General features: G+C 36.7%; 1 protein-coding gene across 1 annotated transcript; it reads right to left on the reverse strand.

The window, feature by feature from the left end:
• Positions 1-69821: 69821 nt before the first annotated feature.
• On the reverse strand, positions 69822-121347 carry LOC150075287 (gamma-tubulin complex component 5-like). Its single transcript, XM_090388432.1, has 8 exons — positions 121261-121347; positions 118562-118653; positions 113399-113483; positions 96138-96258; positions 92892-93046; positions 87292-87506; positions 86430-86530; positions 69822-69935 (listed from the first exon to the last, which is right to left on the reverse strand). The coding sequence occupies exons 1-8, from the start codon at positions 121345-121347 to the stop codon at positions 69868-69870; spliced, it is 924 nt and encodes a 307-aa protein (XP_090244558.1). The 3' UTR covers positions 69822-69867.
• Positions 121348-129609: the final 8262 nt, after the last annotated feature.

Below are 129609 nucleotides of genomic sequence, written 5' to 3' on the forward strand. Positions count from 1 at the left end.
ATTTCATTCAATATCAGTACTGATTCTACGAAACATCTCTATTTCTGAATGGCCTAAATCTTTACTCTGGTCTGTAGCTCAGGTGGTATTATAACATCAGTCACAACACCATCTGTTCAGAGAGACCTATTCAAACTGAGAACTCTGTTAACAAAACAACACGCTGATTTCCTCCTTGTGGAAGACTTGCAGTTAAGAAGAAACTGAAACTATTCTGGAGATCAATTCAGAAGATGAAATAGATGCAAAACCTTTTTTTTTGGCAGCCTGAAACACATTTCAAAAGCCACGTCACAATCTTGCTCCCTTGCGAACAACAAATGTCTTTAGTCTTCCAGCAATAGTTTCTTCTAAACAATTACAAACTTCAATGTCTACTCAATCTTGAAATATGTTTCTAGGAATTCGTTTAGTGCTACAACAGTCGTATCGTCCACGTATACACCTATGAACCCACGAATGTAATGGAAATTATTCTGCATTCCCGATGGCACAACCTGAAAGGAAAACACAAAAATATATTACAAAAAACTTACCTGACTGGATCTTATGTACGGAACTACCCTCACGGAGAGACACTCGGAATGACAAACAGTGAACCGTTTCCTCCTCCGTCCTCACGGTCAAATATCTGCCACCCTCATATCCCCGCTCCGCACCAAATACCATGCCACAAAATGTCTGATTCCACTCCATCTCTGCATGGGTGTTGAATGCGAACTTTACATACATTCTGCTTTTCACACTTCTTTCGCTGACCAAACACTCCTCCGCGACTTATTGGACCAAAGAAGCAAAAATCGAAGTCAAAAACAACATAAGTTACCAAGTGAAAGCCGGATTTCAGATAAATGAGCAATGAGATTTTTCCAATACGAGCCAGCTGTCTTTAAAAGCAGAAAACAGTGGCCTGGAAATTTTCCAAAGACGATGTATATTTGTAGCGTTGTCAACTCCACTGACCTCTCTCATGAATGAAATCATTAACCATATTTCAGGTCTCATATATAAGAACCAAGATGGAACTCAAGCAAATCACCCCTTCCTAACTGCTGAATATAATTCTTGAAGCATCTAAAATACCAAAATTTTCAAACTCATTCGGACTGAATTATTTTTAAGTACATTTTGTAACTAATAAAATTTGATAGCCAACAAGCGTAGACACAAACCATTATGGACATGAACTCACCATTACCGTACACTCCTCAATCAAGGAAAATAAACACAACTCAACTGATATCTGAACACAGAACCTGAACTGAACACAGTCTTCATCTAAACTACCTGCCAATATTCGGAGAGACACTCGTAATGACAGATATTGTACCATTTCCTCCACCAGCCGCATGGTCAAATATCCGACACACTCGAGTCCCAGTTCCACAGATGTAATACATAAACATTCATTCCCACCCGCCTTTACCCTAACCACCCCTCACCGGGGGGTTAATATTGACATGTACACCACTTCCCGCCCTCCTTTACCCTGACCAACCACTCCACCGGAATCTTGTCGAAGAATGATTCTTGTGCGTAAACATCCTTCAACATAACAAAATTCAGTAATATCACTAAATAAAATAACATCTATAAAAATATATATTAAAAACATTAAATTAATAAAAGATGTGTAACTTATATAGGGCGACTTCTGAAATCCGTTAAGTCAACTCCGCTTTGGTACACTATGATGATACACAACTAAAAAACAGGAAAATAATGATTTGATTCCAAAAAGGAACTGTCGCTAGGGATGCTGATTTCTAGTACTTCATGGCAACAAAAGGTAGGCCACAACGGTGTACGTTCTGTCCAGCAAATGAGTACGATTCCTTTTGGAACAGGAAACCCTAACCAGTGCTCCCAGCAGATATTAACTGCAAGAGCAAGAATTTTCGGTACTGGAGACCAATCTAGACGTTGAAGTATAATCGAAAGCGGAAATAAACACCTTAATTCGGTATCCAAAAAAACAAGTATTTCACATACCATTATTATATCTCATTCAAGATTCTAATGAATTTTTTCATGTAATTCCTGAATTTTAAACAAGTGGAGTCCGTTTTATTCCTAACGTTTTCGGTTCCCAAAAAGAAACAAACATCCTGTCGTGTATCCCCTCCTACGTATTCTTGGAGTTTTCCCTAATATCGCAGAACACTAATCTGCCGAGACACAACAGTTGAGAACCACTCTAACATCGTTCGATTGAATGGATTCCAAATTGAAATTTTTTCGAGCTGACGATACTGGTTATTCAATTAATTACCGGCTCTTGCATTGCCTGGGAAAATTCCATCTGGTTAATAATCATTAAAGGGATTCGATGAACGTCGATCACTTGAAGGTATCCTGGCATTTTGTTCACATCTGGAACAAAATGTGATATTGATAGCAGTCAGAACTGATTGCTATTGTATAATCACAAAAAACCAGAACTGACATTGATTTCATTCAATATCAGTTCTGCTTCCACGAAACATCTCCATTTCTGAATGGCCTAAATCTTTTCTCTGTTCTGTACCTCAATACTCATAAGAACTGAAATGAAATAGAACAGGCGGTATTATGACATCAATGACAACGCCACATCTTCAGAAAGTCCTATTTAAACTGAAAACTCTGATACCGTTAACAAACAGCACGTTGGTTTCCTCCTTGTGGAAGACTTGCAGTTAAGTAACTGAAACTATTCTGGAGATCCATTCAGAAGATGAAATAGATGCAAAACCTTTTTTTGGCTGTCTGAAACAGATTTCAAAAGCCATTCACAATCTTTCTCCCTTTCGAACAAAAAATGTCTTTAGTCTTCCAGCGATAGTTTCTTCTAAGCAATTGCAACTCTTTGCAAACCTCAATGTCTACTCAATCTTCAAATATGGTTCTAGCAATTCGGTTAGTGCTACAAAAGCCGTATTTAAAAACTTCAACCTGTCCACCTATGCACCTATGAACCCACGAATGTAATGGAAATTATTCTGCAATCCCGATGGCACAACCTGAAACGAAAATAAAAAAATAAAAAACTTACATGACTGGATCTTACGTACGGAACTACCCTGACGGAGAGACAGTCGGAATGACAAACAGTGAACCGTTTCCTCCTCCGTCCTCACGGTCAAATATCTGCCACCCTCATATCCCCGCTCCGCACCAGATACCAGGTATGTAAGTATGTATGTCTCTTGGGCGGCACCTGGAATGTTAGTTCATCTGCAGACCAGATGCTTTGCCACAAAATGTGTAATTCCATTCCATCACTGCATGGGTGTTGAAGTGAACATTACACGCATTCTGCTTTTCACCCTTCTTTCGCTGACCAAACACTCCTCCGGGACTTATTGGACCAAAGAAGCAAAAATCGAAGTAAAAAACAACATAAGTTACCAAGTGATATACTCGGATTTCAGATAAATGAGCAATGCAATTTGGGGTAAACAATCTTGAACGATTTCGATTACCGGAAAAGAGAGAAAAAAATTATCTTCCCTGAAATATATTTTCAACCTAATTCATACACCTGGCTCTGGGCTCCACTCCAGGATAGATTCAAATGGAAACTTGGAGTGGAGCCCAGAGCCAGGTGTATGAATTATGGGTACATCAGACGAACTTCAATGTTTCATTTCTATACTACTTGGACTGCTTAGGCTGAAAATATATTTCAGGAAGACGAATTTTTTCAAATGCGAAATCAAATGCGAAACCGTGAAAAGAAAGCAGTCTTGTCTACATACATTCTCCATCTCAGAATGTATGTAGACAAGCCAGCTCCCGGAATTTTCCTGCTTCCTAAAACGGATAGAACTATACGATCGTCTCTGCGATATGCGCAATATGGCCCAAGTAGCCCTTGCGCCAAAAATAACAATACCAATGCTACAAGCCAATTCGATGTCTATTTGTAGAGGGTTTTACCAAATTGTTCGTTCTTCGAATACTCCAGGACGACCACATGGGTCAGTGGAGTTGACAAATAGACCTTTGCCATGAATGAAATCTTTAACCATATTTCAGGTCACATTTTTAAGAACCAAGATGGAACTCAAGCAAATCACCCCTTCCCAATTGCTGCATGTAATTCTTGGACAATCTAAAATACCATAATTTTCAAACTCATTCGGACTGAAATATTTTTAAGTACATTTTGTAACTAATAAAATTTGATAGCCAACAAGCGTACACACAAACCATTATGGACATGAACTCACCATTACCCAACAGTCCTCAATCAAGGAAAATAAACACTACTCAACTGACATCTGAACACAGAACCTGAATTGAAGACAGTCTTGATCGAACTACCTGCCAGTATTCGGAGAGACCCTCGTAATGCCAGATATTGTACCATTTCCTCCACCAGCCGCATGGTCAAATATCCGACACTCTCGAGTCCGAGTTCCACAGATGTAATACATAAGCGTTCCTTCCCGCCCTCCTTTACCCTGACCAACCACTCCACCGGAATCTTGTCGAAGGATGATTCTTGTGCTTAAACATCCTTCAACATAACAAAATTCAGTAATTTCACTAAATAAAATTACATATATATAAAAAATTATACACATATATATATATATATATACTGTATAGTAAAAATATTCAAATTAATAAAAGATGTGTATTGTAACTTATGTAGGGCGATCCTGAACTCCGTTAAGTCAAATCCACTGTGGTACACTGTGATGATACACAACTCAAAAATTCCTAGTACTCCAAGGCAATTTTCGGTACTGGAGTACAATCTAGCCCTTGACTGCAGAACATTTTACATGAAACTCCTGATTTAATTTTAAACAGGTGGAGTCCGTTTTACTCCTAAGGTTTCCGGTTCCCATAAGAAAACAAACGTTCTGTCTTCTATCCTCTTCTATGTATGCGATCCATCAGTTGGGTGACACCAGTTAATTAATGTATTGCAATGACTCCCAATCTTTAATCACTCAATATATACTTCACTTTAAGACACTGAAATAACCACTGTCATTGAAATCAATGGAATTGTCTGTAATATTGCGGGACAATAATTTGCTGAGACACCCTAGTTGAGAACAACTCTAATATTCTTCGATTGAATGGATGCCAAATGAAATTTATTCAAGCTGGCGACAGTGATCAATCCATCAATTACCGGTTCTTGCATTGCCTTGAAAAATTTCATCTGATTATTAATCACTAAAGGGCCATCAATGTCGATCACTTGGAGATATCCTGGCAATTTATTCATCTGTGATCCAATTTCCGGATTAAAACAACATGGCATGATAATCTGGGTTCCCACTTTTTCTTCTATTTCAGTGGGGTAGCCATTTTCATTGCGCTCCTTTGTCAAGCACTTTTTGGAATACTTCAAGTATTTAAGTACTTCAGCCACATATTCTTTCCTCTTGTATATCCAGTGGTAGAGGCGATTTTTGTAAAAACTTTAAGAAAAATAGTCTCCGTTAGAAAAATGAAAGAGAACCAAACGGAATCTGTCTTGAAAGGGTTTACTTTTCGTAAAAATTGCATGGTATAAATATTTAGTTCTCACTCTGCAGAAAAATGTAATATCTTTAATTATCTTCTTGACAATCTATTCTCTAATACGCCCTTATATTTCTACCGATTTTGGCCCCTCAACCAAATCACTTCTTCCAAACTGCTGCATGTTAATCTTGGAGCGTCTAAAATACCATAATTTTCAAACTCATTTGGACTGAAATACTTTAAGTACATTTTATAATGAAAAAATTTTGATAGCCAACACACCCACACACAAACCCTTATGGACATGCACACACAACCATTCAACACTTTTCAATCAAAGAGAAACACTACTCAGCTGACATCTGAACTGAACACAGAACCTGAATTGAACACAGTCTTGATCTAAACTACCTGCCAATATTCGGAGAGACACTCGTAATGACAGATATTGTACCATTTCCTCCACCAGCCGCATGGTCAAATATCCGACACACTCGAGTCCCAGTTCCACAGATGTAATACATAAGAGTTCCTTCCCACCCTCCTTTACCCTAACCACCCCTCACCGGGGGGTTTATATTGACATGTACACTACTTCCCGCCCTCCTTTACCCTAACCAACCACTCCACCGGAATCTTGTCGAAGGATGAATCTCGTGCGTAAACATTTTTCAACGTAACAAAATTCAACAATATCACTAAATAAAATAAAAAAACATAACCGATATAAAAAAACATATATACTTCTTAGTAAAAAAATTCAAATTAATAAAAGATGTGTATTTTAACTTCTGTAAAACAGGAAAGTCATGAATTAATTCAAAAAATGAACTTTCGCCAGGAATGCTGATTTCTAGTACTTCATGGCAACAAAAGGCAGGCCACAACGGTGTACGTTTTGCCCTGCAAATGAGAACGATACCTTTTCAAACGGGGAACCCTAAGCAGTGCTCCCAGCAGATTTTCACTCAAAGAGGCAGAATTTCCGGTACTGCAGACCAATCTAGCCGTTGAAGTATAATCCAAAGCGGAAATGAACACCTTAATTCCGTACCCAAAAAAAACATGTATTTCACATACCATTATTATTTCTCATCCAAGATTCTAATGAATTTTTCATGTAACTGCTGAAATTAATTTTAAACGAGTGGAGTCTCTTTTACCCCTAAAGTTTCCTGTTCCCAAAAGGAAACAAACGTCCTGTCGTCCATCCTCTCGTATGTATGCGACACATCACCTGGGTGACATTAATCGATTCATTGCAGTGTTTGCCATTGGAATCAATGGAGTTTTCCCTAATATCGCAGGACACTAATCTGCCGAGACAAAACAGTTGAGAACCACTCTGTCATCGTTGGATTGAATGGATTCCAAATTGAAATTTATTGAAGCTGATGATAGTGGTGAATGCATTAATTACCGGCTCTTGCATTGTCTTGGAAAATTCCATCCGGTTAATAATCACTAAAGGAATTCAATGAATGTCGATCACTTGAAGATAGCCTGACATTTTGTTCATCTGTTTAACAAAATGTGATATTGATAGCAGTCAGAACTGATTGCTATTGTATAATTACAAAAAACGAGAACTGATATTGATTTCATTCAATATCAGTACTGATTCCACGAAACATCTCTATTTCTGAATGGCCCAAATCTTTACTCTGGTCTGTAGCTCAGGTGGTATTATGACACAAGTGACAACACCTCCTGTTCAGAGAGACCTATTCAAACTGAGAACTCTTTTAACAAAACAGCACGCTGATTTCCTCCTTGTGGAAGACTTGCAGTTAAGAAGAAACTGAAACTATTCTGGAGATCAATTCAGAAGATGAAATAGATGCAAAACCTTTTTTTTTTTTGGCAGCCTGAAACAGATTTCAAAAGCCACGTCACAATCTTGCTCCCTTTCGAACGAAACATCTATCTTGATTCTTCCAGCGATAGTTTCTTCTGAACAATTACAACTCTTTGCAAACCTCAATGTCTACTCAATCTTCAAATATGGTTCTAGGAATTCGTTTAGTGCTACAACAGTCGTATCTGTCCACGTATGCATGTATGAACCCACGAATGTAATGGAAATTATTCTGCATTCTCGATGGCACAACCTAAAACAAAAATAAAATAATATAAAATAAAAAATATATTATAAAAAACTTACCTGACTGGATCTTATGTACGGAACTACCCTCACGGAGAGACACTCGGAATGACAAACAGTGAACCGTTTCCTCCTCCGTCCTCACGGTCAAATATCTGCCACCCTCATATCCCCGCTCCGCACCAGATACCATGCCACAAAATGTCTGATTCCACTCCATCTCTCTTCATGGGTATTGAATGCGAACCTTACACGCATTCTGCTTTTCACCCTTCTTTCGCTGACCAACTAATCCTCCGCGACTTATTGGATCAAAGAAGCAAAAACAACATAAGTTACCAAGTGAAATCCGGATTTCATATAAATGAACAATGACATTTGGGATAAACAATCTTGAACGATTTGAATTACCCGAAATGGGAGAAAACGTTTGCCTGAAATATATTTTCAACATAAACAGTCGAAGTAGTATTAAAATGAAACATTGAAGTTTGTGTGATGTACCCATAATTCATACACCGGGCACTGGGATAGATTCAAAGGGAAAAATGGAATCGCCTTAAAAGGCTTCCGTTGAGAATAGAAAAACATAAATAACCTGTAAAAAGGCAGTTTTCTGAAAAACACAAAAGTACGCAGACAAGGCAGCTTCCTGCATTTTTCTGCTTCCTAAAACGAATACAATTATACGATTGTCTTTGACTGTTCATTCGGTCAACATATCTGATCTCCATCTCGTTGATATGCGCAATATGGCCAAAGTTCACCTTGCACCAGAAATAACAATACCAATACGAGCCAACTGTCTTTAAAAGCAGAAAACAGTGGCCTGGAAATTTTCCAAAAACGATGTATATTTGTAGCGTTGTCAACTCCACTGACCTCTCTCATGAATGAAATCATTAACCGTATTTCAGGTCTCATATATAAGAACCAACATGGAACTCAAGCAAATCACCCCTTCCTAACTGCTGAATATAATTCTTGAAGCATCTAAAATACCAAAATTTTCAAACTCATTCGGACTGAAATATTTTTAAGTGCATTTTGTAACTAATACAATTTGATAGCCAACAAACAAGCGTGCACACAAACCATTATGGACATGAACTCACCATTACCCTACACTCCACAATTAAGGAAAATAAACACTACTCAATTGATACCTGAACACAGAACCTGAATTGAACACAGTCTTGATCTAAACTACCTGACAATATTCGGAGGGACACTCGTAATGCCAGATATTGTACCATTTCCTCCACCAGCCGCATGGTCAAATATCCGACACACTCGAGTCCCAGTTCCACAGATGTAATACATAAACATTCATTCCCACCCGCCTTTACCCTAACCCCCTCTCACCGTGGGGTTAATATTGACATGTACACTACTTCCCACCCTCCTTTACCCTAACCAACCACTCCACCGGAATCTTGTCGAAGGATGATTCTTGTGCGTAAACATCCTTCAATATAACGAAATTCAGTAATATCACTAAATAAAATAATATCTATAAAAATATATATACTTTAGAGTAAAAACATTAAATTAATAAAAGATGTGCAACTTATGTAGGGCGACTCCTGAAATCCGTTAAGTCAACTCCCCTTTGGAAACAGGAAAATAATGGGTTGATTCCAAAAAGGAACTGTCGCTAGGGATGCTGATTTCTAGTACTTCATGGCAACAAAAGGCAGGCCACAACGGTGTACGTTCTGGCCTGCAAATGAGTACGATACCTTTTGGAACAGGAAAGCCTAGCCAGCTCCCAGCAGATATTAACTGCAAGAGCAAGAATTTTCGGTACTGTAGACCAATGTAGACGTTGAAGTATAATCGAAAGCGGAAATAAACACCTTAATTCCGTATCCAAAAAAACATGTATTTCACATACCATTATTATATCTCATTCAAGATTCTAATGAATTCTTTCATGTAATTCCTGAAATTAATTTTAAACAAGTGGAGTCCGTTTTACTCCTAAAGTTTTCGGTTCCCAAAAAAAACAAATATCCTGTCGTGTATCCCCTCCTATGTATTCGTGGAGTTCTGCCTAATATCGCAAAACACAAATCTGCCGAGACACAACAGTTGAGAACCATTCTAACATCGTTCGATTGAAGGGATTCCAAATTGAAATTTTTTCGAGCTGACGATAGTGGTCAATCCAATAATTATCGGCTCTTGCATTGTCTGGGAAAATTCCATCTGGTTAATAATCATTAAAGGGATTCGATGAACGTCGATCACTTGAAGGTATCCTGGCATTTTGTTCACATCTGGAACAAAATGTGATATTGATAGCAGTCAGAACTGATTGCTAATTGTATAATCACAAAAAAACAGAACTGATATTGATTTCATTCAATATCAGTACTGAACCCACGAAACATCTCCATTTCTGAATGGCATAAATCTTTTCTCTGTTCTGTACCTCAATACTCATAAGAACTGAAATGAAATAGAACAGGCGGTATTATGACATCAATGACAACGCCACCTCTTCAGGGAGACCTATTCAAACTGTAAACTCTGATACCGTTAACAAACAGCACGTTGGTTTCCTCCTTGTGGAAGACTTGCAGTCAAGAAGAAACTGAAACTATTCTGGAGATCCATTCAGAAGATGAAATAGATGCAAAACCTTTTTTTGGCTGTCTGAAACAGATTTCAAAAGCCACGAACAAAAAATGTGTTTAGTCTTCCAGCTATAGTTTCTTCTGAACAATTGCAACTCTTTGCAAACCTCAATGTCTACTCAATCTTCAAATTTGATTCTAGCAATTCGGTTAGTGCTACAAAAGCAATTCGGTTAGTGCTACATATTTGAAGATTGAGTAGACATTGAGGTTACCCGAATGTAATGGAAATTATTCTGCATTCCCGATGGCACAATCTGAAAGGAAAATAAAAAAATAAAAAACTTACATGACTGGATCTTACGTAAGGAACTACCCTGACGGAGAGACACTCGGAATGACAAACAGTGAACCGTTTCCTCCTCCGTCCTCACGGTCAAATATCTGCCACCCTCACATCCCCGCTCCGCACCAGATGCCAGGTATGTAGGTATATATTTCTCTTGGGCGGCACCTGGAATGTTAGTTCATCTGCACACCAGATGCTTTGCCACAAAAATGTGTGATTCCACTCCATCACTGCATGGGTGTTGAATGCGAACTTTTCATGCATTCTGCTTTTCACCCTTCTTTCGCTGACCAACCAATCCTCCGGGACTTATTGGATCAAAGGGGCAAAAATTGAAGTCAATAAACAACATAAGTTACCAAGTGATATATTCGGATTTCATATAAATGAGCAATGCAATTTGGGATAAACAATCTTGAACGATTTGAATTACCGGAAATGAGAGAAAAAATTTGTCTTGCCTGAAATATATTTTCAACATAAGCAGTCGAAGTAGTATTGAAATGAAACATTGAAGTTCGTCTGCTGTACCCGTAATTCATACACCTGGCTCTGGGCTCCACTCCAGGAGAGATTCAAATGGAAACGTGAAATCACATTAAAAAAGCTTCCCTTGCGAAATCAAAAATAAAAAGAAACTGTGAAAAGAAAGCAGTTTTGTGAATAACAGAATGTATGTAGACAAGCCAGCTCCCGGAATTTTCCTGCTTCCTAAAACGGATAGAAATATACGATCGTCTCTGCGATATGCGCAATATGGCCCAAGTAGACCTTGCGCCAGAAATAACAATACCAATTCCAATACAAGCCAAGTCGATGTCTATTTGTAGAGGGTTTTACCAAATTGTTCGTTCTTCGAATACTCCAGGACGACCACATGGGTCAGTGGAGTTGACAAATAGACCTTTGCCATGAATGAAATCTTTAACCATATTTCAGGTCACATTTTTAAGAACCAAGATGGAACTCAAGCAAATCACCCCTTCCCAATTGCTGCATGTAATTCTTGGACAATCTAAAATACCATAATTTTCAAACTCATTCGGACTGAAATATTTTTAAGTACATTTTGTAACTAATAAAATTTGATAGCCAACAAGCGTACACACAAACCATTATGGACATGAACTCACCATTACCCAACAGTCCTCAATCAAGGAAAATAAACACTACTCAACTGACATCTGAACACAGAACCTGAATTGAAGACAGTCTTGATCTAAACAACCTGCCAATATTCGGAGAGACACTCGTAATGCCAGATATTGTACCATTTCCTCCACCAGCCGCATGGTCAATTATCCGACACACTCGAGTCCCAGTTCCACAGATGTAATACATAAGCGTTCCTTCCCAACAGCTTTTAACCCTAACCCCCTCTCACCGTGGGGTTTATATTGACATGTACACTACTTCCCGCCCTCCTTTACCCTAACCAACCACTCCACCGGAATCTTGTCGAAGGATGAATCTCGTGCGTAAACATTTTTCAACGTAACAAAATTCAACAATATCACTAAATAAAATATAAAAACATAACCTATATAAAAAAACATATATATTTCATAGTAAAAAAATTCAAATTAATAAAAGAAGTGTATTATAACTTATGTAAAACAGGAAAGTCATGAATTAATTCAAAAAATGAACTGTCGCCAGGGATGCTGATTTCTAGTACTTCATGGCAACAAAAGGCAGGTCACAACGGTGTACGTTCTGCCCTGCAAATGAGAACGATACTTTATCGAACGGGGAACCCAAACAGTGGTCCCAGTAGAATTTCACTCGAAGAGGCAGAATTTCCGGTACTGGAGACAAATCTAGCCGTTGAAGTATAATCCAAAGCGGAAATGAACACCTTAATTCCGTACCCAAAAAAAACATGTATTTCACATACCATTATTATTTCTCATCCAAGATTCTAATGAATTTTTCATGTAACTGCTGAAATTAATTTTAAACGAGTGGAGTCTCTTTTACCCCTAAAGTTTCCTGTTCCCAAAAGAAAACAAACGTCCTGTCGTCCATCCTCTCGTATGTATGCGACACATCACCTGGGTGACATTAATCGATTCATTGCAGCGTTTGCCATTGAAATCAATGGAGTTTTCCCTAATATCGCAGGACACTAATCTGTCAAGATAAAACAGTTGAGAACCACTCTATCATCGTTGGATTGAATGGATTCCAAATTGAAATTTATTGAAGCTGATGATAGTGGTGAATGCATTATTTACCGGCTCTTGCATTGTCTTGGAAAATTCCATCCGGTTAATAATCACTAAAGGAATTCAATGAATGTCGATCACTTGAAGATAGCCTGACATTTTGTTCATCTGTTTAACAAAATGTGATATTGATAGCAGTCAGAACTGATTGCTATTGTATAATTACAAAAAACGAGAACTGATATTGATTTCATTCAATATCAGTACTGATTCCACGAAACATCTCTATTTCTGAATGGCCCAAATCTTTACTCTGGTCTGTAGCTCAGGTGGTATTATGACACAAGTGACAACACCACCTGTTCAAAGAGACCTATTCAAACTGAGAACTCTTTTAACAAAACAGCACGCTGATTTCCTCCTTGTGGAAGACTTGCAGTTAGGAAGAAACTGAAACTATTCTGGAGATCAATTCAGAAGATGAAATAGATGCAAAACCTTTTTTTTTGGCAGCCTGAAACAGATTTCAAAAGCCACGTCACAATCTTGCTCCCTTGAGAACAACAAATGTCTTTAGTCTTCCGGCGATAGTTTCTTCTAAACAATTACTAACTTCAATGTCTACTCAATCTTGAAATATGTTTCTAGGAATTCGTTTAGTGCTACAAGAGTCGTATTTAAAAACTTCAATCTGTCCACGTATGAACCCACGAATGTTATGGATATTATTCTGCATTCCCGATGGCACAACCTGAAAGGAAAATAAAAAATATATTATAAAAAACTTACCTGACTGGATCTTATGTACGGAACTACCCTGACGGAGAGACACTCGGAATGACAAACAGTGAACCGTTTCCTCCTCCGTCCTCACGGTCAAATATCTGCCACCCTCATATCCCCGCTCCGCACCAGATACCATGCCACAAAATGTCTGATTCCACTCCATCTCTGCATGGGTGTCGAATGCGAACTCTACATTGATTCTGCTTTTCACCCTTCTTTCGCTGGCCAACAACTCCTCCGCGAGGACCAAAGAAGCAAAAATCGAAGTCAAAAACAACATAAGTTACCAAGTGAAATCCGGATTTCAGAAAAATGAGATTTGGGATAAACAATCTTGAATAATTTCGATACACGAAAATAGGAGAAAAAGTTTCTCTTGCCTGAAATATATTTTCAACCTAAGCAGTCGAAGTAGCATTAAACTCCCAAAATTGGCTGCACTCAGAATAGATTAAAATGGAAACATGGAATCACATTAAAAGATTTCCCTTGCGAATAGAAAAACAAAATTAAACAGTAAAAAGCAGTTTTCTGAATAACAGAAAGTATGCAGACAAGCTAGCTCCCAGCATTTTTCTGCTTCCTAAAACGGATAGAACTATAGGATCGTCTTTGACTCTTCATTCAGTCAACATATCTGATCTCCATCTCGTTGATATGCGCAATATGGCCCAAGTTCACCTTGCGCCAGAAATAACAATACCAATACGAGCCGGCTGTCTTTAAAAGCAGAAAACAGTGGCCTGGAAATTTTCCAAAGATGATGTATATTTGTAGCATTGTCAACTCCACTGACCTCTCTCATCAATGAAATCATTAACCGTATTTCAGGTCACATATATAAGAACCAACGTGGTACTCAAGCAAATCACCCCTTCCTAACTGCTAAATATAATTCTTGAAGCATCTAAAATACCAAAATTTTCAAACTCATTCAGACTGAAATATTTTTAACTACATTTTGTAACTAATAAAATTTGATGGCCAACAAACAAGCGTGCACACAAACCATTATGGACATGAACTCACCATTACCCTACACTCCACAATCAAGGAAAATAAACACTAAGCAGTCTTAGAACATTCTTAGAACAAGTAGAACATTCTAACATCGTTCAATTGAATAGATTCCAAATTGAAACCTGAATTGAACACAGTCTTGATCTAAACAACCTGCCAATATTCGGAGAGACACTTGTAATGAGAGATATTGTACCATTTCCTCCACCAGCCGCATGGTCAAATATCCGACACACTCGAGTCCCAGTTCCACAGATGTAATACAAAAGCGTTCCTTCCCACCCGCCTTTACCCTAACCCCATCTCACCGTGGGGTTAATATTTACATGTACACTACTTCCCACCCTCCTTTACCCTAACCAACCACTCCACCGGAATCTTGTCGAAGGATGATTCTTGTGCGTAAACATCCTTCAACGTAACAAAATTCAACAATAATAAAATAACATATATAAAAACATATATACTGTAGAGTAAAAACATGAAATTAATAAAAGATGTGTAACTTATATAGGGCGACTTTTGAAATCCGTTAAGTCAACTCCGCTTTGGTACACTATGATGCTACACAACTAAAAAACAGGAAAATAATGAGTTGATTCCAAAACGGAACTGTCGCCAGGGATGCTGATTTCTAGTACTTCATGGCAACAAAAGGCAGGCCACAACGATGTACTTTCTGGCCAGCAAATGAGTATGATACATTTTGGAACAGGAAACCCTAACCAGTGCTCCCAGCAGATATTAACTCAAAGATGAAGAATTTCCGGTACTGGAGACCAATCTAGACGTTGAAGTATAATCGAAAGCGGAAATAAACACCTTAATTCCGTATCCAAAAAAACATGTATTTCACATACCATTATTATTTCTCATTCAAGATTCTAATGAATTTTTTCATGTAATTCCTGAAATTAATTTTAAACAAGTGGAGTCCGTTTTACTCCTAACGTTTTCGGTTCCCAAAAAGAAACAAACATCCTGTCGTGTATCCCCTCCTACGTATTCGTGGAGTTCTTCCTAATATCGCAGAACACTAATCTGCCGAGACACAACAGTTGAGAACCATTCTAACATCGTTCAATTGAATAGATTCCAAATTGAAATTTTTTCGAGCTGACGATAGTGGTTAATCCATTAATTACCGGCTCTTGCATTGTCTGGGAAAATTCCATCTGGTTAATAATCATTAAAGGGATTCGATGAACGTCGATCACTTGAAGGTATCCTGGCATTTTGTTCACATCTGGAACAAAATGTGATATTGATAGCAGTCAGAACTGATTGCTATTGTATAATCACAAAAAACCAGAACTGACATTGATTTCATTCAATATCAGTTCTGCTTCCACGAAACATCTCCATTTCTGAATGGCCTAAATCTTTACTCTGTTCTGTACCTCAATACTGATAAGAACTGAAATGAAATACAACAGGCGGTATTATGACATCAATGACAACGCCACCTCTTCAGAGAGACCTATTCAAACTGAAAACTCTGATACCGTTAACAAACAGCACGTTGGTTTCCTCCTTGTGGAAGACTTGCAGTCAAGAAGAAACTGAAACTATTCTGGAGATCCATTCAGAAGATGAAATAGATGCGAAACCTTTTTTTGGCTGTCGGAAACAGATTTCAAAAGCCATTCACAAACTTTCTCCCTTTTGAACAAAAAATGTCTTTAGTCTTCCAGCGATAGTTTCTTCTAAACAATTGCAACTCTTTGCAAACCTCAATGTCTACTCAATCTTCAAATATGGTTCTAGCAATTCGGTTAGTGCTACAAAAGCCGTATTTAAAAACTTCAACCTGTCCACCTATGCACCTATGAACCCACGAATGTAATGGAAATTATTCTGCAATCCCGATGGCACAACCTGAAACGAAAATAAAAAAATATATTATAAAAAACTTACATGACTGGATCTTACATACGGAACTACCCTGACGGAGAGACACTCGGAATGACAAACAGTGAACCGTTTCCTCCTCCGTCCTCACGGTCAAATATCTGCCACCCTCATATCCCCGCTCCGCACCAGATACCAGGTATGTATGTATGTATTTCTCTTGGGCGGCACCTGGAATGTTAGTTCATCTGCACACCAGATGCTTTACCACAAAATGTGTGATTCCACTCCACCACTGAATGGGTGTTGAAGTGAACATTACTCGCATTCTGCTTTTCACGCTTCTTTCGCTGACAAACCAATCCTCCAGGACTTATTGGATCAAAGGGGCAAAAATTGAAGTCAATAAACAACATAAGTTACCAAGTGATATATTCGGATTTCAGATAAATGAGCAATGCAATTTGGGATAAACAATCTTGAACGATTTCGATTATCGGAAACGAGAGAAAAAATTTGTCTTGCCTGAAATATATTTTCAACCTAAGCAGTCGAAGTAGTATTGAAATGGAACATTGAAGTTTGTCTGATGTACCCATAATTCATAGACCTGGCTCTGGGCTCCACTCAGGATAGATTCAAATGGAAACATGGAATCGCATTAAAAATCTTCCCTTACGAAATGAAAAATAAAAACAAAGCAGTTTTCCGAATAACAGAAAGTATGCAGACAAGCCAGCTCCAGGAATTTTCTGCTTCCTAAAACGAATACAACTATACGATCGTCTCTGACAGTTCTTACAGTCAACACATCTGACTTCCATCTCGTTGATATGCGCAATATTGCCCGAGTAGCCCTAGCGCCAGAAATAACAATACCAATGCCAATACAAGCCAAGTCGATGTCTATTTGTAGAGGGTTTTACAAAATTGTTCGTTGTTCGAATACTCCAGGACGACCACATGGGTCAGGGGAGTTGACAAATAGACCTTTGCCATGAATGAAATCTTTAACTATATTTCAGGTCACATTTTTAAGAACCAAGATGGAACTCAAGCAAATCACCCCTTCCCAACTGCTGCATGTAATTCTTGGACCATCTAAAATACCAAAATTTTCAAAGTCATTTCGACTGAAATATTTTTATGTACATTTTGTAACTAAAACATTTTGATAGCCAACAAGCGTACACACAAACCATTATGGACATGAACTCACCATTACCCTACACTCCTCAATCAAGGAAAATAAACACTACTCAGCTGACATCTGAACACAGAACCTGAATTGAAGACAGTCTTGATCTAAACTACCTACCAATATTCGGAGAGAGACCCTCGTAATGACAGATATTGTACCATTTCCTCCACCAGCCGCATGGTCAAATATCCGACACACTCAGGCGCCTCCGTAGCCAGGTGGGAAGGAGCAGCAGTGCGTAGCACACGCTTCTTGATTAGACCGGGGTTCGAGCCCGTCACCACCAAATACGGAGGATGCGGAAAGGTCATTCAGGAAATGACCACCGCATATCCCGGAGCAATATGGCCTTAGTTGCTAATGCTCCTAAAAACCAAATAACAACAACCGACACACTCGAGTTCCAGTTACACAGATGTAATACATAAACATTCATTCCCACCCGCCTTTACCCTAACCAACTCTCACCGGGGGGTTAATACTGACATGTACACCACTTCCCGTCCTCCTGGCCCCTCCGTAGTCAGGTGGGCAGGAGCAGTAGAGCGTAGCACACCCTTCTTGATTAGGCCGGGGATCGAACCCGTGATCACCAAATACGGAGAATGCGAAAAAGTCAGGGAATGACCACAGCATATCCTGGGAGCAATGCGCCCTTATTTGCTAATGCTCCTAAAATAAATAACAAATAAATAACATCCCGCCCTCCTTTACCCTGACCAACCACGCCACCGGAATCTTGTCAAAAGATGATTCTCGTGCATAAACATCCTTCAACGTAACATAATACAGTAATTTCACTAAATAAAATTATATATATATATATATATATATATATATATGTACTGTATAGTAAAAATATTCGAATTAATAAACGATGTGTATTGTAACTTATGTAGGGCGATTCCTGAACTCCGTTAAGTCAAATCCACTGTGGTACACTGTGATGATACACAACTCAAAAATTCCTATTACTCCAAGGCAATTTTCGGTACTGGAGTCCAATCTAGCCCTTGAAGTATAATCGAAAGCGGATTAACATTTTACATATATTATTTCTCATCCAAAATTCTAATAAATTTTACATGAAACTCCTGATTTAATTTTAAACAGGTGGAGTCCGTTTTACTCCTAAGGTTTCCGGTTCCCATAAGAAAACAAACGTTCTGTCTTCTATCCTCTCGTATGTACGCGATCCATCAGTTGGGTGACACCAGTTAATTAATGTATTGCAATGACTCCCAATCTTTAATCACTCAATATATACTTCACTTTAAGACACTGAAATAGCCACTGCCATTGAAATCAATGGAATTGTCTGTAATATTGCGGGACAATAATCTGCTGAGACACCCTAGTTGAGAAGAACTCTAATATCCTTCGATTGAATGGATGCCAAATGAAATTTATTCAAGCTGGCGACAGTGATCAATCCATCAATTACCGGCTCTTGCATTGCCTTGAAAAATTCCATCTGATTAATAATCACTTAAGGGCCATCAATGTCGATCACTTGGAGATATCCTGGCAATTTATTCATCTGTGATCCAATTTCCGGATTAAAACAACATTGCATGATAATCTGGGTTCACACTTTTTCTTCTATTTCAGTGGAGTAGCCATTTTCATTGCGCTCCTTTGCCAAGCAGTTTTTGGAATACTTCAAGTATTTAAGTACTTCAGCCACATACTCTTTCCTCTTTTATATCCAGTGGTAGAGTCGATTTTTGTAAAAACTTTAAGAAAAATAGTCTCCGTTAGAAAAATGAAAGAGAACCAAACGGAATCTGTCTTGAGAAGGGTTTACTTTTCGTAAAAATTGCATGGTATAAATATTTAGTTCTCACTCTGCAGAAAAATGTAATATCTTTAATTATCTTCTTGACAATCTGTTCTCTAATACGCCCTTATATTTCTACCGATTTTGGCCCCTCAACCAAATCACTTCTTCCAAACTGCTGCATGTTAATCTTGGAGCATCTAAAATACCATAATTTTCAAACTCATTCGGACTGAAATACTTTAAGTACACTTTATAATGAAAAAATTTTGATAGCCAACAGACGCACACACAAACCCTTATGGACATGCACACACAACCATTCAACACTCTTCAATCAAGGAAAATAAACACTACTCACCTGACATCTGAACTGAACACAACCTGAACTGAAGACAGTCTTGATCTAAACTACCTGCCAATATTTGGAGAGATACTTGTAATGACAGATATTGTACCATTTCCTCCAACAGCCGAATGGTCAATTATCCGACACACTCGAGTCCCAGTTCCACAGATGAAATACATAAGCGTTCCTTCCCAACAGCTTTTAACCCTAACCCCCTCTCACCGTGGGGTTTAAATTGACATGTACACTACTTCCCGCCCTCCTTTACTCTAACCAACCACTCCACCGGAATCTTGTCGAAGGATGAATCTCGTGCGTAAACATTTTTCAACGTAACAAAATTCAACAATATCACTAAATAAAATATAAAAACATAACCTATATAAAAAAACATATACTTCATAGTAAAAAAATTCAAATTAATAAAAGAAGTGTATTATAACTTATGTAAAACAGGAAAGTCATGAATTAATTCAAAAAATGAACTGTCGCCAGGGATGCTGATTTCTAGTACTTCATGGCAACAAAAGGCAGGTCACAACGGTGTACGTTCTGCCCTACAAATGAGAACGATACTTTATCGAACGGGGAACCCAAACAGTGGTCCCAGTAGAATTTCACTCGAAGAGGCAGAATTTCCGGTACTGGAGACAAATCTAGCCGTTGAAGTATAATCCAAAGCGGAAATGAACACCTTAATTCCGTACCCAAAAAAAACATGTATTTCACATACCATTATTATTTCTCATCCAAGATTCTAATGAATTTTTCATGTAACTGCTGAAATTAATTTTAAACGAGTGGAGTCTCTTTTACCCCTAAAGTTTCCTGTTCCCAAAAGAAAACAAACGTCCTGTCGTCCATCCTCTCGTATGTATGCGACACATCACCTGGGTGACATTAATCGATTCATTGCAGCGTTTGCCATTGAAATCAATGGAGTTTTCCCTAATATCGCAGGACACTAATCTGTCAAGATAAAACAGTTGAGAACCACTCTATCATCGTTGGATTGAATGGATTCCAAATTTAAATTTATTGAAGCTGATGATAGTGGTGAATGCATTAATTACCGGCTCTTGCATTGTCTTGGAAAATTCCATCCGGTTAATAATCACTAAAGGAATTCAATGAATGTCGATCACTTGAAGATAGACTGACATTTTGTTCATCTGTTTAACAAAATGTGATATTGATAGCAGTCAGAACTGATTGCTATTGTATAATTACAAAAAACGAGAACTGATATTGATTTCATTCAATATCAGTACTGATTCCACGAAACATCTCTATTTCTGAATGGCCCAAATCTTTACTCTGATCTGTAGCTCAGGTGGTATTATGACACAAGTGACAACACCACCTGTTCAGAGAGACCTATTCAAACTGAGAACTCTTTTAACAAAACAGCACGCTGATTTCCTCCTTGTGGAAGACTTGCAGTTAAGAAGAAACTGAAACTATTCTGGAGATCCATTCAGAAGATGAAATAGATGCAAAACCTTTTTTTTTGGCAGCCTGAAACAGATTTCAAAAGCCACGTCACAATCTTGCTCCCTTGAGAACAACAAATGTCTTTAGTCTTCCGGCGATAGTTTCTTCTAAACAATTACTAACTTCAATGTCTACTCAATCTTGAAATATATTTCTAGGAATTCGTTTAGTGCTACAACAGTCGTATCGTCCACGTATACACCTATGAACCCACGAATGTAATGGAAATTATTCTGCATTCCCGATGGCACAACCTGAAAGGAAAATAAAAAATATATTATAAAAAACTTACCTGACTGGATCTTATGTACGGAACTACCCTGACGGAGAGACACTCGGAATGACAAACAGTGAACCGTTTCCTCCTCCGTCCTCACGGTCAAATATCTGCCACCCTCATATCCCCGCTCCGCACCAGATACCATGCCACAAAATGTCTGATTCCACTCCATCTCTGCATGGGTGTTCAATGCGAACATTACACGCATTCTGCTTTTCACCTTTCTTTCGCTGACCAACAACTCCTCCGCGAGGACCAAAGAAGCAAAAATCGAAGTCAAAAACAACATAAGTTACCAAGTGAAATCCGGATTTCAGAAAAATGAGCAATGAGATTTGTGATAAACAATCTTGAATAATTTCGATACACGAAAATAGGAGAAAAAGTTTCTCTTGCCTGAAATATATTTTCAACCTAAGCAGTCGAAGTAGCATTAAACTCCCAAAATTGGCTGGACTCAGAATAGATTAAAATGGAAACATGAAATCACATTAAAAGGCTTCCCTTGCGAATAGAAAAACAAAATTAAACAGTAAAAAGCAGTTTTCTGAATAACAGAAAGTATGCAGACAAGCCAGCTCCCGTCATTTTTCTGCTTCCTAAAACGGATTGAACTATACGATCGTCTTTGACTGTTCATTCAGTCTCTCCATCTCGTTGATATGCGCAATATGGCCCAAGTTCACCTTGCGCCAGAAATAACAATACCAATACGAGCCAGCTGTCGTTAAAAGCAGAAAACAGTGGCCTGAAAATTTTCCAAAGGCAATGTATATTTGTAGCGTTGTCAACTCCACTGACCTCTCTCATGAATGAAATCATTAACCGTATTTCAGGTCACATATATAAGAACCAACGTGGTACTCAAGCAAATCACCCCTTCCCAACTGCTGCATGTAATTTTTGGACCATCTAAAATACCAAAATTTTCAAACTCATTCGGACTGAAATATTTTTAAGTGCATTTTGTAACTAATAAAATTTGATAGCCAACAAGCGTGCACACAAACCATTATGGACATGAACTCACCATTACCCAACAGTCCTCAATCAAGGAAAATAAACACTACTCAACTGACATCCAACCACAGAACTTGAATTGAACACAGTCTTGATCTAAACTACCTACCAATATTCGGAGAGACACTCGTAATGACAGATATTGTACCATTTCCTCCACCAGCCGCATGGTCAAATATTTGACACACTCGAGTCCCAGATCCACAGATGTAATACATAAACATTCATTCCCACCCGCCTTTACCCTAACCACCCCTCACCGGGGGGTTAATATTGACATGTACACCACTTCCCGCCCTCCTTTACCCTGACCAACCACTCCACCGGAATCTTGTCGAAGGATGATTCTTGTGAGTAAACATCCTTCAACATAACAAAATTCAGTAATATCACTAAATAAAATAACATCTATAAAAATATATAGTAAAAACATTAAATTAATAAAAGATGTGTAACTTATGTAGGGCGACTTCTGAAATCCGTTAAGTCAACTCCGCTTTGGTACACTACGATGATACACAACTAAAAAACAGGAAAATAATGATTTGATTCCAAAAAGGAACTGTCGCTAGAGATGCTGATTTCTAGTACTTCATGGCAACAAAAGGTAGGCCACAACGGTGTACGTTCTGGCCAGCAAATGAGTACGATTCCTTTTGGAAGAGGAAACCCTAACCAGCAGTCCCAGCAGATATTAACTCAAAGATGAAGAATTTTCGGTACTGTAGACCAATCTAGACGTTGAAGTATAATCGAAAGCGGAAATAAACACCTTAATTCCGTAACCAAAAAAACAAGTATTTCACATACCATTATTATATCTCATTCAAGATTCTAATGAATTTTTTCATGTAATTCCTGAATTTTAAACAAGTGGATTCCGTTTTACTCCTAACATTTTCGGTTCCCAAAAAGAAACAAACATCCTGTCGTGTATCCCCTCCTACGTATTCTTGGAGTTTTCCCTAATATCGCAGAACACTAATCTGCCGAGACACAACAGTTGAGAACCATTCTAACATCGTTCGATTGAATGGATTCCAAATTGAAATTTTTTCGAGCTGACGATACTGGTTATTCAATTAATTACCGGCTCTTGCATTGTCTGGGAAAATTCCATCTGGTTAATAATCATTAAAGGGATTCGATGAACGTCGATCACTTGAAGGTATCCTGGCATTTTGTTCACATCTGGAACAAAATGTGATATTGATAGCAGTCAGAACTGATTGCTATTGTATAATCACAAAAAACCAGAACTGACATTGATTTCATTCAATATCAGTTCTGCTTCCACGAAACATCTCCATTTCTGAATGGCCTAAATCTTTTCTCTGTTCTGTACCTCAATACTCATAAGAACTGAAATGAAATAGAACAGGCGGTACTATGACATCAATGACAACGCCACCTCTTCAGAGAGACCTATTTAAACTGAAAACTGTGATACCGTTAACAAACAGCACGTTGGTTTCCTCCTTGTGGAAGACTTGCATTCAAGAAGAAACTGAAACTATTCTGGAGATCCATTCAGAAGATGAAATAGATGCAAAACCGTTTTTTGGCTGTCTGAAACAGATTTCAAAAGCCATTCACAATCTTTCTCCCTTTCGAACAAAAAATGCCTTTAGTCTTCCAGCGATAGTTTCTTCTAAACAATTGCAACTCTTTGCAAACCTCAATGTCTACTCAATCTTCAAATATGGTTCTAGCAATTCGGTTAGTGCTACAAAAGCCGTATTTAAAAACTTCAACCTGTCCACCTATGCACCTATGAACCCACGAATGTAATGGAAATTATTCTGAATTCCCGATGGGACAACCTGAAAGGAAAATAAAAAAATAAAAAACTTACATGACTGGATCTTACGTACGGAACTACCCTGACGGAGAGACACTCGGAATGACAAACAGTGAACCGTTTCCTCCTCCGTCCTCACGGTCAAATATCTGCCACCCTCATATCCCCGCTCCGCACCAGATACCAGGTATGTGAGTATGTATGTCTCTTGGGCGGCACCTGGAATGTTAGTTCATCTGCACACCAGATGCTTTGCCACAAAATGTGTGATTCCACTCCATCACTGCATGGATGTTGAACGGGAACATTACACGCATTCTGCTTTTCACCCTTCTTTCGCTGACCAAATAATCCTCCGGGACTTATTGGACCAAAGGGGCAAAAATTGAAGTCAAACAACATAAGTTACCAAGTGATATATTTGGATTTCAGATAAATGAATAATGCCATTTGGGATAAACAATCTTGAACGATTTCGATTATCGGAAACGAGAGAAAAAATTTGTCTTGCCTGAAATATATTTTCAACCTAAGCAGTCGAAGTAGCATTAAAATGAAACATTGAAGTTTGTCTGATGTACCCATAATTCAAAGACCTGACTCTGGGCTCCACTCAGGATAGATTCAAATGGAAACATGGAATCGCATTAAAAAGCTTTCCTTACGAATTGAAAAAAAAAGAAAGCAGTTTTCTGAATAACAGAAAGTATGTAGACAAGCCAGCTCCCGGAATTTTCTGCTTCCTAAAATGGATACAACTATACGATCGTCTCTGACAGTTCTTACAGTCAACACATCTGACTTCCATCTCGTTGATATGCGCAATATGGCCCGAGTAGCCCTAGCGCCAGAAATAACAATACCAATGCCAATACAAGCCAAGTCGATGTCTATTTGTAGAGGGTTTTACAAAATTGTTCGTTCTTCGAATACTCCAGGACGACCACATGGGTCAGAGGAGTTGACAAATAGACCTTTGCCATGAACGAAATCTTTAACCATATTTCAGGTCACATTTTTAAGAACCAAGATGGAACTCAAGCAAATCACCCCTTCCCAACTGCTGCATGTAATTCTTGGTCCATCTAAAATACCAAAATTTTCAAAGTCATTCGGACTGAAATATTTTTATGTACATTTTGTAACTAAAACATTTTGATAGCCAACAAGCGTACACACAAACCATTAAGGACATGAACTCACCATTACCCAACACTCCTCAATCAAGGAAAATAAACACTACTCAGCTGACATCTGACCACACAACCTGAACTGAAGACAATCTTGATCTAAACTACCTGCCAATATTCGGAGAGACACTCGTAATGACAGATATTGTACCATTTCCTCCACCAGCCGCATGGTCAAATATCCGACACACTCGAGTCCCAGTTCCACAGATGTAATACATAAACATTCATTCCCACCCGCCTTTACCCTAACCGCCTCACACCGTGGGCTTAATATTGACATGTACACTACTTCCCGCCCTCCTTTACCCTGACCAACCACTCCACCGGAATCTTGTCGAAGGATGATTCTTGTGCGTAAACATCCTTCAACGTAACAAAATTCAGTAATTTCACTAAATAAAATTACATATATATAAAAAAAAATATATATATACTGTATAGTAAAAATATTCCAATTAATAAAAGATGTGTATTGTAACTTATGTAGGGCGATTCCTGAACTCCGTTAAGTCAAATCCACTGTGGTACACTGTGATGATACACAACTCAAAAATTCCTAGTACTCCAAGGCAATTTTCAAATTAAATCAGGAGTTTCATGAAAAATTCTAATGAATTTTTCATGAAACTCCTGATTTAATTTTAAACAAGTGGAATCAGTTTTACTCCTAAAGTTTCCGGTTCCCATTAGAAAACAAACGTTCTGTCGTCTATGCTCTCTTATGTATGCGATCCATCACTTGGGTGACATCAGTTGATTAAATGATGTATTGCACTGATTCCCAATGTTTAATCACTCAATGTATACTTCACATTAAGACACTGAAATAGCCACTGCCCTTGAAATCAATGGAATTTTCCCTAATATTGCAGGACAATATCTGCTAAAATAGGGAAAATTCCATTGATAATATCCTTCGATTGAATGGATTCCAAATGAAATTTATTCAAGCTGGCGACAGTCATCAATCCATCAATTACCGGCTCTTGCATTGCCTTGAAAAATTCCATCTGATTAATAATCACTTAAGGGCCATCAATGTCGATCACTTGCAGATATCCTGGCAATCTATTCATGTGTGATCCAATTTCCGGAGGAAAAAAACATTGCATGATAATCTGGGTTCCCACTTTTTCTTCTATTTCAGTTGAGTAGCCAGTTTCATTTCCCTCCTTTGTCAAGCAGTTTTTGGAACACTTCAAGTATTTAAGTACTTCAGCCACATTCTTTCTTCTTGTATATCCAGTGATAAAGGCGATTTTTGTAAAAACTTTATGGAAAATATTCTCTGTCGGTTAGAAAAATGAAACAGAACCAAACGGAATCTATCGTGAGAATGGTTTGCTTTTCGCAAAAATTGCAAGGTATAAATATTTAGTGCTCACTGTGCAGAAAAAATGAAATATCTTATTGTCTTCTTGACAATCTGTTCTGTAATTCGCCCTTATATTTCTACCAATATTTGTCCCCTGTAGTCGTCTTCTTCATTTGGATGCCTGATCTTTGGAACGGGTGCTTTCAGTAAATGTAAATGTAAATGTAAATGTAAATAGTGCTCACTTGTGTACTGTGGATTAATCGTGATTGCTATTTGTACTGTACTATTAAATATTATTTGTAAAAACCTAATTAATGTTGGATGGATATCACCAGCAATAAAATGACACTTGCCGGAAACCGGCAAAGGATTTACGATCAAAAAAGGGCAATATTTGCATTGTATTCCAGGATGGACAAAAAATCAATTTGCTAGGTGTAATGCTGGAATCATATAGAGAAAGCGTATCCACCAGGCACTAATTCTCAAGCCACCTGCCACTAATTCTCAAGCCACCAGTTAATAGCCTAATGAATCTTGAATCTTTCCAAAGAAGAAAGTGATGACTATCTGGGCTTGGTATTACCTATATATATGTTTGTTTTCATTGTTAAGTTTTAAAGACAGTTACAACTCACTGTTGGTAAGAAAACAAAGAACCTCCGTTTTCCTGACAATGAGTAGGAACCTTTGAACTGTTATTAATGTCCATTGTTGTACCAGAACAGTCTTCAATGTCAGGAACGAACATGGAGTTGATATTCTTCTTTTTTAGTTGAACATATTATGAGTCTGCCAAAGTCAAGTTGAAACAAGTAAAATATCAATGTGGAAAACAAAACTGAAACCGGGTAAAAATCGTTATTTTTGGAGGCTCTGTATTTTGTGTTTATACTATTGATTTAAAGTAGCCTCCACTGTGATTTATTTATTTTTTTAGCTGTCCCTTAGCTTTTAAGAACCAGTGTACAAAACATTTACAGACACGATAAAGTGATTTCTCATAATCTTAGTTGCCAAGGTGGATATTTCTATCAGCCCTACCAAAGTGAAGAACCAATATTCTGCCCCATAACAAATCTAATTATACTGATGAAATAACAAAGGAACTGGATGCAAAAAATCATTTTGATATCATATACTTGGATTTCAGGAAAGCTTTTGATACTATTGCACATAATAGACTACTCTATAAATTGGAGCAGTGTGGCATTGAGGACAAGTTATTCCTCTGGATGGTTGAGTGGGAGAAGACAGAGAGTGTTCATAATGGACTAATGTTATTACTGGAGTTCCCCGGAGTTCAGTGCTGGTCCCATTCTTGTTTTCTGTACTTATTAATGATATTGATAAAGGTGTATAGGGCTTTATGTCTAAGTTTGCAGATGATACGAAGGTTGGCGGGGTGGTTAATGATAGTAATCGGGGTAAGCTGCTGCAACAATATCTAGAAAAACTAGACAGATGGGCTGAGAAATGATAGTGGCGTATGTAATATTGAAAAACGAAGGTACTGCACATGGGTAGCAGTAATCACAGATTAGATTAACTGCACTCAGGATAGTGGAAAAAGAAAAACACTTGGGATAGTTGTGCAGTCAGCTATGAAGTTCTCTGAGCACAAACAAACCATGCACATGAGAGGACATTGAGCACTTGAGGAGGGATGGTTGCAGAATACAAGCTTCCATCTGTTGTTGTGGACGTGGGTAGTTTGAATAAATTCAAGGAATAACTTGACAAATTATTGGAGATGGACATGTGATGAGGGAAGTTTTTTGTTGTTTTTTTTTCGGCTGATGCTGTATAAGCTTGCCGTCTTGCATCGTTTGCCAATATTAACACTAATTGTTCTTATAAGTAGTTCATTACGGTTCTGTTGGATACCAGCACATTCTGGTATTTTGGGCAATGAACTGGCCGATAATGCTGCAAAAAACCCAACCACCTTACATTTAATCAATATCCCTGTTCCAGCATCAGACTATGCGCTAGTGATTAATGCTGCATGCCTCTCAGAATGGGCAGAACCATGGCATTCTCAAACCAGTAACAAACTCCTTCGGATTAAACAGGATCCGAAAATTTGGCACTCAAGTGTACGTGTGTACTCAAGTGTACTCAAGTGGATACAAGATGAGAAGAAGTAATCCTTTCAAGAGCAGGAATAGGTCATACCCACCTAACCCACCTTCATTTATTCATAGGAGATGATCCACCACAGTGTCCTCATTGTTATATAAATATGACTGTTAAACATATTCTCCTTGACTGCCCCTATTATCAACGAGACAGAATTTCAAGCCTGCAATCGCTGGTTAACATTCATCAACCAATAACTCTAGAGAATTTGATTGGCGACAAAGCCAATATTTCTGAATTTTTTCGCTTCCTCAAGCAAACTGGAAGTTTGAATCTTTTCTGATTAAGGACCTTACTGACCGTATGAGACTTTCTGATTTCCTTTTTATAATAAACGAATAGGCGCATTATAGCCAAATAGCTTTTGCGCCATGAAACCCACATAACAACAAACAACAGTTCATTACGGTCCTCGCTGCCAACAAAGTGGTTCGTTACCAGTTTTCCAAACCATGTCGAGAAGGCCTGGTTCGAATCCTGTCAGAACGGAAAGAATATTTTGATATTTTGTTTCTCATAGCTCTGAGCTTGGCGGTCTCGTGCGAGGGCTGTATGTTCTTTTTCTTTTTCAATCTTGTTGCTTGCATTTCTCATCCAGCAAAGAGACCACAGAATGTATATTCAGCTTACAGACAAAATTCATTGAAGATTCCGGCAATGGTCGCTCCGTCGCAAATACTACAAAAGCACCATTATGGATGGTCTCTTTCGAAAAGAATTTGCAATCATTTCTCGTATCCTATTTATCGTTTTCTTGGGTGTATGAATCCTTTAAAATTCCTTCTATTCCGTCACGATATGAGCTTTGAGAACGTTTAGGAACTATTCCTCAACTTCGATTGGCAAAGGAATCGAAACCCATATTTTTCTCACACAGTGTAGAAAAAAACAAAGATATACACTCACTCCACTAGCCTTGAAGGCGATCTTCATGGAATCAATTTTATTCACACGTTCTGTGATAGCTTATGTCCCGATGGGAAGGTTCCAGTTGGTTAGTTGACTTTAGTAATTATTATGCAATCTATGATCTTAAGAAGATTGAGTATGAAATTTGGAACTTTCGGGATTTTCTTGGGATTTAGGCTTGCGGCAGAAGTAGGTTTTTCAAAATGAACGGATTCAAATATCGGAGAAAAACAAAATCATCATACGCAAGAAAACCATTTTGAAGTTATTTTTCTTCTTCCTCTTTGTGGCTTCTTGTTTTAATTTCCATTTCCCATCTTTATTTGTATTTTCCGAGTACAACGAGCCTGTCCACACACTCCGTCCTCCTGATAGTAAGTTCGACCGCCATCAGGTCATTGATGCTTAAGAGGATCAACATCTAAGTTCGGAGTGGGATGCCCGACTTATTTATGATACCACTCCGAATATAATTACACTATCAGGCAATGATCTTTATTATATGGTGATGTGAGCAGTCCACAGAACAGAACTATAGTTGTGGAATTCTTCTGGATCTGTCATAACTTGATAGCCAGATAAAAGGAAATTCTAATCGTAATACAATATTTGAAGTGGGTTTATTGTTAGCTTTTATCAAGAGAGTAATCTCCAGAGAGTCGTATTTAATGGGCAGTACCTACCGTAGAAATAATCTACTTCGGCGCGTGATAAATATCAAGTGGAGATTAAATTCGATTCTGGGATTGTTCTCAATCGAGTAAAGGGAAATTTGTAGGCTGGAATAATCTTGAACAACTTGTTAGAACGATGTGTTATTGCTTAACGTTGCAAAGAAAAGGAGGCTAGATGACAGGTTCTCCACGTTCCTATAGCGAACGTGGAGAACCTTTTGTGTGCGTTATTTAGTAATAGTTCAATCATTTCTAGGGTACATTATTTCTTCCACCCAAAGGAAGAAATGGTTAATTCCGGAGATCACATGACAAGGAGACGTAGTATCAGTTAGTTTCTTCCTAGTTATCTAGGATGAAAAACGTATACACACTCAATAAGAGGTAGATGGAACAGAATGGGATGAGGAAAAAGACTTCGATCCCTTCTTAACAGGCGTGACAGCAACTTTCTACATAGAAGGCATGTCTATTCCCTCCATTCCCCAACAGCAGAATAAATAATACCCCGAAACTCAATTTCTAGAAGCATTGTATACTAATGGAAAACATTGGATGTCGCGTATGTCCAAAGAACGGTTTTACCATGATTGCATTACACCAACAGTGAAGTTCGGTGGTGAAATATAGGGTGTTACGTGGTTTGGACGCAGTCCACTGGTTGCCATCGATGAAACCATGACTACAACTGGGACATTGTGAACAATTTTACCTTACTTTCATTGTGACAATCCTTTGGAGAGAGGTTGCAATTTTGTCATCATGAGAACGCTCTGGGTCATAACACACAGTCACAGTAACTGTGGTTTAAAGAATATAATATGGCTAACCTGCCATTTTCAAACCCCGAGGCTATATTTGAATCTAACTGAACATATCACGACGTTCTAGAAAAATTGGAGACAAAAAAAGACGTCCCAGTTCAGACAGTAAACCAAGATTCATCTCCGCAGGTAAAAACTTGTAGAAAGCTACCCACACGGGGTTACTGATGTCATAGTAACCCATAGGGGCCATATTCAATATTTAAAATTGTATTTTTCCAAATGTTTTTTTTTCATTCGGTGTCTTAATATATTTTGGGGGTTAGTATATGTAGCGTGCACGTTTTCGATTGCGGACTGAACTTTGCGAAGATTTTTCTCCTTCTTGTACATATCGGTAAGTGGATAGATATTGGTTAGATGTGTGTGTTTTACAATCTACATTCGTAATCGACCAAAAACCCTCTTATTTGAAATTCAAGTTTAAAGGATCTGAGCTGCTAGATGCATTTATTAATCTTACCTCACCTCTTTTACAGCCTGATAATTAATAAACAATTAACAGAATGCTAAGCACTTCTTGACTGATTAATAAACATTTTTTAAGATATTTGCATTCATGTCTGTGGATTTATGTATTGAACGCCTGTATTTTCAGTTAACTGAGTCCGTTTTTGGTAAAATATTATTAGCACAAAGGGATGACAAAATGAATCTGTCAGAGAACAGCTTGTTTATTCCGAATAATAAGGTCTTTTGAGATGGGGGAGATCCTTAGTCTGTATCTGCAAGCAAACCTTCTCTCTTCAAAATAACTTCAGAATTGCACAACAAGCACTTTTGTTAATAGACAAACAGATATATAAGGCGAAATTTGAGCTGTGAGCCTTTAGCCAATTTTTCTCAATGAAGTGAACAGAAATTGGTCAAAAATTGGCCAATTCTAAAGCTGAAAGCAATTGTAAGACACTAAGTCTTAGTGGGTGGATCTTACGCTAATGGAATTAATTTAAGTGGAGGTTAAATTTAATGTAAGGGCAGGTATACCGTGAAATTTAAACAGCAAGGGGAGCTGTTCGAAACGAAGGAAGACAATAGGAGTGCCAGTTTAAAGCAGTTCGTGTTGACGGTAAGTAGGGGCGTGACGAAAGAGGTAAGTGGATCCGGAGGTCCCGAGGAGTTCTAGAAACTTCTGAACATCCGGATATACAAAGAAAGTTCGAGAAATTTCTGGACACAGGAAGGAGCGCAACCTACCTAGCTGTGGGTCGCATTTGGCTTTCAAAATCATTTACATTAGTTTCAGGAAGTCCCTCCATTCTCCAAGGTTACTTTGTGGCGCGATTTTACCACTTCATTCGGCCATTACTGTGGCCATTTCACTTCAGTGGAGTCATTTTTTCCAAGAGATCTACTGGCAGAATGGAAACCGAAAGCTCGACTAGAGGATTAATACCGCTCTGTCCTGTTTCGTGGAATAATATTCAATATAAAGTTTCAGCCTCCTGTACAGACTCGTTGCAGGCGAGTATGAAGTGAAAAATTTTATTCCACGTACTTAAAGTCACGACGTATAATCAGTATAAGTACGTTAGTATTAAAGCTTAACGTAAAACATTTCCCTCTCCATTTCTAATCTTAATTTTTTTATACATTTTTTTTAACTATTGCTGAATTTCAGCAATATTTTAATTTGAAAGATACTTTGAGACTTCATTTCCTCTCACTTAGAGAACGCATATGAAATTAGTGGCCAATTAAGGAAATTTCTAAGCTTTCTATTTAAATTTATCATTCTCTGTTGCGTCCAGACATATGTGTACTATCGGGTACTGGGAACGACTTATGTATACTGCTTTTATACATACTGGATGTATTTGTGCAATGAAGATCTTATATACTCCATGCTATATTGTTTTCTTCCTACAACGCCACTTTAACTAATAGTAAGTTCATCCTTTTACTGGAATCATTAAGCAGCCTGGTCCTGTTCGTTTTGAACATGCAGAAGCTTTAAAAATCGCAAGAAAAACTTGGAACCATAAACACAGAATTTCTCAGGAACCAACCTTTGTAAATATAGACTTTATTTTAAAACTATGTTTGGTCCCGAGTGCCAAGCGATCTTTCTAGTGCGTTTTTCTAGCGTTTTTCCTAGGGCGAGTGCTAGTGCTTTAATAAACCCTCCACCGCCCACAACATTACTGCTTCTCTCGCTGAGCAATGTCACTGCTTCACCACTAGCAACGTTACTGCTAATCCCGCTTGCAACGTTACTGCTATCGCTAGTAACGTACTGCTCTCCTCTTCTGCCGAATGCTTAGTCGCTGTTGGCACCGCTCCTGCCTTCACGTGGCGGGGCTTGTAACCTAGCAGAAGGAATTTCCTCTTCCAGTGCTAAAACGAACAAAGATATCGCCTTTTCTGATTCAGAAGTGTTTAGAATTGTTGGATCCCCTAAAATAGTGAAGCGTCTCCAATCTGGAGACCTTCTAATTGAGACTTCAAAAACATCTAATTCATAAAAATTGTAAAAATTCTGTACAGCTTCCTGTACAGAAGACTGTACAGCTTCCTCGACTACTTGCCCAAACTGTAAAGGACGCCATCCTGCATTTTCTAAAGCCTGTGACCTTTGGAAAACGGGGAAAAAAATCCAGAATTATAAAGTGGAGCATAAAATCACATACCATGAAGCAAGAAAGCAGATATTGTTAACCATGCCTAGCCATCAGTCATCAGAAGTAGCCGCTCAGTTGGTGTCTCCGCAGAACTTCTTTTTCCACCTGGGCTAAAACTGCGCTGACATCCAAAAAGAAACTTACAGTCAATGAGATCAGCAATACACCGATCAGTATCCCAACTGATGCTATCTCAAAATTTCCCGAAACAGCAAAATCAGTAAATGTTGAAGACCAGAAAAAAGTGAAACCATGCATAATGTGTGCATAGTATTAGGGTCAGGCGCTGCCTGTGGTTCCCCACATCTGTGCCATATGAACACTGTGAAGAAATACAGAAATAAATGCCAGAAAAGTGTTCTGTGTTAAATACGTACTATTGTGTTGGGTGTCCTGGAAATTGGCCGCAGAGCCTCTGGTGGGACTCCACGTTGCCCGCACACATGGTTAGGAGGTAGCCAGGTTGCCCATTATTCTCTGGCTGGTCTCTGCCAGGGTCACCTAAGCTTCCTGATAGAGACCAATGTAAAAAAAAAAAAAAAAAAACAAAGGTTAGAGTGTGTGGGCTTTAGAGTCAAGAAAGGGGGTGAAACAGGTAGATGTATGGGGGATGAAGAAGAAGGCATCCCTTGGGTACAATGGAGTACATCCATCAGGCGAAAATAGGGAATGGGAGTGGGAGAAAAGTTGCCGTGCAAGGGAGCACGAGCGTGATCGCCATTTGGCACAATCTTCTCACTCTTCTCAATCCTGTCCGGTCGTGATATCAATTTCAACGGTGAGGTAGTTAAAGTCCTATCCAGTGATCTGTGTCTAAGTCAGTAGGAATATAAAAAGGAATGCAGCTGTGGCATATAGGTAGTTGTCTTCTCTTTGTTTAGATGATGATCCAGATAGTGACTATATCCATGGTAGGGTCTTCCGTCGTGCGAATAAATCCTGTGCATAGCGCATAAAGGCGATATAGTCTTCTTCTCTTTCGAGGATGTGCTGTTCTTGGGTTTTAGAAAGGTAATATATCCTAGTCAGGAGGAGGAATCTCAAGTCTTCATATATTTCGCACTTGTACATCAGGTGATCCCAACTTTCCGGCCCCGGGTGCCAAGCGTTATAGTGATGAAGCGATTCTCAGTGATTTCTAGAGCGTTTTTCTCGAAGCTGCAGTTTTTGTTCATTTATAAAAGTTTTCTTACGTTTTCATTAAATAATTCAGTAAACTTAGTCTTACGATCTGTAACTAAGTTTCGGAAAGGCAAACCACCTTTCTTTTTTCCATTTTTCCTGGGAGAAGAAATCCACTCTCCCAGGGCTGAAAGGAGCAAAGATGGATAACGAAACGTTTCCACCTTTAGAGCCTCCGAGCTCAAAACTAGCGACAAAACACACTGATGATGATTTTTCCCAACCCAAGAGGTTGAAAACAAATCGTCAAGAGGAGATACCAGCATTCCTCATACTGCACTCTACATCAGACCAGCCTTTGAGTAAATTGTCCCCATTCCTTGTGCAAAAATACTTAGAGGCTGTCGCAGGTTCACCAAAATCAGTAAGGCGACTCCAGTCTGGGGATCTTATGGTAGAGACCATGAAATCCCAGCATTCTGCAAAGTTATTAAATCTGACAACTTTCGGCGGACATCCAACAAAAATCACTCCCCATGCCACTCTAAATTCCTCTAAGGGAGTAATTGCAGAATGGGACTTATTAACCGTATCAGAGGAGGAAATAGTCAAAGAGATACGAGAACAAAGAGTCATCCAAGCCAGGAGAATCATGACTTGTAAAAATGGTACTCTCGTTCCAACAAGGAGCATAATCCTCACTTTTAGCTCTCCCATCTTACCAACATCTGTCAAAGCAGGCCTTTGACAGATGGTCCTTTGCCGTGTCCAACCCTACATCCCAAACCCAATCAGGTGCTATAAGTGCCAAAAATATGGACACTTTCAGACTGCATGTAGAGGTGAGGCAATATGTCCTAACTGAGGATCAAAGGAGCACAACCAATCCGATTGCAATGCTACCACTCCTCATTGGCCAAATTGTAAAGGTAATCACCCAGCTTTCTCCAAAATATGCGAACTATGGAAGCAAGGGAAAAAATACAGAATTATAAAGTGGAGAACAAAGTCACTTATTCAGAGGCCAGAAGAGAAATAATCAAAATGGAGACAAAGCGTACGTATGCCACAGCTGCTAAACAGGTCCAATCAGTAAGTATTCAAACAGATGTTACAGTTCCTCCTAATACATCTATCGCGAATTGGGCACGATCCATACTCACTTCTCCCAAACAGTGTAATTCACAACAAACAACTGAACAAGCCAGCAATACTCCAATCTGCATTCCAGCCGATGCGTCTTCAACAATGAAACCAAAAGCTACAGAAACCCCTACAGAAGTCCCCGACTTCAATATTAAACTGGAAAGGAAAGGAGCTGTCCTCTCCGGCAGAAATTGCAAATGCCTTAGCCGAATCATTTTCCAGTATATCAGGCGTATCCACCTACAACCCAATCTTTCGGCAAATTAAAGAATCGTCAGAGCAGCATAAGATCAATTTCTCTACTAGAGTTCCACATCCGTACAACCAGCCATTTACATTAACAGTACTTTAAGGGGCGCTCAATAAAACATCCAGTAGTGCTGCTGGTCCAGATGGGATCTACTACGTCATGATAAGCCATCTAAACAACAGAACAAAAAGGGCATTGTTAAAATATTACAATCGAATATTTCTAGAAAATACTTACCCAAACTCCTGGTGTCACTCAATTATACTAGCCTTTCCAAAGCCAGGAAAGGATCGCAGCTTTTCGCATAATTATAGACCAATTTCACTGACCAGCTGTTTAGGCAAAGTCCTGGAAAAAAATGGTTCACAGGCGGCTAACGTGGTTCCTGGAAACTAACAACTTGCTAAATATCAATCAGTACGGGTTTCGAAAGAACCGTTCCACGTTAGATGTAATGATAAAAGCAGAAGCAAACATCCGAATTGCCTTCATAAGGGGACAACATCTGGTCATGATCAATCTCGATATTGAGAAAGCCTTTGATAACACCTGGCGGTATGGTGTACTTCAAGATCTTCATTCTTTTGGCTTGAGGGGGTCATTTACCCCACTTTATACAGAACTTCCTATGCCACAGAACATTTCAGGTTAGATACATGAACAATTTATCCAAATCATTTGAACAAGAGGAGGGTGTTCCTCAGGGGTCCATTCTTAGTCCGACGTTATTTTCAATAAGAATTACAAACATGACACAGGATGTACCGAATACAGTAGAATCGTATATGTTCGCTGATGACCTCATTGTTTCTTGTAAATCCCAAACCATGAACACCATTGAAAGATTTTCATCTGTTGGGGTTATATTTAGATAATAAACTTAATTTTGCTTCCCATATTGCTTTCCTTCGAACCACATGTCTTAAAAAACTGAACATCCTAAGAGCAGTCTGTGCCAAGTCCTGGAGTGCTGACAGAAGCTCTCTCCTTCGTCTCTATAGAGCTTTAATAAGATCACGCTTAGATAATGGATCACCTGTCTATGACTCCGCTAGTAAAAGTTCACTATTACGTCTGAACACCATACAGCATAGTGTTCTTAGGATAGCTGTGGGAGCCTTCAGAACATCTTCGGGCCATAGCCTGTATATTGAGGTAAATGAATCCCCTTTGCATCTCAGGAGAAAATCCTTATTGTGTAATTAGGCAGCAAAAATTAAAAGGATACCATCCCACCCCAGCTGGCAATACCTGTTTGATCCTCAATATGCTGAATTATATCACAATAAGCCTAATGAAAGCCGCCCTGCAGGGATTCGACTACAAGAACTCATGATCAGTTGGGATATTAAATTTCACAACATATTCCAAGACCTTGTTACTCCTGAAACTCCCTGGACTGAATTCTCACCTCTCTGCGACAATTTCTTTTTAAGATGGGGAATTTTTATGAGTTTTTTTATTAACAACGTGGCTGAGTTAGCCAGTCTCAAGAAAGGGTTGCATGGTTTTCCTTCCCAGAAACTCGGATTTTTTGTCGAACTTACAGACATACAGTGCAATATGGTCTAAGTCACCTACAACAACTATGAAAATCTCTTTAGCCACCTACTGGCCTCGTTGTAATAGATTACCTTCATTATCTGACGATGTCTGCTATACCTTTATCCTTTCTGTTTGAACTTTATGCTCCTGTTTCTGACACGTTGCAAATAAAATCAATGTCTAGATAATCCCCAATAAGAACTTGGTATAAATTTGCAAATTAGAGAATTATCTAACTGGGAACATCCATTTATCGACAAGAATAACCCACAAAACAATATATTACGTATTTCTCTAATTCTGCCAGCTACTGACAGTAAAATTATAAACAATGTTCACTCTTCAGAATTGCTTGTGACGTCATAAAGTGAAATTGAAACATCATTACGTGTAATTCTGGCAAATATTACAACACAATCACCATTTGGTATGAGCATCTGTCTCATCTCTACAAACCTTTGTAATGGTCATTTTTATCGCCTGACCTAAATATGAGTACAACGGCGTTCACTCTATACAGCGTTGTATACTTTACAATTTCCTTTATGTACCTCGAATCAACTTTGAAGAACACGACCAAAGCTTATGGTAAGTGCCTCTGTGAGATGTACAAAAAATAAACATGATCTTCTGTAGCTTGCTTTAAAATGAGCATTCTTTCTCCCACTTTCAAAGATTATTTATTTTTTGCAGAATACGTGCACGAATCTGAAAAACTGTCTAATCCACCTGCTTTTGAAAAATTTCACACTCGGTTTATTGGAAAACAGGAAGAAACTCTACCCGACTGTGATTATACAACGGCATACAGCTGGCCCATTAGTAGCATCCTTGCACGGCAAGTTCAACCACCTCGTGAAGATTTGGAGACCGATGCATCTTCTGAGACCTATGGAATGGTTAAAAGCCATACATGGAGAAATACGTGGGAAAAAATACAGAAATTTATTGACTGGGAGTTCCTTGGAAATCCCTTTGACGTGTTTATTGTGTACGTGTACTTCTTCTCTGAGAATGTTTGTTTGGTTGCTTTGTTCTCAACGGTGATGACCTTTGTTATGGAAAGACTAAATACAGAGTATATAATTACAGGTAAGCTCGTTCCTTCAAGCTTAGGTTTTTACAAGATATACTTATCACTGCTATTAAGGATATTTTTGCCCCTCCATGCAACGTGTACATCTTTGGTAGACTCTACCCTCTATAGTCCTCGCGAATGGCACTGTACTTATAATCGCCGTCCTTCACTACATCACATGGATATTAATACTTCCATTATTTACTCAATACAAACATTCTCTAAGTAAATCACCCTTATATTCTAATAGATCAGACTTACCTTCCAATCTTCCTTTATACAATGCTATTCCTCTGTTAACAATATTGATGATAAATCTCTCTTATTTAGATTTTTATCTTAATACATTCGCATTCATCCTTTAAATCAATATTCATCTCATTCCCTAAGTTTATGCTAACAACTTTACTTCTGACTTATCATCCTATCACATTTTAGTACATCACACATATATATAACATTCTCTATATAATCTCCCTTAATTATCCCCCTCCAAAACTGTTACCTTACTTTCCGTTAATCAAGGTATTTTACTACCTCTATGAATCCCCTTCTCCATATCTTATTCTAGGGAACCCTAATTGCTCATTTTACGTACATGTCTCTTATTGTATATCTGTTACAATTGCTCCTTTTATATTTACTATCCTTTCTCTAGAGTCCTTTAAAATACAAGGGAATATTCATGCTAATTGGACACTTACAAATAATGGACATGATCTCTCTGCTAGGGCTTTCCGTTCTTTATTGGGGGCTGCTGGTCTCGTCTGAATAGGGCATCGTCTACATCTTTTAGGAATTTATCGTATGGTCCTTGATACTGCTACTCGGTTTCGGGGCTGCAAATTTACCTTCACGACTCGCTTATCTGCACACAGGCCATTATCACTTCCTTCCGATGACGGACTAGTCTTTACTTCTCCTTACACTTCACTTATTTGCACACTAGCCACTATCACTGCCCTCCGATGCCGGACCGGGCTTTCTTTCCCTTCATGGCTCACTTATCTTCACACTACTGAACTGTTGCTTCCATCTCCAGGCTTATAAAATAACTACTCAACTGTTCTCTTCTATCTTAAAACTTATCTAACCTTTCACAACTGACTACTCCATCTTAAAACTTTGTTAAATTTTCTCAACTCTGACAGACTCTTTTCTCGTGCGCTCTCCCTTTTTGTTCCCAGAGATTTCGTACCAGACCCTCTTTTCTGACCCGCCTTCGCTTGGGACTTCGACCACTCTTTTTCCACCATTTAATTTTACATCCCTTGTTATTCATTAGTATTAATTTCCCATACTGCCCCTTTTGCACACGACCCGATTTCTCTTTAGGGTATCTGTGTTTTTCTTTCCCAAGCCGTATCTTATTTGAAGTCGACCAGCCACCTTTACCTGCATTCATTTCCGCTATTCCCTTCCGTATCCCTTTTTAATGTTGACCTGCCACTTCCACCTGCACTTATTTCTACAACTCTCTTCTCCTAAAAGCTTATATGAGGGTTCCCATCGCCGACGAGCAGACATTTGTCTTAATTTAAATCCGAACACCTGACGTACCCTTGGTACGTCAGGTGTTCGGAACGGTTGCTACTGAGCAACCGTTCTCACTCTTTCTATTCAACTGACCCCCCACTGCCCCTTACCTGCCTTTACTTGCTCTTTCGTATGTGGGAACTGATACTTTATCTTTGGTTATTGTTTATTCTTTTGATTAATTCTTACAAAAGAACTCAATATCTTTACTAAGATTAATTTGCGCCGCTTTTCCTTTCTACTAGATGCTCCACTATATTTACCGGCTACAATTCATATCTCACTTGGCGTAGAAATTAACCCTGACCATTTTAATTTAATTAATTTGTAAGATCTTATATCTTACAAATTGAATATAATAATCTCCTACATATGGAAGTAAGTTGGCTCAGTAAGAGCAATATACTGTACTTGTGCAAGTTCTAGGTCTCATGAAGATCCTAATTCTTCCTTAATGGCTGATGCTTTGGCTACCAATGCTGTTCTTCCACACCGTGTGTTTCGAATTCCGTCTAGACAGAAGGAACTTCTTATGAACTTTTTCACACCTGTGGAAAGGGGTTGTTAATCATGAAGCAAGGCTCGATTAGTTTCCATCCATTAAAACAGGCCAACCATCATAGATTGCAGGCAATTTACAGACACGCAAACACCCTCTTGATTTTGGCTAACCTTGCAGCTATATATAAAACAAAACATTTTTCACTTACGGATTCGGCCTTCTAAGGCTTTTCAAAACATCATCCACGTTCTATGTGGATTGAAGTCAGTGAGGACCTCAGTATAAAATTATAGGCGATTGTGTAGCTTTTATGTGAAGTTGATTGGACTTGAGTTTCAGCATTTTGTATATTAGTTGATGGCTGCATGAACATCCTTGATTGTTGGGATGGGAATTGTTAAAATGATCGCAAGGTAACTGAACCTTGAAAATCCTGAACATTTTTTATGTTTCATAAAAATGTAAATTCCTTAGAAATTTGTGTATTTATTGTATTGTCTAGACAGTCTTTTACAATTAACGTCATTTATACCATTGTAGGTTGGCTTCAATTTATACTGGGAAAAATCAGTTTCATAATAACAGGAACGATTCCTCCAATGTCATGGACTAGAGTCATGGTACTCTCCTTCTGGTACAGCGCAGTTGAGTTGATAGCGAGTGCTTTTATCCCGGAAGAGGTCGACAAACTTTTGGGTGATAATTTTAGTTTAAAAATTGCTCTTGTGATATCTGTTTTATTCATGGGGAAAACAAGAGCACTAAAGTTTCTATAAATTTCGGCCAATGAATGTATTTATAGATCAGAAAGTGTATCGATGTTTAATAAATTTCAGTTATAAAAGTTCACTTAGTGCATGACTGCAATAAATTTTGTATTTTCCCAAAGCTTAGAGAAATCTTGCTCTCTTTAATTAAGTCTGGATTTTCAAAATCGTCTCTGTCTATCCCCGTAATTTTTTTTAAACTTTCAAATATTGGACAGGCATTTTCTACAATACCTTTCGTAGTTAGCGACATCAAAACAAGGCTTTAATTTTATTACAATCCAGGAAATATAGTTTTAAAATGTCACATTAGGGCGAAATCAATTTATCTCCGTATGTCCATAAATTAAGTGTTTTCTGATCTATTTACCAGTTTTTAGGGATGAAAAACCCGAGTTTCCGGGGAAAACTCAGGTTTTTCTATCCGCGGAGTGAAAAAAACTCACAAAAATTCTTCGCCTTATTGATGGGATTTGAACCGGGGTCTTTTCCACAGGATGCAAGGAAGACAATGATTATAACCAGTGTCCTATCCAAGCTAGGCATAAGAGAAAGATATTTTCAAGATTATTAGGAATATTCCCTCCTTCAAGACCGGTTGGAAAAAGCCTGAGCCCATCCATCTGCGAGGAGTTTTTATTGGCCTTTTCATAACGTGGCTGAGTTGGTCGGTCTCACGCGAGGATAGCATGGTTTTTTCTTCCCGGAAACTCGGGTTTTTCATCCAGAAAAACAGAAAATCCACTAAAGAACTCACGCAATTTACAGACGTATTATAAACGTCTCAATACGGCCTAAGTTACTGATGTACCTAAAACCCTATGACAGCAAACACAACTCATCATGGAGAGTCTATGACACTCCTGCATTGCTATCTACAGAGGTTACACACCTTATCAGATTATGTTTCTGTGGATTTGATCCCTCGTAAACTGATTTCCTAATTTTAGATCTCAATTGTATCTGAGTTGCGTCTCAATTGTAGAATTTTATTTTTCAAGATTACTTTTTTAACATTTATCTTTTCGCAGCTATCGAAAAATCAAATAGAAATATGCCGATAAACATAAGCAATGTGAAGAATAAGCAAATATATTTGTACTGACATTAAAACAATGCTATCTGAAGTGGGAGGGAAAGATTAGTCAGACAGAGAATTGTTTAAAAATACCTTTGGAAGCAGTTCAGATGCATTTACGAAAATGGGCCTGTTGACTTTGGAACTGCAGTCTTTACTGTTAAACTGTATTCAATGGGAACTTATTACTCCCTATCACATCTTCTGGACGTTCACCGAAGCATTTTTAATGGACATTGCTTTAGCTTGGATATTGGACTGTATTTTTGGTAGACTAAGCGATCGAGGAGTTTCAGGTAAGTTATTTTTTTTATATTTGTAACCACCCGCTGAAGAGTGACAATTTAAGTCGTAATATGAGAGGTGGTCAAAAAGGATATATAACTTATTCTAATTATAGAATAAGTTATTTTACAGCTATAAAGCTTTAGGGCTAAAGCCTCAAGCTATGAAAAAGTCTAGACTATGTATAAGTTAAGTGCGATAGCATCAATAATACATAGTCAAATCTGAATTAGCAGAATATTGGTGATGGTATCCACCTAAGAATAAGTAACATTAGTCTTCTCCTCAGGTGAAGGGTTACTTATTCGAAGTAGTGCAATATCATGGCAACTTGTTGTGAAGGTATTCACAATATGAGATATAACTTAAAACGGTGCCGCCTTGCAAATATTCTGTTAATTCAGATTTGGCTATGTAATAATGATGCTATCGCACTTAACTTATACTGTACATAGTTATTTTACAGCTTAATGTCTTATAAACTAGCATGAATAAAGTTGTGTCAATATATTAGGCAGTTTCTAAAATTTAATTATTCGTGTTGGTAGGTAGAAGACGAATGAACACAGCAAATCTAGCATCGTTCAGTAAACAAATTTTTGTCCAGTGAGGGCAGATATGCTAAAGAAACCATAAAAGAACTAATGGAGTGTCTGGGGAAATATTATTCAGCTTTGCTACTGTTGCAAGATTGTCAGCAGAGTTCAAAAGAAGAAAAATTGGTTATTACTGTTATGAGCAAGCTGTTATTTTTTTTTTATATTAATAACCAAACCACATGGATTTCTTTAAACCATGTTTCATATTTTAAACAGATCTAAAATGTGGTTTGAAATTAGTTGTGTTCTGTAGTTCAGCTGACTGTTTTGCTGGATGAAAAACTGGTTTTGAATAAAAAAATAAAAATTTCTAAACTTCGAACACAGGATTTTCACACATTGTGAGATGGTTGGTTATTACGAGTTTTATGGAGCATCAGCATCTAAGGCTATTGTGCGCCCACAGTGTGAGAGAACAGCAACTGTATCTGCTGCTCTATCAGTGAGAGGCCCTCACTGGTAGCACAGTTCATATAAACAGCTATAAACACCAGAAAATGGCTCGGGTTGGAATCCCGTCGATGACATGGGGAATTTTTATGTGCCTTTTTCACAATGTGGCTAAGTTAATTAGTCTCAGGTGAGGGAACCATACTTTTTCTCCCTGAAATTCGGGTTTTTCTTCCAGCAAACAGCAAATCGACCACAGAACACTAGCAATTTACAAACATCATATACGTCGCAATACAGCTTAAGTCGCTGATGCCCCTAAAACCCTACAACAAACAAACACATAAAAGACTGCTATGCAAATTGTAGAATGTAGCATTATGGGTAAGTTGCTGCTATGGATAAAGGGATTGTTCAGTGAGAGCAAAGAGAAATTAGTTATCAATGGACCATGCTCTTCTTGTAGTAATATTATTGGGGGTCTCTCTCAGGGTTCAGCGCTGGGCTCTTTGTTTTCAATACACCGGGTAGTTATAAAATAAGTTTCCCTATTCAGGAGACCCTAGTGTCAAAACGGTTTTCTTCTACAAATCGCTTCCCCATACCCTAAATGACATACCCACCGAATTTCACAGCGCTACTCTAACCGCTGTCACTAGGGTCTCCCGAATATGGAACCTTATTTTATAATCACCCGGTATATATTAAACTGTATGTTTTAATATATACCGGGTATATGTAAACCGTACATAATATATATGTACGGTTTAATATATGGTTTAATTTTTAATATATTAAAAAAATAAATAAAAATCAAATAATTAAATTAAAAAATATATATAATAAATAAATAATTAAAAAAATAGTAATAATAAATAAATTAATTAAATAAAATAAAAAAATAAGCCCTCAATCCTACAGATCGCAAGTTTTCTGTAGGCCCTCAATCCTACAGAAAACTTGCGATGAATTAGATCATCAGGTACATGTGAGATGAGACTGCCGAAAAAACAGAGCTAAACTGGTCACCTTTTTGAAGGCCGAATGGTGGAATAAATCAGAGGATATTTACAAAAAACTGGTGGTGTGTTCGACAGAGTCTAGAAGTTATCATAAAGGCTAAAGGTTTCTGCATACTTTTACTTTTCCCGTAAATAAAGGTTATTGTAAATATGCAGATGTCAGCATATTAATGGTAGGGCAGTGTACTTTACTGCTCTAATAAAGATACAAATAGTGTCTGCTTTTAGTTAATAAAAGTACTAGTTTTCATAGTATTTTCCATCACACTGCCAGTCACGTTAAACTTCTATTGGATTAATGCATAGGACAATAAATAATTATCTGCTCAAAAATATATGATTTTTTTTCTTTTACGTTTTAAACATAGTTTATTTTTCTTGTTTTATTAATTTCTAATGTATTGTCCAAAAATACATTTCGTAAGCCTACCAAATGATATGTTTATTTATTCCTTTACAGGTTTCCTTCGAAAAACAGTGGAATGGTTGTGTTATCTCCTAACATGGTACCAGCCTCCAATGCGAAAGAGAATTGTAATCAGATGCGAAGCTTACCTCAGTATACTCTTAACGATATGTAGTGTTGTGGATATAAAAGAAACTGAAGTACTGTTTGAAGAATACAACTTGATTTTAGGTTGTGTTATAGTAGTACTAATACTTCTATACAAATTAACTATCTGGCTGTCTTGTGATGAACAGAGGGTTAATTCATGCATTCTACCAACAGTGATTAGAGTAGCGACCAACAATTGGATGATCTGATATATGATCAATTCAAATTTTGATAAATATGATAACACGAGTTGGTTATTTTCAAGCTATTCAATATCGATATTTATTTGTATGTATTATTCAATTAAATTATAAGTCGTGGAGAGACTTAAATACTTTGAAATTCACAAACTATTGCATAAACAAAAAATTTGGTTCACACAATGACCACGACGGAAATTTGGCACAGTCGAAAATATTAACTAACTGTACTAGATATTAGCAAAGTGAATTTATTGTTTATTATCGATTTGACGTGGGAATTAGCTATAGGCTCAATATTTTCAGAAGCTGGGGACATTTTGCACAGCTGATACGATCTTGCATACATAACACAGTTCAACCTATTGCATCTTTTAATGTGCAAAGAGTGAAGGGATGATCTCTACAAACTGAAAGCTTGTTTCAAAAGCCCTGGCAACCAAGAAGTGCATCTGATCAGACGTTTGCTCTTAGAATGCAAGACTTTTGGACAGTTCGCAGTGGTAGATGGCGAATCATTCAAAAGTCTAAGTTACGATATAAGAGCAAATGTAGCGGAATGTCGAAAGTAGCTTATCTTAGATTTGTCAAGAATGGAAATTTGAAGATTATAGCAACAGTATCAGAAGACTGGCCAGATGGCCAAAAGGAAAGTTTAAGGTGGGTCGAATTACAACTTTCGAGAATATCCCAAGGCAAACTATGCACAATCAGCAAAGGGAATTCTATGCGAATTCTACCATTTTTTTTTTTTTTTTTTTTTTTTTTGTTCTTGTGCTTCGTGAGATGGAAAATCATGCAGTCCTTGTCCCACCAACTGTCACGGTGAAAATTTTCAGGGCAAGACAGCTATGACAAGGGAAAACTAATTCAATTTTTTTTTTTTTTTTTTTTTTTTTTTGTAGCACTATAATGGATACAACTTTGGTTTTAATTTGTGACTTCCTCTCGACCTTTTCACAAAAAAACTCTCAAAAAATATATATGACATATTTAGTGTAACCAGAAAGCTTCTTCGACCCATCAATTTTATTTTACTCAGCGTCTATCTAATAGGCAGTCAATAATATCAGCTGATGTATCTACAGTGGCAGACAAAAAAAAAACTGCATCACTTGTGAATTTTGCAAATAATGCGTTTTGCGATGCATCGTAAATTGCAGAAATGTTCGAAATGCATTTGTTAGATGGGATATATATCTCTGTGAATGAAATCCAATAAAAAAACCTCTGCCTGATATACCTAATTGCCATAAATACTTCCCAAAGGGTAAAATCCATAATTAATGGAAATATAAGAAATCATGCAAATGGAAATCATAACAACCAAACATACATTTTATTGCATTTATATGCACAAACTGAAATGACAAGTTAACGTAATAGTATTATGTACTGTAAAATCAGCAAAATAGGTCAATATTTTGTTCCTCCTTGAGCTGCAATTACAGCTTTGCTATGATCTGGCATAGAGTTAATCAACTTCTGGATATACGGTTGCCCAAATTCGTGGTATCGCACCCTTACAATGCTCTCCTGCAGCTGAATCTTACCTTTTGGCTTCTTCTGGGAAATTTTAGACGACATTATGTACCAGCAATTTTCAATAGGGTTCAAATCTATACTGTTGCCGGGCCAGTCCAACACTGTAATGCCAGCATTTCTGAGGTATGCACCTCAAGGGAGAAAAACGAGGGAAAACATTGGCGTAAGTATGTTTTAAGCCTTGTGAGGCAACAAGACAAACTCATCATTAAATCTAAATAGCACAAAACTTACCAATTTTGCTGTGTGGCAACGTGCTGAGTCCTGTTGAAAAATGCAGTTTTTCACCCCCAGACCATCTGACCGGCGAGGAAACTTTGTAGTCGGTGTTATGCAGTCATGATGGTACGCCTCTCGATTTTCGTCATGACATATCGTTTCCAATCCGAGCCATGCAGGTTGAATTTCGATTCGTCAGAAAAGATAACGGTGTCCCATTGCTCTTTTGTCCATGAAACATTATTATTATTATTGGCCATATGGTGCAAGGAAGCCTCAGGCTTGTGCTGCACCAGCCAAAAAAAAATTCCCGAATTACCCTGAGAGACAGACAGACAGACAGAGAGAGAAGTAGAAAGGAATCACCAAGAAAGATGATATCCAGCTCGAGGCCCTGGGTGTGCCAAGCCCATACTCACCAGATGTGAGCCCCTGGGATTATGCGTTTCTAGCCCGCGCAAGTCGCTTCTTACTCATTTATTGGGTGAACAAAGGCTTCTTCTTGGGACGGATAGGCATGAAGACCACATTCTGAGAGCCATCTTTGGACAGTTCATGCACTTGTCTCAATGCCAGAAGCCATTTCAAAGTCCAGTTTTAGATCAGGAGCACTAGCATGGCGATTACGAAGGCATAGTCGTTTCAAATATCGACCTTGGGAAGGCGTAATTACTCTTATGGCCTGATCCAGGTCTTCTCTTCACATCACCGGTTTCACGCTTTAATTTCAGTACCCAGGATACTGTTGACTTGTGGCAGCCTATTTTATCAGCAATAGCACGCATAAAAAGCCCTTCCTGGAAAAGGGCAACAGCTACTTTTTTTTTTCTTGGTGTTAATTGAACACATGGAGCCATGCTTACACCTCCGCAAAACAGGATACTAATGAGCGTGTATACCCTTCCAATGCCGGCTGATGCAATAGAAGTTATCTGATGCAATACCTTTGCTTTGTGACAAACAAAATGACTGTAATCAATGCCTTATACGTTTCACTACAAATGTTACTTTTTTTAAGGTGATGCAGTTTTTTTGTCTACCACTGCAGTCATCTAACAGAAGTAGAGTGCTACTTTACTCCTTCGGAACAAATAAGAGTTCCACAGGGTAGCTACTAAGTTCCGTTATCCATATATAATCAGCAAATATCAAATATATGTATTCACCTGAGATTAAATATTTTTATTTTCTTTTGCAATCAGTTAGTAGTGTATTTTTATATTTTCAAATTTAACAATGGCCGACTTGAGTAATTACACTATTGAAGAACGTGTTATTAGTTGTTGGGTGCATGATAGAGGGAGGACTAAAAATACAGTGAAAGTGCTGCAAGGTGATTTCCAGCGACAATTTAAACAAGATCTCCACCAAACAAACACTTTTGTGGCGGAAGACTCTTTAGCAGAGGAAATGTAAAGGATAAACGAACAAGTGGCAGTCTTCAACAAGAGGGGAACAGTAGAAGTCGAGAAGTCTGTTATGCGATCACCAATGAAATCGACGTGTAAAAGACCACTGGAACTTTGAATTCCTCGATCAACAATGCAAAAATTTATCAAAATTGATTTAAATTGAATCCATGTTGTCCTACGTTCATTCAAGAATTATCTGAGTGACGTAATTCGAAGGAGGCATACTCCAAATTACTTCAAACTTCCAACACAATTTCAGAAAATGGTAAATGATTTTTATCATTGAATGTAACAGATATTAGTTGTCGGTTACAAAATGTGTTTTGGTCAAAGGAAAACCCACTTTCATGAGGGATTAGAAGACACCCCCCCCCTTCATGTCATATGGGCCTGCATAGGCAGCAAACGGTTGTTCACATCTTATTTTCTGATGGTGTGGTTAATCATGACCGATACCTGGACATATTATTATCAGCCATATGGTGCAAGGAAGACTGAGGCTTATGCTGCAGCAGCCAAAAAAAATTCCTTTAACCTGAGAGAGAGAGAGGGGTAGAGAGGAATCACCAAGAAAGGGAAGAATGATATCCAACTCAGGACCTTGGGTGTGCCAAGCCCATACTCACCAGATGTGAGTCCCTGGGGCAAATGGTAAGGAACTGGTTTGTGCCCCATTTTGAATAAACTAGGAACCAAAGAGGAATGCTGGTTTCAACATGGAGTGCCAGCACATTATGCCATCGTTGTAAGCGAATATCTCAGAGGGGTTACCAAGATGCTGGATTGGCCATGGATCACCTGTCTTACCAGTTCCCCTTGAATGACCACCTCAAGCCCTGCCCTATCAACATGCGACAATTCATTATGGGGATCGATAAAGGATATTGTTGCACATTATACCACTAATGAGCTCAAAGAAGCTGTAAGGTTCACTTTCAAATGCTGCACTGTCCAAATACAAAGGATGTCACACAGAACTAGCAGCAAATTATCTGTTAATGAAAATGATGGAGAACATACTGATCAATTGGATTATTAAACGTGGTTTTATACTTCGTTTGTATTGCTATAAATCTTATGTATGTCGTAAGAGTGCCAATTGATTTGTAATTAACAATTTCAAATATTGGTAATGGGACTTTGTGGCCAACCTGTAGATTTTAAGTTGTCACACAAACTTGTTTGACATCCAGTAAGGGAAGTTACTGCGATTAGCAGTAGAGAATTTGATGGGAACGAACTCAGAAATTGCAGAATGGAGGATTAAGTACAACTAGTCAATGTAATGATCAATCATTTCAAAGTTTTGAATAGGAATCCAATCAACATTGCAAAGAAACCGATTTAATGAAGTCCAGTCAGTGCCCCTAAAGCTTCTCCACTTCTTGTACAAATATCTTTCAGTATTACTCCACTTCTAGTCCAGTAATTAAACTAATTTCCCACTGCCTGTCCCTCATATTCAACATTTACTTGTAGTCCTCTGTTCATTTCCTTCAGGTATTGAATAATCACAATACTGATTTTATACTTAAACTGTCTATGTACAAGAATTTGCTCTTTATTCTGTTTTGTTCATCAAAATTTTGCTCATATTTTAATACTGGTGAGTGCTTTGTATTGATTCTCTGTAATTTTCAGCTTTCTCACTATTATCTCCAGCCTGTGTGCCCTGTGGGTGAGAAGTTTGTAAAAAAAATAAATAAATATGCAAAATAAATAAATATATTGATACTGCATCCCTTTCCCATTTAAGATAGCAAAACAGAGCTATCTTAAGTGGACAAAAGGAAACAAGCTTTGAAACATGCTAACATTTTCATTAGTCACTAATCAATGAAACTTAAGCAATTTTTTTTAGAATATTAAGAATTACAAATTTCAATATAAAACACAATGCCTATAATTATGCTCAAGCCAGTAGACTTCAGCATAGTTATAGGCATACTGACAAGACAGCAAAGTATTGAAAGATGATACCTTAGGAAGCAGAGTTCATATAGCTTTTCGAAAATAAAGTAAAGACTTCCTCATCGTAGAGGAAGTGTTTACTGCTGAATTGTATCCATTCAGACCTTGTAGTAAGGGGGGGGGGGTAAAAAAGAATTTTTGGTGCCTATATCCAAATGAAATTGCACCATCATTCCAAGGGCAATCTCTTTCATGTTTTTTTTTGGGGGGGGGGGGTAGGTTGATAATGGTATATGAAAATTGTTCTCCTTACAGATAATGCAGAAGTACAACACACTAGAACATGTTTTTCGAATAATTACTCCAACTGTATCCCTCTTCCCCCTCGATTTTGCCCGTACTGTTCACAATTCAGAGTTTATAAGAGCTAGGGAGGTTGGCCCATGACAAGAATGCTTTGTTGATTTACTGCCTATGACACTGCTGGCAACAGGCTGACTTCACCAAGACCTCACAGTCACCACAGGAATGTCTACCTGTGTTTATCTGAAGGATGCACAAGGGTCTCTATGCATGGCTACTGATGGTGTGTGTGTGTGTCCCCATACTCTTCAAGAGAAAGAGCAGCCTTGAATATAAACATGAAAATTTTTAATAATTATTTTATGTTACTTAACTCAGATGACTGCTGAAATTGTGAATTTTTGCAAAGCTGGATTAAAAATAAAACTACTGAAATTCCCCAAGCATGGTTTTGAAGGTTTGTTTATAACTTTTTTTTTTTTTTTTTTTTTTTTGTAGTTGTTGGCGCATAGGCTTCTGTGGCCATAATGCACCTCCCAAGGTTTTTGCAGTACTTTGATCCAAGCCCGAGGCGGGAATCGAACCCGCGACCTTTGGGTTGCCAGGCAGGCACTTTACCCACCCGGCTAGCCCGGTCGGCGTTTGTTTATAACCGTGCTATACGGGGGTTGAAAGGTTTTCGTCCCAATATAGATTGTAAAGGTTTTCGTGAGACAATATTTCCAATCTATGCTGTAACTCTTGTGTTTATAAAAAGTTTCAGGTAACTATATTCTTTAATCATAATCGCAAACTATATTCTTGTTATTGCTGGGGTTTTTGGTGCAATGGTACTTAGGCCATATTGCACCTGACTATATTCTTCTCCTTTACAAAGGATGTTGAAGTATGGAAGGTGAATGAAATGGTAACTGTTGAGAGAACCAAGCACTGTGCAGTCATTGAGTACCTTCATTTCAAGGGAATTTCACCGAAAGAAATTCATGAAGACATGCAACAATCAGGGGAATCTTGTCCTTTTTATGCCCCAGTCAAAAACTGGATCGGAGAATTAAAGTGTGAACGAAAGTGTTGAAGATGCACCCCACAGTGGGAAGCCTGTTACCATATCAACACTTGCAAATGGGATTACCATTCATGATCCGATCATGTATAGTTGCAGAATAGCACTGAAGCACATTGAAACAACATTCAACATTTCCCATGAGAGAGCTCATATGTTTTTAGGAATGGTTTCTTTGAGGTGGTTTCCTAAAGCACTGAATGTAGATTGAAGCAGGAAAGAGGTGCTTTCATGAGATTGTGGAAGCATTTTGAAGCTAATAAAGCTGTTTTAGGGACAGATATTCAGGATCACTATGACAAAACATGGGTGCACTACTTAACCCTAAACATAAATACAATCGAAACAGCCCTTTTCTCCCCTTCCCAAAAGGTTTTGAGTGCAAAATTCAGCTGAGAAAGTCATGGCATGTCATCTGGGAGGCAGAAGTGATCATGGTTGATCTCCCAAAATGAGGTGCAACTATCAGCACTTAGTATTATATTCTAACCTACCGAGATGTTTGTGTGAGGGATTGAAGCTCGAGAGGAACAGTAAATTAGAAAAGGAGTCATCTTGCTGTTGTTGTTGTTGTAATAAGGTTTTAGAAGCTTCAGCAACTAAGGTCATATTGCCCTATATGAGTCATCTTGCATCAAGATAGTGCACACAGGGTTTGACTCAGACAAAACTGTGTGACTGTGGTTTTGAGGTGGTAGTAGTAGTAGTGGCATGTGATGCAAGAAAGCAAGTGTATGAGTTTATGCAGCATCAGCCAAAAAAAAAAAAAAAAAATCACACCATTCCCTCCAAATGCCTATCCAGTTCCTCCTTAAGTTTATTCAACCTATCAACTTCCACAATGACAGATGGAAGTTTGTTCCAGCAATTAACCACCCGCTTGCTAAAGGCAAATTTCCGCACATCTATTCTACATCTGTCCTTTCTTAATTTGAATTTATGCCCCCTTAGATTCGTAATCTGAACAAGTGGAAGGATCCCATTAGAATTCAGCGTGCTCAACCCATTCAAGGCCTTATACACCTCAATCAGATCACCGCGCAGGTGCCTAGTCTCCAGGCACTGCAATTTGCAGAACTTAAGTCTCTCTTGGTAAGAGGATCCCTTCATTCCCCACACCAATCTTGTTGCCCTTCTCTGTACACGCTCAAGTAAATCTACATCCTTCCTGAAATGAAGCCTCCAGACCTGTACGCAGTACTCAAGGCGTGGCCTGACCATTGCCTTATACAGAGGGACAATCAGCTCCTTCTCCCTGCTAACAAAATTCCTATATATCATTGACAAAACCCCATGACCTGTCCTGGCAGCATTGCTCAGAAAACTTCATATCTGACTGCACAATTACTCCCAGGTCTTTTTCATTTTCTACCACCTTAAGTGTAGTATCACACAGTTGGTATGTTTCTCCGGGGTTACTTCTACCCATAGGCAGTACTTTGCATTTGTCAAGGTTAAACTTCAGTTGCCACTTCTTAGCCCATCTGCCCAAATTATCTAGATCCTGTTGCAGTAGCACACTGCCATTACTGTCATTAACAACCCTGGCAAACTTTGTATCATCTGCAAACTTCGACATTAAGCCTGATATACCTTCATCACAACATCCTCCCTACTCATTAGATTTGGCTCCATCGGACTATTATCAATTTCCAAATCTCAAAAGGGAATTGAAAGGGTAGAAATTGGATAGCATTCAACAACTGATTTGAGTCAAAATCTGAATTTTATCTGAGCAGGTTACGAAAGCTGGTGGATCATGCCAGAAAGTGTGTTGACTTGGAGGGAAGATTACATTGAAAAATAAATGGATTTTGACAACTTTCTAGCATTCCTTCCTGAGAGGACTCGAAACTTTTCAACCACCTTCTCGTATCAATTCGTTAAAAGCAAGAATATGCATTGGTAATCAAAAACATAAGAACCACTGAACAGACTTGAGTGTTAATCCATTTAACACAATACTATTATCAAGTCACACAGGAGAAATTCAATCAGGAGAAAATAAAAGGTACCAAAATACTACACCTTAGATAGTGCTAATTTGACTATATTAGATCAGTTTTTTTAGTTACACAGTAAATTTATCAAATATTTCTGGTGTCAGACTTAAATTTGATATCCCTTCTCTGTGTAATAAGCTAAACAAGCTCAAGAAATACACCTCCTTTATTACATTCCCTTATCATAGTCTGCTCTGAGTATATGATTATGTTACTATTGTGAAAATTCTGCCATAAGTTAGTATTTTCTACATATTCTAAAATAAGTTCCTTTCCACTAACCCCAGTAGCAGCCAAAAGTATACTATTTCAGGATCTAAATAATGTGTTTTATTAAATTACATGCCAAGACTGACAAAATATATGTTCTTGTTTATACTCCAGCATGACCACTAGGTCAGTGGAGTTTACAATAAATCAATTAATACATGCGTTAATCGTATTTAGCAGTCGCGGGCTTGAACTCCGGTCCACTCAAAAGAGCAGATGCTAGTGTACTCGCGCTCCTGACCACTCAGCTCACCTCTGGTAAATATGGCAACTCAAAATGTTTTAAGCATTTGTGCTATTACTGATAACAATATCAGCAGCACAGAAATAAGTATACATATAAAAAAATCATAATCTTGAATGCATAAACAATGCAAACATTTTAGTTAAATTGCATAGTGACTACAAACTCTGCATGATGAAAACATCGATCATTAGATATTTTATATTTCAGAATTCTAATATTCTTAATGTACTTAACCTAAACAAACTTTTGGATGCATGGCACTTCTCAAAATTTGATTTCATGCTCCCAATCAGAATTAATCTCTGAGTCACATGATTAAGTTCCTTTAAAAAAAAATGTTTCTTCTACAAAAATGTTGGTGGACAATGCAATGTTGCATCAGTTTGGTGTGACATAAACACTGGGAAAGGAAAAATGAGAGTAGGTGTGTGTTATAAGCCTAATGAATCTGATGAGTATAATGAGCAATTTTGCTGAGAAATAGAGTGGGCCAGGAAATCAGAATGTCTGATAATGTGGGATTTTAACTTTCCATATATTGACTGGAGCTTGTAGATTGGGCACTCGCACACTAGCAAGACTTTTGTGGATGACTGTTTTCTACATAAAAATGTTAGAGAGGCAACCAGAGGGAGTAATACTCTTGATCTGATTATCAGTAGTGATTATTCTAAGATGTAACTACCATTAAGGTTAAAGGGAAGGGCTTTTGTTTTCATAAAGGTTACTACAGGGATCTCAGAGTGTTTAAATTCTGCACAGTGGGATCAACTGATGATGTGACCAATGTTGAATTCTAAATGGAAAGCTTTCAGAGACTTAATTTTGGAGGCTACTAAGCTTTTCATTCTAAGAAATACTGTTCATGGTTTAGGCCTAAATGGATGTCAGATGAATTAATGAGACTTGTGGCAGAGAAGAAAAATGTATGGGATGCATATAAAGTATCAGGTGACACAGAAGCATATGGTAGATATAAACTAGTCTGCAATCGAGTCACAAGGGAGGTTAGGCAGGCGAAGGCAGATTGAGACATCTTTGGCAAAGGATGCAAAGAAAAATGGCAAAGAGTCTTTACTTATGTAAACTCTAGAAGGAAAGAGATGAATCAGATTGGACCACTTAACATAGATGGGTTGACTATTGATAATCATGCTCAGGGAGCTGATAAACTGAATGAGTATTTTGCATCTACATTCACACGAGGAGATATTGAATGAGGGTAGTGCCAGAACTTTATCAAACTCTAACAGGAAGCTAAATGATTTTGTAATAACTGAGAGCAAAGTGGGAGAAATTGTCGAAATTAAACTTAAAAAAGGCACTTGGGGTGGACAGGATCTATCTAGTTATATTAAAGGAGGCAGCAAAGGAAGTAAGCAAACCCTTAGCCATAATTATGAGAGCTTCCTTGGACTAGGGAGAGCCCCATGGACCGGAGGTGTACAAATGTATCACCAATTCAGAAAGGGAGTTCAAAAGGTGACAAGTAACTATAGACCTGTTAGTTTAACTTGTGTTACAGGGAAAATAATGGAATCACTGGTTAAAGAAGCATTGCAGGATCATCTAGACAAGACTGCAGTAATAGTTAAGACACAGCATGAGTCTTGTCTGACCAATTTGATTGGATACTATGAAGTGGTCACAAAGGAACTGAATGCCAATAATAATTTTGATATCATATACTTGGATTTCAGTAAAGCTTTTGATACTGTTGCACATGGAAGACTGCTGTACAAATTGGAGAGGTATGGCATTAAGGGTAAGTTGCTACAATGGATAAAGGGATGGTTGAGAGGAAGACAACAGAGAGTGGTAATCAATGAACACTGTTCTTCGTGGAGTTCCCCAGAGTTCGGTGTTGGGCCCATTGTTGTTTTGTACATTTATCAATGATATTGATGAAGGTATATCGGGTTTAATGTCCAAGTTTGCAGATGATACAAAGGTTGGCAGGGTTGTTAACAACAGTAAAGACAATATGCTACTCCAACTGGATCTAGATAAGTTGGGCAAATGGGCTGAGAAGTGGCAACTGAAGTTTAACATTGAGAAATGCAAAGTACTGCATATGGGTAGCAATCACCAAAGAGAAACATACCAACTGTGTGGTACTACACTCAGGGAAGTGGAAAGTGAAAAAGACCTGGGGATAATTGTGCAGTTGAATATGAAGTCTGCTGAGCAGTGCAGACGGGCTGCCAGGACAGGTCATGGATGCTTGTCAATGATATATAGGAATTTTGCTAGCAGGGACAGGGAGATGATTATACAGTTATACAAGGCAATGGTTAGGCCACACCTAGAGTACTGTGTACAGGTCTGGAGGCCTCATTTTAGGAAGGATGTAGAGTTGCTAGAATGAGTACAAAGAAGGGCAACAAGATTGGTGAGGGGAACAAAGGGTTGCTCTTACCAAGAAAGGCTTAAGTTCTGCAAATTGCAGCGCCTGGAGAGTAGGCACCTGCGAGGTGATCTGATTGAGGCGTATAAGGCCTTGAGTGACTTGAGCAAGCTGAATGCTGATGGGATTCTTCCTCTTGTCAGATTAAGATCCTGAGGGGGCACAGATTCAAACTGAGGAAAGACAGTTGTAGAATAGATGTGTGGAAATTTGCCTTTAGCCAGTGGGTGGTTGATTGGTGGAACAGACTTCCATCTTTTGTTGTGAAAGTTGATAGCCTAAATAAATTTAAGTCTGAGCTGGAGAGGCATTTGGAACAAATGGAGGAGTGAAATGGTTTTTTTTTTTTTTGGCTGATGCCGCATAAGCTTTCTTTCTTGCATCATATGCCTCTACTAATGCTAAATTTCTTATGACTTTGGATGTTATCGAAATCTTTTTCCCAATAACATCATTGAATGGGACACCTTTAGTGATAGTGGGGAAATGTGATGCTTTGGGTAGTTTTTTTTTTTTTTTGTGGGGTAACATGCAAGTTATAACATATGTTATAACTTGCATGTTCTTCTAGAGAGTACAATGACTGCACAAGGTCATAGAGATGACATTGTGGATTATCAGTAGAGGCCTAGCGAGGTTATAGGGCACACATGGAAAACAGAACATATCTGCACTACCTTTATATAAATTATTTAAATATAAAATAATCATCAATCCTGTTTAATTCACAAAAGAACACTTTATAAATTTAAAACATTTTAAAGAATGAGAAGTTAAAAGGAAAAATCAATGTATTCATCTTTGCAAAATAAATATTGTACCAAACAAATTTTATAAATAAATTAAAAAATTCTACAGATTAATTTATTTTAAGGCCTTTAAATGCCACAAATTGGTCAATAATGCACTACACTCAATATTCTCTAGAGTTTCTTTTTTTACATTTAGTAGGGCCAAACCACTATGATGATCTTCCCCTTAATACTCTTAGGTAGGAAAATTAATTTTAACTAACATCTAACAGCAACCAGTGGCAATAGCTCCATTGCTATGTCACTGACTATCTGATACCTCATGTGCAGATTACAGGTACCACATTCAGTTTGCAAACTAGTTTGACCATTCCCTGCTTTGTATGAAAATTGTTTATAATTCTATAATCTGATCAAGTAATCTGTACCAGTATTCAATCACAGAAATTACAAAAAAAAAAAAAAAAAAAAATCCATAATGGTTCCATAAAAGTTAGTATGGTTCTGAGTACTTTTTTTAATGGACTGTTAAAGATTTGGCCATAATAACAACCATGAATACACAATAAACATTTTTATTTACAAACATATTCTACATAACAGCATACCTCCACTAATATATACATAGAATGGAAATTGCATTATTTCTTAAAACTGCATAAATATATTCTAAATATTACTAACTAATAAAGTGTGATCAAAAAGATCAGAGACTAGCTGTGAATATTTTGAAATTGCAATCTGCAGCAAGTTCAGCAATGTCTAGTTGTTCAGTAACTGATCCAAACAGAGAAACAGATGAATCACCCATTTATCTGCACTAAGTCTGAATTAGTGGACACTGAATATGTGTTTTATGTTTCTTTGCATTTTCAAATTGGTGATTTTACCAACCAGCAAATCTTATCAAATTTTGTTTAAAATTAGAGAAAAGTGCAACAGAAACTTAAAAAAAGTGTTAAAAACAGTTTTCAGAGATGATGCCATGTGTCATTTGAAGACTTTTCAGGTTTTATTATTATTTTTTAAATAAAGCACCAATACGATGGTTGAGTGGGACAAGACAGAGTGGTGATCAATGGGTACTGCTCTACGTGGACTAATGTTATTAGTAGTGTCCATTTTTGTTTTGTATATTTATCAATGATACTGATGAAGGTATATCAAGCTTAATGTCAAAGCTTGCAGATGATACAAAGGTTGGCGGGGTTGTTAATAACAGTAATGACAGTATGCTGGTGCAGCACCAAGATCTGGAAAAGTTGGGTAGATGGGCTGAGAAGTGGCAACTGTAGTTTAACATTGACAAATGCAAAGTACTGCATATGGATAGCATTAACCCCAGAGAAATGTACCATGTGGTGTTAGACTAAAGGTAGTGGAGAATGAAAGAGACCTGGGGGTAATTGGACAGTCAGATATGAGGTTTTCTGAGCAGTGCAGACAGGCTGTATATCATTAGTATTAGTAACGGCCGTATGGTGCAAGAAAGCCTATGGCTTATGCTGCACCAACCAAAAAAAAAAAAAAAAAATCCGAACAAAACAATGATATAAACAAAAATTAAATAAATAAATAAATAATAATAATTAATAAATAAATAAAAATAATAAAATGAAATAAAAAATAAATAAAAAGGAAATTAATCCTATCATCCTATGCGCTTCCCTTACCCGAAAGTACTATCCAGATGACCTTTGAATTTCCCCAAACTGTCGGCCTCTACCACCCATGAAGGCAACCTATTCCAATAATTTATAACTCGCTGGCTAAAATAAAACTTCCTGCAGTCCAATCTAAACATTTTCCCCCGTAACCTTGAATTTATGTCCCCTAGTTCTAGCATCATTTATAATCTTGAAAATTTTGTCCTCATTCATTTTACTGATGCCTCTGTATATCATTGACAAGACATGGGGTCTTGTCAATGATATACAGGAATATTGCAAGCAGGGATAAGGAGGTGATTATCCCCTTGTATAAGGCAATGGACAGGCCACAACCTTGAGTACTGCGTACGGGTCTGGAAGACTCATTTTAGGAAGGATGTGGAGTTGCTAGAACGAGTACAGAGAAGGGCAACAAGACTGGTGAAGGGAACAAAGGGGTGCTCTTATGAAGAAAGGCTTAAGTTTTGTAAATTGCAGCTTCTGGAGACTACGCACCTGTGAGGCAATTTGATTGAGGTGTAGAAGGCCTTGAACGGATTGAGCAGGCTCAATGCTGATGGGATTCTTCCTCTTGCTCAGAATACAAACCTGAGGGGGCATACATTCAAACTGAGGAAAGACAGTTGTAGAATAGATGTTTGGAAGTTTGCCTTTAGCCAGCGGGTGGCTGTCTGCTGGAACAAACTTCCATCTGTTGTTGTGTAAGTTCATATCTTAAATAAATTCAAGGCTGAACTAGACAAACATTTGGAATGAATGGACCAGTGAAATGGGAAGGGTTTTTTTTGGTTGATGCTGTATAAGCTTGCTTTCTTGTATCATGTGCCTCTACTAATGCTAATACTAAAGCCTATTAGTTTCTATTATTTTTAAAAAGGGCAGTTTGTCTGTTGATGATCCTCACTCTGGTCACCTTTCAGCTTAAAAACCCAGTGATTCAATTTCATATGTTCATGATGTAATCAGGAGTGATTAATGTTTATCTGCAACGAAATTAGTGAAACTGGGATTTCTTATGAAACATGTCAATAAATTTTAATACAAGATGTGAGAACAAGTTTCAGCCAAGTTTGTATCTCATAGCTTTGCTGAAGATCACAGAGAATGGTGAGCTCTCATGTCACAATCTTTATTACTGTCAAACAGAAGAAAAGACCCAGTCCTCTCAGTGGAAGACTGACTTTACCAAGGACCAAACCAGCAATACAATCTCAATCAAATGTAAAGATCAAGCTTATTGTATTTTTTTTATTTACAAGGCATTATTCATTATGAATTTGTCCCACATGGTTAAATAGTGAACAAGAAATATTACAAGAGTTCCATGGTGATTGCACAATGATTTTGAGAAAATAGCTTGGAAAATGAACTTCAGGGTATTGAAGATTGTATCGTGACACTGCCACTGCATACTCAACACTTTCCATTCAAGAATTTCTTGCACTAGATCACTGTGGTTTCCCATCCACCACTGACCAGATTTAGATTCCTGTAATTTTTTTTCCCAACCTTTTTTTTCCTGTAATTTTTAAAGCCCGATTGAAAGGTCAAAAATTTGCAATGACTGTGGAAATTACTCAGAATGTGAGACTTGATTTGATTTTATTGGCGCAAAAGAATGTGAGACACAAACTATTACAGATTCCAAAATAAGCCTATCAGGAATGATTCCAGAGGTTACAAAAGTGTTGGAATTGGTGTATATGGTGTCAAGGAGACTATTTTGAAGGAGATATATCCAAAAAGGTGGCAAGTTTCATTTTCCATTTGTTAAAGCAGTCCTTGAACTTTTTGATCACACTCCATAAAGTGCATTGTAAATTTTAAATCAACCTTTCATGAGAAAAAAAAAATTATTTTTTTAAATTACAAAGGATCAAGAAATAACACCCAATGGCACTATATTCAAGCACTGCAATAAACAGGGCACTCTCATTTGTATATCTTTTCCAATAATCCCTAATTATTTCTATAAAATGTTGGTCTTGACAAATGACCATGTAAAACACCAATAATGCTACATACTCAGAGGTGAATAATGAAACAACATCCTGCAATGTAATTTCTTAGTCTTTAACCAAACTAGTTCAACTATCTGCATTTATCACTGGTGACTGATTACATAATCTTTTCTTCAACCTTGGAGCTTCACTAATAAAGGAACACTTATCCCCTTGAATAAACATGGTAACAAAGCTAGTATTCTAAAAATTAACTATTTACAAGTTTTCAACAAAACCAATATTGTAAATAGCTGTATATCTGAAATCCTTTCTCTAGAAACCCTTTGTACAGGGTGTTTCAAACATACTTATTTATGGGGAAATTGTATAGCATCAACAACAGACATTTTAAAAAAATATAATGTTTATATATGAGAACTAAATCTTGGCACGACTGTTACAGATTGTAAAAGGAGTAACCCTGGTGAACAGCACCAGAATCTGAAGTATTATGCTTATTAGTTTCTTCCACCTAAAGGGGTTGTGAGGTGACTTAATATTGATAGGTGCAGTTATTTAAAATTATTACATTAACTTTAAATAACCACACCCATCCATATTGAGCCAAGTCACAATCTCTGTAGGTAGAATTCGCACTGCACCCATTCATATAAAATTAGGACACTAATTTAAATAACCCTTCCCCTAAACAAAGAATTATACATAACTCAATTATCTGTGTCAGTAACAAAAAAATTACATATATCAACATTCCCACAAATAAGGACCTTTGAAAATACTCTGTGTGATCCAAAGTGAATGAACTCAGAGATATTAAAAATTGAGAATAAGTTTGTATGGTTTTACATTACACATTAATAAAAACTATTAACAAAAACAATACACATTTTTTACATAATCATATCATTAACAAGCAAGGAATGCTTTCATAAGTATAACAATGAGATCTGAAAAAAGATGAATTCAGTTTAAGTAATCAACAGTGTGATATCACCTTCCAAAACTGTATTTATAGGGTAAGGTCAATGAGAAAGACAAAATCTTCAGTATTTCCAAGAGACTGGTATCTGTATACATAAAATGAAACAATGCTCCAAGAACAAAATGACTAAGTATGTTCAACTGCTGCTAAATGTTGTTGTTGGGTTTTTAAGCACATTAACAACTTAGCCATATCGCAGCATATATAATACATGTCTGTAAATTGCATGTGTTCTGTTGTTGATTTGCTGTTTGCTGGACAAAAAACCTGAGTTTTCAGTAGAAAAAATGTGCTAACCTCACACCCGAGACCGACTAACTCAGCCACATTGTGGAAAAGATCCGCAAAACTTCACTGCATCATTGAGAGGATTCGAACTCAAGTCTTTTCCACCTGGTGTGTGTGTGTGTGTCGGGGGGGGGGTGATGCAATATCTCCATCAATCATATTGATGACAGTAAGTCAAAAACCATAATGGACCAATTCAAAAAAGTAATCACAAAAAGAGAATAACAGCTATGGTTGGGCAAACATTTTGATAGATAATATTTAATTTGTCCTGCACATCTCCAGATGTGCAGGACAAATTAAATCAAGCTTAATGTCCAAGTTTGCAGACGATACAAAGGTTGGCAGGGTTGTTAAGGACACTACTGATGCTATGCTGCTGCTACAGGATCTGGAAATGTTGAGCAGATGGGCTGAGAGGTGGCAAATGAAGTTTAACATTGACAAATGTAAAGTACTACAAATGGGAAACAGCAACCCCAGGGCAATTTTTCAACTCTGTAGTACTACACTGACAGTGGTAGAGAATGAAAAGGAACTGGGGGTAATTGTGCAGGCAGATATGAAGTTCTCTGAGCATGCAGATGGGCTGCAAGAGTAGCCAGTATACAGGAATTTTTCTAGCAGGGATAAGGAGGTGATTATTCCCTTGTATAAGGCAATGGTCAGGCCACACCTTGAGTACTGTATACAGGTCTGGAGGCCTCATTTCAAGAAGGATGTGCAGCTGCTGAACAAGTACAGAGAAGGGCAACAAGATTAGTGAATGGAAAAAAGGGTTGCTCTTACGAAGAAAGGCTTAAGTTTTGCAAATTACAGACTTCCATCCCTTGTTGTGGAAGTTTATAGCCTAAATAAATTTAAGGCTCAGCTGGACAGGTATTTCGAACGAACGGAGAGGTGAAATGGAAGTGGTTTTTTTTTTTTTTTTTGGCTGATGCTGAATAAGCTTGCTTTCTTGCATCATATGCCTCTACTAATGCTAATGTATCAGTGTTGTGCCTAGAGTTGCCACCTCACTGGGTTTGACCCAGATTATATGGTGCACATACATAAACATTGTCATATAACAACACTGAGGTTGTGCATTATACAACTTTTTTTTTTTTTTTGTGTGTGTAAAATTTAAATATTTAAAAAATTTCTAGAATATTTGAGAATATTCTAGAAAGGTATAGAAGACTCTTGGTTGTGGTAGAACATTTAGAAGATCCTGAATGTTGTAGATAATTCTAAAGTGCTTTGCAATAATATCAATTAAGGAGTAACTTGGAGTTTAAAGGAATCATGCATAAGATAAGACTATAATATTGATTTATAAATGCAAGCAATGACTAACTGCACCTGAAATCTGAGCTGAGTTCAATAGGAACAGAGAAACTACTGTACATAGACTGTAAAACTTTGTCTTAAACAAGCAAGCCTTCATGATGTAGCAGTCCAAAATCCCTTATTAAAACTGGAAAATCAAAAAACAAATGGTTGGCTTGGGCTAAGAGCCATTAACATTGGATAATTGAAGAGTGTAAAAACATACAGTGCACGAATGAAATCAAATTTGAAATTTTTTGATCCAACTGTAGAGTTAATGTGAGACAATCAAGTGAAGAAAAAATGGTGCCACATTGTTTAGTGCCAATAGTCAAGCATGGTGGTGTTTCTATCGTGATCTGGGGTTGCTTCTGTAGAAAATGTAATAAAAAAATCTAAACAACAAGAGGGGATAATGCAATTTATGGTGTGGCCACTCCAATCACCTGATTTAAAACCAATAGTTTTTATGGAATCATCTTGACCATCAAGTCTGTAATGTCGGTGCATATTCAGCAAATTTATGGGGAATCTTACATATCACTTGGAATAGCATTAGTGAGGGCAATATCGTAAAATTATTCACAAAAAAGCCACATCTGTGCAAGGCAGTGATAAAATCTCATGGAGAATATTTTGATGAAAAATCGGTATAGTTGTTAATATTAATTATTTCGATATTTTTTGCTGTAAATTTTTCAATGCTTGATAAAAAATCTTAAAATACTGACTGTGTAGTGTGTTGTTTTTTTATATTAAACCTTACATTGTCATAGCTAATTTCAAAAGAATTAATGAAAACTATTGACATATATGTGATTCCAAACTTTTAGGCAGGAGTGTATATATAAAGCCAATTTCTGATGAAAGAAAACATATAATTAAAAATGAGTGCATAACTGAATATGAAAATGAAGGAGTTGGGGGGGGGGGTGCTGAAACGTTTATATATACTTAAAAATATCTTTATCTTTTGATGTTTTAAAAATAACACCTAATGGCAAGGTATAGATAATACAGCTGAATAAAATTTCAAATCATAAATCTGAACACATCACAATATTTACAACCTCTTATGTGAATATTAGACCAATTACTCCTGGATTCCAACATAGTTAAACAACTGAAATTGAGGCAGGATAGAAGTGTGGAAGTTTTTGCCAGTGAGTGGGATTGTTGGAGCAAGCTGCCATCTTTTGTTATTGTAGTGGGTAGTTTTAATAAATTCAAGGAAGAACTAGAAAAATTCTTGGAGTTGGAGGGGATAGACAGTGAGGTAGGTAGGGTTTTTTTTCTTTTTTGGTTGATGCTCTATAAAGCTTGCTTTCTTGTATCATTTGCCACTATTAATACTTCTGCAGTATACTATAGAATCAATACCAAACAAAAATACATCACAGGCGTAAACCACTGTAATTCAGCTGATTCGGCCAGACTGATGAGTTCCATATCATGCAATTTAAAGGACTAAACATTTTACATATTAAAAAATTGTGTTTAAAGAGAATATTATAAGGCAACTTGTTAGGTAACACATAGTGATCACATAGGGTAACTGAAACATTTGATAATAATCAGTGTTTCAGAAAGGTAATAATAACCAGTAATCACAAATTTCCATTCACTATAATATGACACATTTCATTTACAGTAACAATGGAAAGCACTTTCTAAGACAACAATGTTTCACCAACATATTTTACGCATAACTAACTTAGCACCAGACATAACCACAATTTTTAAGTGAAATATAAATTTTCCTGATATGTCATAATTCATAATTTGTAAGTATTAAAAGACACTAGCCTTTTGTGAAGTTTTTTTTTTTTAATTATTATTTATTTATTTTTTGTGAGTTCCTTGGTGCAGAGTGCACCAAGGAACTTGGTCATAGTGTGTTGTGTCTATACAAGTGTGTGTTCATATGAAAACCAATCTGCATGTTCTGTGGACTGAAAAGCTTAATAATCATGGGAAGAACAGGTTTTGCTCCCTCTGCCTGAGATTGACTAACTGCAGTCACAACTGAAGAAGCCTTTAGTAATTTCTACAGTCTCTAATGGAGTTAAGACTCAGATCTCAGCAACTTAGTGAAAGAGACAAATCCATTGCACTGTCATAAGGACCCAGAAAGGTCTTTGTGACAGTATAGTTTATCAACAAGTAATGTACCACCTAGAAATGAGTGACATCTCAGTAGATGTCACTAAAGATGAGACTTAAGATACATTTTTACTTCCTCTTTTCAAAAAATATCATTATTAATTGAAACAAAATTTGGTTAACTGTAAAAATTATGTATTTTCTATAAATATTAGCCTACTATTAAGTATTATTACACTTAGAAATTTAGGGACTATTTGTCCATATACCTAAGTAAAATTGAATATTTTTAGAGTTCTGATGTTTGTGATGCAGACTTTGGAACCTTACATTGTCATAGCTTAATAATCTTTTTAGATCTTAATAAACTTATTTGAGAATAATGATTTTCACTCTGAATATGATTGATTCTTCCATTGACAAAAGACTAAAAAATTGACAGTAGCGGTTCAATGTTAAAATCACAGTGGAATACATACAATGCAAAACTACAAACTCTTACTGTCGGACAGGTTTCTTTAATCAATTAAAATCAATTTAATTGATAAATTAATCAATTAAAAAACAAACTGTTGGATAATTTGCATCAAACAGATAATAAAAATTTCAGGATAGCAAAGGGACCACATCAGTGTAATAACCAATGCTTAAACACCAAAGCAGCTAAGGCCATTAGGCATCAGTATAGTTCATCTAACTGCATATATTCTTTGGTCAGTTTGCTGGACAAAATAACTGATTTCCATGAGACAAACTGATAAAACTTCACTCAAGACTAAACCTGTAGTCTTGGGTGTAGTCTTGGCTACAATTTAGAAACACTCCATAAAAATTCCTCCCATTTAATATGAGACTTGAATCAATGTCTTTTCCACATAGTTTGAAAGGAGGTAAGCATAACCATTGTGCTAGCCATCAGGGCTGCATCTGATGTCATTGAGTTCTTGGAACAAAATATCTAAAACATTACTCATGATTGAACAGCATGGAATTTTATGGACACATATCAAAGCTGGGAAAAAGGCTCCAAAATGATAAAAAAACACAGGAGGCTTTTTTTTTTAAATGACATTAAGCAAAAAATAATACAAGCACAATCATTATTTTTTACTTGCTCCAGATGCATTTCTGCTAGGGGGAAGTGTGAATTAGCTAGGCACAGACCTGATCAAAAGTTAATTCAAAAATGGTTGCTCTAGCTGTTCTAGGGGCATTCTAGGGGCAACTATTATTCTTATAATTTGTGTAAAACTCAGGGAACAATTTTAATGATGATGAATTATAATAACCAAAGAAAATCAGTAATAATCACAATGAAAATATAGATCACAAATCATCAATGCTACTCAAGAAGATTTATAAAATAACACTGGGATACTGGTTTTATTCACTGTAACAATCTAACATCACAAATCTCTCAAATTCAACAAATAATACAAACTCCTAAGCACAAGAACTAAAAAAGTTAAATAATAAAATTTTATTATTTGCTGTTTCAGTAACAGGATATTTTAATAAACAAAAATAACATGAAAATAAGGCAGTATAACAGCACCATTAAAAACCTTTTGCAAAAATGGCCTGTCTTTTAAGAAATAAAGTTATGATAAACACATCACAGATAGCAATACAAAATATATTACCTATCAACTCTGATACAGTAGTTTTAAAAGTTAAAATTCTCTAAATATTTAAATTCATTTTTAAAAATAGTGAAATCATGTTAACAATGATTTTTCCATATCAACTTAGTGAAGTGAGATCAATCCAAGCAAGGAAATAAATGCAATATAAGGTTAGTAGTACACCCCAAACTGGCTGACCGGGCTAGCCAGGTGGGTAAAGTGCCCTCCTGGCAACCCAAAGGTCGCAGGTTCGAATTCCGCCTCGGCTTGGATCACAGTAAAAATGTAAAAAACTTTGGGAGATGTATTATGGCCACAGAAGCCGATGCGCCAACAACTAACAAAAAAAAAAAAAAAAAAACACCCCAAACTGTTAGCACAAGCTACACAGTATTGCCACAACAACAGCACAACTATTATAAAATTTGAGGGATAAACAAAGTTAAAAAAAAAAAAAAAAATTAAACAACCCCTAATTATAGCATTTAGTATATTCTTTGTGATGTGTAGCAAAATAATTAATAGTTATGTTGTTCTCTTTGCACAGGTTAACATGGAGTTGGGTGACAATGGTAATCAAACAAATCTCATAACACTGGACAAAGCAGAATAGTTTCTAGCCATACATTTAAAACTGCTCTCCAGTAGGAATTAGAAGGCAATTTGTCTGTCATGTTATTAAAAGATATAATGATACCCTGATAAAAGATGACCACTCCAGAGGGGATCGAATAACCTATAAGGAAACTAAATTAAAATCCCTTCTCAGAAGTAAAACTAAAAAAAATAAAAGGAATTTCTATAAATCTTTCAACAAAATTGGAAAGTGGGTATGTGTGCAACTTGTTTCCATAAATGCATTCAGTTAAACTGTACAATGACAAATCCAAATACTGGCTTCTCATTTTGTAACTTTGGTATGCCATTTATCTTAATTTAAAACTCAATATTAAAGCATTATATGTAACAACTGACAATAAACAACTCAAGGCCTTGTTGTCTGTTTATAAAGTAACAGACAACCCATAAATATATGATCTTCAGGTATGAAACAGACCTACCACTAAGTACAACATTTCTGCTTAAGAAACAATATTTACAGCAGAAACAACAAACTTACTTTACTCATTCAGGGGAGGCAAATTTTGCATGATAAAGTCATAAAAGTGACAGCTTAAGTCACTTAAGTCAGCATTTTAAGTTCATAAAAATAAGCTAACATTTTTCAGTTAAAAGTCAGTCAATTTTTCAGTTAAAAACAAATACAGATGCCAGGTAACAACAAAGCATTAATTTAATACATTACAACAAAGTAATATCTCTATAGTCAGCTGTTCCAATAAATGCCCTAGTCAGAATACATTTTGGGAAAAGGAACAAATCAATAAGAAAATGTAATATTTAAGCTGCACTCAGCTACAATTTAGACTGCATTATATATTAACATACTTAAGATACAGAGAATATCTATGCCCATATTTAGATTCTTTGAGAATGCTGTTATTGTTAAAAAGTAAATTCTACTAGAAGGGCATTCGCCACTTACCCTTGTACATATCAAAAAAGGTTTTGTCATTTTCAAGAAATAAGTACTAAAGTTTAGATCTTCAATACATCAAATTAACATTTTTAAGAGTCAACTCCTCAAGCATCCAATACTTAATATGGTAAACAAAAAATATTTGTGTACCTTCAATGAATATTCCTAGGAACTAGCAAGGATTATTTTCAACATTTTAATCATAAGCAATAACAAAACAACTGAACAGATTTTGACGTCAACAGCAACTTGCAAAAACAGGTTGTAATGTGCCTTGATCCAAAAGTGCTGAAGCAAGACCCTCCACTGAAAAAAGTAAATTATTATAATAAGCAAAATACAGTATACAGTAAAGCATTTATCACTGACAGAGAGTTTAGGGATGGGGAAGGGAAGCATCAAATCAGCAAACACTTAATACAATATACATTCTAATGTATATAGTGAGAGGGAAAATGTAGGAATTAACAAATAAATAACTAAAAATTGGATGAATAACAACAACTCCATGTTTTTGCAAGGAATAATTTATTTATCCTGTAATGTCAAGAAACCCTACATAAATATTTTTCATCTTTTTACAGATGTTTCTGAACTCACTTTAGGATTCTTCCATCACGTCAATTCAAAAATGCTAGATATGACTGCCCTCAGATGGGAAGTGTGTGTGTGTGTGTTGGGGGGGGGGTTAAAATTAAGATAACTAAATTCCAAAGTGGATTCAAAAAATCTCCAAAAATTGTAATTTAGTACAGGTGACCCCCGCTTAACGCTGATAATGCGTTCCAGAAAAACAGAGCGCTAAGTGAATCCACGCTAAGCAAGCGCCGCATTCCCATAAGATAACATATGTATTTGTGAATTGCAGGTTGGTGCCATAGGATATTTCCTAATCAATAATAAACGGCAGTGAAAAGATGCACAAATGTCGGTCAAAACATTTAATATTCAAATATTTGTACATATAAAATATTCTGCATTACATACGTATATAATTATGCAGTAACTACTTACGTATCAAAATTAAACTTAAAATTCCAATTAAAATCATGAATTTAATTGATCTAAATTGATTTAATTTAATTGATGAATTTAATTATGAAAAATGTGTCGATTTTGGGTTGAGCTTTACTAGTACTTAAATGGTTACAATAGCTTACTAGTGTTAAATGGTTCCAATTTTTTTTTTTTTAGGTGAGTTTTCTTCTGATCATCATATAGGCTAATCTCTCTCTCCCTTTTTATTATTTATAATATTTAACTTAACTGAATTCTGCATTGGATAATAAAATTGCATAATAAAATTAATTAGTCTTTCCATTTCAATCCTAATAGCCGGCCTAGTCCTAGTTGCTTGCAGTGGAACAGCTATCTTTCCCGCTGCTAAAATTAATTCTTTATTTTTTCATAATTGTTCTTACAGTTAAACTTGCAAGTCCTAAATTATGGCACACATCCGCTTATCTTTGACCGGATTGATTAGCTTCAAAACGTCTAATTTAATTTTCAAATTCAGTAGTATTTTTCTTACATTTTAGCCTTCGTACTGCGTCCAGACGTTGTTGCTTTTTCATTCTTATCGGCCATTATTAACTCTTCGAAAATGTAACTGCATTGGTTGCATTAATTATGATACAATGTTCAAGTAAACTGTCCGTTACGCACAATGTCTAATACTGTACTGAGTGATGACTATATAACGCATATATATATAACTATATATATAAATGCATATAATGCAAATATTACAAGCAATATACTTGATCATTTTTTAAAATGTTGATCTCTGAACTACGTAACAAGTCACTGTACTGCGATTAAATTAGCGCGCGAGAGAATTTCACTGAGCGTGGGAATATTTCTCAAGTCGGCGTGGGAAACGTTTTAACCATATTTTTATATTCATTTTCGAGCTATCGGCTCCATCAAATGAAACGATTTCGTTAAATATGGCAAAAATGCAATCTGTAAAAGAGCGTTATAGTGATCTGTGCCAGCGTTATAGTCAGATACGGGTTATCATATAAGAACAGCGTTATAGCGAACCGCGTTATAACGGGGGCCTGCTGTATACTGAATGTATACACAGACTAATAGATTAACAGCAGCCAAAGCAGAGGTGAAAGTGATTCTTGCACTGGAACATGCAGCAGCATGGAAAACACACCCCCAGATAATGGGGATGTCTGCTGGGAGTCCTCAGAGACAAGCAGAAACAGATGCATGTATATTTGTGTGTAAACTAATGCTGGGAGTATGGGAAACAAATTATGAATTTGAAGTACTGGTTAGGTCATCAAACATGAGCACATGTTATCAGAGGCATGGTGCCATTCAGACATAAAAGATTTGGAATTTAAATATAGTGAGTACAATGTGTACAGAAAGGACAGGCAGCAGAGAGGGTGGGGAAGAAGTTATGCCCTTAGTTAAAAAGCACTTAGAGTCTAAGGCAGTGTCCCAGTTGATGTGGGTGGAAAGTGCAATGCTGATGGTTTGCCGTGACATAAGTACTAGGAAGGCAAAAATTAGAGGCCAAACAACTGTGATGAGTATAATGAACAACTATACAAACAAACTGAGTGGGCCAGTATATAAGAATGTCTTATAATAATAACTTTCCAGATACTGACTGGAACTTGTAGGATGGTCACACATAGTAGCAAAACTCTTCTGGGCTTTCTGAATGACTTTTCTACACCAGCATGTCAGAGAGGCAACGAGAAAGAAAGCAATACTCCTGATACAATTATCAGCAGTGGCTCTTCATGCATTAGGAATCTTCAGATGAAGAAACTACTAAGTGGCAGTGATCACACTGTATTAATGTGGAATCTACATAAAAATATAACTGTAAAGTAAAGGGAAGGGATTCTGCTTTCGTAAGGAATACTACAATTGTCTCAAACAGTTTTTAAATTCTATTCAATGGGACCAACTGATGATGTTATGAACTGCACACTGTAAATAGGAAACATTCAGAGAAGCAATAGAAGCTACTAAGCTTTTTATACCAGCTAAGAGAAATTGTTTCATGTTTAGACCTAAATGGATGTAAAATGAACTGACGAGACTAGTGGCAGAGAAGAAAAATGCATGTAATGATTCTAAATTAGCAAAGGACATAAACACACAGCAAGTACAAACTATCTCTGTAACGATTAATGCTAATTACAAACTAGTACAAACTAGCCTGCAATCAAGTCACTAATGTGGTTATGCAAGCTAAGGCAGATTACGAGAAGTCTTTGGCTAATAGTGCAAAAAAAAAGTAGCAAAGAATTCTTAGCCACATCAATGCTAGAAGGAAAGGGATGAAACAAATTGGCGCACTAGATATGAGTGGCATAAGTACTGATTGTACTGTTCAGGCTGATGGCAAATTGAATAAACATTTTTAGGGATGAGAATATCAAAAGTATAACCAATTTATAACTGGAAGTTAAATGATTTTATGATAATTAAGAAGAAAATTGAAGAGAATTGTCAAGGCTAAAAGTAAATAAGACACATGAAGCTGATGAGGTCTACCCAATTATATTAAAAGAAGCAGCAAAAGAGGTAAACAAACCCTTAGCTACAGTTTTGAGGGCATCCCTGGATTCAGGGTACCTTTCTAAAGATTAGAGATGTGCAAATGTCTCCCAATTTAACAAAATGGAAGCAAAGGACGAAGTAAGTAATTTCAGATCTGTAAGGTTAACTTCTGTTCCCGGGAAAATAATGAAGTCATTGGTTAAAGAAGTAATGCAGAATCATTCAGATAAGAATGCAGTTATGCAGTAATCACAAATGGATTTGTTGAGGGACTTGTCTGACCAATCTGATTAGATACTGATGCAGAACAAAGGAACTGATTGCAAAAATCAATTCTGACATATACAGGCATCCCTCGACTTAATGCTTTTTAACTGGGTACATAAAACAGTGTGGTGAATGAATCCACATTAAGCACAAGAGGTTTATCCATAGAAAATAATGTAAATGATTTTAACTGGTTGGTATAGAATTTAAATTTAAATTCTATACAGTGGGACCAACTGATGATGTTACCAACAGCAAATGCAAAATGGGAGGCATTCAAAGAACTTATCTTGGAAGCTACTAGACTTTACATACCAACTAAGAAATATTGTTCAAGGTTTAGGCCTAAATGGATGTCAGATGAACTGATGAGGCATATGGCAGAGAAGAAACATGCATGGGATACATACAAATTAACACATGACACAGAAGCCTATGATAGATACAAGTTGATCTGTAACCAAGTTACAAAGGAGGTTAGGCAGGCGAAGGCAGAGTACGAGAAATCTTTGGCAAGGGATGCAAAGAAAAACAGCAAAGAGTTCTTTACTTATGTAAACTCTAGAAGGAAGGGGATGAATCAGATTGGTCCACTTGATATCGATGGGTCAACTGTTGATGATCCTGCTCAGGTAGCTAACAAACTAAATGAATATTTTGCATTGACATTCACACATGAGGAGTTATTTAGCGAGGGGAAAGCCAGGGTGTATTCAACTCTAGCAGGAAGCTAGAGAATCTTGTAATAACTGAGAGTAAAGTGGAGGAGAAACTGTTGAAGATAAACACAAGAAAGGCACCTGGGGTGGATGGGATCTATCCAGTTATATTAAAGGAGGCAGCAGAGGAAGTAAGCAAACCCTTAGCCATAATTATGAGAGCTTCCTTGGACTCAGGGGAAGTACCCGCAGACTGGAGATGTGCAAATGTGACCCCAATTCACAAAGGAGGATCAAAGGCTGACACAAGCAATTATAGACCTGTGAGTTTAACTTCTGTTTCAGGAAAATTAATGGAGGCACTAGTTAAAGAAGCACTGCAGGATCATTTAGACAAGACTTCAGTTATAGCTCGGATACAGCATGGTTTTGTTAAGGGGAAGTCTTGCCTGACCAATTTGATTGGATACTATGATAAAGTCACAAAGGAACTGGATGCAGGGAATAACTTTGATATTATATACTTGGATCTTAGAAAGGCTTTTGATACTGTTGCACATGGAAGACTGCTGCACAAATTGGAGCAGTGTGACATTGGAGGCAAATTGCTGCTGTGGATAAAGGGATGGCTGAGGGGGAGAAGACAGAGAGTGTAATCAATGGACACTGCTCATCGTGGACTAATGTTATTAGTGGAGTCCCTCAGGGCTCAGTGTTGGGTCCATTATTGTTTTCTGTATTCATAAATGATATTGATGATGGTATATCAAGCTTAATGTCGAAGTTTGCAGACGATACAAAGGTAAGCAGGGTTGTCAAGGACACTACTGACACTATGCTGCTGCAACAGGATCTGGAAAGGTTGAGCAGATGGGCTGAGAGGTGGCAAATGAAGTTTAACATTGACAAATGTAAAGTACTACATATGGGAAACAGCAACCCCAGAGCAACGTATCAACTCTGTGGTACTACACTGACAGTGGTAGAGAATGAAAGGGACCTGGGGGTGGTTGTGCAGGCAGATATGAAGTTCTCTGAGCAGTGCAGACGGGCTGCAAGAGTAGCTCATGGTGTATTGTCAATGATATATAGGAATTTTTGTAGCAGGGATAAGGAGGTGATTATTCCCTTGTATAAGGCAATGGTCAGGCCACACCTAGAGTACTGTATACAGGTCTGGAGGCCTCATTTCAAGAAGGATGTAGAGCTGCTGGAACGAGTACAGAGAAGGGCAGAGAAGTACAGAGAAGATTAGTGACTGGAACAAAGGGGTGATCTTACAAAGAAAGGCTTAAGTTTTGCAAATTACAGTGTCTGGAGACTAGGCACCAGCGAGGTGATCTGAGAGAGGTGTATAAAGCATTGAATGGTTTGAGCATGCTCAATGCTGATGGGATTCTTCCTCTCGCTCAGAATAATCACCTGAGAGGGCATAAATTCAAATTGAGGAAAGACAGATGTAGGATAGACGTGCGGAAATTTGTCTTTAGCCAGCGAGTGGTTGGTTGGTGGAACAGACTTCCATCCCTTGTCGTGGAAGTTGATAGCCTAAATAAGTTTAAGGCTCAGCTGGACAGGTATTTTGAACGAACAGAGGGGTGAAGTGGAAGTGGTTTTTTTTTTTTTTTTTTTGGCTGATGCTGCATAAGCTTGCTTTCTTGCATCAAATGCCTCTGCTAATGCTAATACTAATGCTAATGACTACCAGTTTTTCTAGCTAATTTTAAGGCCCCATTTCTCCATATAACAATATTAAATGTGGAAGAAACATTCAAACTTTTAAATATAAATGATGCATTAAAATTTAAATACAGTATATGTTCAATAAAATGTAAAGCAATATACTTTAAAATTAAGGAATCTTATAAGTATACTGTATTTACATTATTTACAATAACAGCTTGCTATACTGTTAATTTTCAGATTGCTCAAAACCACCACTGTAGTATAAATCTAGCAGTCTTCCAAATCCAGTCTTTTTATAATGTCCAATTTAGTTCCAATGAAAAGTTTTTCCAATAGCATTCACCTTCGAGTTATTAGCACTAGCTAACTTATTTGATCTCTTTGAGGTGAATTTAAAAAAAAAAGAGAAGTTGAAACTACCTACATGGTAAACTAAAATCAATCACTGACACAAAATGCACATAAACGATATGTAAACCAGAACTGACTGCAAACAGCATCTGAGCAAGGGTACTTTTTCAAGGTCTTTTTGCAATAAACATACATTGATTACTGTCATTAACCACCCTACTAACTGTTGTAACATCTGCAAACTTAGACATTAAGCCTGACATGCCTTCATCAATGTAATTAATGAATACTGAATGACCAGTGTGCAGCTAAAAGCAACTTCCTGTCAGGAAAGGATAATTCCTAAATTCCTAAACATTTGTAAACCCTTTGATAACCCTTCAGTTAATTAGAATACCAGAGTAGGAATCCCCTTTTCCATAACTATTAAATGGGAGGATGTAGCTATTACAGGGGAACAAAGCAAAATTATGGAGGAGGCCATCAAAATACACAGGGCACCATATAATGAATAAGCACTGAGGGAATGCTATAGCAGAGGACAGCTGTATTTAGATTTCAAAAAAGCTTTTAATACTATTCCACATGAAAGACTGCTGTTAAGTGAGAGAAGACAGAGTTGTTATTAATTGGCACTGCTCTTCTTGGACTAATGTTATTAATGAAGTTCCCCAAGGTTCAGTGCTAGGCCCACTTTTGTTTTCAGTATTCATTAATTACATTGATGAAGGCATGTCAGGCTTAATGTCTAAGTTTGCAGATGTTACAACAGTTAGTAGGGTGGTTAATGACAGTAATCAATGTATGTTTATTGCAAAAAGACCTTGAAAAATTAGGCAGATGGGCTGAGAAGTGGCAACTGAACTTTAACATTGACAAATGCAAGGTACTGCACATGGTTAGGAATAATCTCAGATTAACATATTAACTGTGTGGAACCACACCAAAAAGGCAGTAGAAAACAAAAACAAATAAGAAAAAACCTGGGAGTAATTGTAACACTTTGAATAACGCAAACAGGCTGCAAGGAGAGTTTATGGGGTTTTGTCAATGATATACAGGAATTTTGTCAGAAGAAATTAGGAGGCAATTATTCTGCTGTATAAGGCAATGGTAAGGCCACTTCTTGAGTACTGCATACAGGTCTAGAAGCCTGTTTTTAGGAATGATGTGGATCTATTGGAATGGGTGAAGAGAAGAGCAATGTGAGGGGAACAAAGGGGTACTTTTACTAAAAAAGACTTCAGTTCTGCAAATTGCAATGTCTGGAAACTAGGCACCTGCAAGATGAGATTGAGGCATTTAAAGATCTGAAAGGATTTAGTAAACTAAATAATAAATAAATATTCATTTAATGCAAATACAGCAGCAAGCCCATCACAGCACATGGCTAGTGGCAGATAATAATACAAAAGAAATGACATAAAATAATCGAATATACCGTATTTCCCCATGTATAAGACGCACCTTAATTTTGGGGCCCGAAATTTGAAAAAAAATGTATTACATAAAGTTATTGAACTCAAGTTTTATTCATCATAAAATTCATACAACTCCTCATCACTGTCAAAACTCACATCCATTAGCTTGTCCTCATCTATGTCTAATGACGAATCACTGCCTTCATATATTGCCTCGTCCTCAGTTCCATCTATGGCATTTGAAATGCCACACTTCTTAAATGACTTGACAACGATCTCAATCTTGATATTATCCCAGGATCTTTTCACCCAGGTACAAACTTCTCCTATAGTTGGTTTCTTCACTCTTCCTGCTGGTGTCAAATTGTCCCCAGAAACTTCATCCATTGGTTCCATTCGTCTCTCATGGCAGCTTTGAAGGGTTTGTTAATGCTGACATCAAGTTCTGTTTTTCGCTCTGCAGCAATCTTCTTTGTTTTTTGTTATGTGTGCCCTGAACGGATCAAGCACCAATAGGGAAGATTTGCGTAAGAGCCCACCTGGTCTCCTGCTCCAAACTTTCTCAAACCAGATCTTCATCCCATCCTGATCCATCCAACCCTTGTCATGAACGTGGACAATCACTCCTCGACGAATGTTTTCTTTTGGCATTTTGCGTTTGAAAATCAGCATAGGAGGCAGCTTGGTTCCGTCGGCACAACAAGCTAGAACAACTGTATAATGGCTCTTTTCATGTCCACTTGTCTTCACAATTACAGTTTTCACCCCCTTCTTATCAACAGTTCTGTTACTTGGGACAACAAATTGAAGGAGGACTTCGTCCATATTTGCAATCTGTCCCAACTCAAACTGATGTCTTCCGACATTCAATGACAAAACGATGAAATTCAAGGACCTTCTGCTCATAGCCTTCAGGCATATTTTTGGGCAAGTCTGGTGCGTGTGCGCATGCTTAGTCCATTCTGTTTCATGAACCTGAAGCACCAATTGTGTCCTCCTTTGAAATCAGTAACTTCTTTTTCATCAGCAATTCTTCTTGCCTCATGCTGAACCATCTTTGTGGACACAGGAATTCCAATTGCCCTTGCTCTTCAATCCATATCTTCAATTCCCTCTCTAAATCAGGCCATTTTGCTGACTTACCTCTCATGGCCTTCTGCCGTGGCGTTTTCAGTAGGGTTTCTTCTTCCCGTAGCCAGTCTCGGATTGTTTTCTCAGTTGGAGGAGGACCAAACTTACGTTCAGCAGCACGATTTCCATTCACTTTTGCAAACTGGATCACTTTTCACTTGAATTCAGCACTGTACGAAAATCTTTTTTGAGCCATTTCTGGGCAGAACGTGGCAAAACGTAACCTAATATACTGGTAACAAGTGCGAAACAATGAGCGCAAAGACAACAAGCGTGAAAAAGCAAGAAATGCAATTAAAAAAATCTACAACCACTACATAAGACGCACCCAGTTTTTAGACCCCAAATTTTTTGAAAAAGGGTGTGTCTTATACATGGGGAAATATGGTATGTACATAGCAGATTTCATACAGACATTAACAATGACTAGGAATTATAGTTATGAATTAAAAAAGCATTTGGCTTTCAGTTGTAATTACTAGGTTGGATTATTTTTCTTCATTTTATCAGAGATCTGACTCCTTTAGGCTTCAGAATTGATTAACCTGTTGCAATCAATGTTGTGATGATTTATGAGGTGAAGGGATGCATTGGGGAACATTCTATCCATTTGTTTGAGCCTGGAGAGGTTGGATTTGAATTGCTGGTTTCTTGAATTTTCCCTGTTGGGGACAGCTATTATATTGGCTAAGTTTAGTGAATCGCATGCAGAAGTGATTAACTTTACAAGAAGCATGATTCCAGACTTGCTGATCATCTGTTGCAGAGGCTTTGTTTTTAGGTTTTCATAAAGCTGTTGCCTGGATATTGTATGGGGAAAACAAAGCTTACTATTGACCCATCTAAGAACCCAATATTCTAGGCCAAGGAATTTTTTGACGGTTACTTGAGGAGCACCAGACCAGATTTCGGAAGCATAGGACAGAATGGGAAAGATACATCTTTGAACATGCTTAATGACTGTTTTTCTGTCTTGAATTGCTGCTGTTTCTTGTTTGATTAACCATTTTGCTTTTTGAACAACATATAAATAGTGTAGATGGCAATCTTACTCTAGCTCAGTGGTTCCCAACCGGTGGTTTGCAAACTACAGTGTCTGGAAACTAGGCACCAGCGGGGTGATCTGATAGAGGTGTACAAAGCCTTGAATGGTTTGAGCATGCTCAATGCTGATGGGATTCTTCCTCTAGCTCAGAAAAATCACCTGAGAGGGCATAAATTCAAATTGAGGAAAGACAGATGTAGGATAGATGTGCGGAAATTTGCCTTTAGCCAGCGGGTGGTTGGTGGGTGGAATAGACTTCCATCCCTTGTCGTGGAAGTTGATAGCCTAAATAAGTTTAAGGCTCAGCTGGACAGGTATTTCGAACGAACAGAGGGGTGAAGTGGAAGTGGTTATTTTTATTTATTTATGTTACTTTTTTTTTTTTTTTTTTTTTTGGCTGATGCTGCATAAGCTTGCTTTCTTGCATCAAATGCCTCTACTAATGCTAATGCTAAAACCCCTGGGGGTTCGCAAAAGTGTTTCAGGGGATTCGTACTAAAAATTCTGTAATGGTGTCCGCTTAGATTTACATAGGTATATTTTTGTAAACTACAAAATAGTTTAATATTAATTTATGCGATTTGGTTCAAAATTTATATTTAGTTGTGGTTTGGGTTACGTGCCCTTACATGGTGAGCATGTGCGACAGGTGTCCGTGTAAATTAATGGGAGTGCATACATTAATGCTTTTTAGTGTTAATCCCCAGCTTATTTCAACAAATTAAGCTTGCTGATTCCCATGGGAAATACAAATATCACTCGACTGGGTATGCATTGCTCTCACCTCTGGCCTTTATGCAATTATTGGAACTGCTGTTGTTGTAGAAAGCAACAATTCTTGGTGACGTAAATAAAACTTCTGGAATACAGAAGTTTTAATTACGGATACTGAAAATTTAATTTCAAACATTTATGGATTTATGTAAAATGTGCAATATGGGGCAAAAGTGTCAAACTCCATTCAAACAGGAATACCATGGAGAAATGCTGACAAGAAAAAATATTACATAATATTTAAAATTGCCCTTCACTACCTTCCAATTTGTTACATAAATTATGATATTCAAAATTTCGTCTACTATAATGTACAGATATTGGTGTACAGGTATACCCACCAGTTCCTTATTGTTTTCAAACCTTGAAAAAAAGAAAAGAAAAAAAAAAACAGAGCAATACCAGTATGACAACAAAGAAATAAAGTTTAGAAATATATAAAATTAACTTTTCATTACTTCAGTTTAAAGATATATACTTACTCTGTTAATAAAAATATCACATTGCGTTTTACTATCACCGATTTTTTGTCAATAAATACCCTTTTTTAAAAAGTTTCTTACTGTTTTGCTTTCTACAACAAATTGCAGCTTGCACGGTGTGTAAAATATGCATTATATTTTCAATCATGGCCTAAAAAGACTAACTGCTAACACCCATCAATTTCCTATCTCCAAATTAATCAGGTTTTCCATCTGCAGTTAACATTAAATGAAACTTAATTATTTTGAAAACTGCATACTGAATTTAATTTAATAATAAAAATCACACTGCATGATTTCTATTACTAAGCTAAATGTTAAAAAAAAAATTAAAAAAAAAAAAAAAAAAACTCGCTGATTATCATCCATAATTAACCTATTAACGGGAAAAGTGATTCACCACCCTAACCCCACTGTCACTGTCACTGTCACAAGTAGACAATCGTGTCCATAAAAACATATCCGAATTGGTTAGTGCTGGTTGTGTTAATCCCCTACTGTTTAATTTAAGCTCGCTGGTTGTCGATGCTAGGCAATGATTTCAACATGGATATAGAATCTTTAATTTCAAAGGTTTCTATTAGACAGCCTGTGGGTGGGATTGGGTGTGAACACACCAATATGAAAAAAATTAAAATTTTGGGAATACTTTATTGATAATGGTACAGAGTGCTTTAGCACTTCACACAATTTTTTAACTGAAAATGAACAGACAAAGTTGTTAAGAAAAATATTAAAGAGCATCTCAACTTCCTACAGGTCACTTTTAGAGAGTATTTTCCACAAATATCAAAAAATCTGAACTGGATTCGTAATCCATTTGACGAGTCTTTTGTGGCAGAAAAAGAAAACCTTTTTGGCACATGGCAGGCAAATGTTAGACATTCAGTCACATGTCAGATAAACTCCAGTAAACGTTGCTAGTCGCTGCACCGCACCATACTGTGTTGGATTTGAATGTTGTGCAGTATTACATTGCTTATTCATAGTCATAGTATTTTTAAACTTAAAAAACCATTATGGGCCATTGGTTGACGACTGGAAGCATGAAGAACAATGTTGAAATACAAATTAATGAGAAGCATGAAAATCAAAATCATCCCTCAAATTCATCCCTAGATGATCTTCAAAAAACTTGTATGAAAAGGAACAATAAAAAGAGGAAATATAGTGAAGATTATATTAAATTTGGTTTTTTGTTTCTTGGAGATGAGGACTATCCAAGCCCACAATGTGTCATTTGTGGAGAAGTGCTCGACAATTGTAGTTTGAAACCTTCCTTCTTGTCTTGTCATTTAGAAACAAAACATGAAAATTATGCAGAAAAGCCAGTTGATTTTTTTAAGCTTGTTATGTTATGTTATTTTGGTTTTTAGGAGCATTAGCAGCTAAGGCCATATTGCTCCGGGAAATGCGGTGATCATTCCCTGACCTTTCCGCATCCTCCGTATTTGGTGGTGACGGGCTCAAACCCCGGTCTAATCAAGAAGCGTGTGCTACGCACTGCTGCTCCTTCCCACCTGGCTACGGAGGCGCCTATTTACAAGAAATTACAAGAAAGCTAATTACAAGAAATAAAAACATCTAATATTGATTTGCATATATCACTTGGAAATCAAAACAGTGAAAAAGCACTTGAGGCATCGTAATTAGTAAGATATGAAATAGCAAAAGCTGGACAAGCCCATACTCTTGCGGAAAATTTGATTTAATGATGTGCAAAAGCTATTGTCAGGTGTATGTTTGGCGATAATTTGGGGAAGAAATTGGATACGATATCCTGTTCCAATAACACAGTGTCTTGCACAATACATGATATGTCTGAAGATGTTGAATCCATTATTATAGAAAGGGTAAAAAAAAGCACATTTTATGCTTTGCAATTAGATGAGACCACAGATGTTTCCAATCTGGCCATTTTAATTGTATTTGCACACTACTTGAATGAAGGTAAAGTGGAAGAAAATATGCTGTTTTGTCATCCTTTAACAGAGCGTACAACAGGTGAGGACATTTTTAATTTAATTAACTCATATTTTGAAGAAAAACATATTGATTGGACTTTGTGTTGTGGAATTTGTACAGATGAAGCAAAATCAATGCCAGGAAAATTTGTGGGCCTTATTACTTGCATCAAAAATATGTGCTGATATCTCGTGGACACATTGCAGCATTCATAGACAAGTTCTAGCAGTAGTAGTAGTAATAAATAAAAATAAATAAATTTTCTGTTTATACTCTGGGACGACCAAACTGTCAGAGAAGTTTGCATGATAAATTGAATACAAGAAACAGCACCGTATTCAGTAGTCACGGGCTTGAACCCCGGTCACTCAAGGCACGTGCACTTAGGCACCTGCACGCCTGACCACTAGGCTATGGCGGCCTCATAGTAGTAGTAGTGGCATGTGATGCAAGAAAGCAAATGTATGAGCTTATGCAGCTTCAGCCAAAAAAAAAAAAAAAAAAAAAATCACACCATTCCCTCCAAATGCGTGTCCAGTTCCTCCTTAAATTTATTTAACCTATCAACTTCCACAACGACAGATGAAGTTTGTTCCAGCAATTAACCACCCACTGGCTAAAGGCAAATTTCCGCACATCTATTCTACATCTGTCTTTTCTTAATTTGAATTTATGCCCCCTTAGGTTCGTAATCTCAACAAGTGGAAGGAACCCATCAGAATTCAGCCCATTCAAGGCCTTATACACCTCAATCTGAATACCGTGCAAGGGCCTAGTCTCCAGCCACTGCAATTTACAGAACTTAAGCCTCTCGAGATGAATATCTCAACAACTTAAAAGTGTACTTGATGAGGCTGTCAAAATGGTTAACTGTATAAAATCAAGGCCAACAAATTCCAGACTATTCACTTCTTTATGTAAAGAAATCGGCAGTGAGCATGTAACCCTTTTGACACACATGGATATCAGACGGCTGTCACGTGGCAAAGTAATTACACATTTATTTGAATTAAGACCAGAATTAATTCTTTTCTTCGTGGATCATACTTTTCATTTCAGTGGGTGTACAACAGACCAAATATGGCTTCAAAATTTAGCTTATTTGTCAAGATATTTTTTCTCAATTTCTCATTAAAAGGCACAAATACAATGGTTTTCACCGATCAAGACCGAGTGGAAAGCATGATAAAAAAATTAAAATTTTGAGAAGACTTTATTGATAATGGAAAAGGTATTGATAAATTGATAAAGGGTGCTTTAGCACTTTACACAATTTTTTAACTGAAAATGAACCGACTTTGGACAAAGTTGTTAAGAAAAATATTAAAGAGCATCTCAACTTCCTACAGGTTCCACAAATATCAAAAAATCTGAATTGGATTCGTAATCCATTTGACGAGTCTTTTGTGGCAATAGCTGACCTAAAAGTGACAGGAAAAGAAAACCTTTTTGATATATCAACAGCATTTGAACTTCAAAACTTATTCAAGAATGAAAATCTTATAACCTTTTGGCTTGGATTAAAAACAGAATATCCATCACTTAGCCAAAAAGCTGTGAAAATCCTGCTACCATTTTCAACTATGTATATGTGTGATAGAGCTTTTGCAATTTATACCTCATTGAAGTCTTAATACCAGAACAAACTTGATGCAGAACCAGATTTGAGGCTCTGTCTGTCTTCTGTCAAACCAAATATTGCTACTCTTTGTTCGGCAAAAAAACAAACCCAACAATCACATTAAATTTATGATTTATAACTACATATTAATATTTTGTTTAAGGATTTTATTACAAAAAATTAATAAGGTTTCAAATGAAATACAGTTATTTAATACTAAAATTGTTTAATCATCACAAAGTCTTATGGAATATAAGACTTTGTAATGATTAGACAATTTTGGTATTAAATAACTGCATTTCATTTGAAACCTTGTTAATTTTTCGAATGAGATGAAATGCTTGTTCATTTGTAAAAATGTGTAAAATTTGGTGTGTTAATAATAGATGTTTTGTTGATCATTATTGGTGTCCTCATAATTACTCATAAGCTATTGATATATGCATTTTCTCAAAAAAAGAAAAGTAGTAAATGACATTTATTACTCATATCTTGGACGTTCTGATCATACAAAGCAGTGAGATAGCTTGTGGTAAAAGGGTTATAAAAATTATAACTAATAATAAACAAAGATAGAATAAAGTAAAATAAAATTAAATATAAAGTAAAGCATTGCCAACGAACGAAACCACATCTATAATTTCTTATAATTAGTGTACCGTCTTACAGTATATGGTGTTTATGTTTTCCACACTAATTTTTTTTTTCATTCCCAGAGACCATTTTGTACAGGTACTTTATAATAATATTATATTAATACTTAATATCACTTATAAACACAGAGTACTAGAAATATTTTATAATAAAAATTCAGTACTGTACTATTATACGATTTCATAAAATATAGGCTTTGCGATAAAAATATTATACTGAAAGGGGGTTCGCGAGTCAAAAAAGGTTGGGAACCCTACTCTAGCTCAAACAACACACGAGGGGGCACAAATTTAAACTGAAGATGGATGGTTGCAGGATAGATATACAGAAATTTCTCTTCACGCAGGCAGTGATTGGCTGGAACAAACTTCCATCTGGTGTTGTGGAGGTAGATAGAGTTTGAATAAATTTCTGGAAGAATTAGAAAAATTATGAGAAGGGATGGATAAGCAGTGTAGGAAGTTTTTTTTTTTCTGGCTGATGTTGTATATGCTTCATACTACTCCCATTTGTATAGCAGGCTATTCATATGGATTTAAAAGCACTCATTTAAAAGTTTTATATTTACATATATTTTGCTTATCACAACAGCAGAATTTTCTTATATTTAACATTATTAAATTGATGATACAGTAATAATGCCTGTTAAAGCAGATTTCTCATTATAAGCTATACTTGAAATAATGGACCATACTTAAAATCTGAGACTTCCACCATACTTAAAAACTGAGACTTCCAACCTACTTAAAATTGGGAAAAATGCAGCTAGTTCTATTGCTAATTGAAAGTTAAAACTAAGAAGCAAAAAAAAAAAATCCCATACATATAAATATACTGAGGTTGGATAAAGAAGACAAAGAGGCAGAAGTGAGAAGGACGATCTATGTTACAGCACTTCATTTCATTTAAAATTGAAAAATAAATTTTTACACAAGGATTCCTGAGTTGAGATGTATTATGGTTTGGGAAAAAAAATATTATGGTTTGGGAAAAGAAGAAAAAAAAAAAAAAAAAATTTTTTTTTTTTTTTTCCCCAAACCATAATATTTTTGAACATTGTACAGCTTCTTTCAGAAGATGCATAAATTCCAGATATCTCATATAGCCCCAAGGTAGCATTTAAATTCTGCAAAAATTAATGCAATATTTTTTCTTTCATTTAAAGTACTCCAAAATACATACACAGATAATTTTAAATATAACTTACAGTGAGGAAATGCTCCCCTGCGTACTGGTCTGCTTAAATAAGATGCCAAGAACTGGTGACACCGATTAAATTCTTCCTCTAAGCATCGCAGATCTTTCTCACTGGAAGAAATATATAGCTAATCAGAAAATGGCATTCATAAGTTACATATGTCTATAATAGCTTGGTTAAGGGTGTGTCTATCGTTAATTTGTATATGTGAGTTCAAAAAATGATAACCATGATTTCCCATTACAGAGTTTTTGCAAAATATAATATTTTTTTTATGTTTTTAAAATAAGCAAAAATGATAATGCATTTTTTTATTAGGTTAGTGACCAATCATTACTTATACTTTCAATGATTACTTATATTGGTACAACTGCAAAGAAGATCCTTCCAGGAGTTTTCAAAATACACAGCACAAGGTAGTGTTAGTATATAAGTGGATAGCAGATCATTAGGAAGTATCACCATCTGTAATATTTTAATTTATAAAGAACAGTCCCAATAAAATTGTGTTTATTTCTGTGTTTCTAAAGTTTTATAGTGCATTATGGTATTTTCTTGTCTGAACACAGACTATATATATATTCATTATAAGTTTTCATGCACAGGCTTGAAAATGCGCACAGACACTACTCTTTTGATGGCCATTTCAAAAGTTAAGAAACATTGATATTTTGACTTCTATAATTGCATAACTTCTATAAACTAAGTTGCTCAGTTCACCAATTCTAGAATGGAAAATAACAGCTTATTTATATAAAAAATTTACTATACCAAAACTAGATTAGAGTTAAGATTATATACAAGGTAAATTTTCCTGAAAAGAAATAAGAATTTTCTATTTCAGAAACATGCAACCTGACAAAATACGTACTTAGCTTTGTGTATTCCTGCTTGCCAATGACGTTGAAAGGCTAGAGCAATGTTCAAAACCCGATAAACACCTTCTCTTAAGAAAAACAATTTAGGATTTAGAAGGCAACGTTCATGTAATCGGAAGAGGTAATTCTTATGAACCAGAATAACTTGATCTAAATCAGTAGCTTTATCCAATTCCTGTTCAACTTCAAGTCCAGTACTGTGCAAAATCTACAAAAGAGTGAAAAAAATTAACTTATGGCATATTAAATTTAACATATGGCTAGCTAATTGTATTCTTTTAATCATAATGCAATGGGACTGAGAGCAGAAAGGTAACTGCTTTCTCTCTCTCTCTCTCTCTCTTTTTTTTTTTTTTTTTTCGTTGATGTTTATTACCAGAGAAATTAAGCATGTTATTTTCATTTAAACTTCACTTTCAGTCATGGTTCTATTCAAAGAGAGCACTAAACAGCAGTTTTTCTGATGAGCTGATAATAATGAAATGTCATTTTACTTCTATATACAGAAATTACTAACAACTGCAAAAACAAAAATATAATAAATAACCAAATGAACACATCAAGAATAACTGAAATCTAAACATTCAATATCAGTTCCTATTTCAATGATGTCTATTTCTGCTAAATGCCACTTACTTTTCTGACAGAACCTCAATTGTCAATTACCTCAACCACCCAAATTATTTAAGCTATGATTCCTTTCACATTAAAGATAGTATTTGTGAATATGCCTGCGCTGATATTCCTTGTCAAACACTTTCTTATCCTGAATCTCCTTTGGCTTAAAATCTCTTTACCCCATTCTGTCAAATTCATCTGTCACCTCTATCAAACTTCATCATCATTAGCCAATGGTAATTTTCCTTGGTGATCTTAATGTTTCACAACTCCACCTAGCTTTCTATTTACACAGACACAGCTGGTTGAGATGTTGAGTCTTTTGCAGTTACTTTACACAATTTGTGAATTTACCTATCAGGCAAACCTAAACACACACCCAACACTCTTAATTATTTCTTCACTAACAACCCTTCAAAGTATAGTCAATATTAGCAGTCCTCTAAGGAACCTCAGAGCATAAATTGGTGATGGTCTCTTCTTCGATGGAGTTTCTCTCTCTCTCTCTCTCTCTCTCTCTCTCTCTCTCTCTCTCTCTCTCGTGGACACTCTCAGCCTCGTGTTGTCTGACACTATAAGAATGCAAAATGGGATCATCTGAGTGATTTCTATTCCTCTTTTCCATGATTAGATTACTGTTTTAAATCTTCCAATTCTAATTTTTACATGATATCATGTCAGTGAAATTATTCTTGTAGGAATGAAATTCTTTATTCTGCATTCCACACTAAAGTCTCATACTTTATCTAAACCTTGGTTTTACAATAAATGTGTCATGGCTGTTCAAGATAAGATAAGAAAAGAACTTTTTTTCGTATCTAAACTAAAGCTTGTTAAAGTTGTAAAACAATTCAAACTAAATTTTGAAGAGGCTAAGAGTAGAAACCTGTTTCTTGTCCAAATGGTATTTGAGCTTTCTGGCCTCTTATCAAACATACTGGCTGCAGCTTCTGTCCATCTATACTTCACATCTATTATAATCCTCTATTCTATTTCATACTCAGCCAAGGATAAATCTGACTTATCAGCATCCTAATGTTATTCTAAATCTTTTATCAACAACCTTGGTAAATCACCTCCTACTATACCAAATGCACTCCAGTCAATGCTTCTCATAATCTGACAAGAAGGATGTAAGAATTCTGAACAATCTTGATGCCAAGAAAGTTCTAGGTGGTCCGAATGGCATCTCTCTCTCTCTCTCTCTCTCTACTTGATCTCAAAAACTGTGCTCTGAACTTGCTCCTCTTTTGTGCTGCCTTTTTAGACTTCTTATTTCACTAGTGTTTTTCCTTCTGCAGTAATATGCTTGTGTTCTTAAATGTAACTTAACAGCTTCTAAATTTTTCTATATATTCCTAGCATATAGACAAACATATATATATAGAGTTTTAACCTGATAGTGGTAGCATGGAAGCCTACCTCTGAGAGGCCTATCTGCAAAATATTTACAGTGTATTAATTTCAGTTTGATATTAATAATACATGTGCATCTGTTATTTTATATTTGTGTACTGACAGTTTTACAAACTTGAAAATAGAAGTGTAATAGTCTTGCATTTATATTTTATGTTTATAGTTTTTTTATTTTATTCCAACTGAATTTATCAATTCAGTTGGTAAAAAATAAAAGTTCTAGAGCCATCTTCTAGATTATAATGTTCAAGGTAAGCATAAACAATATGACATTTTTAAATTTAAATTTTTCATAAAAATAAATAATTACATTTTAATGAGTATTGCAATTCATTAGGAAATAGGCAAGCAGCATAAAAAAAAAAAACCTGGTGGGCTTGTTAGATCTTATCACCATCTTTTTTTTACAATCAAAACCACCATCACTGTCCAGTTATTCTACATATTCAGTAAGTTTTAAATTTGGATTATATATATTGAACTCATTAGGTTATTAACTGTGCATTTGTTTTTTATACTTAATTAGTTTAGGCTTGTTACAAGGCAGAGTAGCGACTCAGAAGCCTATGGCAGATATAAGTTAATCTGTAATCAGGTCACAAAGGAGGTTCGGCAGGCGAAGGCAGATTACGAGAAATCCTTGGCAAAAGATGCTAAGAAAAACAGCAAGGATTTCTTTACTTATATAAACTCTAAAAGGAAGGGGATGAATCAGATTGGTCCACTTGACATCGATGGTTCGACTGTTGATGATCCTGCTCAGATAGCAAACAAACTGAATGAGTATTTTGCATCTACATTCACACGTGAGGAATTATTAAGGTTTGAAAATGACAGAAGGTTATCAAATTGTAGCAGGATACTTAATGATTTTGTAATAACTGAGAGCAAAGTGGAAGAGAAATTGTTGAAGTTAAACGTAAGAAAAGCACCTGGGGTGGATGGGATCTATCCAGTTATATTAAAGGAGGTGGCAAAGCAACTAAGCAAACCCTTAGCCATAATTATGAGAGCGTCCTTGGACTCAGGGGAGGTTCCCACGGACTGGAGATGTGCAAATGTATCCCCAATTCACAAAGGGGGATCCGAAGGGTGACACAAGTAATTACAGACCAGTTAGTTTAACTTCTGTTCCTGGTAAAATAATGGAGTCACTGGTTAAAGATACATTGCAGGATCATCTAGACAAGACTGCAGCAATAATTCAGACACAGCATGGGTTTGTTAAGGAAAAGTCTTGTCTGACAAATTTGATAGGATATTATGATGTGGTTACAAAGGAACTGGATGCAAAAAATAATTTTGATATCATATATTTGGATTTCAGGAAAGCTTTTGACACTGTTGTGCATGGAAGACTATTGTACAAATTGGAGCAGAATGGTATTAAGGGTAAGTTGCTACAATGGATAAAAGGATGGTTAAGTGGGAGAAGACAGAGGGTGGTAATCAATGGGTGTTGCTCTTCTTGGACTAATGTTATTAGTGGGGTCCCACAGGGTTCGGTGTTAGGTCCACTGTTGTTTTGTATATTTATCAATGATATTGATGAAGGTATATCAGGCTTAATGTCGAAGTTTGCAGATGATACAAAGGTTGGCAGGGTTGTTAATGACAGTAATGGCAGTGTGCTACTGCAACAGGATCTGGATAATTTGGGCAGATGGGTTAAGAAGTAGCAACTGAAGTTTAACCTTGACAAATGCAAAGTACTGCATATGGGTAGAAGTAACCCCAGAGAAACGTACCAACTGTGTGGTACTACACTTAAGGTGGTAGAAAATGAAAAAGACCTGGGAGTAATTGTGCAGGCAGATATGAAGTTTTCTGGGCAATGCAGACAGGCTGCCAGGGCAGGTCATGGGGTTTTGTCAATGATATATAGGAATTTTGCTAGCAGGGAAAAGGAGGTGATTATCCCTCTGTATAAGGCAATGGTCAGGCCATGGCTTGAGTACTGCGTACAAGTCTGGAGGCCTCATTTTAGGAAGGATGTAGATTTACTTGAGCGTGTACAGAGAAGGGCAACAAGATTGGTGAGGGGAATGAAGGGATCCTCTTATCAAGAGAGGCTTAAGTTCTGCAAATTGCAGTGGCTGGAGACAAGGCACCTGCGCGGTGATCTGATTGAGGTGTATAAGGCCTTGAATGGGTTCAGCACGCTGAATTCTGATGGGATCCTTCCACTTGTTCAGATTATGAACCTAAGGGGGCATAAATTCAAATTAAGAAAGGACAGATGTAGAATAGATGTGCGGAAATTAGCCTTTAGCCAGTGGGTGGTTAATTGCTGGAACAAACTTCCATCTGTCGTTGTGGAAGTTGATATGTTGAATAAATTTAAGGAGGAACTGGACAGGCATTTGGAGGGAATGGTGTGATTTTTTTTTGGCTGATGCTGCATAAGCTCATACACTTGCTTTCTTGCATCACATGCCACTACTACTACTACAAAGACAACTTAGTTGATTTCAATCCTTCTAAAACTCAGTCATGCTTTATATCTCACAAAAAGGATTCTTCTGCTCCTATGCTTACCTTTGGTGACATTCCTATTTCTAGGCAAGATGATATATCTCTTTTGGGATTACCCTGTCTTCTGATGGAATTTATATTTGGGTGACACTCAAGTCAAGTGGACCTAATTTTGGCAAAGTCCGGACAGTCTGTGACAGCCAAATCCTCTGCTTGCACCTTCACAATGGTGGGACTGTTAGTAATCCTGGGTATAACCCTCATGTGCAAGCACACTGTGGGGGCCACCCAGGTGTGAACCAACATAAGCAGGGGTCCAGGTGTGGCACTCACACCACAGAGGAATGCCACCCCTCTGTGTTACCAGGTAATACTAGGTGGTAGATGTCTTTCTCATTAACTGGTGCAATACCACCACTTTGCTTATTGGAGGCTTGAAGTGGTGGAACCCATGTTTAGTCTCCAGAACAAAGTTCCAGTCAACTCTCCCCCATCTCTTCCATCATGCAGTATGATTGATGTCTTTTGAGGTTATGATGAACGCCATGGTGAGATCCAAACTTCCTTACATTTTAAGGGTATGGAAGGAAAGACTGGGGCAAGCAGAAGATTTAAAGTTTTTGATATTTCCATTTCTGTTATATTTATGATAATTTCGTACAATTTTTTCAGCTGTTTTCAGGTGTTAACATATATTAATAGATTCTCTCTCTCTCACCTTTGTGTATGCATTGTTAACTAGTACACAGCCTTGTCTATAGTACAGTTTTATATTCATGTTGAGCTTAATCATCACTAATACTGTAATATCAACATAGCGCTATAACAGCAACTATAAAAATTATATTATCTAAAATTTACTTTATAACCAAATTTATGAACTGCATTCTAGATTGTAATACTTGTACAATTCTATAAAATTAGATATAGCTGTTCAAATTAAATGCTATTTCATGACTGATTTAATATATACAAGAAGGTTATATAACAGTTATGCATGTAAAAGAATAATTTTACTGCTCATTTACAATGCAGTTTTATAACATTTTAAGAATGATACTGTTAAGGACAAAAAATTTCATACCCTAGTCATAATATATGCATGAAAACTGTTGATAAAATGTAGCAATCTCATCCTTAGGATATACATTGCATGGATTTTCTGCTGTAATGGTAACTGGTCATCAACATGTGGCTGTTTTTTTATGGAAAAAGTCTTATTGATATTCCTTGTTAATTCTGGAAGGAAAAAATGAGGTTAAAATAGATCATGAAAATAGATCTGGAAAGTTAAAATAGATAATGAAAATTATTTTTAAAATGAAAAACATTTCCCTTAAAAGCGTTTAAAACAAAATATCTACTAAACTCTCCACTTGGGAGTTATAATACAGTTAATGCCATATGACCTCAGAGAAATAAGATGTTTGTGGGGACTATCTTGTTTTTTCATGTGTTTTTACAAATGTCTTAATTTCTTTTCAACTCTGAATTTTGTGGAGAAACTATACAATTCATAACACACAGGGGAATTAAGGGCAATCAAATGAGCAATAAGAGTCAAATACATATTGCTATTTAAGAAAAGTTCATTCTTATATTTATATACTATTTGGATAATTCAGACATCTAATCCAAAACTCTGGTGTGGGCTGGAAGATCACTAACAAAGTCCATATAAGCATGAACTCAAAAAACTATCTTGCTGAGTAACCTTAAGCTGCTTGAGATTTTTTGGGCTATCAACGCCAATTACTATTTTCTTTGATTATTTAAATATGATAATTTAGACTCAGGAAAAATTCTATCTCCATTTATCCAACTATATTACACCAATTCAACATTTATTCCATATAGTAGAAACCACTCTTTTATCTTCAAATGTCATGCGGATCAACTCACTGCTGTTAGAATCTGCAGAATATGGAAGGTGGCCAAAGTCTTTTTAGGGGTAGTTGAAATGGCACTTACACAGCTGGAAGTGATTTAACAAAATGAAATAATTTTGGAGTCCTGCAAAAAACTAGAACAGAGGTCCTAACTGCAAGTAGGAGAACAGAGAAATGAACTTTGGTTTATATTTTTTATAATGACCACATGAACATTAAGATAGTTTATTCAGTTAATAACTAAATTCTTATGCATTAAGTTGATGTTTCAGGAACCTTGCCGGTACCTATCACACCATATATTGACAACAGCCAATATATGGTCTGATGATGGGTACCGACAAGGTTCCCAAAACATCACTTTAATGTATGTCTACTGTGCACTCTCGGAATGCACAGTAGGGATTCACACACTTGGCAAGCAGGGACCCGACGGCAGCCAATACATGGTCTGATGTTGGGTACTAGCAAGGTTCCCGAAACCTCACTTTAATGTATATGAATCTAGTTATTAACTGAATAAACTATCTTAATATTCACATGATATAAGAGTGGTCATTACTAAAAGTATAATTCTATGCAATATCACCATGTAATGTCCGCCCCAGCTATATTAGAATCTTTGTTTGCTTTGGGTCTTACTTCAGATTCTAATTGGACTTGGAGAATCATAGCCTTAGTCGCCCTTGCACCATAAAACCAAAATCAAATCAAAATCAGGTTCTAGGCATTTTCTGGCGATTGGTAGAATTTTAGCTTGTTATTAGTTTCTCTGATGTTCGGCCACTAAGCAAGTTGATCTTCTCAAGATGACATCACATTGGTCACCAGTCTGGCTGAAAGACTATATGGACTGCTGGATTATTTGCAGTTGTAGGCTGGTCTGTCAGCTCGGCTGTAGAAGTAGTAGGCCTATATGGGTGAGGAAGGGGTTGGAAACAAAATGCCTACTGGGATAGACAGTTTGGGACTAGTGCTAGCATGTCTCCTCCCTCTCTATTGATGTGAAGCTAAAATTTTAGGTCATTTCAAATTGAAGGTGTGATTTCCATGGTTAAACCAAGGCAACAGAAACTAGAGGAAGCCATCCCTATCCCTTGCCACTGATTAGCACTAGTGCCAAAAGAGGACTAACTGTTCTAATAACATCCCACTACTTCCACAGACAAGCTAACAGACTGACAACAGACAGTCCAGCAGTTTACACAATTTCCCCCAAACATACTGCTAACCAACACACTGCCTCACATCAAAACCTGAGTCAAATAGTTCATTTTTCCATATTCCTGCTTATGGTAAGGAGTTCTACTCTAGGTTTTCAGGACTCTAGAATAATTTAACTGTGTTTATAGTCACCAATACCTAGAAAGTTCTAGTTAATGATTCATTTATTAAATATCTCTAAAGATCTTAAACAGATAGATTGTAACTGTAAGGTTCTTGATTTCCATATCACAGTGTTTAAATTTGTTGTTGTCTGCATGGGTAGCACAGTGGTATCGTCACCTTCCTTCCCTACACTGGGTGAAAAAAGCCCGGGGTTCGAATACCGTCGATGACGCAAGGAACTTTAATGGGCTTTTTTCACTCCGTGGCTGAGTTAGTCGGTCTCTGGCACAGATAGCAAGGTCCCCCCCCCAAAAAAAAAAACTGGGGTTTTTTTCATCCAGCAAAACAGGTAAATCGACCACAGAACACACACAATTTACAGACATAATACATATATGGGTATTATGTCTGTTGGGTATTTGCAGTTGTAGGCTGGTCTGTCAGCTCGGCTGTAGAAGTAGTAGGCCTATATGGGTGAGGAAGGGGTTGGAAACAAAATGCCTACTGGGATAGACAGTTTGGGACTAGTATAAGGGATATAAGAAATTACGGGAGTCCCTAACATAATAATTTGAATTGGTTTAAATTTGTTTTAAAGTTAAAAATTTTATGGTTAATATTGTACAGCATTTGTCACATAAATACATTCCCTAACTTATAGATACGAGGTAAAGTGTTTGATTTTAACAGTTTCTAAGATACTTTAAGCCCCAAGGTAGACAAAACTCAGCCTGTGTTCTTTTCCTATAAAATAGAGAAATTCAGCTCTCTGAATAACTTGAGGTTAGGTTACCACCTCTCTCTCTCTCAGTAGATCCATAAACATAGCAAACTTTTATTTAGTAACTACACGAAGCAGGTTTTTTTCAACCTATTCTCGAGTTATTCCATAAACTTTATTTTACTTTATTACTTTATTTTACCATAAACCCTATTTTACTCACAAAAAAAAGAAAAAGAAAAAGATTTTCAATCATTTAATCAAAAATTAATTTTTTTTGCTTTGCTTCTGTTTATGATCTGAAGCTCAGATTTCATTGTTTTGTATTTGTACAGTAGACAGGATGAAAACATAAAAATCGAATATTAGAATATTAATAACAAACACTCACCTGAGAAGCGCAACTCATCAAGTGCATATTTTGCACACTTTATCTGAAGTAGAAAACTAAATACTTTATGGTAGAGTTCTTGGGAAGACGAATTTAGAACAACGTCCACAGGCCAAGGAACCTAAACACAATTTCTGATATTAATGTAGGGATGATCAAATAATATGATTTCTGTAAATAATTCCAAACTGTTGCACTTAATAATAGTTCACATATAAAACAAAGACAAATTTAAGTGTTACTATATAGTGTTATTGAAGAATGGAAGATGATAATTCACCAGGATGTTCCCCACATAAAAATATATGTAAAAGCCTGGAGGAAGTTTTTGATTTAAGCACTATTTGGTAAAATTTATACTACATATATTAATATATATATATAATAATAAAATAACACTATTATACCACATAAATATTGTTAACAAATTTATTAAACTCATATACTCAAGTTTATTAAACTCATATATAATGCAAGCTTCTTACTTCCCGCACTGTAATACAAAGAACAAAAGACTTGCCTCATGCAGGGCTATATAAAGAGTAGTAGTAGCTATAGTAATGGCAAACGATGCAAGAAAGCAAGCTTATATAGCATCAGCCAAAAAAAAAAAAGAAGACACCTACACAGTTCACCCATCCATACCCTCCAAGAATTTGCCTAGTTCTTCCTTGAATTTATTTGAACAATCCACTTCCACAACAACAGATGAGAGCCTGTTCCAACAATCAACCATCAACTTGCTGAAGGCAATTTCATATCTGACTGCACAATTACCCCCAGGTCTTTTTCCTTTTCCGCTACCCTGAGTGTAGTTTCTTACACAGTTGATAAGTTACTCTGGGGTTACTGCTACCCATATGTAGTACCTTGCATTTGTCCATGTTAAAATTCAACTGCCATTTCTCAGCTTATCAACCCAATTTTTCTAGATCTTGTTGCAGTAGCTCACCCTAATGACTGTCATTAACCACCCTGTCAAGTTTTGTGTCACTTGCAAACTTAGACATTAAGCCTGATATACCTTCATCAATATAACAGATAAATATTGAAAACAACAATGGGTCCCAGGGAACAACACTGAACCCCAGGGAACTCCACTAATAACATCAGTCCACAAAGAGCAGTGTCCATAGAGAACTAGGTAAGATACGGTTTGAGGTTATTAAAGCCAGATGGACAAATGTTGAATATGTCCTTATGGCAAAAGTCGAATGCAGCGAGCTGGTTCCAAGCTAAAGACTTGAGCCAGGTATTCTGTATTAGAAAATGGCTAAAGAGTTGAGCCAGGTATTCTGTATTAGAAAATGGCTAAAGAGTTGAGCCAGGTATTCTGTATTAGAAAATGGCTAAAGAGTTGAGCTGGGTATTTTGTATTGAAGAAGGACTAAAGACTCGAGCTGGGTATTATATTATAAGCGCTGTTATCAAGTTACGCATCTTCAACAACCTAGTTTCTATTAGTGAAGGTGTTTGCATGAATTGCTGTCATTTTTTTTTACAAAGATAATGTAATGAATTTACATTATCTTTGTAAAATGCCTAAAAACAATAAAAACATTGCTAAATTCCCTGTTTGGCACCTACCAACATTTAGAAATCTCAACAAATGCTGGAATGTTTCTTTCAAATTAGTAATAATAAATAAATTTTCTCTTTATATTCACAGATAACCACATAGATCAGAAGAGCTCACAAGACAGAGAGAACACAAGGATGTAACTGTATTTAGAAGTCATGCAGGCTTGAACTATGGTCACTCTAGTGCATGCAAATCAGTACCTTCATGCTCAACAATCACTTGGCTATGGCAGCCATAAAAAAAAAAAAAATCTTGTTTACACTCTGGCTTGACCACTAAGTCAGATGGTTTTTTGGTCTTTGGTTTTTTTTTATTGCACAAAAATGACTACAGTTATAATGTGCCACACTAGGTCAGAGATGTTTACAATTAATTATTCTGATAATGAATACAACTATTAACTGCATTTAGCTTGAACCACAGTCCACTCAAATGCATGTGCATTACTGACACTCACACTTGTGCAGGTAGTTAATGTATATCTTATAACATGCAGGAAAATTATGTACATTATTATAGAATGCAATAAATCAGTGGTACACAAACTATGGCCAATGTTCACCATCACTTAACTCAAAGAACCTTAAAATGATTTACAATTTTCAGTCTGTTTTACTAAGTTAAACCTCATCATTCATTCAAACCTATAATTTGAATTGCATTCTTTTTATGTATATACTGTAATTTTATTTATTCTCTTTTTAAATGAGAATTTAATGATACAATACTAAACTTTTTTCAGAATGATTTTACAATCAAAAAAGAAGTAAAATTGTTCAAAAGGAAAAATTAAATGCAAATAAAAACATTAGACATTTTTATTGTTAGAGAATACCCTGCATATCCATCCAATGAATTTTATCAAGTGAAGAGAAATATCCAGTGCATTTTCTTATTGATCAATGAGCCACTTAGCTGTAAATTAATTCTTTTTTTTTTTTTTTTGACATATCCGACAAGAAAGAAAGTGGCCAATATTAAAAATTATAACATATAAAGGGCCTGTTTATAACTTCACTGCAAGTTGGATTTAAATAACAAGTACATGGAAAAAAATGTTTTGCCCAAGGGTGGCAAAAAAAAAAAAAAAAATTGGATATTAATTTGAGAGATATAAGAATGTGGCTGTAAGATGAAATAGCAACAATTCAAGGGAAAAATTTGCAGAAGTCAAAAGGGGATAAATAAATTCTTATTAAATTTGCTAATTCTGATGAGGAATTCAAAAAATATTTCTGTGCTGTAACAGAAATGAACAGCATTAAGAAATGGCAATACAATAGGACACTGAATGAACAGAACATTTCCATTTCTTCAAAATATGCAGTATGACTGGAAAGGGAGAAGTCTATAACCGATTGAATTTAGTCATCAACATATTTATTAAAGTTTACTGTTTCAAAATTCAATCATATTCATATTCTGTTTGATTATATGTATTCTCTTTGTATTCCATTTTTATAAAATAAATGTCGATGCAAATGAAAAAGATCAAATAAAAATGAGAATTCCTAATACTATCCAAATTAGCAGATGTTGCTGGATTGTGAATAAATTTGCTTGTTTTCATGAATTACGACTTGAAAATATTTACATAATTATAACCCCCCCCTTTAATTCAAATCAGTGAGGTTTCACTATATTTAAAAATAAAAAAATTTTCAACTAATGTACTCTTTTTGATCTCATTTTTCTCTTTGTAGCTGAAGTGAAGGTCATATTTTAAAAGGTGTGTCAGAAGGTGAGGGCCTTTAAAGTATGAGCTACTTGGACTAAAAACAATTTGAAAAAAGGAATCGAAAACAAAGGAGGAATCAACAATTGTGTCACTGTGTCAACTGCAGTTAGCAGCTTCTTCCACTTGCACCCTAAAACTCTAAATTAGAAAGCCAGAATGGTTGCCATGCTGGGTCAGGATAAATGCATGTGTGGAGAAGGTTATACTACTCCTCAGATGGTTATATACAGTGCTTTTTTTGGGACAGTATGCAACGGTACAGTGTACCGGCACCTTTATGAACAGTGACGTGTGACATTTGGATGCAGTGCACTCGAAATTTGTAATATATCCGTAAATTTTTTTTTCACATGTTTACCTACTATTCAAATAAACTTAAAATTTTTTAACTAAATTTGCATTTTTCACTGTCTATTGTTAAGATATTTTCTATATAAAACTATATAACCATTTTTATAATTCTAAATTACTCAGTCAGGCCTCTGTTTAATGAAGTCCTTTTATAGCAAATTATTCTGACTTCCCCTTTGAAGTTACATTTAAAATAGTTTCTGTTGAGCGAAGAAAATTTTCACATAGCGAACGGATTAGAAGGGAATTAACTCGGTACACACTGTTCGCATTTCTGGCCTTCAGGCAATGCACGAATTAAGAGAGCTAAAGGGATTACCATTCTACAACTTAGCGGTACCTGGTAAAACCTATCCGACCAACTGTCCCACATGTGGAGAAGTCGCGCTGGTCAACAGTGAGCAGATCAAGGGGTATTCCCAATGGGATCTGGTCCACCTACTGCAGTAGCATCCAAACTTTTCCTGTACAGGGGCCTTATTCAAAAGAAATTCAAAGCTAGATTTCTTTACTGTGTTACATTTTCCATATCTTGTTGCATGTAAAAGTAAAATTGAAAATATTTGAAAATTTTATTAAGTGCAATACACAATTACATTTACTGAACAAAACATTTAATGAGAAAAATTTTTTGATAATTAACAAAATTTAAAATGCTGTTTTAGTTCACTTTCCGGGCAGGTTGGACACCGCTGTGAATCAACTGTAAGCACCCCATTCGAGAATTAGGAGAGCCTGATTTTCTTTTACCCCCACAAATAATCATCTGTAGTTTTGCAGAAGCGCGTTATCGACATTTTTCTATAAATTTTCCCTATCTCTGTTTACATGGTCACAGTCCCTGAATATCCGAATGACACTGACATTTCGGACAGTTTCAAAAAAAAATTCAAATTTAAGAACTAGTGACAATACCGATGACGAGAGAAGGAAAACAAGAACAATGAAGGTATTAATCCTTCTAAACAAGAATTGTTGGCATTTGGTGAAAATGAAGTTAGAAAACTGTCAATTACAGTTAAATGAAAGGGATATAATTTGTGGATTTCGGGAATACTTAATTGAAAAGATGGTTTCGGAAGAATTGAAGCATTTGATGAACGCTCTGAGTACGATACCAATTTCATCGAGTGAATGTGAACAAGAATTTTCACAAATGAATCTGATCGCCAGCCCAACCACAGCTTCGTTGATGACAAAACTGTTTCTTAAAATTGTAGGTCCACCACTGACACATTTCAATCCAGCAAAATATGTTGATTTGTGGCTGCTTCGGAAACGTCATAAGCAAGAGACACACAGAGGAAGAAAAAAAGTCAGCAAGGGGAAGAGAACTTAATAAAAATTTGGAATATTCTACAAAAACTTTTATGAAATTATTTTTACTTATGTTATTTAGTTGTACTTATTATTTTTAGGGTCCGTAGTCTAACGAAGGACTCTTATAATGTCCCTCAGTTGTCCGTCTGTCACAGCATTGTATCTCTGGAACCACTCAACCTATTGACTTGAAATTTTGCATGGGTTTGTACATCATGTGAGCCATGATGTCCCCCATCCCCATTTCTCAAAATTTGTTTGAGAAATGGGGGGGGATGTTTTCGACAATCTATAGCTTATTATACACTGTTGGAAAGAACTCAACGAGTAGGTTTAAAATATAATTTTGAAATTAAAAATGGCGGCGCCAGACAGTAAAATGTAATTTTCGTGTCCCCCCCTCTTTTTCCGTCGCTAATGGAGCTAAAAATTTAAAAATCACATTAGCTATGTGTTATTCGATGCTTATCATGGGAAAACTATTCCGATTCAAATCTGTTTTCGTAGTTTTTTTGGCGCATCAGCTTCTGTGGCCATAATGCACCTCCCAAGGTTTTCGCAGTACTTTGATCCAAGCCCGAGGCGGGATTTGAACCCGCGACCTTTGGGTTGCCAGGTAGGCACTTTACCCACCCGGCTAGCCCGGTCGGCATTCAAATCTGTCATTTACTTTTTTTGTTAAAATTAAAAAAAACAATTTTTTATTGCACTTTGATAGCGCGCTTGTTTGTACTAAGTAACTCTCCTTTTTGGTGACAAAAAGTTTGCTAAATAGTTAGTTAATAATTCTATAAAGGTCATTTATAAATTTTGCGACGAAAAGTATTTTTTAACAATTTTCAAAGCTGGAGTTGTCCCGACAATGAAGTACTCAGAGAGTGTGTTGAGGCAGTGGTGGTGGGAAAGTGCCTGCGTGGAGTCTTGCACAGCCCTCACCTGCCAGTCTCCATTCCCCCCAAGACTTTAATCGCTTCTCCAGGAAGAAGTTGGAGTCGCTTCTCCCAACCTTGCCATTCACAATAACCGGAAAGCCTCAAATAGACAACGCATTTATTAGTTCCTCAGTTTTGGGCAAAGCTGGGGTACTAGAAACTTTTTTTTCAGTTACAATAAAGCTTCTATTTGAGATACTACACTAACGACTATTCGTGATTAAGGACCCTTCATCCAGAGTGCACAGCACTCACCAGTTGACCGATTTATTTACTTATTTTACTCACATTTTACTTATTTTTGTATAAACGTGAATAAATTTAAGCTTAATAAACTGTGTTAATATACTAAATTTGTTGTTCTTATTCCAAAAACTTTACTACTAAAGTAACAATATCAATAAAAAAAAAAAATTTTAGAGTACTTTTCATATCCTTTTAATTTTCAATTTTTCCTGATAGCAAAGAATAAGTACTGGCACCTATTTTTTTACAAAAAAAGCAATGGTTATATACATATTAGGATCAACATAATCCTATATGTTGATCCTAATTGTAGAAGTGGCAGCTCAGATGAAGAGTCTTCAGGAATTGAGGTTATTATCTGATTATTTTAATCAGTTTTCTTGGGAATATTATGGTGTTTGACAGTGAATACCAAGTGCTATATTATTGTGCATTTTCTGTTTTTGTAAACTACTGCATTATTGATTGGCGCAATATTTGTTCCTCAAAAATCAGGGATATATTCAAATTAAATTTAGTTTATTGAACCCTTAAAATGAGCAAACAACAAGGGAAGAGAAAGCTAATAGCACTCCAAATCATGAATTTAATAACTGGGAAGATGAAATTTCTCTTTACTATATTGGTAGAGGGATGATCAGTACATCTTGTTTATATACATGTGCCAATAATCACAAGTAATGCGCTCTTTTTGAGCACATTAGTTGTGATTATTGGCACATATATATAAACATATAGTTGTGATAATCAATGTCAGGTAAATAATCTTACAAAATTATGCAGTGAATATGCATAAAAAAATTTTTGAATATTAATAAATAGAAGATTTTTTCAAAAAACAAAAAAAAAAAAACTACGTATGCTTGTCTGTGCTAGAAACATCTATACACATATAAGCAGACAAAGTGTTTATAGTGAAAAACAAGCAATTTTCAAAAAGAAGCAAAGAATTAATCAAACCTAATAATTCGAGTCAGTTGGGTTATTCTGTATAAGTACCAGAAAGAAGCTAGATATCTCACTCTTAAGAGAAAGCATTATGCAGCAGGTTTAAAACAGTGTAAATCTGCAATAAAATCAAAAGTTATGCACTGGAGTGTCTTTTTCAACCATAATGAATGAATCCATGAACAGTTTTGACACTGCATAACTATGCATTTTTAGTAGTGCAGTCAACTGTAATGCCCAAATAACTGAATAACTTAATGTGTGAATCACTTTGTGAAACAACAAAGGTATTAATTTGTTTGAAATATTAAAATTTTGTTTGGAAAGAAACCAAACCTTTCCTTTCTGCACTAAAAGATTACAACAAGCTTTGATTTTAAGTCTATGAATAAACCATACTAAAATACTGTTGTATCATTCACCAATAATTTTTGTGTGAAAAGAAAGTTTAGAAATTAATTTTATCATGGAAATCCATTTACTGGTGCTCTTTGACTGTGAAGTCTAGAGTAAAATATGTCATGCTTGCATGAGCAAGGCTGGTTGGTTAAGGGTCCTTTGGTGTGCACTAATTAATGCTCTAAGCCTGTCAATAAATTTCAATATATCTATAATTCAAAGTATTTTTGTTTACTGCAGCCTCCAGGGTTTCCCCTATTGCCGCAATGATTCTTGTAGGTTTTTTAAGCCGGCGAGTGTGTGTATGGGGAGGTTTTTGTTTGAGTGTTTGTTTTGTTGAGTGTTGTATGCCGGCACCTGGAGACTTTGCAGCCAGGAGGCAAGAACAGATATATCTTGCGTCCTGACTCCCGTCCCTAGCCACGTGGAGGCGCTCCAGGGAGTCTGGTTATCACAAAAGGAGGTTCTTGAACCTCTATATGTTTATACAATAATATTAAAATAGAGATAAATATAGCAATAAAAGAGTAAATCATCAAGTGTGGATAGTTGGTTTAGTTGAGTGGGGATCAATTAATGGAGTGAATGTTTCTAGTGTGTTTTACATACAATATGGTAATAATTTAAAATAAGTTAAGTTTCGTCAGGAGATTAAAGCATAGCGTGTGGATGAATTTAGATTTAGTTAAGGGGAGCAGTAAAGTAGTGGGTGTTTCTAGTGAGTTTAGCATGTTCAATGTTTAGGTTGTCCAATGATCTATACCAAATATTGGCCCTTGTAGGGGCCCATCCTGCCAGAAGAGGGCACGGCGTAACAATCAATTCCATGCACCTGCGGCAGCCACGACGGAGCCGCGGCGACAGACACAAACCAGTGCACCACAACCGCGGCACCCCCGGAGCCACAGCAAACCTGAACAAAAGTGAACACTTCTAAGTTAGTAATTACTACAATTTTACAGTTGACAATATAAATACTTGGCAAAACAGCCACTGTCGCAACAACACTACGGCCAAAGACACAACCAGTGTCCTTAACCACAGCGCTACCGCAACAGCAACTTAACAGTTCTAAGGTAGTTAAGAATATCTTATAATTATCATAGCTATACAGTTCACAGTTATCTTTGCTCGTCCTACAGGGTTTAATTTCATCTTGAGGGGAAGCACCGCATTCAAGACACACATTCTTGCAGGGCTCAATCCTGTCCTAGAGTGTGTGGAGATGAGTTCATTGTGTGTTTTGCGAGTAGAAGGACGGACAAGCCAGTGTGGCAGGGTAGTTAACGGGAAACATGATTATTGCCAGTGGCTTCGACCCAGTCCTGTAGGGCTATAACCAAGTGAAATTCTCGATTGCTCAGCTTCTCGTAGATCTCGGTCCTGTCCTATGAAGGTAGGGTCCTCACTAATAAATAAAAAAAAAAAAAAAAAAAAAAAAAACGCACATACTGAAGACACTATGTGGCCTATGACATCGACCCAGTTCTTTAGGGCATGTTCAGTGTTAGTCACTAATTTCAAGGAAGCTACATCACAGTTATGTGTGCTCCGCTGCTCCTAAGCTGTGGGATGTCTTGTTCTTGAGTCCTTACTTTTGCTTCTTATTCAGTTCAGTATAATTGTGCTTCCGTTCTGCGTTACTTCCTATTTTCTTGTTCTGTTGAGTCCCTTCCACTTCATTCCTTCTTTTCATTTTCCCATTTACCTACTGTCTCTCTGTGCTTCCTGCTGGAGGGCCGCCCTTCGCCTGAATAATTTTCCTTCAAAAGCTGAAAGAAGTTTGAGCGATTCTGCCCCAGCTATCAGTTGTGGGAATTCTCCAGCGTTAGTTACGTTAGTCCCCAATAGCAGGGGATGTCTCAGATCTGTGTAGAGGTAACAGTCAAGTATGAGGTGTTTCACTGTTTCTTCTTCGCCGCATTGACAAAGGGGGGAGAGAGTTAGGCCTAATTTGTGGAGTTTGGAGTTGAGACTACCATGTCCTGTGATTAGAAAAGTAGTATGCATGCTTGGTGTCCACCAGTTCCTGGATTTGTCTCGCAGATATATTTGTGGGAAGAAGGTGAAGGTGTCTCTTCCCTTAGTTGTTGTTTGCCAGATATCCTGCCATTTTGTGCCTATGTCCCTATAAATTCTTGCTTTGTTTTCTTTTATACTTTGGTTGGTGTCGTTGGCAATTCCTCCCAGCGTAGCCTGTATGCCTAGCCGTTGGTTGTGTGCCAGGTAGTGGTAGATTACATCAAAGTATACGGGTGGTCTCCCGCACAGTACCTGGAGGGCCTCAGTAGAAATTGTCCTGCATGCTCTGCAGGTTGCCAGGAGAAAGACTCTTTGTGACTGCAATAAGTATTTTTTGCAAGCCGAGTTCAGTGCTCTGTAACCCCAGGCCCCGGCTCCATAGCAGACAATGGGAATGTACAAGCAGGAGTAGTATAGGCTTAGTGTGGAGGATTTAATTCCCCATATGGCTTTTGTGATGTTAATGAGCCATCCTGCTATTTTCCTGATTGATTTGACGATATGCCTGATGTGTGGCAGAAAGGATAGCTTGTCATCTATCCAGATGCCCAGGTATTTATGCTGACGCACTAGTTCAATTCTTTGACCTTCTAATTTAATATTTGGTGGTCTATTGAGGTCGAGGTGGCCTTTGAGAAGGATTTGCTTGGTCTTTGGTATTGATATTATCAACTTATGAGTGTTGCTCCATGTGTAAAGTTCCTGCAGGATTGTGTTTGTTTTATCCTCGAGTTCCTTGCGTGAGTTTCCTGGGATTACCAGGGCGAGATCGTCCGCGTATGCGATGGGTATAATCTCTCCATGTGGTAGATTTAGCCACCCGTCCAGCACCATATTCCAGCACAGGGGTCCCAGGACTGAACCCTGCGGGCATCCTCTTGTTATCTTTCGCATAACTGAGCAACAGCCCGAGGAGACTACTGCGCGCCGGTCTTGAAAGTAACTGTCCATAAGCTTGTAGATTGGAGCTGATACCCCAGCCTCTCGGAACCTCGCAAGGGCACTCGGCCACCATAGTGTATCGAATGCCCCTTTGAAGTCCACGAAGAGGCCGAGGACATATTTGTGGTTATAATTTTTAATTGTTGTTAGCATAAGGTTAATTGCATCTGTGGTGCACTTGTGTGGAGTGAAGCCTAGTTGCCCGTTTGAATTTAGTGCCTTTGAGTTATAGTAGTTTCTGAGTCTTTGGGCCAGGAGTTTTTCCAGCACTTTCCCAAGGAAGGGTAACAGTGCTATTGGTCGATATGACGTGGCCTGGTTTGTCGGTTTTTCTGGGGACTTTAATATAATTTTCAGGTTGGCTGTTTTCCAAGCTGTAGGGAAGGTGCCAGCTACAAGACAGGAGTTATAAAGGTTTCTCAGCATATCTGGGCAGGTTTTCCATACCCTTTTTATTATGGAGACCTCAATCAGGTCTATTCCAGGGCTTTTACCATCCTTTAAGGATGTGATCGCAGCTTCTATTTCCTGTTCTGTAAACGGTGCCTCTTCTGCCACTGCAGTATATGTCAGGTGCTGAATCCTAATGTTTGTCTGTTCCAGGTTTTCTGGTACAGTTATATCTTGGTATATAATTTCATCTAATATGGTGTCCATAGTTGCACTCCAGGAGAGTGTTTCCGTTGTGTCAGGCTTTACTATTGATGCTAATGGGGTTGTTGGATGTAGCTTATTGATAAGTAGTTTGTACGGTAAGCCCCAAGGATCTTTTCCCAGTGTTCTTTGAATTAGTCTGTCCCATGCTAGTTTTTTCTCCTTTTGAATGTTATTGAAATAATTGTTCCTAGCTGTTTTGTACGTTTCATATAGAGTGGCCAGTTCCGCTTGATTGTGGTTGTTTCTTTTTGCCTTTTGGAATTCCTTCCTAGCCTTTCTTAGTTCCCTCCTTAGTGTTGCAAGTGCTGGGGTCCACCAGGGGACTGTTCTGGGCTTCCTTTGTTTGAGTGGGAAGGTTTTGTTAGCCGCCTCTTTAATAGTATCTGTGATATTCTGCTGGAGCTTGTTCACATCCCCATTTTGTTGTTCCAGTTGCTCCCTGGTAAGATCTATTAGATTCCTGTCAAAGTGTTCCCAGTTTGCGTTTTTAGTTTTGTACCTTGGGGTGTCGTAGTTCCTGCGGAAGGTTGGTGTTGTAGGCAATGTGGCTATCGTGAAGGTAATGGGGTTGTGATCACTGGTTGTCCATGATGGATGTACTGTCCAGTTTGTTAGATTATATGTAAAGAACCTGTTTGTCATGGTGACATCAATATAAGATAGTGCACATGGACAAACAAATGTTGGTGGATGACCTTTTGTATTGTGTACCTTTATGCTGTTTGCATGGATAAATTCCTCTAGGAGTTCTCCTTTGAGGTTTGTTGTGGGGCTGTTCCACAGGGTAGATGCTGCATTGGAGTCTGTCATTATTAGTATTGCTGATTGTGAGAGTGTGAGTAGGAGGTGTTCTAAATAGTTGAGGAAGGGGTCAATTGACTGCGTGTTTTGGCTACATCTCATGTATACTGAAGCCACATAAATGCGGCCAAATGAGCCTTCGAGACATGCACATGCTGCGTATTCTGTGCATAGTTTGTTTATCTTGGTGACTGTTATTTGTGGGTCTAGGATAGTAATGGCCGCCCAGACCCAGGTTCTTGCATTTCCTCCTGTACCAGTAGTTTCTGGGTTTGATGTCACCATTTGGGATCCAAAGGGCAATCCTTTTACCTTTCCTTTGTATGTATAGGGTTCTTGTAACCCTAGTATTGTTAGTTTCTCTTCTGTAGCAATTTTAGAGAGTCCGTTCATTACTGATATTGATCTTTGGCAATTGAGTTGCAGGGCTTTGATGTGTTCCATAACTTTAGATGCGTATTCAGCTTTGTCAGTCATAGTCCGTTCTGGCTTTTGTTTGGTCAATGGCTCTTAAATATTCAGGACAACTCTGGTCTCTGTATGTGTGTTGATCACTCTTCTTCCTGTTCCTGCAATTAGGACAGATGGGTGGGGAGTCCTTCTTTGGGCATTCTGTGGTTCGGTGTCCCAGCACTCCACAATGATCGCAAGTATTTTCTGTTTGCTTGCAATATTTGGAGGTGTGACCATATCCCAGACATCTGTAGCATCTGGTGACAGTGGTGAAGTCTCTGACTCCATGGGCCGTCCAACCAATATAGACTTTCTCTACTTTTAGGAAGATTTTCCTGATATGGCCGGGTACTTCAAGTACCCAGTGTTGTAAGTTCTGGGTGCGAGCCTTCATTTTAAATCGCACCTTTATTTCTTGTAAAAAGGTGTCGTAATCCAATTCTGTGTTGCTGAGGTTCTTGTGGAACAGGTCCATAAGAAGTTCTTCTTCATTCATGTCTGTACTTATGTTATATAATACTATTGTTGGTTTCTGCTTTCTTAGAGGATCTACTTTTAAGTTACGATCTCTGATCTTTTTGGTCTGTCTGAGTATGTCTAAGTCAGAGGAGGTGGCCGTTTCAATAATTACACCTCTTTCTCTGATTTTTCTGATTGACTTTATCTTCACACTTCGTAGCTCTTCTTTAAGTTTGGTTGTAATTTCTTTCTTAACTTCTTCGCTTGTTGCCAGACTCGACTGTTCATCTGCTCTGACAATAATTACATGTTGGGCCTGTGGCTGAGGAGGAGTTGGCACTCCAGCCAGTTTTGGGGCCACTGCTATTGCGGCGAAGGTGGTCTGTGATGAGGTTATTGGCTTTGTGATGGACATAAGGCATCTTTTTTCCAGTGCTGTGAAAATTTTTGTGATTTCAACTACTGTTGTAGCCAGAATATTTGGGTCTGCTTCCAGCGTATGGATCAATTGTTCCCTCAAGGTAAAAACACCCTCCACTGTGTCCTTTGCAGTGGCCTGTGGGGGAGTTGAGGTGTGAACTCTACCCGTTTTGGTGATTGCTGGAAAGTCTTCTTCAGCAGTGTTCAGGTTGCTGGTGACTGGTTCCTGTTCGCAGTCGTTAGGGGTTTTATTTTCAGTACCTTTTCTAATTGTGTGTGTTTGGGCAGTGTTAGAGTTAGTATTTGACCTCAGCTGGTTGTTAGTAGTTGTATTGTCTCCAGTGTCATTCTCTATTTTGGGTGGTAGGTGGGAAATGCCAGCAACAGATGTGCTTGGCTCCACTTGTTTGTCATATTTGGTTTTGTTGTCAGTGGTTTTTTCCTTCTTTCCTTCCTTCTCTCTCTGTTTTGGTTTTACTCTTGTCTGACTTTGTTGGGGAGTTGTGGCTCCTTTGCACCCTCCAGCAGATTTAGTTTTTTTGCTGGTAGGGGCAGCCAGTTGCTTGCCAGTCTCCCTAGCAGGGGTTTTTAAGGGTTTTTTCCGACTTGGGGTCCTAGATGTTTTCTCATACATTTCTATTGAGGTTGCATCAGAGTCGCTTGTTGTATTTGTCGACTCTTCAGAGGATTCACTAGAAGTATCACTTGTTGTGTCTTGTTTTTTCATTTCCTTCCCCAGTTAGGGAGGGTTTAGCCGCCAGAGGGCGCAGCAATGCTATTGTATAGAGTACCTTGTGTTGTGTACACCTGCAGTCTCCAGGTGTGTTTAAGAGGCAGGCACACCTGAAGTTGGAGCCCCCTAGCTCAATTAGGGAGGGAGTTATGTAGCTTTGAAGTTAGCTGGATGAAAGGCCAGTGGCACTTTCCATCCCGCAGAACATAGAGTTCTCGTTGTATGAAGTTGAAACTTGGTACCCTGACAGGTGAGGGCACAAGGAACCACCACACTAATTTTTGTGGGGATCGGACCACCCGTTCAAAGGTTATAAGTGATCTCCTCTCCTGTCCACCAGGGGGCGTTGAAACTCCGGGGGGGATGAAGTAATTTTATTCTCTCCTCATATACTAAATATCAAACCCCTAGGACCATTAGGAGCTGAGGAATATGTATGTAAGGTTAGTGCACGTAGGGTTCCTAATGTTTTGGACACTGTTATACACTTTCACCAATTTCACTCTGGTCACCATGGAAACCAATGTACATATTTGATAACTCATAATTTCACGTGGAACGAATATTAAAACATGGGTATCACTGTTACTCTTAATTTTAATGAAGATGCACCTTTGAGTGACACAAAATGTCTGCCTATGGTGTGTGTATATACTTACATATAATGGCGGCCGCCAATGGGGGCATCCATATTGTATGCACGTAGCTATGGCAACAAGCAGGGAACCCTGTGATAACTGTTGTGTCCCCACAGCAACGTCACGATGGCTATGTCCAAGCTTCCCGCCAGTTTCTTTGTCTGGACTATGGGGAAGAAGGCAGTATGGCTACCATTGCTATATGTATTTTTCCTATGGAGATGGGCAGTGCCAAAGTTTCAATTTTTTAAGGCTGGCTATGTGTGCTATTTCAATCTGAAGGTGTCCCCAGCATCACCAACAACCTCCCTGAGTTCCAAAAGCTGAAGGCACTTATTCACCACTTGCATGTGGGAGTAAGGCCACTACAAAAATTTAATACTGCCAGCCAAAAACCATAACGTTAAGTGAAATTCCGTTTCCATGTTAAACTAATGGCCAAAGTGATATTATAAACGGAATTTTAAAAAGCTCGCCGTTGCGCTAATTTTTGTCTGGCAGCCTCAAATAAAGTTTCAGTAGACTCACCACATTGAGATCTATCCAAAGATGTAATCCTTTTGATGGTATGAGCACTTAAACATTATTTTTTAAAGACACTTTTTAGGAGCACAAAAAGACACTACATTGCTGTATACAACTCAGACCAATATATCTATAATATGATATGTCCATTTTCTTGTAGAACAGGCAAAAAAACTAGGTCTAATGTAAGGCATTAGATCTTGTGACCTCCCAAATTTTGAGGCCACCATAAGTTCCCCCATGTTGCACTACTAAGTAATACTTCTCTAAAGAGGGAAGAATAATGTTATTTATTAGTGATGTGATGCCATCCACTAGATGACCAGTGCAGTGTTTACTGGCACCTCATTGCTACTAATGATGATATAACTAGCTATATGAGAAACAGCGAGGTGTAAAAACAAGTTTCAAAATGTGAGCTAATTGATGCTCTCAGCCTGTCAATAAGTTTACAGTATATTCATATAAATTATGCATTATTATGAAATGCAATAAACTAGTGGTACACAAACTGGTTAGTAGATTATCATTTGACTCAAGGAACCAATAGTGAAATTATAGTAACCTTATAATACCATGATAAATCTGACTAAAAAATGAATAGCAAATGCTTAGAAAACGGTACTCACCTTGTATAAATCTGCAATAAATTTTTTTTTGATAGATGCTGGTTAAATTTAGGTTGGAAGAAGCATTAAAAAGAACTAAGACGGGGAATGGGGTGAAAATATTTTAAACAGATTTTAAAATGAGCGCAAGGAAGTAGAAATGCAGATCTCTAATCCTTGGTTGTCATAAAGAGGTTGAAAGACGTAAATGAAAAAAGAGAGAAGACCGGTGGTGCCAATTGTCATTACAAAGGACTTTCATGAGTAAACCGTCATCAGTTGGCAAATGGAAGAGAAGTGAGTGCGTGTTGTATTTAAAGTTTATCTAAACTCCCATGATGCTCTTTTTGACACGTGGGAACTTTAGCCGCGAGAGGTTCCAAGCCGGTGAAAGGTTGAAGGGAAGTTTAGCGTTAATAATGTTGAGGGCTTCATACTGAAGAATTCTGTAGCTCAATCTATGTTTAATAATAGTGATGGCAGAGTCAACAAGGGGGGTGTGGTTGTGGGTTTGAACATGGGTTGTTAACTCGGTGCAGGATTGACTTGTCTTGAAACTGTTGAAGTGGTAGTATGCGCGGGTATTGGAAGTTTGTGGAGGAACCGAATTTGGTGGTAGTGCTGCCGATGTAACAGGTGTCGCAGTTCGGTTGGCATTTTATGAGATATATTAAGTTATTGAGATTATTGATGGGATATTTGTGTGTATCTTTATAAGAATTAAATAGGGAACCTAGTTTATTGTAAGTGGAGAAGGTGAGGGAGATTGGAGATCTGCATTTCTACTTCCTTGCGCTCATTTTAAAATCTGTTTAAAATATTTTCACCCCATTCCCCGCCTTAGTTCTTTTTAATGCTTCTTCCAACCTAAATTTAACCACCATCTATCAAAAAAAATTTATTGCAGATTTATACAAGGTGAGTACCATTTTCTAAGCATTTGCTATTCATTTTTTACTCAGGGAACCTTAAAATAATTTATAATTTTCAGATTATTTTGCTACAGTAAAACCTCACTAATTTAGACTGCCTTCTTTTATATATTTTATTTATGCAGAATGGAGATTTTTTCTAAATGAGAATTTAACGATATAGTTCTAAACTTTCTTTGTCCATTCTTTACAGAACAGGCAAAAAAAAAATCTAATGTAAGGCAAGAATCATCTTTCAAACTTTGAAATTTGTTTTTTAATCTCTTAACATCTTTCATCTTGTGAGTTAAACCATCACTGAGTTGTCAGATGCTGTACTGATGAAGGGCCTTGCCTCCCACTAGTGAGGATCAAATAAGAACCGAAATAGCATTCTGGAGGATGACACTACATTACTAATAAGCAACAAACTTACCTTTTTAGAGAAGTGTTATTTATTAGTAGTGCAACATGAAACAACTCATGGACAACTTTATACCATTCATATCTGATGCATTTTTTAAAAAAAAAACGAACAGAAAATTTAATTTACATAAACTAGTGTACTATACTTACTGAGTAGACAAGGCAAAGAGAGTCCAACAATGCAAGCCGTTTGTTATCATGAGGAACTTTGGATGTGTTAATAGTCACAGATAATCTAAAGAGAGGTGGGAAAAATTAATATATATATATTAATTTCCTTCAGAAATTCTCATTCCAAACTAAAATAAAAGTAACTAAATTAAAAAGTTCTATGACAGCATTCAAATATTTATACATCTTAAGTTCATTAAAAGAATGTTTTCTTTTGCAATGGAAATATTAAAATATTTCCTGTAATGGATGAGAATAATTCATATGGTTATTCATTTAGACCAGAAGATCCCAAAATGCAGGGTGTCCCCTTGGGGAGTGCACTTGGGGGGGGGGGAAGGATTACATGTTTATTTATTTGGAATAGCACATATTAGTGATGCTTAAACACTAGTTCACCTGTATGCAGAAATACAAATTAAGAATTAACATGAACTTACAATAACAACATAACTATTTTACAGCTTTGAACAAAATATAATAATATATGGATAATAACATAAAGACAGAGGTAAATACCCTTGGTTAATCTTATTTGAACATAATAGTTTAATAATAAAATTTTAAAAAAAAGTTACTTAGCATGCCAGGAGTCAGCTTCCTGAACAAATATTTGGGAACAAAATATCCACCCGTGAAGATTAATTAGTTTAGTTTCATACTATGAAATACCAGACTCATAGATGAATAATCTGTTCTAAGAAGAGGCAAGGAGAATGTGTACTGATAACAGGAATTTCCTTGAGGAACATGCCAAAGAATAAGAGTTAGGTGAGCATGAAAGTCAACAAAACTTTGAACTAAATTATAAATGAAACAACAAGACTGAATATTACATCATATAGGAGCAATTAAACAAAACCTGTTATATAGAGCATTGTACTCTCTGTGATGAAACTCAATGTGTCTCTTGAAACAAAGAAACAAATAAATTTGATCTGAATGTTTGAGTACGTCAGAAAAATTTCTGGGATGGAGATCAAATAATGGCACAACAGTCAGTGACAGAAAAGATTAGTTGCTTGAAAAGGGTCACTATAGCAACCTTGCTATTGAAAGCCAAGAGAGTGCATTTAATGAGGTCAAGAAGCCAAAAATGCTTTCAGAACAATGAAATTTATACAAGCCAATGGATGAAGATCATGATGTATGGTAGCACCAAAATTTCTGAAGTGATCAACAACTCCAAACTCTTCATAATCAACATGATAATTCAATAGTATTAAAGGTTTAAGCTGATATGTGAAAAAACCAATACAGCTTGCACTTACTTGTATTTAAAGACATTGTCTTCACTGAGTCAATATGAAATGAATTCAAGACAAGACTGTAAAATATGAGCATAAGAGATTGAATTGATAACTATGTAGACTCTGTCATCAACAAACATTTGCCACTTTACATCAAAAAGGTTGTTGTGAGGTCATTGAAATATACAAGGTGTGGCAATAAAGTTCCCGGGTTGGTGCTGTTACAGTCATGTTCAATGAGTTTGAAAATAAATGGAAGTGGTATGCTGTAGTTCAAACTTTCTCCAACAGGTGGTGGCACAGAAATTGTCCAGTGAGCTGACAGCTTGCAAATAACAACCAGTTTCATTAGTAGCATTAATGTTCAGTGTCATGATTTTGAAATGGAGCAAAAACGAATATCAAATTTTGCTTTCAACTGAGAAAATCTGCAACAGAAACACATGAAACATTAAAAAATGTTAAGTTGTACCAATGTATTTGAATGGTATAAACAGTTAAAAGACAGATATGAGGATGTTTTCAAGGACCCAAGAAGTGGGCATTCATCAACCTCTTGAAGTGCGGACAGAGTTGCAAAAGTTTGGGAAATTGTGGCAAGAAATCTTTGTTTGACCGTCAGAATAATGGCTGATGAGTTAGATATGAATAAGGAGATGATTCATCAAATTCTGCATGAAGATTTAGGGGAAAGGAAGGTGTGTGCAAAATTTGTGCACACAGTGCCTCACAGATGAGCAGAAGCAACTCAGAGTATCATCATGCAAAGACTTCATCCAGACTTGTCAAGACAATTCTAATTTCTTCAACTGTATTGTCACCAAGATGAGTGTTGGATATTTCAGTACAACACAGAGGCAAAGCAACAGCATGCAGTGGACTTCAAAATCATCACTAAGGTCCAAAACATTTAGAGAAGTCCAGATCAGAGGATACTGATCGTGTTTTTTGACAAACAGGGTGTGATTCACAAGGAATATGTACCTGAAGGAGAGTTATTTATGCTGTGTTCAACTACTTTAAAAAGCACTGAAGCACATTTCCCAGTTATGGCTGCAATTTTGAGAGAAAAGCAGCTGGATCTTGTTGCATGACAATGCCACACTCCCACACATTCCACACTTCTTGTGAAGACATCTCTGACGAAATATGGTATTATAGAGATCACCATCCTACTCTCCTGATCTAGCACCAGTTACTTCCTCTTTTCCAAGATGAAAACTACCCTCATAGAAAAGAGATTTTGTGATGACCAAGTAAAACATAACTGCCGAACTGAACATCATCTCTTTGGATGCCTTCGCTGACTCTTCAGAAACTTTTAGAATGGCGTCATAAATGCAATCAGGTGATGATTACGCTGAATAAAAATAAACACATTTTTGAGGCTCATTCACTTGATGTTCTTTTTACTGCACCAGTCCGAGAACTTTATTACCCCACCTCATATGATGAATGGTAGAGGGGCCAGAGGAGAGCCCAGGCACTCTGCAAGAGGAAAAAACAGTAAAGGATGAAACTCCTTTGAGAATGACCTTTGCCGACCTGTTATACAACAAATGAATTATACAATGAAGTAAAGGTAGTAATGTTCCATAAGACAGTAGCTTCAAGTATTTATGAAGCACTTTTTTAATGAAATATGGATACATGATCGTACTATTTCATGTATAAAGCACATTTTACTTCAGTCTTTGAGAGTTTTTATAAATTAAAAAACATTTTTATAAATTAATATATATTGAAATATATATTAATTTATAAAAATGTGTATACACGTAACTAAGTTATGTTAAATCTGTTTATTTGCCTTTGATTTGGAAGATAGGGGCATGAAATTTATGATTATTTTAAGGGGCAACATGAGATTTATGAAATGTTTGGGGGGGAAGCACAAGGTATAAAAGTTTGGAAACCTCTGACCAATGTTTTTCACCCTTTTACTTCCAGATATCCCCTTTTCAGCAAACCAAAAGCTGTAACCTCCCCCCCCACTCCATATTATAACAAACTTTATTTCCTTCTCTGTTTGAGACTAATTTATTTTCAGACATCATGATCCCTAAGTTATTCTTTGAGATTCACTGCCCTCCCAACTCCAGGAGCAATGCACTGGCTGAGCATCACTGATTTAGAGTAGCTTGTAAATGTCCCTCATTTCCCCAAACACATTTGATACCACTGTATAATATGCATAATTTATGGATCTTAATACTTAAGCCCATTAGAGTCTTGGGGGAAAAGTAGAATAGGATATATAGGAAATTCTTGCAGGTACCAATAATGCACAGGACTGAAAACTTATAAAGCCAGCAAAGACAGATGTTCCGATGTGAAAGCTCAGGGCTTGTCAAAAAATTTTTTGCATTGCCGTTTCTGATTAACTCTGAACTCGCAGACAGAGGTATACCATCTCAGCTGGCTTTCTAAGTTTATTTCTATCAGTGCTGCAAGAATTTTCCATGGAAAATAATATTCCCATATTTTTTTCTATTATAATATACACAAATCAATACACCTTGATCTCCCCCCCCCCCTCAATAATGCAATAATGCATTATAAGAATGTCACTATTTTTTTAAAGTTTTGTTTTCCATTAGTATCAAAATATTAATTTTCTGGCCAACAGAGTGTCCAGCATTGAAATTCTGAAATTAATGATATGAAATTGTTAATTTTTGTTTAAGCAAAACTTCTTTAAATTTAGCCAAAATTAAGAATTATTTGAGGTTAATTACTAAAATAATTAAAACATAAAAAAGATTACATCCCATCTCATTAAAATTGCATCGTATTCCCTATATTCTACAGTTAAATAAATTTATTTCAGTAAAAGCAGCTATACATTCAAAACAAGACAGTTAATATATTAAAGAAGTAATACAGGGTGTCTCAAAAATATTGGTACAAACGTTTAGGGGAGGTGGGTAACATCTAAAGGAATGTGAATTGCATAGGAACCCATAACCGGAAACATCACGGGAAAGTAGTAGCAGAGGCACAAGAAGCAGAAATGACAGTAATTAGTGGCAAACATTTATTTGACATAATATTAACAATGGAGTACGAGATGGATGCATTTCGTGATGTTACAACAGATGCTCGAAGGTTCCACCATGAGATGCGATGCATGCGTGACACCGACGCACACGGTCGAACACACCTGGAGTTTCTTTGACAGTAGCAGCAGCGCAGACGAGTCTCGCCACAAGATCCATTTCCATCTCCACAGGCGATTCATACATGATAGATTTGAGGGCCCCCCACAGAAAGAAATCAAGGCTCGATGAATCAGGTGTGCATGGGGGCCAGGCAATGGGTCCACCATGGCCAATCCATCGACGCCCAAAACGCCTGTTCAAATGGTCACGAACACACCTTCCATAATGGGCAGGCGCTCCGTCATGTTGAAACCAAATGTTACATCTCACATTTGCTGGAATATCGTCAAGTAACCCTGGTAGAACTTGTTCAAGAAAGATCCGATATTTAGCGGAGTTCATGCGGGATGGTAACAGGTATGGGCCGACTAAACAGTCACCGACCATACCTACCCACACATTTATTGCGAAGCGATGTTGTGCCGCATGGGGGCGCACAATGTATGGGCTAATCCATACACTAGGTGCATGTCTGCCAGCTCACAGTTCATATATTGATGCATGCTCTTCGTGCGGCGACTACTGCTTGAATGAGTAAACCAGAAATTTTCCCTCTCGCGGATGAACAGCGCTGTGTACCGACTTACGGTGACATTTCCGGTTATGGGTTCCTATAGATGTTACCTACCTCCCCTAAACGTTTGTACCAATATTTTTGAGACACCCTGTATATATCCAACCATCCTTTTAAAATATTTTTTAATTCTATTTTTTTAAACAGAATCAATCACCTTTGAGCTTCCTCTTGATCTTTCCAGTAGAGAGCATCATGTAATGCTGTATTCAAAAATGAAAGATTTTGCCAGCAATCACAACTACATACCTGAAATACAGAATGATAAATGGTTGGCATTTTATATCACTCTTAATTTTAATAACACTTCACATTTTATCAATCATTACTGATAATATATTAAATAAACAGTTCAATTAAATTAATCACTCTTGAAATATGTGAAATTAATAATGCTACAACTACAGCATTATAAATTTAGGTAATTACTACCGTTACCATATGAGAGGGGGAAGAAAATTAACAACCCAAATTGGCGATTACTTCCTTCCGTACATCTCCTCGAGGCACCTCCGAGCCAGGTGGGTAGGAGCAGCAGTACGTAACACACGCTTCTTGATTAGACCGGGGTCCGAGCCTGTGACCACCAAATACAGAGGATGAGGAAAGGTCAGGGAATGACCACCGCATATCCCCAGAGCAATATGGCCTTAGTTGCTAATGCTCCTAAAAACCAAATAACAACAACATCTGCCCGACAGCTGCTCGGCCCCACAGTAAGTTGTCTTCCTTTGTCTTGGTCCTTCATTCTAAATTCCTCTTGTTTAGATTGCAATATTTTATTTTTCTATTCTTTTTATTTAGCACTATTCTTTTTATTTAGCAAAAAAATTGCCAAAAGATAAGTTTATGAATGGGTATAAATGTTTAAAGTGAACAACGAAAAAGATCACAATAGCAATTTCAGGGATTGCTGTGACGTTTTAACAACTGATTTTTTTTTTTTTTTATATTCTCGAAAATGATCTAAATCCCAATATCACAACAAAAAATATAAAAAGTCATATAATTACTGTATGCCACATGTGTCCTGTAAAATTACTGACATCGTTGTAAAACTTGGATTTGAAATCCTAGAAATCTCTCTTATTGTCCTATTCCAGGTCCTTCAGATTTTTGAACAATTAAATAAGGATTTGAAAGAACACTGATTTTGTGAAAAGTAACTGATAGAAGTACTCCAGACCTGGATAGATATGTAGAATAAAGAGTCCTTGTAGGAAATAAAAATACAGGAACAAATGATGGAACTATGCTAGTTAAAAGAATTGGAGATTACACTGAAAATTAATTTTAAAAAAAAAATACTTTCTATCTGATGTACCACTTTTTTATAGTAAAATAATGGTAGTCATTAGTAAATTAATGCAGGTTACACATAATTTCCTAGTCAAAAAAATCACAAAAAAAAAAAAAAAAAACTCTTACCTTTCTAAAGATTTCAGAGTAGAATGAAAAAAGGACATCGCCTGCTTCCATAAGGAAAAATTTCTAAAAGCATATAAAAGTATTTTAAAAACTGACCATAGAAAGAATTTTTTTGTACATTATCTTAAAAACCTCTAACCTTAAAATTTAACCTTTATAATATGGCAAAGCCAAGATTATGTTATGTTGTAATACTTACTATAGTTATTCTGTTTAATGTGAAGTATTCATGAGTTTAACATCAGTATTCATCAGTATGATAATTATTTATATTATATTTTTTGATGTTCACTTCATATGGGTACTGATCCAGATAACTTCTGACCTTTTCCTAGCCACAAGCCTCAATTAACCACTGCAATAACTTATTCCAGAAAGTAACAATTGCTGGCTAAAATAAAACTTCATATAAATCTTTTCATATAATTTGAATTTATGATCCCTAGTTCTACTAGTATCATTTAATTGTGAGCATTTCACCTTCGTTCATTTTACTAACCCCTCTCAGAGCCTTATAGATCTCAATCATATGCCCTCTAAGGTATTTTGTTCTCAAGCTGTGTAGTCCACATATTCAGTCTTTCCTCGTATGGGACTAATTTCCCAATCTCACCAGCAGCATCACCCATCTTTTGATCTTCTCAAGAAGCTTAATTTTTTTTTTTTTTTTTTTCAGCTGCAAAAATTTCCTTATATGGGAGATTATGACTTCCCTATCTCTAGAAGAAACCATTTCAAAAAATCATTGACAGGACACCATGGGCTCTTCTTGCCACATGTCTACACAGCACAGAAAACTTTGTGTTTGCCAGGATTGTAACCCCCAAAACCTCTTTTTCCTACTGTATTTTTTTAAATTAAATTCCTCCTGTATAAATTATTTAGGCGTTGCAAATTCCCCGAGTGGGGAGGAAAGGGATGTTTACTGACCTAACATTTCGATAGCAACCTTGCTCTCTTCTTCTGAGGATGTAATACATTAAAAGGAACATTTTTAGGTAAATCATGATATACAGTAAAATATAAGATTAAAATAAGTTTTAATATATATATACACGTACAGCAGACTCCTGATTAACTTGCCCCTATAGGACCGGACCTTAGACGGGATAAATGAATGGCTGGTTAATCCGAAAACACATGAAAAATACCATTTATAGGTTGTAAATTAAATAAAAAATATATACTGTATACAGCATATTCTATATAAATGTTTATTAAACATTTACTTAGATAAAAAAAATCAGTAATATTAATTTGTCTTTTTGATTTAAATTCGTTTTTTGAAGCAAAGTTATGCCACTTTTTCATAAGAATTATATCAATGGCAGATGAATTATCTTGCTGTTCAATATATTTTATCGCAGTTTCAAGCACTTTCTTTCCTTCTGAATGACTTATTCTTTTGTTGTTTTTATCTCCGCTCACAGTTTCTGGGTTCTCTGGTTCTTCATCTTCCATCATTTTTCCTTGACTAACTGCTTCAAAAATTTCATCTCGTTTAACACATTTCATTCTCTAGAATGTTATCGCCTACAAGCCATTTATTGATTCTGAATTTATCGATTTCTGTTTCTTCACTGGTCTCTTTCTTCCAGGTCTTTGAACTCTGATAATTGTTTCAAATCATTAAGCAGAGCAATGTTTCGTGGTCTGTCAGATTCTCAGCACATGGCCCTTTGTCCAGTTTGCAGTTCATTTTTTGACATCAGGCCATAGTTTTCTCCATGACCTCACAAACGTTGATGACGGCATTTCCTCAAAAGCAGATGCCAACATGTAAATCACATCCCTGATGTTAATTTTCTTAAAGGCTTCAGCGAGTTCTGTTTCTTCACTGGTGGTCTTCTCAAGAATTTCTGAAAGAAGTTCTTCTGTAATGCCTTTTCAGACTAACTATCACACCTTAATCCAAAGTTTTTGCATGAAAGATATAATGCCAAGTGGTAAAAACACCACCTTGATGTCATCAGATAGGTCGATGGGATGTGTCGAAGCATTGTCAAGGACAAGAACAGCCTTGAGCAGTAATTTCAAACGCATTCAATGTGCCTTAACTTTTAGAATGAATTCAGTTGAAAACCATACTTCAAATAGAAATGAATCCATCCAAGCTGACCTCTGGGCTTTGTAGTAAACCGGTAGAGCATTGAAATTTACATTTTTAAATGCTCTCGTCAGCCATTTCTCGTCAACCATTTCATTGTAGGAAAGTCAGCCAAAAATTTACATTTTTGGCTGACTTTCCTACAATGAAAAGGGGAAGTTTGTGACTCCTAGCAGCATTTGTACAAAGAGCCACAGTGATTCTCTGTTTATTCATTTTGAAACCAATAGTAAATGTTTCTTGTGGTGCTGCTAGTGTTTTCATCAGAAGCTTAAAATTTATGCCTATTTCATCCAAATTGAAGACTTGTTCAGGACCGTTCATATGGAGGACCGTTCATATAACCAATGGTGACTGAGGAATGTGACAGCAAATTTTTTTTAGACTATAACAAGTAATGAGAACCTAAGATGGAAAGGAAATAAATGACCTAAGGCAGCGTTTACCAAACTGGGGTCAGTAGCCCAGTTCCAGTGGGTCTGCGAAACAGTGGTCAACCATATTTATATATATATTGGAATTATGTCTGATGACAATTAGATTTAAATATAAAATTTTTAAATAGCGTAAAGGAGAGTATTAGATGCTACGTTACTGCTATTGTACAGTGACAATTAGACATTATACTTGCATAGATTATATATGTACAGTCAGTCCTCATATAACACGTGTTTACACTACACGAATTCGATCATACACGATTTATAAATAGGGGAACGATATATTATATAACACGAACCGAATTCGCTTATGCACGATTCGCCTTTGTGTTTACAAGAAATGGCAGTCGAACGCAACACGATAGGAATGAAGAGAAGATTCTGAAAATGTATTTATGTTTTTTATATCAGTGAAGGAGAAACACATTTCACCATAATAACGTAAAAACCAACAAAATTCCAGCTATCAGTATAATCGCAAATGCAATTAGATCGAGTTTACTACCAGTTTATAACAGATTCCACTAGCAGAAAGGCAACTGGAAATTGTTTTTATTGTTTTATGGTAGTAACCCCTAGAAATGTGCTTTAGTAAAATGTGAGGTGTTAATAGTGTATCTCGGCCTTTACGGTGTTGTTTATTCAGTTGCTAAACGCGCGCAGCTTTGTTTGTGTGTATCAAGCATGCCTCCTCGTTTTGTAATTGTGCTTTATTCCCTAAAAATGAGTAAAATACATAAAAGGTGTGAAAAGGAAGCTTCCTGGTGAAGACACTGCAGATTCAGAGAGAAAAAGAAAAGCAATATCGATAAACAGAGGCGGACTGGATCAAAAATTTTTACACGGGAAAATTTATAGTGGTCTCATACTATGGTTTATGGCCAAAATCACACCACCCTCCGGCCCACCAGGGTTTCCCCGGTAAGGCTTATGGCCAGTCCGCCTCTGTCGATAGAGAAAAAATATGAAATTGTGAAACGCTTTGAGCGAAATGAAAGACCATGTGATATTGCACGTGCTACAGGCCTAAATGAGGCAACACCGAGAATTACAAAGAATGCAGAGAAAATAAAAACAACTTTCATAGCAGGAACAACTCAAAGTGTAATTAAAATCCATTAGATTAAGACACAAGGCATTGGAAGAGATGGAACGGCTGTCATCTGTTTGGATAGAAAATCAAACAAAAAACAAGTTTGCTTACGATAGAAGCAAAAGCATTAGCAATATTTTATTACGATTATTTATTGTTTTTGGTAATGTTTTGGTTACAAATGTGTGTTCAATCTTGGGTGGTCGGCACATAACCCTATTTTTCCCATAGGGCCTGTTGTTTATATTGCACGATTTTGCATTGCACAAGGGTTTCTAGGAACACAACTATCGTGCTATACGAGGACTGACTGTACTTAACTTATTTATATATTATTACTTTTTATAATTAATTTTCGTACTAGTCAGGAGCATCAGGTTTGTAATGACCCCAACCAACCCACTAGTAATATATAAATCTAGCCCTAGTATGGATAGCCTAATATACCATACATACATACATATATATAAAACATAGATACATAAAAATATAAAAACAACAAAATTAATGTAAAATTTAAAGAAGGTTAGAGACATTTAGAGAAAACTGGAGAAAATTTGCAAAAGTTAGCGAAAATTAACATTCTCCCTCATGGCCATACATCTGCTACTTCCTCGGGGGGTTTGAGCAGACATATAGCCATACTAGAAGAATTTATTATACATACTCATTTCTGTAATCTCTATACCAGTTTTGCTAGGTTAAATTTAAGTAATTACTTGGTGAATAATTTGGAATAAAGAGTAATTTTTTGAATATATGTACTTAATTTTTAAATAAACAGGGTGGTTTATATATATGACAGCAAACTGTGACAGGAGATTCAAAGCCCTACGGGTATGTATCAGATTATATCATTGTACCTCACCTCCATATCCTGTGGTGGTCAGACTGAAAATGTTAAATTTTCCTGCCTTCTTTAGGTTTTGTGTGTGCAGTACTATTTATTGTGCAGACGTACCAGGTTTTATCCATGGCATATAGTTTACCTTGCCCTAGGCAAAATCTAATGCTTTGCATTCCTGAGAGTGGACTGGATGTTAAATTATAATTTAAAGCTTGGGACAATTGTATATTTTTGCTTGTTTTATTGTAGGAAGCAGATACAATATGATTTTAATTTTTATATTTATGTTTAATGCATTAAATTAAACTAAAAATGAGAAATAATAGAAATAAATGGAAATAAATTGAAATGATAGATATTAAAATTAATCATGTTATCCATAGGGTGTGGACTGGCAACACTTTTCTAAGGCATGACAGCCCTGTATGTGCCCTTGGGGATAACTATTTACAAATATATACACCTCCTTCATTGGTTAAGAATCTTAACCCTATGGTTTCTCGTTATATTCTGTGTTTATAAATAAATCTCGTTTTTGCATTGATGCTGTAATAATTAATTCTATATGTTATATGGAATTATACACATATGCAATAACCTAGAAAACATAATGGAAGCTTTAAAAAAACTGAAAAATACCCTCATCAATAACAAAATACCTGACAATTACATCAGACACCATATAAATGCAGCCATACAAGCAAAAATCTTATTGGTGCAAATGCAATAAGATCAAATTTACTACCCATTTATAATAGAATGCACTAACAGAAAAGCCCAATAAACAGGAAAGTGAAAATTGTTTTTATTGTTTTATGGTTGTGACCTCTAGAAATGTGCTTTAGAAAAATATCACAAAGTCGTTCAAAATTGATTCTTATAACCGAACATATGATATTAATGAAAGTGCAGTGCATTCTCTGGCCAGACCACATAGCCCTTCTTCTCAGTCAATAGTAGTGTTTGTAAATGCGTTGGCCGCGTGTTTTCTTTATGCAGCTTTAGTTAAAAATGTTTTTTTGTTTTGTGCTTATTTGATATAAATTTGTATAAAACTAATACAATTTCCATTATAAAAATGACCTTTTAGAGATTTAAATAGCTTAGTTATATAGTGAAAATTTCAACTTCTGAGGTCTTGGAATCAATGTGTTGTTGGGTTCAATTACAATATTTTCACAATACCTCTTACGCGGTGCAAAATACGTTTCCATATTTTTTTCCGGTTTCACCAGCTGGCAAAAATTACATAAAGTCGAATTTACATAAGTCAGTGAGTGCCTTATACATTCACACTACGTGAATATTCATAGTGTAAATTCTAAGGAAACATTCTGAAAAACTTGTTGAATCCTATTTGCAATTCATTTCTAATGTTTTGTGCTGTTGTGTTAACCAGTATTCACTGATGTTCAACAAATCCTTACAATATATAGCATTTTCTGCATGTTTGCAACAGTTTCTTGATGTGGACAGCATTCTATTTTGTTGTGTTTTTATCATACATATAATGTAAATACATAAATAAAAGCAAGCTCCGATGAGCGGTCAAAGTACTGATAAAAATGAAATGTTAGAAACAGTGTTCCACACAATATTATTATTATGCGAAAATGTCATTTAAAGATTCACTGTCACAATTTAAGAACTATATCTAAATATACAATACTACTTACTCGTATAGAAGCCATATGTTCCATCAATTTATATTTAATTTTTAGAACGCTTATTAGTTTCTCACAGCTAAGGTGGCATCTATAGTTCACACATGGATAGAGAGCTCTCTGTAAGGCCAGGCTTATGGGTTGAAGAAAGAAAGCCCTGGTATTCTCTAAAATTCTAATGAAACTGATAAATTAACAATTCTAGAAAATTTTATAAGCGGCAATGAAATTTACTGTAAATTTTTTTTAAATTAATTATATAATTTAATTATATTTTAATTTTTTAATTAAGACTGATTACAAAAAAAAATTAAATTAACAGTATAAGAAAGAAATTTTCTATAAGCAACATTTGTTATTATCACTGAGGAGTAATGGTAACCACCTGATGACAAGTGTTCTACAATTTGCGGTAAGCAATTAAGAATAATTAATTATGTGAATTAATTATCATTTACCATTAGGTTTCAAAATTTCATTTTGCAAAATGTGAAATTCAGTTCAGAGGTTAAATAACAAATTTAGTTTCTCTTACAAATGCACTTCCAAAATGCAATAAACATTTCCATATAAATCTTCAGTTAGGAATGTCATATAACTATCTGTACAGGTCTATGATGCTTTCCTCCCAAAAACATGTGCTTCAAAACAGTTTAGTATTTAGACTGTTCGAAAAAAAAAACAATCAAATAACGTTGGAATTTTCTTAAGGTTATACTAAGGAAGTCTTTCTATTTTCTTGCATAAGAAATCAAAAGATTTAATCTATCTGTTACACATATCATTCAATAATTATCTTTCTCTCTCTCCATATGATGCATATTATCAATACAGTCAGTCCTCGTATAACATGAGTTTACACTACATGAATTCGATCATACACAATTTATAAATAGGGGAACGATATCGTATATAACACGAACCGAATTCGCTTATGCACAATTTGCCTTTGTGTTTACAAGAAATGGCAGTCGAACGCGGAATCACCCCAACTGAACGCAACATGATAGGAATGAAGAGAAGATTCTGAAAATGTATTTATATTTTTTATATCAGTGAAGGGGAAACACATTTCACCATAACGTAAAATCCCACACAATTCCAGCTATCGGTATTATCGCAAATGCAATTAGATAGAGTTTACTACCAGTTTATAACAGATTCCACTAGCAGAAACGCCACTGGAAATTGTTTTATTGTTTTATGGTAGTAACCCCCGGAAATGTGTTTTAGTAAAATGTGAGCTAGTGAGGTGTTCATAGTGTATCTCTGCCTTTACAGTGTTGTTTATTCAGTTGCTACATGCGCGCAGCTTTGTTTATGTGTATCAAACCTGCTTCCTCACTTTGTAATTGTGCTTTATTCCCTAAAAATTAGTAAAATACTTAAAAGGTGTGAAAAGGAAGTGTCCTGGTGAAGACACTACAGATTCAGAGAGAAAAAGAAAAGCAATATCAATAAACAGAGGCGGACTGGGTCAAAATTTCTTACCCGGAAAAATTTGTAGTGGCCTCATACTAGCATTTATGGCCAAAATCACACTGGCCTCTGGCCCACCGGTAAGGCTTATGGCCTGTCCGCATCTGTCGACAGAGAAAAAATATGAAATTGTGAAACGCTTTGAGCGAAATGAAAGACCATGTGATATTACACGTGCTACAGACCTAAATGAGGCAACGCCGAGAATTAAAAAGAATGCAGAGAAAATAAAAACAACTTTCATAGCAGGAACAACTCAAAGTGTGATTAAAAATCCATTAGATTAAGACACAAAGAATTGGAAGAGATGGAACGACTGTCATCTGTTTGGATAGAAAAATCACACAAAAAACAAGTTTGCTTACGTTAGAAGCAAAAACATTAGCAATTTTTTTTTACGTAATAGTCGTAATAAAATACTTACGTATTTTATTACGATAATTTATTGTGTTTGGTAATGTTTTGGTTACAAATGTGTGTTCAATCTTGGGTGGTCGGCACCTAACCCTATTTTTCCCATAGGGCCTGTTGTTTATATTGCACGATTTTGCATCGCACGAGGGTTTCTAGGAACACAACTATCGATGCTATACAAGGACTGACTGTATTAATAAAAATCTGTATCTACATACATTACAAAAAATATGCACACACAAGAAAGTTCATGCTACTCAACAGAATTCTGGTATGTAGGGAATACTTCATAAATAATCATAATCATCCATATCTGTTATAATCATTGAGTATATACTGATAGGTCACTATGAGAGTACACAACAAGGTAAGCTACTGCAACAAGATCTAGAAAAATTAGGCAGATGGGCTGAGGAATGGCAATTGAAGTTTAACATTGATAAATACAAAGTACTGCATATGGGCAGCAGTAATCTTAGATTAAAATACCTAATGTGTCGTAGTACACTCAGCAAAGGAGAAATTGAAAAAAAAAAAAACTGTGGTAATTGTGCAGTCAGATATGAAGTGCTCTCAGCAGTGCAGACAGGCTGCCAGGATATATCATGGAGTTTTGTCAATGATATACAAGAATTTATGTACAAAGCAATGGCTAGGCCACATCTTCAGTACTGCATATAGGTTTGCAGGCCTCATTTTAGGAAGGATGCAAATCTGCTGGAATGGGTGCAGAGAAGGACAATGAGATTGGTGAAGGGATCTAAAGGCTTACCAAGAAAGGATTCAGTTCTGCAAATTGCAGCATCTGGAGACCAGGCATCTGTGAGGAGATCTGAAATGAGGTGTTTAAGGCCTTGAATGGATTGAATAAGCTCAAATGCTGACATCATTCTTCCTCTTGCTCAGACTACACATATGAGGAGGCATGAATTCAAGTTGAGGAGGAAGGATGCTTGCAGGATAGATGTCCAGAAGCTTGCCCTCAACCAGCAGATGACGATTGTTGGAACAAACTTCCATCTGTTGTTGTGGAAGTGGGTAGTTTGAATAAACTCAAGGAAGACCTACACAAATTATTGGAGGGGACAGACAGACGGTTTATTTTTTGTTTTTTTTGGCTGTTGCTTTATAAGCTTGCTTTCTTACATCATTTGCAACTAATAATAATAATAATAAATAATATCAGTTCTACTGGACTATCAACCCTCTAGTCACAATTTTTTCAATGTTACCCTACTTCTGTAGTAGGGTAGCAGTGAATTAGATCTGTAACCCTAGTCAAATTAAGCCCTTTCTCCTCTACTACATGGTTGGCAATAGGTCTGCATCTAGTCCTATTACTATTCATTTTTGCTTCAATATCTCATAGGTAGGAATTTCTAAGTAAGAAATCCCTACCTATAAGACTTAAATGAATTGAATGAAAGTTCAGTCTTTTACTGAAGGGTATAAAAGATTTCATATTACTGGTCATCCATTTTTGAGCAGGTTGTTATTTGGTTTTTAGGAGCATTAGCAACTAAGGCCATATTGCTCCGGGGATATGTGGTGGTTATTCCCTGACCTTTCCGCATCCTCCGTATTTGGTGGTCACGGGCTCGAACCCTGGTCTAATCAAGAAGCGTGTGCTACGCACTGGTGCTCCTGCCCACCTGGCTACGGAGGCGCCTTTTTGAGCAGGAAATTGTTTTCTAACCTCTCTAATCTCTCTTCTCCCATCCATTCCATATGAC

The sequence above is a fragment of the Mastigoproctus giganteus genome, chromosome 14 (assembly GCF_048544385.1).
Source record: "Mastigoproctus giganteus isolate SK-2022 chromosome 14, ASM4854438v1, whole genome shotgun sequence".
Classification (NCBI taxonomy): Eukaryota; Metazoa; Arthropoda; class Arachnida; order Uropygi; family Thelyphonidae; genus Mastigoproctus; species Mastigoproctus giganteus.

Excerpts from the sequence above, each read along its gene's own strand:
- LOC150075287 (XM_090388432.1), bottom strand. The coding sequence starts at position 121,347 with ATGAAATGTGTTAAACGAGATGAAATTTTTGAAGCAGTTAGTCAAGGA. Across the intron at positions 96,259-113,398 it reads CTCTTTGCCTTGTCTACTCA|GTTCCTTGGCCTGTGGACGT; the intron begins GTAAGTATAGTA and ends AATTGTGTTTAG. Across the intron at positions 69,936-86,429 it reads CAGGGGAGCATTTCCTCACT|TGGAGGGTCTTGCTTCAGCA; the intron begins GTAAGTTATATT and ends TACTTTTTTCAG.